This window comes from Ornithodoros turicata, unplaced genomic scaffold (genome assembly GCF_037126465.1).
Source record: "Ornithodoros turicata isolate Travis unplaced genomic scaffold, ASM3712646v1 Chromosome78, whole genome shotgun sequence".
NCBI classification, from domain to species: Eukaryota; Metazoa; Arthropoda; class Arachnida; order Ixodida; family Argasidae; genus Ornithodoros; species Ornithodoros turicata.
In genome coordinates this window covers 497,687-628,010 of record NW_026999392.1, presented here as the reverse complement: position 1 = coordinate 628,010, position 130,324 = coordinate 497,687, and the positions used below count along the sequence as shown (strand labels likewise).

General features: G+C 45.7%; 4 protein-coding genes and 1 long non-coding RNA gene across 12 annotated transcripts; 3 read left to right on the top strand and 2 right to left on the bottom strand.

Moving 5' to 3' along the window:
• Window positions 1–15,710: 15,710 nt before the first annotated feature.
• Window positions 15,711–17,103, top strand: LOC135374574 (uncharacterized). 3 transcript variants are annotated; one of them, XR_010416970.1, is made up of 7 exons: window positions 15,711–15,898; window positions 16,031–16,066; window positions 16,124–16,214; window positions 16,275–16,348; window positions 16,431–16,521; window positions 16,592–16,660; window positions 16,737–17,103. It is a non-coding gene; the product is annotated as an uncharacterized LOC135374574 (long non-coding RNA). The 3 variants fall into 3 exon arrangements; XR_010416971.1 differs by lacking the exon at window positions 16,275–16,348; XR_010416969.1 differs by having other exon boundaries at window positions 16,124–16,348.
• A 2,016-nt stretch (window positions 17,104–19,119) lies between these two features.
• Window positions 19,120–48,887, top strand: LOC135374572 (acyl-CoA-binding domain-containing protein 6-like). 2 transcript variants are annotated; one of them, XM_064607517.1, is made up of 8 exons: window positions 19,120–19,297; window positions 24,327–24,391; window positions 25,468–25,564; window positions 33,406–33,465; window positions 33,523–33,633; window positions 39,310–39,399; window positions 39,966–39,996; window positions 48,636–48,887. In XM_064607517.1, the coding sequence occupies exons 1-8, from the start codon at window positions 19,121–19,123 to the stop codon at window positions 48,767–48,769; spliced, it is 765 nt and encodes a 254-aa protein (XP_064463587.1). In that variant the 5' UTR covers window position 19,120; the 3' UTR covers window positions 48,770–48,887. The 2 variants fall into 2 exon arrangements, 1 of the variants encoding a protein (XP_064463587.1); XR_010416967.1 differs by lacking the exons at window positions 39,966–39,996; window positions 48,636–48,887 and having other exon boundaries at window positions 33,523–34,343; window positions 39,310–39,400.
• LOC135374571 (uncharacterized) lies at window positions 40,009–48,619 on the top strand. Its single transcript, XM_064607516.1, has one exon. The coding sequence runs from the start codon at window positions 42,053–42,055 to the stop codon at window positions 42,977–42,979; it is 927 nt and encodes a 308-aa protein (XP_064463586.1). The 5' UTR covers window positions 40,009–42,052; the 3' UTR covers window positions 42,980–48,619.
• On the bottom strand, window positions 48,732–88,820 carry LOC135374569 (phosphatidylinositol N-acetylglucosaminyltransferase subunit C-like). Of its 4 annotated transcripts, XM_064607513.1 has the most exons (9): window positions 88,380–88,813; window positions 86,635–86,704; window positions 79,724–79,863; window positions 73,638–73,797; window positions 71,684–71,734; window positions 56,485–56,632; window positions 55,646–55,806; window positions 54,002–54,270; window positions 52,099–53,147 (listed from the first exon to the last, which is right to left on the bottom strand). In XM_064607513.1, the coding sequence occupies exons 1-9, from the start codon at window positions 88,474–88,476 to the stop codon at window positions 53,125–53,127; spliced, it is 1,119 nt and encodes a 372-aa protein (XP_064463583.1). In that variant the 5' UTR covers window positions 88,477–88,813; the 3' UTR covers window positions 52,099–53,124. The 4 variants fall into 4 exon arrangements, with proteins under 4 accessions (XP_064463585.1, XP_064463582.1, XP_064463584.1 ...); XM_064607515.1 differs by lacking the exons at window positions 52,099–53,147; window positions 54,002–54,270 and adding an exon at window positions 48,732–48,857 and having other exon boundaries at window positions 88,380–88,746; XM_064607512.1 differs by having other exon boundaries at window positions 52,096–54,270; window positions 88,380–88,820.
• Window positions 88,821–106,510: 17,690 nt separating this feature from the next.
• LOC135374573 (uncharacterized) lies at window positions 106,511–109,008 on the bottom strand. 2 transcript variants are annotated; one of them, XM_064607518.1, is made up of 5 exons: window positions 108,839–109,008; window positions 108,437–108,769; window positions 108,266–108,375; window positions 107,910–108,099; window positions 106,511–107,747 (listed from the first exon to the last, which is right to left on the bottom strand). In XM_064607518.1, exons 3-5 carry the CDS (start codon window positions 108,283–108,285, stop codon window positions 106,974–106,976), a joined length of 984 nt encoding a protein of 327 aa, XP_064463588.1. In that variant the 5' UTR covers window positions 108,286–108,375; window positions 108,437–108,769; window positions 108,839–109,008; the 3' UTR covers window positions 106,511–106,973. The 2 variants fall into 2 exon arrangements, 1 of the variants encoding a protein (XP_064463588.1); XR_010416968.1 differs by lacking the exon at window positions 106,511–107,747 and having other exon boundaries at window positions 108,095–108,197; window positions 108,266–108,769.
• Window positions 109,009–130,324: the final 21,316 nt, after the last annotated feature.

Genomic DNA, 130,324 nt, shown 5'->3' with positions numbered 1-130,324 from the left:
GATAATCGATCAAATTACCCGTAAAGGGATGCTAAAGCCCTCAACTCTTATTTTGGGCGTCCCTTTTATTAGAGTCCACCTGTTGGGGTTGGGCTGGTTGTTAGGCCTAGTTACCACATTGCTGCAGGTAGCTTTCGACACTAGTATGTACAGGTGGATAGCCGTTCACTGGGCTGTGCACTTGATCACATTATCGCCCACAGGCCGGATAGCCGTTCACTGGGCTGTGCACTTGATCACATTATCGCCCACAGGCCGGATAGCCGTTCACTGGGCTGTGCACTTGATCACATTATCGCCCACAGGCCGGATAGCCGCTCACTGGGCTGTGCACTTGATCACATTATCGCCCACAGGCCGGATAGCCGCTCACTGGGCTGTGCACTTGATCACATTATCGCCCACAGGCCGGATAGCCGTTCACTGGGCTGTGCACTTGATCACATTATCGCCCAGAGGCCGGATAGCCGTTCACTGGGCTGTGCACTTGATCACATTATCGCCCACAGGCCGGATAGCCGCTCACTGGGCTGTGCACTTGATCACATTATCGCCCACAGGCCGGATAGCCGCTCACTGGGCTGTGCACTTGATCACATTAACGCCCACAGGCCGGATAGCCGTTCACTGGGCTGTGCACTTGATCACATTATCGCCCACAGGCCGGATAGCCGTTCACTGGGCTGTGCACTTGATCACATTATCGCCCACAGGCCGGATAGCCGCTCACTGGGCTGTGCACTTGATCACATTATCGCCCACAGGCCGGATAGCCGCTCACTGGGCTGTGCACTTGATCACATTATCGCCCACAGGCCGGATAGCCGTTCACTGGGCTGTGCACTTGATCACATTATCGCCCACAGGCCGGATAGCCGTTCACTGGGCTGTGCACTTGATCACATTATCGCCCACAGGCCGGATAGCCGTTCACTGGGCTGTGCACTTGATCACATTATCGCCCACGGGCCGGATAGCCGTTCACTGGGCTGTGCACTTGATCACATTATCGCCCACAGGCCGGATAGCCGCTCACTGGGCTGTGCACTTGATCACATTATCGCCCACAGGCCGGATAGCCGTTCACTGGGCTGTGCACTTGATCACATTATCGCCCACAGGCCGGATAGCCGCCGTTCACTGGGCTGTGCACTTGATCACATTATCGCCCACAGGCCGGATAGCCTCTCACTGGGCTGTGCGCTTTATCATATTATCGCCCACAGGCCGGATAGCCATTCACTGGGCTGTGCACTTAGCCACATTATCGCCGACAGGCTGGATAGCCGTTAAATGGGCCGTGCTACCAAACCACATAGTCCACAGGCTGGATAGCCGCTCACTTGGCAGTGCTATAAGCTCTTTATCGCTCTGAGGCTGGATAGCCGCTCACGGGGCAGTGCATTCGACCCACATTGTCGCCACAGGCTGGATAGCCGCTCACTGGGTAGTGCATTGTGTTTATTTTCCGTTATGTGGGCATTTGAAGGGTCAACCCCTCTCCCCTTTTTTCCTGCTTTATAGGTACCATGGCAGCCTCTCCTTCAGACTTGAGGAGTATTGTTGAGAATCTGGCTACAACTGTAGCCACTCTGGTGGAGCGTATTGCTCCCCTGCCCACCCAGGAGCTGGAGCTGGAGGGCTCGTATTTTGAAGACGAGGAGCCGCTGTCCCCACCGGAGATACAGCTGCCTGGCATCATTCCCCCCATGCCTTCAAGGGGGGGGGGGCTCAGGGCACCTCAGGTTCAGTGGCGCCCGTCCCTGGGGATCGTTGATGGGGCTGTCGGGTGTAGGCAATACGGCTTGGCGGCCACGATGTCCCACCTCGGGAGGCTCTTTGCCACCCTGGCTACGGAGCGTCGGGAATGTGTGCTCAACAGGATCGCCCCAGAGCTCCGCTCCGTCGTTGCGAGGGAAGCTCCGGCAGAGGAGGAGGGTTCACCCCAGCTTTTTGGCCAGCGCTTCCTGGAGGAGATCTGCACGAGGAACGAAACGTACAAGGTCCTCCGGGAGAGGCGCGGCAGAGCGCTTCCAGGCCAGCCACGGGGGAGCCTGCGCCGAAGAGGTTCCGGCCTTCCTTAGCCCCCCAGTCCACCTTTCGGCGCCAAAACCAGCCCTTTCCAGGGAAGCTCTTCCCAGGCGGACCCCAGGGAAGAGCACCACGAGGTCCAAGAGGTAAGTCATCCCACACACCCCACCTCGCCATCAGGCAGGTTGGCCCTTTGTGCCCAAGAGTATAGAAAACTAACAAGCGATGCATGGGTCCTGCAGGCAGTGAGGGGATATCAGTTGGAGTTCTGTCATCCCCCTCCCCAGATTCCACTCCCCTCACAGGGGGACGAGGCATCTGGGAATCTCCCAGTTCAGTTAGCAGTGGCGGACTTGATTCGCAAGGGAGCCATCTCGACCACCCCTCTTCACACAGCTCGCTTTCTATCCCCCTTCTTTCTGGTCCCAAAGAAGGATGCTCAGCTCCGGCCCATCCTGAATCTGAAGCACTTGAACCAGTTCATTGCTAACGAGCATTTCAAAATGGAAGGCTGGGAAACTGTAAGGGGTCTACTTCTCCAGGGGGATTTCCTAGCCCGATCCATCATCAAGATGCTTATTTGTCTGTCCCGATTCACCAATCAGATCGCCCTTGGCTTTGTTTCCTGCATCAGGGCACTCGTTACCAATGGAATGTCCTTCCCTTCGGCCTCAGATCAGCACCACGAGTGTTTACAAAAATAATGAAGCCTGTCGTGGCTTCCCTGAGATCTCGAGGGATCCGGTTAGTAATATTTCTAGACGACATCCTGATCATGGATCAGACTCGTTCCCAACTGTTGTCGCATGTCAGCTGGACAGTAACTCTTACACTCTCTGGGATTCCTGGTAAACCAGGAGAAATCTCACCACATTCCCACGCAACAGTTAGTCTTCTTAGGTTTCGCGGTTTCAACTACCACCATGACAGTCCACCTCCCCAGGGAGAAAGGCAGGGCAATAAAGCCCTCCATCGACAACCTACCTCAGCACTTCAGAGCAAGGGACTTAGCAAGGTTGATAGGTCGCCTGAACGCTACATTTCTGGCGGTTCTAGAAGCTCCCCTCCCCACCTCAGATCACTCCAGTTCCTCCTACACCAGGCTTTGAAGCAGGGATCATACGAGACCATGATTACTCTGTCAGCGGAAGCAAGGGCGGACCTGGTATGGTGGCGCCGAATTCTGCTTCTGCAGCCCAGCCGCCCTCTTCTCGACAGGGCTGTAGTGCAAACGATCCAGACGGATAGCTCTCTTCGTGGTTGGGGGGCATGCTCTCAGGGTCAGGTAGTGGGCCGCCAATGGGCCACCGATCAGTTGCTCCACATAAACGAATTGGAATTGACTGCAGCCCTTCTGGGACTCAAGACCCTGGCGAGAGGAGCAACATCGGGGTGTGTTCTACTTCAATTCGACAACAGGGCAGCGGTGGCGGCGATCAATCGAATGGGGAGCACTCGCTCGGTCCGTCTCAATACGATAGCGCTTCAGTTGTGGTGTTGGTGCCTGAATCGGGGTCTGACAGTGAGGGCTCAATATATCCCAGGCAACCTCAATATCAGAGCAGACAGGGCATCACGCGTTCACTTCGACAGCAGCAGCTGGAAGCTACACACGCAGGTTTTTCAGAGTATGTCAGTCTTTGGGGCCCATCCTGGTGGACCTCTCAAATTACCAAGTCCCACATTATTACAGTTGGAAGCCAGATCCAGGAGCCGCGGGCATGGATGCCTTCACTCAGTCTTGGTCAGGTCCAGGCCTTTATGCCTTCCCTCCTTCAGCCTAGTGAGCCGCTGTCTTCAGAAGATGCTAAGCTCGAACTCCTCGATCATCCTGGTAGCTCCAATTTGGCCATCTCAACCTTGGTATCCATCCCTACTTCGTTGCGCCTCCCAGGAACCCCGTGTTCTCCCATCCCCCTCAGATCTCCTTGTCAATCCGCAGGGACTAGTACACCCTCTGATCGTCCAGGGCCTTCAACTCGCAGTGTGGTACCTGTCCAGCAGCTCGCTCTGCAGACAAGCCTTTCTGAGGATGCTGTCTCGCTCACCGTCGCTTCCCGAAGGACAGGCACATTGCGGGCATACGACTCCTGTTGGGGGAAATGGAATACCTGGTGTGGTGAAAGGGCGGTTAATCCCCTTTCTCCCCCTCTGAAGCAGGTTCTTAATTTTTTGGCCCATTTACATTTCAGTGAGCACTTAGCATACAGGACAGTTTGCACCTACCGGTCAACCTTATCGCAGACAATTGGTCACTGTGATGGCTACCTTCTGGGGGAGCATCCAGCGGTCACGAGGCTACTGCGAGGTGTTTTTAACCTCAATCCCCCTCGCCCCCGTTACTCCTCAACCTGGCCAGTGGAAGTAGTCACAGCTCTCATCTCTTCCTTAGGTTCGAATGACTCCCTACCCCTGCGGCTCTTGACCTACAAATTAGCTATGTTGTTGGCTTTGACCACCGCAGGTCGCTCAGCAGACCTCCAGTTGCTGTCACTGCAGGGCATCAGACGTCAGGAGTCTGGGAACTGATTATGAACGGGCTGCGGAAGACTTCGCGTGCGCACAAACCCTGGCCATCAGTGTTTGTCCCAGCCTTAAATCATGATCCACTTCTCTGTCCTGTGAGCTGTCTCCAGTCTTACATTGCACGTACCTCCCTCCATCGTGGTGGAGCAATGCAAATTCTCCTGACCACTCAGAAACCTTTCAAGCCAGCGGCCCGCGATACGATAGCACAGTGGCTGAAACGACTCCTGGTAATGGCTGGTGTTGACACCTCACTCCACGCGAGGAGCGGCTACCTCAAAAGCTCAGACTAAGGTGGTTTCGGTAGCTGAAATCCTGGAAGTGGCGGATTGGTCCTCCGACACAACCTTTAATCGCTTCTATCGTCGAAACACTTGCGCGAGAGCAAACTTTGGCACCCAAGTCCTGTCCTAACCCCGAAATTAAGCTTTGAACAAGCAGTTGTAAACCCTGATAGTAAGTGTCGATCGTAGCCGAAGTATAATTACCTGTTCTGGCGAACGGTACTTACCTGAAGTTAGAGCAGGAATTATACGAGGCGTAGAGAGACACTTATTATCAGGGGGTCTTCCCGCCCATGTATCTATATTCCACCCGTGTTAACATTTCTGGGTTGGTTTCTCTTTTTTGTCGATACAGGCCGTGGGTACCAGTAAAACAAGCCTAATCAAGAAATAAAATTTGTCTTCTCTATTTTCGTTGGTGTCTTCGCTGTAATTTCTTCTCTCTGACCGCCTGTAGTTCGAAAGACGAGGAGAGATTAGGGAAGGATGCCTATATAGTGAAGGTGGTGCCATCTAGGGTCTGCCTAGTAAAACTTTAGCTTTGAACTTGACGCCCGACCAGCAAAAAGAGGAAAAAGTATATGCATAATGTAAAAACCCCGAGACTAGGGAACACGAAGGGACAGACGCAACAGTTGTGTCTGTCCCTTCGTGTTCCCTAGTCTCGGGGTTTTTACATTATGCATCATCTTCACCAGCTCGCTTGCTTCCTAGCCATTTTTTCATAGTTAAAAGCACTTGTAAACCCTGATAGTAAGTGTCTCTCTACGCCTCGTATAATTCCTGCTCTAACTTCAGGTGAGTACCGTTCGCCAGAACAGGTAATTCAACTCTACCAAACTCTTGGCGCTGTCGAACACTATGACGTCATTTGTTTACAAACAGGTAGAGGTCTATAGGTCACACAGGCAAGCCTGAGCGATGGGGCCTATCATGGAATTTATCCACCAGCTAGCCTGCATTTACGCCATTCTGTCGAGGTCTATTGGTTCACGGCAATTTTATGTCTAGCGTCTTTTTCTAGCGACACTACAAATTCACCTAGCGACATCTGGCGAGCGACTTTTTGAGGCCTCTCTAGCGAGTAGCACTGATCTCGATTGTAAAAGGCTGGATCGCGGATAGGGAGCGCGAGCGTGAAGAAACCGGCCGCCATCTTACGGTGCCCACAACAGCCGCAGCAGCGATCATGGCAACTTCTTGCAATTACGGTCGTACCAACCGTACTGGCAAGGTTACAGGGCCTAAACTTATACAGGTGAGTCACTCTTCATCGAGGAATAAATAGGCGTCCATTCTGTACATTTATTTGACCATTATGAAGTGTTTTTTTGCCCAAAACGAGCACTGGATGCAGGTTGCTTGATCGCTCTTCCGACGTTCAATCGAGCACACTTGCATTTTACCCGGCGGCAAATACAGTTTGAGTGCATAATATGCTTGAAAGAACATGTTACACTACACAGGTAGTGTTGTCATCAATATATGTGCGAACACTCGAGCGCTTTTTTGCATGCGTTGCTAGCATGGTACACGGTGTTCTCTGCGGAAGCAAGTGCCACATTCATTTCTTTGCACCTTCGCGCACAAGTTCGGTATTACGTCATAATAAGACCACGATTGTCACATTTTTTTCATGTATCGGTATTGTTTTGTGCCTTGGTTTGATTTGTGACAAAGAATCCTACGTAACGGTGGTGTGGCGCGACTTGAATAACGCCTTTGTGTCTGAGCTGTATCGTCAGCTTGTTACGATAGTAATAATTTGTAGCGTGTCGTGCTATTTGTAGCAGATTTAAGGCAAAAGTGGTCTCTCAATACAGGTTTCGTCATGAGGGCTGCCCAGTGAATAATCTGTGCAGTGTGATACGGCTGGGTGTACAGGTAAGTATCACGTTCCTCATCCACTGGTTTCTACTTTACAGGAAGGAACAACCTCAGTGCACGCACTGTGGTTAGCCTCTCTCAGTTTTGCATATTTTCTTACATGTTCACATCAGAAACACACCTTACACTTTAGGCTCCTTAACCCAGCAATATAATAATTAGAGATTATAATTCTTTTTAGAAGAGTTCCCCATATTATTTTTAGAATAGTTTTTAATCTTTTTAATTATTAGAAGATACAGGGATTGTAAACCATGTTTTAAACTTATGTTTTAACATTTGTCCAATGCATTTATTAAACAACATATTCATTTTTAACTGGTTGCACCCAAACCAATGTTCTGATGTATTATTTCCTTTGTTGTCGATGCACCATAAAAATTGGAATCATCATCATCAATGCAGGTGACTTCACAGCTGCCTCGACATACTCAAGAAATGGGTGCAGAACCTGCGTAATGCCCACAAACTTTGACTACCACAGCATCTCCAGAAAGTAAAGGGATATGTGTCACATGGGATTTTTAAAGGCATTCACAGTATATAATACCTTGTATGAACTGTTGTAGATCTAAGCAGCTTCTACAGTACACTCTCAGAAATTAAAACTTGTCAGGGAACTGTGATAATTGTTTCAGTTAATAGGCATGCACATATACGCTATAAGAAGACAATTATTTATTGAGAATGCACTTCTCTGGCTACTCATGTTGTTTACATCTACTGTTGATCACATTCATTTATCACATATTATATTCTTATATATTATTATTATATTATCACATATTCGATCACATTAAATTTAAAATTTAGCATATATGAGAAAATATCAGTGGGGAAGTTGCTATTCATTGCTCATTCCAACCTAAAATTGAGTGCTACAAATTTAGAGAGCGTACCTGACCATTGTCATTCCTAAAATATATATTGCCATTGTAGCAAGGTCACAAAACAATAAATGTAGCCTTTTGCGACCTCCCTGCACGTTCATTGTATCCTGAAACGCATAAGTGCAAGAAATAAATCTTGAACTTGAATAAACTTGATGTTGTATAAACTTGACATAAAATGTTGAATAATATAATGAATTATATAAAATATTGAATAAACTTGAACTCGTATTTTCTCTTTACTCATCATCAGTGATCTTCATTACAAAAGCATATCGTGTTATACTTTTTTGTTTGCGTTTCACAGACTGGGTACACGAGGGCCAAAATGACAAAATCACAACTGTTTCAACCTCCAAATAGTCCTGTTGCAATTTGAAGACCATACGTGGAGCTGCATTGTTTGGAACATGCTCCACATAACAAGCATGACAAAGTCAGCACTGGATAGCAGGACCCCGTCCCCAAGCAGCTTTTCTCACGCTGCACTTGTATTCAACAAAAGCATGTGAGTGCTGGAGAAGGACATTCAGTTTGGCACAACCGCGCCTGCAAATAATCAGAACAAATGAAGGAAGAAACAAACAAACATAGAAGGGCTGTACTTCAAAAAGAGGTAAATCTTGTGTCTCAAGGAGGTGTTACCACTTTCTAAGTAACTTAATTGTTTAAGCTTACATCACTACCTGATTAACTGTCCTAACGAGCGTGATCTAATTGCGTGAAGTATTTAGGGCTGCTTCGGTGTGTCCATATTTGCGAGGCAAAGCACCGCTGTCGTTTACTAAAAGGCTCGTGCTAAGGCTATGCTTGATATAAATCATACTAAACCCATACACGACTAAGACAACGGCTGTGATTCTACAGTACGATCTCCTTCTGCCATGCGAGTATATATCATCCCGGACCGTTCTTTATGGAACAATTTTTGTCCAGAACGCAGCACGGGATATTACATACATGGTTGTTGTTAACCTCACATCGTTTCTTATTGGAAGCGTATACGAAGAGGGGAGTCAAGTCCTGTAGATCACAAACAAAATACAGAAACCGACACTGAAGATTTTTGTTTAAGTTTAATTTGTACAAGCTTTCGCGTGGAGGTCCACGCTTCCTCAGGTACCAACCTGATGAAGCGTGGACCTCCACGCGAAAGCTTGTACAAATTAAACTTAAACAAAAATCTTCAGTGTCGGTTTCTGTATATCGTTTCTTATTGAAATATTGGCTGGGAAACGTACTGTAGTACAATCCCCAGCGCTGCACTGCCGTGACGGTCTAGTTTCGGAATGCAAAACATAACGTAATTAAGAATCGAACGACAGGATACCTGTGAAACACTGTTAGGATACATCAGTATACTGGCACCTTACAAAATTGTGTGATGACAAACAACGATCAACGCCTGCAGCGCAATAAATACTCACAATCTCCGTTGCCTCCCATTGTTTTCTATGGGCGCCACAGGGGTGGCATCCAATGTATTCCTCCGTAGACGAAAGCGTGCTGGGCGAACGCAATGCATCCTGGACAGGTCCTGGTCGCACGTCACAGCAAACGTTAAGGCGCACGTGACCTTAAAGATGGCGGTGCCCGTGATCGGCGGCCAAACCGTTTGTAAACAATGCGGTTGTTGTTTCTGGACGACGTTTTGGATGTTTTTCGATCACGGTAATTTTTTTTATCCGATAATCTTGCAGTAAAACGCGCAGTTTTGCACACAAAGCCTCGCATTGTTGACTTCCAAAGATGTGATGACGACTGCGCGTTAATACTTACCGAGCCGATGCCATGTACTTAAACTAAGGGGAAATGGGCTACCATGTTGCGGAAGAAGCACCGCATAGTTTACGCTAGCAAAATACGGTAATCTCTTGGTGTTATGACGGCGAAAATATGTCGGTAAGCGGCAAAACGACATATAAACAAAGTCACATGACCTGAAAATGACGTTTTTTATGACGTGCGACCAGGACAAGATGGCAGTTTTGCCAAAAGCACCCGCTTGAGGGTAGTTACAACAATGGTGGGTTTGCGTCACCCCTGTGATGGGCGCACACTGCGTTTCAGGGCCTCCCAACATGGCGGCCCGAATACACGCCTCTCCCCCACGAGCCCCTCTCCCATGCGCGATCCAGCCTTTATACATAGAGATCAGTGGCGAGTAGCGAGTTTTCTGCTAGCTGCTTCGGCAACACTGGCTGTTCCTGTGTGTGTTTCATCAACGCCTCCTATATTTAAAGATGCCTGTCACGTCGCACGCTTCACAATGGGACTGTGGAGGACGCTTTGTTTCTCCTTTCTTACGCGGCGTGGCGCCACGTTCTGACACTACTTCGAGACAGCCATATCTCCTTTCGCGTGTATTCCTTGTGCTTTCTTGGAAGGGAAAACGCGAAAACAACACATTTACAGTGTTCTAGAACACACTGGGTTCTGAAATTTATTTGTTACAAAATTCAAAACAAGAAAAACATAAAATTATCCCCAAAATAATATTGCGCAAGTCTGGAGCCTGTCAATATACGCGCTCGAGTCGCAAAAGCGTTATTAGGCAATTAAAAGGAAAGTATCCAAGTCTAATATATACACGACGGGATGCACCGACGGGATGAACTACGAATACTAATCACCGCTTTATTGGATCCCAAGTAGGTGAAGTAATCATCATCATCGTCGTCGTCGTGCGATTCAACATAAAGAGCTTTATATCGGGGTAACGAACTCCATTGGAACTGTACATCCGCCAGCAACAAAAAACGCCGTTCCTTGGATGCCTTAAAGGGACCGAAAAGTTAAAAATAACCCCCATATTTTGGCCCACCATCCTGCACATTATCATCGTTTGATAACACAGAGAAAGCATTACCTCACAAATCGGAATATTTTTTACGTATAAATATTTTGATGGTAGCTATGAGTGCATATATTTATGAAAGGAAACGTTTGCCATGGCCAACACGCAGTACCAACATAAAAACTCAATGTTCTACAACTTTAACACTTTCCGCGATAGGGGTTTCCTTCCGAACATCTTTACAACAGAGTCCTTATCAGTTATGTCCATCGCATGGTTGTTGAGTAGTGGCTTGATAAACTTTTTGCACAGAAGTTCCAGGAATGTTTTTCTATGGTCCCGTCCTTCGTTTTCACAAACTAGGATTGGGATATCCATTAGTGTACGAACAGCATGTTCTACACTCGTTCTGATTGGATTGGCAATGTTCTTTCTGTGGCATAGCACAATATATCAAGAAACCTTTTCAGGCCGATCAGCACCGAAACCAGTTCTTTGGTTGGATACATGAGGCCCCACCGATCTTGAAGGACAATGAGCCCGTCTACAGGTGCATAACCCTTCGGCTTTTGGACAAGTGCAATGCAGTTCTGGCAGCTTAGTTTTTCTGTTACCACTCGAGCCAAGTATCCTCCAACCAAAGCAATACTTGCGACTTCAGGGTTGGGCAACCACTGCTTTCGCGCTGTGCAGAATTGTTGAAGTTCTTGTTGCGCTTCCGGCGGGAAAAAATCCTCATTGGGGCGGCTGTCCTTATTGAAGTTCTTATTCGATATTGCTGCGGCACTGCAGAATGACGACGACGAGTTTACATTGCTTTGCATTGACGAAGACACAACACCTGTTTTTAACATTTTTTCGAGTCCACAAAGCACGCTTTTTACGTCCAGTGCATCATTACAGCCTGCCGCTCTTCTGAGAAGCCCAAACAACGCCTCGATCGGGTCGCTGGAAAACTTTCGTGTTAACACGAAGATGAACTTCTTTTCGTTTAGCAGGAAACGGATGCACTGGACATTCGAGATTGTTGTCATTACCAGGGCGTGGTACGTCTCTTTGCTGATGAAGTTCTCGGGTCGACTTTCATTTTTTATTCTTGCGACATAGTCGAGAAACGTGGTTTCCAGCCACTCCAGTCGCGGATCCTCAACGTCACTGAAGTGGCGGCTATCAGGGTCGTTTTTGTGGATGTGTTGCTGCGTGTTGCTAACATCCATAGCTGAAAACCACTTGTACATCATGGTCATAAACTCCACAGTTGGGCCAACCAACGCAAATCGCGTGTCGCATGTGTGGCCAGCTTGGTCTTGCATGTACTGCAAGGCGGCAGTGACAGGTGGAGAAAAAAGTTGCACAGCATGTCTGACACTCATTTTCTCAATGTTTGATGGATATAGGTGTTTTCGTGTGAGAAATCTTATGGGCTTTACAGTAGAACCTTGTTGCATTTTGTAGAGCTCCTTCAAAGAAGTCGATGAGATTTCTCTGTCGCCACCCATCTCCTTTGCGAGAAACTGTGACCGTATGTTCTTGATCACATGACATTGGTCAAAAGAAAGAAAAAGACGCCGGCAAGGGTCCACTGGATGAGGGGCTGACGTTGCTACTTTTCCTTTGCAAAGTGCTTCCATAGCAGCAACATTTGTTTTGTGGTTATCTGTCACCAGCCTGATGACCTCGAACCCCAGCTCTTCCGTCTTTTTTATTACGTGCATTATTGTCTCAGCAAGCTGTACTCCTGTGCAGCCCTTTGTAAAAAAATATCCCACAGGAATTTTGAAGCGATTAGCCAAGCCACAGAGGAGGAAGCAAAGCAACGAATTTGCCAAGTTGTCGTTGTTGCCAGTTGACACCAGGTGCTTTAAATCGGTGCTCATGTCGACGTCGCCAATGAAAGCATCACGCTGTTTTTGGTATTGCAACTTTTGTTTTATCGGCATTTCATCGACGACCATACTGCAAGCCCTTGATTGAGGCGCAGTTAGACCTTGAAGCTCAGTTTCTAGCCTACAGCGCACGAGAGACGTGAAACCGACTTCACCACTGGACGTCCCTATATACTTTTGCAAGGTGTTCCTGCAAGGGAGGCGCAGAAGGCGTTCAGCGCGAATATACTCATACGCCTTAGTTGACAGATTCCTGAGGATAACGCAATGCCTCAGCGTGATTTCCGACCACGCTGGTTTTTTTCTCTTGTAGTTAGTCACCTGATCGTGTATAAATGCAGCTTTTGCGTTGTTCTGCTCAGCATCGGCGACAACATGCAGGAAACTACTACAGTCATCTTTGAGCTGGCGAAACTCCTTGTCTTGTTGGTCAATTGTTTCTTTCATTCTTTTGACCTGCAACCGCAGAGCCTTCTCTTTTGCTCTCCACTTCCTGCGGTTCACAAATTCAGTAGCAGACGACCTGGTGCCACCCGTCTGCGTAGCATATGCTCGCGTCGCTAATGCTGGCACTCTGGCTGGCGCTTCATCGAAGATAGCGTTGTTGTCGTCACCCGCTACAGTACCTAGCGTGATTGGTCCTTCGTCTGCAGTTTGACCCATGAGTAGACCGACACAAGTGGCTGCGGCGCTTAGTTGTGAATGCGCCTCGGCAGCTGAAGGGTCAGTACACTCCATAGTGCCACGGACGGATTGCGTGTCGCCTGTGTCTGAAATTTTGTTTCGCCTTTTGTTTGGAGCATCGTCTTTTTCGCAACGCAGCTGCGGACGCTTGCGACTGCTTGGATCCCGACGTACATTAGTAGGCGCGGGCTTCATGTATGAGGGGTCCCAGTAAACCACCGATGTCCCATGGACGTCTTGAAAAGATCTCGAAGTCCTGATCCGCGAAAAATGTCCCAATGATGTAAATAAGACGTCATTCGAAACGTCCTAGCGTTGTCTAGCCAGGATGTATTTTAATGATATCGCTGGGACTTCGAAATGGCGTCCCGATCGGATGTTGATTTAGAAGTAGAATACAAACATACTTTCGATGCTCATTATATTTTTGTATCCTTATGATAACGTTCAACAGCGTGCAGCAAGAAACTAAAACCGTGACACTATTTTTTATCCGTGTTACCGAAGTGGCAACACACAAAAATTATTCATCTGAATTTACAAAGAAACTCCCGACATGGTCCGAGCTTAGCAGATGTACCACAGTATCTAGCTTCTATTTCCTTTTACTGTAGTGCTAATAAAGGTAGTTGGGAAGGCCAAGAAGACCTCGATATCTCTTGCAATATCTCCATGTAGAACGGAACACACACAACTACATCTCCAGATGTGCTTCCCTGCCGGAACGAGAAGACATAACATCATTGAATTGTCGCCACAATTCCAACGAGATCCAAAGCCAAATCAGACAGTCAATTCGTTCATTATGTAGCCGTCAGGTACGAGTTCCTCACTGACAGAATCAGGGTTTTCGAAGAGAAGCTATACCTTCGCGACATCATGTTCCACTATGTTGTGTGGCGAAGACCGTACCCACGGAATAAAGAAGCAATTCAATGAATTGGCTTAATGGATATACATGCTAAACGCTGATTTCCACTTGATTTAATATAATCCAACATGTTTTGTGCACACTGCACCAGTTCAAAGAATGCGAAACCAATTGAAGGAATTGGCCTAGCGTATCAATAAAACAACAACTTTATTTCTAAGGTTAATAATGAGGAGTTTCGTCGCTAGTGTGGATACCCGAGCCCACTGGCATAAAATGCGATGAAATGTGCCCCTTCACAATAAGGATCGAAGTCCTGACGTGTCTAAAAAGACCAAAAAAGCTCTCATCACAGAGTGTTGATGGGCTGGATTTCACCAGGGGCCAAGCAATTTTCATAGAGATAGAAAGGGTGAAATTCCAACTGACTAAGGATCTGAGAGAGCGCGGTTCGGGAAGGTTGGTAGCATGGACAAATAAGAAGAATGTGCCCAGGTCCCCTACGGCACCGTAGTGACATCATCGGTCAGAATAGATCAGATATGCATAGAGATTCCAACTGGGCACTGCACATGCCACTTGAGGTGGCGGTTGATATCGCGGCGTCTTTTAGCCATCCAGTGATGGTTTAACCCCATCAGAGTGACATCGCGGTGTTTCGCGATGGGTTCCCGTGTCTAATATATTGGCCTGCAGCGGCGATATCGGGATGCTGTTTCTTGTGACGAATTTCCCTTCCATCCCCCTACGCGTGCACCTTGCGGCTTGTGAGAAATCCTGGCGGTTGTCCAGATATTTGAAAATTCTAGACAACCGTCGGTGCTTCTGACACCTTCAAAGTCTTGTAAATCCCGCCGGGACTGTTGGATCGAGACCAAAATTCAGGTCCGAACGGGCCTGGATTAGCTGTGTGATCGCGCAAATCACACAGGAACTGATCTGTAGTGGTTTCGAACTCGTATAGGCGAAGACGCGTTAGTAAAATTCGTTTTTTCCGAACTTCAGTGCCCTTGTTGGAAAGAAGTTCGCCTCGGACAGGGTTCATACTTGGAGAACCCACTGTTCTCGACGCGGAGCACGTGATAAAATTCACCGCGTCTCTCGAAATTTAGCAGTTCTCGAGTTAGAGGATTCCGCGTTCACACTCCTCCCAATACATTGGACCAGCGGCTTCCCCCCCCCCCAAAAAAAGCATTCCCATTGCTGCCACATGGTCATGTTTGCCTTCGTTATGAAGGTCTCAATGTGCTCTTTCCAACAGCGTTTGTCCCGCAGTGCTGGCTAGAGCCACCCTGAAACGCTTCCCACTTTTCGGTGTCGTAAGTCGATTACCCAATGTCCGATTTAGTCGAAATTTTGTGTGCGCGTGCTCTGTTCCCTGCTCTACAACTTTCCAATTGAGACCAGCCGTCGATTTCCAGTGGTTAAGACGTCATTCTCGAAATTCCTGACACCGACCACCGTTCACCGATTTTTGTCCCTGTCTTCAGGCTTGAAGCCCACGGCGGATCCGACTTCCTTTTAATGGGCACACGCACTCGACATGGGAAACGCGTAGAAACTTGCCGCATCTTTCTATCCCTCTCGGTTCTCGAGTTAGAACACCGTGGCAACGGCGGTTCTCTGATACATGGTCCTGGGGCATTTTTTTCGATATCGGGTTCTTGCTGGCGTAGGAAGGTGATTGAGATGTGTTTTTGAAGAGGAAAACGTCCTCTTTCCGATAGCGTTGGTCCCGTCTTCGCGCGACTTTCCGTTCCCTTGCTACATTCCGAGGAGCGCCTGGGCGCTGGGGCATGGCCTGGCTGGCAGGTGGCCTTCCTGCCGTTTCTGCGCTGCGGGCGGCGCGTCCATTTCGCTTGCAAGCTTCGTTGCGTTCGCACGCCTTTTTCTGGCTCCCGTTGTCTCGCGTTCCGTCGTTGCTCTGGTGCCCTGGACTGCTGTGAATGTGTTTTTATGCCCTACTAGTGTTGCCTGGGGGTGCTTTTATGTGTGCACCCTGGAAGATAGGTCCAGAAGCCTTGCGATTTCTTAGATTAAAGGTTAGTTCTATGTTTGTACGATTCGTGCAACTTTTGTTTGGTATCATTCCTAGCGTGTGGGTTCTATTACTTTATGCTAGCAGTGTGATTATTACCCTTTTGATTCCTATTACCCTATGCTTTATCTTTCAGCTAAGTGTACTCGTGACCCTACCAGCACTTTTCAAGGTGAAGATGCAACATCGTCAGTGGCCCCGTTACTAATGTCTGATCTATGAATTTCAGATACTTTCGACGTATTCATTGCGGTGAACAACGCGGTTGGGACAGCACACTCACGACGTGGGAAGGTCACAGAAATGTTGAAAGACATCAGGTAAGTTACGCTAAAGTGCGTTTCAGAGCTCTTCAGTGACTTGTGTTTACTGCGAAACAGATTGGGCATACGCTTCACCCGTGGAACTTCGTCATGTGCTCCACGGCAGCACAAGCCTTTATGGCTGTGCCACTGTATGTAAAAAAATGCTGAGTGATTTTAATAAAGAATTTGCAGGGAAGTACAATGTGTCTCACCTTGTTGACTCTTTTACAGATGTGTGGAAACGTCGTAGCGGATGAATGTGAATTATGGATCTCCAAGTGGCGTCGCCCGCGTCATTTTCAAGATTTTACCCGTTTTGAAGGTACGTAGTGAATGTGCGGGGCATTCACGTTCCTACTACGTGGTTATCCATGCGTTTCCCGTCTTCGCAGGCAATAGGGCTGTTGATAGGGAGAATGCTAGGCTACTGCAGACTGCAACCATAGGCGCTGTGTCTAAAGGTATGCGTATACGTCGATGCGTACTGCACAGTGACATTTTGCTGTAGCAGTGTTTTTGAAATTACATTTCTTGCAGGTTAAGCTCACATGACGCGGCAGGGAAGGGAGTCCGTGGCGAAAAGTGAATATAGCCGAAGTTGGATAGCGTTAATTTTTGCGCACGAAAGGCAAGCTGGACACATCGCAAATCTCCAGTTGTACGAAACACAGTGCAGCATGGTCGTCGGTTATGCCAGTGCTTCAACATATGTTTCAGCGTCGCACTTCGGACATTGCGGGCATATACCTTTAAGTTTTTCCCCTTGTGGACCGATGCTGTGTGTGTTCATGGACATCATGTTTTCAAAGACATGTAAGTTATCAATAATAATGCGAAAAAAATGCTGGTAATGTTACGCTGTGATATAATACCTGGTGAGGTAATACGATGCTACGATGCTATGACGCTCAGTTTCATACGAAATAAAGTGTTTGATCTAATGTTGCTTGTTTGTGCCACTGATACGCACTGCTGTGCGGTGTTGATGTAATGTTCAGAGAATGCCAGTAAGCCTGGCTAAGGCACGGGAAAAAGGTCCACTAGAGGTCCGTAAAAGGTCGTCATTGACGTACTATGGACTTCCTTGGGACGTGCGCGGATGTTATTTTGGCAGTTCTGAGTACGTCCCAAGTATGTCAAAATTATGTTTCAGGATGTCCTCAGGATGTCTTCATCGTCCTGAGGGTAACATCATGTAGACGTCCTTGGGACATCGGTGGTTTACTGGATCCCTCGAACACGCTGGGAACTGCTCCCTTTTTGAGTTGACGTGTTTTGGTGTTGTCCTTGAAGTCTGAAGTGGCAAAGTGCTTGCTGCAGACAACGGAATAGTTTGATGTAGCATTAGGCTCCCAGTCTCTGCGTGAGATCGCCTTTATCCACTGCTGGCGCAACTCTAGGTCGGCAGGAATTTCGTGAAACGAAACACCAGGCTCTTTCTTTCTAGCACTTGACGTGCATATCGGCACGCAGCAGTAACGCATGTTGACCACTGTCTATCGAACCAGGCATATACGAAGGATTCTTCGTGAACAAAATACATTACGTTGGGCTAGCATCAGAGTTTCGCTTTTCGCGCCACTGCCGTGTGCTCCGTAACATACAGGATATCTCCAAATTAATGGAAGAATATTGAAGACGACAAAAGAGCAGAAATTCCACCACGTCTTATCTTTCACACGACGCTAAAAGAGACGATAAGCCACAAATGAAAGTAACGTCGAACAACACCGTTACGGGTTTCTTTTCTGTCGTCTGCTATTGAGTTTCCTACGACTGCACCGCAGAACATTGCCCAAGTAAGGTAAAACACAAGGAAATGCAATGTTGAAGGTCAAATATTGTTTACTTTTTTGTATAGCAACTTATTTTCACTTCTACCAGTGCAAAATTGTGGAAAATGTTGCGAGTACGGCCGCTGCGACGACGCGCAGTCATGTGTCGGAAAGCAGCGCCACGAGCGGAGAACTCTGTCAAATGGAGGAGAGCAAACAGGAAAGGGCTGGGCATGGCAAAGAGCAGCCGACGTGACAGGCATCTTTAAATATAGGAGGCATTGGTTTCATTTCATCAACATTCCTCCAATCAGTGTTGCCAAGTTGGAGGATTTCCCTCCAAATCTGGAGGGTTTGTGCAGGAGCCTAGCGCGAAGAATTTCGATTTGGAGGAAGGAGGGAAATCTGGAGGTTTCGGTTGCACTTCGGAGGGATTTCAGAGGAATTTCAACATTCGTCATGTACCCATAAAAGTTTTGCTAATACGACCCCAAAACAGGATCAACGAATGTCAGATGACAAACTCCAGAAGTTTCAGAACGCCAGAAAGTAACGTGTTGCACACCTTATGCGGCTTACTCGGGGTTTCTTCGTGCTTCGTGTGCTGGCGTCTGCTCCGGCCAAGCGTCCGTTCCTCTCCGTGACGGCGGACGCGTGTTGGTTTTTGCATGCTCTGTGAAGCTCTTTCGATTTTTCGCGAGTCTGTTTGCTTCTGCGGCACAATATCCCTCCTCGCAATAATGGGGAAGCCTTCCGATCCAGAGAAGTCACCATACCTACCGAAGTTCTCGAAGGAGTGACTTAAACTTGATGAATTCAAAGACTGGCTAGAAGAGGTATCCCAAAGCATAGCATTGCAAAGCAGTGCATTCTGCCAGACTTCTAGACTCGATCCACACTCTTTATTTTCTCACTATTCTCACCTCAACTCGAGTCGGGGCGTTGCTCGGTGAAGAACATGCCTTCATATGCAAACCTGTGATATCTTGTTCCGCGCAAGTGAATATATAAGTATATCATCAATACCTAATTGTTTCACTGAAAATACATGATATTTTTAAAAACGGAGGTTTTTGTTCAGATTCTAGAGGGTTTGGGGGTTGACTTGGAGGGAGCGCCGAAAAAATGTTGGCAACACTGTCCTCCATGGGGTTCGTGATGGCTGAAGGCGCTGAAGGGGCAGACGGGAATGTGATGAGTGGTGTCGCAGAAGACTGCAAAGAGCTCCAACAGCAGTTTTCTGCGGCTGCTCAGTTCCTACAAACAAATACAAAGGAGCTAACGTCTGCTCAACTCCTGTATTTATATGCAAGATATAAGCAGGTTAGGATTTCTACTTGGCAAACGTGTTGTTTCTTTTGTCATTTATTTTTTAGTGCAGCCCACTGCAGCCTCACCAGAAATAGTGCAGCCGACTGGAAGGGCTGTTCAGTATTTCAAAGTACTATGTTCAACATAGACCATAAGCCATTAGACACGGTGAAATTAAAGGACACTGGCTTAACGTAACAACTTTACTCTGACGTTTCGACGTCTATACGAACATAACGCGTGTAACAGCCACAAGGGGACCCTCCCTCAGTGCTGCAAAGGAACTTTGAAGGCGTTCTGGTCGTTTGTCTTGTCTGACGACGATGAACGTATGGGCGTCGAAACGTCATAGTAAAGTTGATGTATAATGTAAAATCCCCGAGACGTGTCCAGCTCCCTTGCTTCCTAGCCATTTTTTCATAGTAAAGTTGTTACGTTAAGCCAGCGCCCCTTAATTTCAGAATACCTTACCTTAGCACAAAAAGTATGCGGGTGCAATGATTACAACAGTGAGATGGAATGCGCCCAAGTTCAGTGTGTAGTACCATTTAGAGGACGCGATGGCAGAATATCAGACACGTTCCCGGTGATAGTTCATTGAAACCATTGGCCTAGTTGACAACACTTGTTTTCAAGCACTGGTGCGAAATTGACACGACATTTGTGCTTTCTGTATTCGCATGTCTTTCATCATCATTGCACAAGGGGCCGTAGATGACTGGGCAGTATTGATCGCAGTGGCTCGTCAAAGTAATCTACCTCAATTACTTATTGTGTCTCTCATGTCATTGGTTGTTACGTGAAGAAGACATGAAGAACCGAGGTGAATGCCACGCAACCACTAGTTTTGCAGTTGATCTCTCTCTTGGTGCTTTATCAACTTGATCATGAAGATTGCAGGATCAAGAGCTGGACTGTCGGTTGGTGTTCATTTCTATTCTTGATGCCATTTTCACGTAATGGCCAATGACAGGCGAGACACAAAATAATCTAGGTTGATTACTTTGATAAGAATAGGGCCCTGTGTGTCCAAGCCATAGATCAAGAAGTTACCCACCAAAAAGAACCTTGTTACGAGTTAAGCTACCGTGTGCAAAATGTAACTAAGTTAATAACAAAGTTCTTTAGCCTCAAATGTGACGCACAGTTACGGAGTTACTTAAAAGAAAAAAAAACCGGGTTACTCGCAAGTTACTTCGAACACAAAATAGCACTTCACAGTTGCAGCGCGCATGAGCTGTTGAGTTCGACCTTGAGTTGTGTGCGGAAGAGTGCAACACGCTTAGATCGTTTTCATTTATGTCCAACAATTCAAACGCTTTGCATCTTAGTCCCTGTGGGTGTACAATGGTTCACCTTCATTTTAATGGCAGCAGTTCTTACTTCCTGCATAGAACATTGTCATTGACTGAATGTCACGTTTTCTGGCATAAAATGCCCTAAACTAACCACGAAACTGAGTGAAAAGTTCACCAATAGCAGAATTGACCGTGTCCGTGTCTCTCGGTCTTCTTCGTGGATAAAATGCCCTGAAAGAACAGGTGAGAACGCAAGAAAATATGTGGATGTAAGCAAAAAGTTAATTAAAAATAATGTGAACTTACTTACTGTGAACTTGGCTTAAGTTACTTCGGCAAAGTTACCCGAAAAAGAAACGAGTTCTTCTGAAAGCTACCACGGTGCAAACATATTGAGTTGAGTTACAAGTTACCAAAAAAAGGAACTTAGTTACAGTAAGGAGATACCTCCAACTGTGGTCCAAGCACACTCCATTCTATGTTGCCCCCCAAAATGTCGGGTTAGGTTGTCCGAGTTGGGTATCTCCGTCATGCTGTGCTCTTTGAACTTTGTCTGTTCTACCTCCACACGCTGAATCAGAAATCGACGACATCTTTCTTTGTGGTCATGCTTGTGTAACTATTGTAAACTAGGCTTCTCCGTAATTACATATTGCTAACCTCTGATCTCATAGGCATGTGATGTTACAGGTTTTCATCTAGTTGTCTCGCGTGTCATACATTCACTATTCGCATTGTGTATTTCAATATGTTGATCATGAAGTAGGAAAAAGACAAATAGGGGACAATACAGGCACAGATCCTCAGAAGACAGCAAAGAGATTTATTATGGCCATCCAACTTATATTGCCAAAAAAAGAGGGAAGCGTCGTCATTCCGTCCAAAACAACCTCCAATGACTGAGGGGTTCCCACGCAAGCATTATGGTGTCCTTGAAACATGGTGCTCCTGAGTGCCACTCACAATCTCTTGCTCTGCTACTCTGACTTTCATTAGTGTTGCAGGACCAGTGGAGCTATTCATTTAAAATATTGCAGCGGCATAACTCAAGTTCATTGTTTCCACATGCTGATTTTTTTCGGGCATGCTACAGGCTTCGCTAGTGCTTATGGCCATAAAACTGCTTTCACTGCGGTGTGCTTTGCAAAGATGCTGTGCTGCTCCATATCTGTACATGAAATCTCAAAAGAGGTTGTGACGTTGGACCTCAATTTGAAAATCAACAACGTAGCGGTTGTGGCCCCCTTTTGGGACTTGTGCAAAGGGTATTGAAAGTGAATGATATATTGTTGGAGGCGCCCTCAAAGTGTCCAAGTAAAAACTTGACCATAGCATTGAAATATGCAGTAGAGTTGGAGAGACACCAAGATCTCTATGCATTGGGCACGTTAGGTAGCGGCTTTAATCAACATGCTCCATGGTGTCCCTCGTGCTCCGGTGCCTCTACTAAACAGTCTTTCTTAGCGTGATACGGCAAAGTTTTCATTAGTTTAGCATTAGCAATTTAGCATTAGCAAAGCTCATTAGTTTTGTGGCCTCCCCTTTCTCCATACGCCACAGAGCAGCACTTACACGCACCTACCTGCAGGATAGAACTTGAGTGTTTATCGAGAGTGTCACGTGCTGGAAAAGGAGCATGCTCACTGCACTCTGGAGCCGCTACATAATGCACCCATTGACTGCAGTCGTGGGGGTTCAACTCCCTCCTCGAACCGTACCTTCGATACTGCATTTGGGATCGAAACGGGGGTGAAATCCTTGTCCCATAATGTAAGGTTCACATAGAATACCTCCCAAAATATTTTTCTGGCGACGCTGAATTAAGTATGGTAACTAAATAGAGCTACTTAATTATGGTTACTCTTCTTGTAATGCACTAATTACAGCTACAGGTAGTGTTTAAGTTACTTTACCAACAGACACCTATAAACGGAGAAAAAAAAAGGTGAATAGATAGAGCCAGTGGTTTCTTTAGATTTTCAAGCACGGGGGAATGTTGCAAAAAAATTGGGGGGGGGGGGGGGGGTATCATTATAGTTACGTCATAGCAGCATAAAGGGGCACTAAACAGCTCCACGAATATTCTGCAATTATTATGCTGTACGAAAGAATGTGGCTCACGATATCCAATTATGAAATTCATTTACTTCTAGTGAGCATGTTCACCACGAAACGATGCCATACACTCTCTTCTTCCTACTTGGAGAGCACCTACATCCCAAACGCGTAGAAAAAGCTGCATTCCAGTCTCTGGAGATGGGGAGGATTTCGGGCTCCTAGGCCCAGTTCATCAACACCGATTAACAATTGGGCCGAGATCAAGGTTCCCTTAACTCCAACTTAATGCTTACTGTGCTTCACTAAAGAGAGCTCTTGTTACTGAAACACTCGTCAGGTCATCAACTAACGTTTGCAAAAAAGAATCGAGTGTTAACTTCAAGGTTTAGCAATGTTTGATCTCAGTTCAAGGCTAACAAGCATCGGTGAAACCATGCCCTAGCCAATGATGGACCTCGTTGACACAAGCAGCAGCGTGCAGGGAGAACCGGTTGTGAGAACATCGCTGTTTACCTTGCAGAGCAATACAGCGCTGAAAACATAGTGCGCGCATGAAATGAAATATTGTGGGCTTTTGGTACCTTTTGATCTGGCTACCTTGGGATTGACAAGTGGGAATATGTTTAAAATTTACCTCACTACCCCATATTAAAACAAAATGAATATATAGATGTCCCACATATTGAATGGTTGATGGTGCGCAAAAGTGTGCAGCGAATATTCGGTTGGTTTGGAGCCATTATTTACTTTTTTGGGAACAAATTTTTGCTAAACATCACTGTAGGAAACAAATCACACTGCATTACATAAAAGTGCACCTTGTATACCTGTTAATGTAACCCTTTAATGTATCATTACCAATCTGAAATAGCAAGGACCCCTCTGTAGGGGGTGCACAGGTAAAAAAGTTTGGGGTTGTTGCCAAACATTTGGGGTGTGTTGTGGGGTTCTGGAGAATCGTTGGTTGTACATCTAGAACCATTTGTTTTAGTTACGCTGTGTGATAAAGAGATCCCTACAGAGTCATGGGCCATGCTCTCAGCATGGTGGGAGTTAATCATCCGGGCTGTGTATAAGATGACTGTATTCATACAATTCCTGGCCAAGAAAACAAAAGCCAGTGTATTTAGATGTTTTATTGCTTAGAAACAGTATAGTATAAATACGTAGAAAATTGGGCTGGGAGGGCAAGCCCTGTCGAACAGCCCAAATTGACAACCCCTTATTTGAAGCCTTAACAAGACGACACCAGGGAAACAATGTGTGGAAAGTATTACAGTACCTGAGTAATTTGGTTAAACTTACATTTCACGGTTACTACAACCAAAAGTGGTAATAGTTGCACTTAACACATAGTTAACTAGTTTCCATTGCAAGTTACTTGTAATTACTTGTAACTTAGTTATTACCCAAGACTGCATTATAGAATGCAAGCAGGGTCATTTGGAATCTATCCATTTGGACTGCTGAACGAATTCTGCATGAAAATTAAGCCAAACTTTTTGCAATAAAGGCGTGACTGCCAGGTCGAAAACCTTCAAGCATCAAGCATGAACGTGATGTCATAACAGGTTGTACTTACTATTAGTGTGCTAATAATGATAATTAACAAGTATCAAATGAAGGTGAAACTGGATTAGAAGATGACACAGAAATTCTGTGTGAATTGAATGCCATATTTACAGGTGCAAGAAGGGCCGTGTTGCATCGCCAAGCCAAGTGTATTTGATCCGAAAGGCAGGCAGAAATGGTAAATAGTTAAATGGCTCGAGTAGTTTGTGTATCTATTCATTTGTGTGTTAAATGTCAAATGACATTACGTGGGAGAGTGGCAAAGAAATATACAATTTACTCTCTGAACAAGCTATGAGACACAGCATATACAATGCAGAAAAATGCTATTCATAACTTTAACAAACATGCAGAAGCAAAGATGATAGATATACAGGGTGCCCCAGCTAAATGCAAACATATTTTTTAAAACTATGTATATCCCTTTTTCCGAGATGAAATCAATTGCAATATAGCATATGCTGAAGGGCACTCCTTAGGAGGTCTTTAGCAAACTCCAAAGACAATGTCTTAAATAACTCTCAATAATTACCTTTTTAATTATAAAAGCTACAAAGTTGTCCCAATGAGCATATCTGTTCTTTTCAGTCACCTGATATCGTAGCCATTTTCAGAACAAAAATCTGTTCAGTAGATTGTCCACAAACAAATCCTGAAGGAACACAGTTATTTTTTCTTTATTTTGTTCATTGAGCATCTTGGGAGACCCATATTTCCTTCATCCGCAATGGGAGAAGGGGTAAGAGCCTAGAAAAAGACTGAAAACAGAAATACATTTGTTTTCGTTTTGTTTCCGCAAGTTACAGCTAATCTTCGACGCATTAGGTGGCACTGTGCTGTTTTACCCTCTCACATTGGGGGTGAAGGAAAGACGTGCCTCCGAAGATGCGCAATGAACAAAATGAAGAAAAAAACTGTACTTCTTCACAATTTTTTTTGTGGACGATCTGCTGAACCGATTTATGTTGTGAAGATGGCTACGATATCGGGTGACCGAAAAGAACAGATGTTCTCATTGGGACAACTTGGTAGCTTTTATAATTAACAAGTTAATTATTGAAAGTTAATTAAGACATTGTCGTAGGAGTTTGCTAATGCCCTCCTAAGGAGTGCCCTTCAGCATATGCTATATTGCCATTGATTTAATCTCGGAAAAAGTGATATACATGTGTTTAAAAAATATGTTTGCATTTAGCTGGGACACCCTGTATATACACCTTATTGCTGCCATAATAATTACCGTGTCTGTTTCAGGGATGCTTGGAAACAGCTTGGTGACATGAGTTCCACGCAAGCCATGCAGGAGTACATTGCTGAAATTGAAAGGCTCTTCCCAACATGGAAGCCTCAGGTTTGGAATCTATACTGAAATAAAGTTAAAATCTGTTGTAAAAATGAAAAAAGCCCTCAGTGCAAGGGGACAAGAACAGGGGCAAAAAACACAGCACTGACTGCCAACCAAAGACTTTTATTTGCGAAGCATCCCCACTTATAACACAAAAATACCCTTTCTCTTCCTTCTCCTGTTGAACATTCCAGAACTGCCGGGCAGCACTTATGTCACCAGAAAGTTGATCACCTTATCGGAAAAGAACACAGAAGGGTTGCTGATGGGTAAGGCCCTCTGTTTTCTGCTGCAGCAAATTCAAAATTCTGCGGCAGTGACTCGTAAATTCCACGATTTTCTGCGGCGAGCAGTCAACGGCTGCATGAAATGGGAGACACTTTATTTTCTTGGATAATGTGGGAACAAAAACTATGCTATAAAATTACAGATTCAAAGCACTGTTGTGGCTCAGCATTACATACATGATATCTTGTGTTCTCATCTGATGCGGTCTGTCGCCTGAAATCATTTTATACCTGCTGAAAGATCCTTCAGCATCTACAGAGTTCATTGGAACATTATAGGAAGGAGTTTATACAGATGCCCTGGGGAAGTTACATTTTTGTACACCCCTTTTTGTTCTTGGACTGTAGCCATTATTTAAAGGTCTTAACTTCTTGAAGGCAGCCTCCCAGATATCAAATGAAAATCCGCCACTGCTACCGCTAAACTGCACAAGGGAGGGATACCGCCCCTTCCTCAGGTGAAGTATACACAATAAAATTGGGCTAATGTTATCCTAAGCTAAACTACAATCTGTCTGTTTTGTCCTGCAGCATAAACAATTTCGTAAAGCAGGCTTCAATTTTGTAGGGGCGGCTTCACCTCATGTAGGGAAGCGTCAGGTGAAGCCCACTTTCGGGAGACGTCGTTCGTATTCGGCGAATAGCCTTAAATTATCCGGAAACCAGAATATTGGGTATTTCAATTCGCGAATCGGATACTTCGAGTGATTGATATTCGATTCGAATTTGAGAACTCTAATTTCCACACACCATAAAAAATAAAGGATTCCGTGAAACTCTGTGCCAAACAAAGGATTCCGCGATTAATTACGAGCTCCGCGAAATTTCGCGGAACCACGGAATCGCGGAAAACGAAGGGCCTTACTGATGGGTAATTCCATTTTAAATCGACCAAGATCCGCCGATGACATTTTTTGATTCGAGTGAAAAAAATATATGTTGGAAATGACAATAGGTGAAGACGAAAGCAGGTTCCCGGAGCTTCCTACGATCAACCAGTCCAGAGATGGAGAGGGGGTAAGGTGACGTGGTCTTCGCGACATGATTTTTTCTCGCGACTTTGCAGCCTTACTGATGCCACTTCATTCGCGTCACAGCCCTCAAAGCTAGCTCACGGAAAGTCTGGGCACTCTAGTATACCTGTACATAGTGAAAACGATATCACTTTAAAGGGGCGCTGAAGAAAAAATGCCAAAGTCAGCAGATATGACAAAAATTGCAAATTTTTTAACGCTCATCACTCCTCGACGGCAAGTTAGATATCCGTAAATGAAGTACGCTTTTAATGTCCAATCCTTCCTCTATAGTTCAATATATAGAAAACCATTCTAACCTGTTTCGTTGCCAAAAGAGATGTCAGCAAATTTAGGTGGGAGTAGAAAATTACTGATGTTTGGTATGGCATACCTCAGCCGCTGCGATACTTATTCCAATAATTTTGCGGTTACTGAAAGGACAATGTATCCCATTAATGCAGCTGCAAAAATATGTTGCATTTTTTTAGTAGGGTGAACACTGCGAATTTTTCTCTGTGCCCAGGTCTCGCTGCTGCGGCCTTGCACTCAGACTCCACTTTGGAGTGGCATGCCGTTTCCCATTTCACAGGGCCTTCGGTCTCCCTGATTGATTCCCGCCGTTGGCACTTAATTGTGCCACGTCAGCACTCTTATTAACGTGCAACCACTTTTATATGCCGTTGCAAGACCAATAGATGGCGTCTCTCTATTATGTTGCTGCGACTGAGAAGGGAATACTGACTCGCGAGCTGAGTATAGCAGCAACAGTTTTGTCAATACTGCACAAAGTGTGAGTTTCTTTAAATTAAATTGTGTACCAGGAAGTGCTACCAAGTGGCTTATTGCTGGAGGTGTCGTCTTTATTACAGCCGCAGAAAGAAGTAACGAAAAACTGTCCGGCTACAGTGCATAGATAGCATATGCATCCCCTGAGCCCCGACATTATTTGATCAATTAGATAGGATTTGGTCAGTAAGTGGAAGGTTGCACCACGCCAGAGCAGGCGAACCCTCGTCGTTAGAATGCGTCCCCCATTCTTTTTTAATAGTATATGCCACAAATAGATGTCACGATAATTTCCACCGCAGAAGGGCATGGTACCTATGCATTGTAGACTGACAGTTTCTGTTACTTCTTTTTGCAGCTGTAATAAAGATGCGGCACCTCCAGCAATCAGCCACTGGAAGTGCTTCCCAGTACAGAATTTAATTTTAAAAAATTCACACCTTGTGCTGTATTGACAAAACTGTTTCGAACGTTGTTGCTATACTCAGCTAGATATCGTCAGTCAGTACTCCACTCTCAGTCACAGTGGCATGATAGACAAATGCCATCTGTTAATAAGGATACCGACGTGGACATGTCCACAAATAAGTGCCAGTGGCGGGAATCAATGCAACATCAGGGAGACAAAAGGCCCTGTGAAATGGGAAAAGCGCGATGGCATGCCACTCAAAAGTGGAGTCTGAGTGCAACGACGAGACCTGGCCACAGGGAAAAATTTGATTCGTTCACCCAACTAAAATAGTGCAACATATTTTTGCAGCCCTGCATCCCTGTGCATTTAGGGGATATGTTGTCCTTTCAGTAACCGCAAAATTATTGGAATAAGTATTGCAGCGGCTGAGGTATGCCATACCAAACATCAGCAATTTTCTGCTCCCACCTAACTTTGTTGGCATCTCTTTCGGCAAAGAAACGGGATAGAATGGTTTTCTATATCTTGAACGATAAAGGAGAGATTTCACGTTAAAAGCATACTTTATTTGCGGATATCTGACCAGCCGTCGAGGAGCTACGAGCGCTAAAAAGTGTACAATTTTTGTCATATCTGCTGACTTTGACATTTTTTCTTCAACGTCCCTTTAAAGTGACACCATTTTCAACCCGTACAGGTATACTAGAGTGCCCAGACTTTATGTGCTGTGAGAGCTGCTGTGAGAGCTGCTATGAGAGCTATGAGAGCTGTGACGCGAATGAAATGGCATCAGTAAGGCTGCAAAGTCGCGAGAAAGAATCACGTGGCGAAGACAGTGCCACCTTCCTCCTCTCAATCCCTGGACTGGTTGTTTGTAGGAATCTCCAAGAACGTGCTTTCGTCTTCACTGAAGGTCGTTTCCAGCATAAATTTTTTTCACTGAAATCAAAAAGTCATCGGCGGACCTTGGTCGATTTAAAATGGAATTAACCTGATACGACTTGAATCCGCTTTTCTTATCTCTACCAGATCCCTGTGCAACAGACAACTTGATTTACTGGTCTTAAAAATAATGTTTGCGTGAGTAATAAATGTGTCCCAACCAACATACTGGATCAGAAACCACCGGTACCCTTCATGTTATATATCTCTAGGACTGTAAAAAATGCTCTCGCGTTTAATGTTGTTTAATGTTGCGTTAACAGATCCTGTGATCATAAAATGAATGAAAGTCTTTGCAGGCAAATTAACAGGTAGGAACGAGCTGCATTTCCCAATTCAGTCATATCGATGTTGTAGGTAGGGTTTTAAAACGAGTGAAATCTGGAGCACATGAGAATCCCTGGGGGGAAGAACCAAAAAAATAGGGGGTCATTGATTATGTACACAAGGCCTCATATAAGTAACAAATATTCAAAACTGTATGCTATTGAGGCAGTGTTTTGAAGAGGCTATCGCTTGGTTTCTTTGATCAGTCGAGTCAACAAAGATAATAGAAAGGCGTGTCAGATTAAACGTGGCAATAAATTCGTGGACTCTCGAATTGGGTGCATGTATAAAGCGCTGGAATGTGTATATATTTGAGACTTCCTGTTGTGTCAATACAAGATTAAAAGAACATAATTTGAACGTATTTAACGAGTAAAGTACCTTGAGAGAACATTTTGCCATGTGTGTCGGTTGCGAAGCATTAATTAATCACGCAAAGATTATTTATAAGAACAGTAAATCAAGTTGTCTGTTCTACAGGGACGCGGTAGAGATAAGAAATGTGGGTTCAAATTGTATCAGCAGCCCTTCTGTGCTCGTTTCCGATAAGGTGATCAACTTTCTGGTGACCTAAGTGCTGCCCGGCAGTTCTGGAATGTTCAACAGGAGAAGGAAGAATGAGGGTATTTTTGTGTTATAAGCGGGGATGTTTCGCAAATTGGTTGGACTTTGGTTGACAGTCACTGCTGCGTTTGTCTCGTTTTTTGTCCCTTTCGTTGTCCCCTCTCACAGTTTTTTTTTTATCGTGTTTAGATTGGAATCTATCAATGGAATCACAAACTAAAAACAGCCTTCATACACTTTTCACTTTCCAAACTTGCGTTTACCTTGGGTCAGAGGGCGACATTTAAAATGGCTCGAAACCCCGTTCGTTTGTAAAGCTATCCAACAGGAGCCACCGTGCAAAACGTTTTTGCTCTGAGATGTATTATAACTGTCCAATCAAATTTACAAAAAGAGTCGGGAAAAAAAATCCTCGCGCAGCCACGATGAGCTCCATGGACACTTATGGTATCTGTTGCTCCGATGCTGTGGAACTTCCCTGAGCATTCATGGAGCACCGTGCCCCTGTCAGGGGACATTGCGACGACTATACCATAAACGAGCCAAAACAGCACCATTTTAACGCAGCTGGGAGGTCCAGGGGCCTGCTGGGGATGGGATGCACTTCTGTAAACGTTGAGATGCTTTTCTTCGTTGTTATTTTATGGAGAGGTGCCACGATGAAAAATTGGCTAAGAAGCAAGCGAGCTGGTGAAGATGATACATATGTAAAAACCCCGAGACGAGGGAACACGAAGGGACGACAGTCTTCCCCGCTTAGTCATCGCCGTGACATATCAACTAAGGGTCAGCCAATGAGGATTGTGTTATCAACGCCATAGCCATGGAGACGAACCACCGTCAGCCGCCATCGTCTGCGAGCACTCAACGTCCTCGCGTACTAAATGGGAAAACAAAATAAAGCGCAAAACGGTCCCATATTTTTCTCCAGACTGATTTCCCATAATGCATTTTTCACTTCCAGTGTAAAGGAATAAGTTTGCCAAGTTAGTTGCAATCATTTGCGAGTTATTGAACTGATAGAATGGCGAATCGTGGTGGCAGACCAATTCTGACTGTACATATGTGTCTGCGTAGCGAGGGAGGGAGAGCATGTACAAAGGGGCACTTAACCGATATAAGAGCAAAGATGCGTCAGTAGGAATATGTCCATTTAACTCTGAAACATATTTTCTTAAATTATGAAGGTAGTGCAGTAATTACAGACGCACTATTCCTTGAACTTGCTCCACCCTTCAAGTTCTTACAACGATAGGAGAGACGTCATTTTTACGTTTTGTACGGGCCACAACTTATGTTGCTGCATTTTTGAATAAGTGTTTTATTTTTTTCAGAGCCACTACATACGCTACATTCACGAGGAATGTCCTTTCGCAACGTATTATTTGTACATCTTTTCCGGCTGCCTTCACTAACAGATACGAGATTTCTTTATAAGCCGCACTTATTCTTTGAAGTGAAACCCCTCTGCAGCCACAGAGGTGCAACGATACGACAGCAAACAGGTTTGGCAGGTTGTCCCCCACGGCTGACCTTGTGGGAGTCCGAGATTGGTTGACGACGCAAAATGTCACTCGGGGATGAGTCTGCCCCATTTGCTGTAGCTGAGTGACATTTGCTGACTCATTAGACGAGGGGGAGAGTTGCACTGATATCGCTCCTTCATCTGCTTTTTAAATAATTAAAGCGCTCGAGTTACACAAAGTCTTCCACATATTTAGGTAGAATGAAACCTCTGCTTTCATGCTGTGTAGTTCTTAGACACAGTCCGACCGTCAGTTTAGTGCATCTTTAAGCAGGCCTTCTGTATGAAGGTGGTGTTGCCACAATACTTTTCTTTTTTTGTTAATTTGTATCGAGGATGCGCTTTTGCTCGACAGATGCGCAGAACTCTACAGCTCCAAGTGCTTCGGTCGGAGGCACGTGCTAAAAATTACATCTGTCTTTATTTAGCGGAACAGCGGTTTCAGGTTGTCTCTACGTAGCACGAGATGCCCAATGCAATTATATAAGCGTCTCATCCATTTGGTATCATGGGCCGAGATTGAGTTGTCTGATTTCATTCTTGATTTCATTGATTCTGGCTGTTAGAGGCTTATGTGTTTGTGTCATCCTTGCTTGTACGAGACAAAGGACAAGGAGCAGACAAGCTGGTGTTGATCCATGAAGAAGGCTGAGGGACACTCACCCAAAAAGACAATACGCACAAGTTCTGAGAACTCGCGTGCGTCATCTTTCTGGGTCCGTGTTTCTCGGTCTGTTTCGTGGGTCCTTCTGCTTGTAGGCTGTCTCGGTTAATGGTAGTTGTTTACCATTGAGACGCTGCTACATAAAAGGTTGCTTATAAATTGCCTGTAGATCGCAAGCTTGCTTGTTTGTTATGACCAGATTGCCCCTTTAAATTTAGCATCATCTCACACTCGTGGCAACAAAAGATTAATTTTGTGTGCCAGAACTGGGTATGTAGTACTATTTTTCGTAGGCCTGAAGGCAGCATTCAAATGGGGTAAGGCCTTGTGTGACAATGCACCCATGTACCTGCAAGATCAAAACACCAGCTGACATGCTGGCAAATAATACTGAAAAATGTCGGACTGAATGTAAGCTTTTTTGAGTGCCCCAGTATGCCATAAGTAGGGTTCTGAGTTTTCAATTAGGAAAATTTGGAGGGTGTTTATCGGAGTTTTCTGGAATTGTAAGTTTCTCTGTGCTATGTGACAGTATTTTCTTTGTCTCTCTCCAGACGCACTCTGTATACTCAGGGTGTAGCTTTTTGTGACATTTTTCCTGTTCTCAAACCTGAAAATGAATATCAAGGAACGAGATTTCCACATTGTACAAAATGGAAGCACAGGGAGTGTTTGAAGGTTGGGAGATGCACTACTCCAGGTACAAGGAGACGACTTTAAAGGGGGCTGGTTGTAAATAAAATTGACTATTGTAAATGGGAGTTAACATAAAGGGTCTTTCGATTTTAAAATGGCCTCTGTGGCGTAGCCCTGCCCTGAAGGAGCCTCTTGTAGCAACCTTGCACCATCTAGTTCGTTTCTGGTTCGTTTATACACCTGTACTAAAGTTGTCAACTCACCAAAACCTTACCAACATCGTTATAATCTCTCTTTGTCACATTTAGATGTTTTATCTCCAATTTGAGCACTGTCACCAGAAGCAATGAGGTCTGATGTTACTGACAAGAGTACTTCACTTTGAATCACAAAAGTCCTTGGGTATAAAGGGCAATCTTTAGAAAGGACCTTTGTGCTGCCACTTAACGGGGTTTCCAAAGGTAACTTTTCAGAGAGGCCAATTCCCCAAAGGCCTTTGGGTTGGTCACCTGACAGGGATACAAGTCCAGAAATCTCCTCATTCCCTTTTGGTGCTAGTTTGTGTCTAAAGTCTGCTACCAAAACTTTAACACTCACAACAACAATGTATGTTTATCATAGGGAGAATTATAGCAAACCACTCGCTGCGTCGTTATGACAGATTTTAGCTACATCATTTTTCTGGCAGGACCAAAAGTTTCCGGGAACGGGCTTTGGATCTGCTGTGAGCAAACTGCAAATTGTACAGGTACGTGTTGGAATTGCTGGTTTGACGAGCTGGCCTAAAAGACTCTTATTATTCTAGGAACATGACGTTACTCAAAAAGACATCTTCGACTGGGTCAAGGAGGGGGACATAACGAGGATAAAAGAGTGTCTGGAAGGAGCTTCCATCTTGCAGCGCGTGGACAGTGAGGTGGACGATATTGCTCAATACACTTTCTGCAGAAGAGAACGGAATATGTTTTGCTATGGGGTTGGTGCATATCAAATAGCCACTCGATTCAGACACCCGAAGGCTCGTCTTGGACTCGAGTAATTTTGTAGCATTGTGAGTGATAAGCTGTGCTAGCCACACTGTCGTGAGGTGTGTCTGTTGTGTTGCAACAGTTTGTGACAGAGCCCGCACGTGCACCTCCCCACTGTGGTTCGAAATGCTATAGAAGCAGGTGACCAGGTGGGTGTCCAGTGAACAAAGCATCTTGGCTAGAAGACGTCTCCTATGCTCAAGAATAACAAGGAAGAAATTTTGCGTCGGATTGTCAACCTGCTGTGACAGCTGTTAGTGAACTTTGCATTGGCCACCTTTCCATTTGTGGTGACCTACCGCTGGAACCATTCACTTTTCCGACAAGGTGAAACCATGGTACCATCATACTCTACTACTACATGAAATGTCCCTTGAAGCCAGCATTGGCAAGCATGGTTTCCTTGTCTTCCATGCCAATGCTTGTACCACTGTGCCACTGTAGGAGTCCCCAAATGACCCCAACTGATGAAGACCCTGTTGGGTAAGAATCATTTAAACGACAAAAGTGGATGTCACAGCTTCGGCAGTGCTTTGAGTATGGCCTCCAGATTTTAGCAGAACTTTAGCAACATTGCCTAGGTGGCTGCTTTGGTTAGGTAAGTACCACTTTTATTATTGTTATAAGTGCATGAAAATGCTTGTCCCTTCCTCCTGAACATTTGATATGCACCAACTCAATATGCATCAATGGAAGAAATTCTGTGTTCATATAGTGTTAGTTATTTTGCAGCTGCAGGCAGTAAACTGCGTTGTCTTCTATTTGCGTGGCCCATAAGCTACCTCAGGGGCAACGATATGTAATTAGTTATTTGTGCTCACCTGTGTCTGGCTATGCTGTACTAGAAGACTTGATAACCTGACAAAAAACAACACAGAAGGAGGAGGCATTCCTTGAAAGCAGTTCAGACAAGAAGAAATGGACACCAGTGGCACATTAGGAGCCTGTAGCAGTGGTTTTGCTTCACAGACACTCAAGTAGTTAGGATTGAAGCTTAATAAGTTCTTTGCAAAGAACGAATTGCTCAGGTTGCCATTCAACAGCTTTCCATTACATCCATCCCAGTGGCGACTTGGATTGATGTAGTTCATTACATCATGGACACATTGTGCTGCACTCTAGGGTAGTACTGAGCAAAAAATAATCATCATTCAATGTGTCGTACTTGGTGAGATGCCTGAGTAAGGCACAGATGTCAGAGGTATCAGGGCTCCCATTGGTAGCCACAAGCACATGACCCCTCTGTTGCTGCTTCACTGGCAGTGATGCGTGCTTTCATGTCAGAACTGGGTGGGTTTCGGTATCCAGTTTTTATGCTGTTCTTACTCTCTCCACTTAAAACTTGGAATGCAGCTTCACATGGGGGCAAAGAACCATCTTTCACATTTATCTGGAGTAGCCTGGGATAATGTGTTGCAAGCACTTTAATGCGGGCACCTTTTGCCATCTGCCCTCAAAGCGGTCGGTTAGGACTGTCACTGGTTTAGCACTAGAGAAGCTTGTGGAAGATTGGCTTGGGATTTAATTGTTTGTGGACAATGCAATCGAGATGTTGAGAAGACGTTGCTCTAGTCGGATAAGCAATTATTAAAAGCGATAATATCCCCAGGGGACAGAGGATGACTGCAGCACTAGGAATTTTATCACTTTTAAGAATGAATATCCAACCAGTCCAGATTTTGACCTTGTTCAGATAAGCAAGTACTGCGTGATTCCTATAAATCCCCTATAAATCCCTCCTGTTCACTCAAGTATCATTTGCTGTGATGTCATATGAGTGATGCCACATAATTTTTTGCCGAAACAGTTGGAGGAGAATCAATGGCATTGTTGCTCTCACATTCTGAGACCTCCTAGGCCATTTGCCATGCAACACAGGTCTATCTCAGGCCTTGTTCATTGCTCTACTGTGCGATGAATGTAGGGTTGCTGGCTGAGGATCCCTCAGAGAAACTGCAAATGCATGCAAATTCCCTAAGAATGGAACAGTTGTCTAGTCACGTGGAATACAACGTGGCTGGGCACAGCAGGTGGGCAGATCTTTGTGTTCTGGTAACGAGACTGGACCTGCGTGTCACCTGCTGTGCCCAGCTAATCCTGCTAAAAGTAAAAGGATGTTCCCTTTCACTAGATAAAGGTGTCTGTCTGTCATTTACAGACACTCGTCACATTGAAATTAGGCACGGATCATCAACAGTCGGAGGCCAGTTAGAGGAGCATTTGCTCAAGCACTTAAAGCATCCATATATTTGAGTGCTTTCTACATAACTCAAGGTCAGAATGGGAAACAATACGTTTTCAGGTACAACCTAAGGAACCCCAGACAACAAGACTCCATCTCAAGGGTCCTGTAGTGCCAGGCAGATTAATCTCGAGGTTCATCTACATTTTCAACTGTAGTTCAAGCCAAGTTGATCCTCACAAAGTGGTAGAGAAATGGTGAAAGCAGGTCAAGAATAGAGTTCTGAACTGATTCCAAGTGTTAAGGAAAAAGTCTAAAGGACTGTCCGCTTCACTTCCAATTTGTTTACCACTAAACGTTGTCCATTGTTCACTATACCGACCCCTTCTTTATATTCTTGCACATTTGGTTCCAAAGCCTGGGAAACCGGAGTTGCGCAAGAATTACGGACGAAAGCTGTATTGAACTGGACTGGACGGCATCAGAATGGATGATTTAGGAGAGCTGGAGAGGGTATGTGCTACTTGTCGTGGGACAGTTGTGAGCAACATCAATGATAAAATGACTTTACTGACTGTAACCCCATTGGATACCTCCCAGCTGAGACCGATGAATGCGTTTTTGGAATTGAAAGTTGCAAGATTGACTGAATTGAATGAAGCTATCCAAGCTCTCGTAAATTGAGGCCTGCTTGAGAACGAATGTCAGTCTTGCGATCGATACCTTGAATACCACATCGCCCTCATGGTACGAGCCTGAGCGGTCTTAGTCAGTCATGGAGACTGCAACATGGTGTGTCCGCCACATATGATGGAGCTTCCTATGTTTGGGTCAAAAACAGCTGGCAGAGGACCGTCCTTCCTAAATAGTTCTCGAGACTATAGCTCGACTGTTTTAAAACATTTGGATACTGGGAGCAAGCTTGACCTTGGAGACAAGACAATTCACTCTGCAGAGATCGTAGGCTCCAACACAGTTGTGATGCGATCAAGCTATGATGGCAGCAGCCCTGAAGAGTCACGTTTTGCTGCAAAGCCTGGAGAGATTCAAGAGGAAATGAGCAACGCTGCACTCGATGATGAGACATCATGTTTGCCGAAAGATGAAGATGAGCTGTTGAAACTTGAAGCTCACACAACAAAGTTGAGCAGGACTTGAACCTCGACAGCACTGATATCGTTGAAGAAAGTGGAGCAAACGTGGAAGACATGGTTGCCACGTGAAGCCACGGAAAAAAAAACAAATTTTGGGAATAAAAACTTTTGTTTTCGTTTTTTTTTCCTCGTCTCCGGAAAAATAGTCCAAAATTTCCAGGCGATAATATTGAAAAATGTAAATTTTCCTGCCAACAGTGCCTTAGGTGCCTTCATTCCGCCAACAAACACCAACTTAGAGCTCCATCTGGCCGCTCCAAGCGATTGCCAACGCATTCACATAATGTCAGAGTTCTGGTCAGGGTGGACAGGTTGTTCTAATTACATATAGCTGAGTAGACAGCAGTCTCATGGGATGCTCTGCTCCGCATTTATGCCTAGAGGACGAACGCTACTAAAGCTTCTACCTCATTGTATGCTGTGGTTTGGCCGGCAATGCTTCAACTCGGCGGTAACCACGTTTGTTTCCATTTTTTCAAATTTTTCGGGAAAAAAAATGGAACAACGTTTATATCTCTAATGTTGACTCAACTCTCCAGAAATCTGTCTGAATACAAAGGTGATCAGTTCACTACCATGAACCTCTCCGAGTGGCTTCCATCAGACTCAACAAAGCGCGACGATAGTGATACACCGATGTTCTCGGTGTTGGAAGATTTCGTCGTCAGTGAGGAAAGTGCCAGAAGTCCAAGCGGACTTTCCCGAGAGTCTAAAGAGTTTCCCAGCGGGCAGATGGACGTGGCCTCACACTGGGATAGCAGGCCCCCTTGTGTCTGAAGCGATGCTGAGAAACAGAGACTGGAGGGCGTGAATCCAGAGAGCTCAAGGAGTCCCGTGCAAGACGAGCACAAAACTGCGACAGGCTCAGGGATGCATTATTCACGCAGATTATTTTCAGAAGAGCCGCCAAGAAGTGGTTCAGAGATGTACCTGGGCAGCTTGATTGCATCAACCCATGAGGACGATGTGCACAGCAGCAGGAATGTCCAGTACTGCAATGTGACTGCATGGACCAAGTTCTTCCAAAATGTCCTCGACATATTTCTGAAAGGTTGCAGTCCCAGCAGAAGGCTCGAAAGGACGCTTGGGTCAACGGGTTTCTGAACCAAGTCAGAATGTCAGAAGGAGAGATTATTGTGACAGTACGGTCCCATCCAGAAAGCATTGCTCTCGAACAGGATGAGTGGATATCGACGAACGGCGAGTTGATTCTCAACAATTTCCCTGGAGACACGTCCACTTTAAAGGAGCACCTGTACATTTGCTTTGCAGACTACAGCAACAGTATCCTGGAAAGATACGAAGGATCTTCATGGACAAAGTCTCATGCTCTGGTTTTCTAACCAGCTGGAGTCTCTCTCATCAAGTCTGACGGACAAAGCACAAGGTACTCTAACAGACCATGTGGCATGGCAGACATGACGCTCTATGGTTCTGAAGCCTCCGATGGCCAATTTGTTTTTGTCTTCTTCCTAAACAACAAGTTTTACAATGAGCTATGCCAATAGTAATAGCTCTTAAGCAGACATTTGTTGGTACTACTAGTTCTGCAATGCACTATACCGGGTGTCACTCCATCGTGGAGCAGGAGTCTGAGTGTCTAGGACCTACGATATTCAATGTTCAATTGTACGATGGTGATGTCGCATCGCCAAAACTCCTTCGTGGGTTTTTGCGATAACCTAGGATACCCCGTCCCTGGCCGTCCTAGGTACACAGTTTTTTTTTGTTTTTTTTTTAAACTGTGTTGGACAACATAACTGCCAACGCGAGGGCCATCAAGAAGGGGGCAGCCTGAGATGGAGCCCCTGGGCCTCTTCAGGGGCCCACCCAACTGGAATATGGGGGCCCAGGCAGGTCTCACCCAGAGTCATTTCCGAGGCCCATAATTTCTCTCGCTGTCCCTGCGAATGCCTGACCGTGCCGAGACCGTATTGTTGTACAATGTTGCAAATGGATCAAGAAATGATGGGCAGCAACAAAAAGAAAACAAAGGACTCACCAGAGACACCCCCAGCAGAGCCCCCGAAGCATTGTAAAAAAATGAGTTTCCTTTTGTTTGTTTTTTTCTGCAAGTGCCTCGGGCAGATCGAGCCAGTGAAAACTGTAAAACTAATGTTGTACATTCCCGTGGGTCTAGATTGGGCATTTCTGTGTGCTACTGAGCCAAAAGAAATATTTCAGAAAAGAAATGGAGGGAGAAAAATAGACTAAATATTATTTTTCAGGGTATGACACTACTTCATTGGGCCTGTGACCGAGGTATGCAAGAGGCGGCCCTTCTGCTATTGGAGGCAGGTGCTGATGTGAACAAACAGGCAAGTCAACCGAACAGATAGAACATGAGTAGGGTTCTTTGTTTTCGGGTTAAACCCGATTTTTCGCGATAGTTCTCCCCGGAACAAGTTTTCAAGAATTCGGGTCAAACCCAATACCAATCCGAAATCCTTGCAGTCCTTCAGCTTGTCGTTCTAGGTAGACTGTCGTAAAAGTGTATCATAATATCAGCAAGGAGAGCTATTTCTGAAAACCTATTTGTCCTCCTTTTATGTTCCCCTCCTGCAGGAGTCAAAGATGAGCTTTTGTGAAGCTCAGACAAGTGTTTGAATACAGCTGTCCAAACGGAAATACCAAGATTCTTGTTTCTCGTCCCAGTTTCACAGATGTGGCTTGTTTCGTATGTCTTTCGTTTCATCCGAAAATTCCCCAATGACATATCAAAGAGAAATCGCCCGATTTCTCCCAGAATTCTCGTGCGCAAATAGCACCCAATTTTTGCCTCCCGAATTTGAAAAATCATAGAACCCGGAAATGAAGAACACTGAGCATGCAATGTTCTCAATATCATCCGTGTCTGACTGCAGTGTTTTGTCTGAAAATGCAGGATTTGGAAGGACAGACACCTCTCCACTATGGTGAGTATTTTGCAAGCACTTCCTGCAATGAAACTGCATGTACAGGATTAGGAAAATATAAGGAAGTCAGCAACTGGATGTATCAGTTCACTTTGATATTTTTGTTTGCAAATTGTAACGTATCAGTAGGAAACTGAGAGAACCTAGTTTCCTGAGCATGATCCATGAGTACCTGAGACCACTATTTCATTCCCTTTCGGTTCCGTGTGTCTTTCGTTTGTACCTCCGCATTCCCTTCTTCCTTGGGCTTCATAATTGTTTTTGTTACATACGAGGGGTATTCAAGTCAAACCGGGACTTTTCATTTTTTGCAAAAGTAAAATGAACTTACAGGCGAGAAATTAGTTTTATTTTTCAACGTAATCTCCAGCTGGGGGGGGGCACTAGTACACTTTTTCCCAGCGGTTCACGAGGGCTCGAATGCCAGCAGCGTAGAAATCCTTACCGGCGCGTAGTAGCCATGATCGGACCGCATTCTTGACCTTGTCGTCGCAGCTGAAGTGGCGGCCCCCAAGGAACGCCTTCAGTCGCCTGAAGAGATGGAAATCGCTGGGGGCAAGGTCTGGACTGTAAGGGGGATGTGGCAGCAACTCCCAGCCAAGTTCCTATAAGGTGCGTGTCGTGAGATGGGCGGTATGCGGGCATGCATTGTCCTGTAGGAGGGGAACCCCTTTGGTGATGAGGCCCGGCTTTCCGAAACTGGAGGTGTTCATGAATGATAGTGTTCAACGTTCCCACACAAAGGCCCGTCTTTCGAGCCAGTTCGAGAATGTTATCCGTCGGTCCTTAAGGATCAGGTGCTCCACAAGTTGGATGTTCTCAGGAACTCTGACACTGGGCTCTGAGCCGCCCCGACCGGGATCGTCCTGCACTGATGGACGCCCGTCTCGGAACCGTTTGCACCACTCAAATGTTTTGCTGCAGCTAAGTGTATCGTGGCCATACTGAGCCTGAAGTCATCTGTGAATTTCAGATGACATTACTCCTTCATTCACGAGAAACTTCATGACAATTCGCTGTTCTTTGTGCGCGCTCACCTCGTTGTCGGCCATCTCGTCCAGCACGTGTCTTCTGTTTTGCACAAACTTTGGACCACCACATGGTGAATGCGGAGGCCTGTCGCGTGTGAAAATGACAAAAAAGAAGTAGCGCGAGCCATTTGTACACTCAGGAGACAGAAAGTCCCGGTTTGACTTGAACGACCCTCGTACTTGGCTGTTGTGATGGAATATACATTGTAGTTTTGTTAATTCAAACTCTTAGGGAAGTGAATATAAGGTTAATAAATCAGAGTTGGAACTAAAGGGAGCCACTCTGAATAAGGGCATTCGCATTGCATATACTAGCTGAGTCTGAGACTTGTTACCTGCTAAGTCTTACCGCACATTGGCAGGATGGCAAAAATATGTTTCTTTACAGAATATTTATTTACGGGAAAGCATCAAAACACCTTGCAGTAGTAAATGACCACGGTTGCCTTTTGTTCTTCAGCTGCAACTCCACAAATGTTGTTTGTGATTGAAAAGAAACATTGGATCGTCGTTTTCTCGTTTGCAACAGGTTAAAACAGCGAGACTCGTTTGCTTTACTGCTTCGGCCGAGAATCGTTATGGACTTATTGCAGGAATGGACTAATGGATATACTTCAGCAACGATGCCGCGGCCTTTTCGAACTGAAAAAACAAGAAAAGCAAAAAATGCGCTATCTTCCTAGTAACTTTAAGACAATCTCCGAATTTACGAACCAAAGTTAGTTAAAAATATGCACCTTTTAAAATATGTTTTACGAAAATGACTTTTTCGAAACTGAGCACTACGGCTATCTATATTCTACCACCATCCGACTACTTCAGCGGCACCAACAACGAACACGAAAATTAATAGAAATGCAAAACGAAATCCTAATTACTTTACAGCCTTTTTTTGTGTATTTCGAACGCAATTAATAAACGTACGGCAGACAACACAAACATTTGGCAGACAAAAAAGCTAAAAATATACGAAACAACATAGCAGACGACACATAAGCGGCCGTTTTGAAACGCGAACTTGCGAAATGAGTGGAAAAATGAACCTGTTCATGCTAGGCCGTGTGCTCACGGACACCGACACAACTGTATCGTGGATTCACTCCAAAGATCTCCTACCCAACAACATGAACTGCCCCCGCTGCGGACGTGAACTAAGCGTGAAGCCGTCGCAGCGTACATTCGGACAATTCCGATGTCGTCACGGCCATGCCCAGTTCTCACAGTCTGTTACTGTGGGAACATGGTTCGAGAACATGAGACTCGCACCAGAACAAGTCCTGATTCTTACGTACTGTTTCGCCAAAAAAATGACTTTTCAGCAGGCCCTCGACGAGGCCTCCATGATTCCGGAGGTAAGTGTATCGTCAGCTACCGTTGCAGACTGGTACTCGTACTGCCGAGAAGTCTGCACGGACTCGCTGGCCAATGTGCAAACTCAGAAAATCGGCGGTCCTGGCCACGTTGTGGAAATCGACGAATGTAAAATTGGTCGTCGCAAATACCAACGTGGCCGTATCGTCGAAGGGACATGGATACTGGGGCTGATTGACGTTGACACTAAACAACTGTGCCTGGAAATATGCCTGCAAAACAAAAGAGACAAGGAGACACTCCTTGCCCTCATTGACAAGCACGTCGAAAAGGGCACAACCCTTTACACTGACTGCTGGAAGGGGTACGCCGGTCTGTCAGCAGAAGGTTTCCAGCACATGATGGTCAACCACACATACAACTTTGTTGACCCAGACACCGGCGTGACCACCAACCACATTGAATCTCAGTGGAGACCACTACGGCATAGGTTGGCCAGAGGTGGTGTGACAAGTGAAAACATGGCACACCACCTCAGTAAGTACCTTTGGAGGACTGACTGTAGCAACAAAAATGAGCAGCCTTTCGAAAGGCTGCTAAACGACATCAAGAGTCTCTACAGTCCTCAACAGGGCTCTTAAAGCTTTCCATGGACCTGCATGTATATATTTGTAAATACGTTTCAACTACAACGACCCTCTTCGGCAACACATATGCTCATTCCTATTTAATGCATACTCTAACTGTATACCTACTCTACATTGACCATTCCACAACATGTGGAATAGCACGTATTATCCTGGCCTATCCTAACCTCAGTGACCCCAGATGCACAGTCTACGTCAGCCCCATGAACACATGGAATACGTATTCACTTGGCCTAACCTAACCTCAGTCACGTCGGATGCAGTCTACATCAGCCGCATTGACACATGGAATACGTATTCACTTGAGCTAACCTAACCTCAGTCACGTCGGATGCACAGTCTACATCAGCCCCATCAACACATGAAATATGTATTCACTTGGCCTAACCTAACCTCAGTCACGTCGGATGCAGTCTACATCAGCCCCATCGACACATGGAATACGTATTCACTTGGCCTAACCTAACCTCAGTCACGTCGGATGCACAGTCTACATCAGCCACATCGACACATGGAATATGTATTCACTTGAGCTAACCTAACCTCAGTCGCGTCAGATGCACAGTCTACTTCAGCCCCATCGACACATGGAATACGTATTCACTTGGCCTAACCTAACCTCAGTCACGCCGGATGCTCATTCTACATGGACCCACTCTTCAACATGTGCAATACGTAATCACCTAACCTAACCTAACCTAACCTTAGTCACGCCGGATGCTCATTCTACATGGACCCACTCTTCGACATGTGCAATACGTAGTCACCTAACCTAACCTAACCTCAGTCACGTCGGATGCACAGTCTACATCAGCCCCACCGACACATGGAATACGTAATCACTTGGCCTAACCTAACCTCAGTCACGCCGGATGCTCGTTCTACATGGACCCACTCCTCAACATGTGCAATATGTAATCACCTAACCTAACCTGACCTCAGTCACGCCGGATGCTCATTCTACATGGACCCACTCTTCGACATGTGCAATACGTAGTCACCTAACCTAACCTAACCTCAGTCACGTCGGATGCACAGTCTACATCAGCCCCACCGACACATGGAATACGTAATCACTTGGCCTAACCTAACCTCAGTCACGCCGGATGCTCGTTCTACATGGACCCACTCCTCAACATGTGCAATATGTAATCACCTAACCTAACCTGACCTCAGTCACGCCGGATGCTCATTCTACATGGACCCACTCTTCGACATGTGCAATACGTAGTCACCTAACCTAACCTAACCTCAGTCACGTCGGATGCACAGTCTACATCAGCCCCACCGACACATGGAATACGTAATCACCTAACCTAGCCTAACCTAACCTCAGTCACGCCGGATGCTCGTTCTACTTGGACCCACTCTTCAACATGTGCAATACGTAATCACCTAACCTAACCTAACCTCAGTCACGCCGGATGCTCATTCTACATGGACCCACTCTTCGACATGTGCAATACGTAGTCACCTAACCTAACCTAACCTCAGTCACGTCGGATGCAGTCTACATCAGCCTCACCGACACATGGAATACGTATTCACTTGGCCTAACCTAACCTCAGTCACGCCGGATGCTCGTTCTACATGGACCCACTCTTCAACATGTGCAATACGTAATCACCTAACCTAACCTAACCTCAGTCATCCCGGATCCTCGTTCTACATGGACCCACTCTTTGACATGTGCAATACGTAATCACCTAACCTAACCTAACCTCAGTCACGCCGGATGCTTATTCTACATGGACCCACTCTTCGACATCAGTACCTAATTAACCTGGGAAAAGATGCACTCCCTCCACATCCAGGTGTTGCTTTTTACTTGAATTTGTAGCATTTATTTCAATCTTCCAACATAAAAAGTTATATTAAACAAAAACGACGCAACCCTACCATACCTAAAACACTTCTCGTACGACTACATCCGATAAGGGACGATTATTAACCTCTCCGTACCCAATACGCGTCTCGTGCGACTATATCGGATAGCAGACGACTATGCGACATATAGCCGATCGCCGACCACTCGCCCGTATGCACTCATATCGTCTGGCAACAATGACAACGTGCCAAAATCGCCAAACGCTAATTCCACACCTATCCGTCTGCCGCGGCATCGTTACTAAAGTACAACCCAAGTATATTCCAACTAATGAACATTGAGTACAGAATACACCTGCTTCCAGTAGGCTACGAGACTGACAAGCACCTACTCCTTTATTGTCCCTTTATAGCAACATAGTCCTAACAGTTGTGATTTCGAGAGTATGCCTGTTATAATATTTTGCCATTAAATAAGCCCGTGTTTGCTTAATATAAAAACAATTACAAGAAGTTGCGCACACCCTAAAGTCAAGCACACTCCACAATGCACTGTGGGTATCTTGAAGGGGGAAGAGCATTGTCGTCTGCTTGCTGTAGTCAACCACGCTCATGTGGCACAAGCATCATCTACTGCAACTATTGGCCGATCAAATGGGTGTCTCTCTCAATCATATATCCACAATATCTTGCCCTGACCACTCGCGACACGTCTTATTGGCCCGACCTCTTGGAACACAAAATTTGAGTACATGACAGAGAAAATACAGTGGAAAATAAGTGGAATTCCAGGGGAATTAAAATATTGTTCCATTTATCAGAAATTTCATTTAAGCAAAGTATGCAGATTTCATGAAATACAATTTTAGCTAAAGGGAATCAATTTCCACTACTGTGGGTAGCAAGGGAAAAGAATTGATGGCTGCTCTCTTTGCATTTTATGATTTTCTTCTTTTTTTTTTACAAGATGCCAGAAACTGTGAAAAAAATTCCTGCACACCTCAATTGTCTAGAATGAGGTTTATCTTTCCGTTCTGCCGGGCACAGTGCGTATCCGCATCCAGGTTTCAGATCTTGCCAGTCAGTATCATCCAAATCCTCATTCAATGTGCAGCCTGCTATGACGACAGTGATCACTTTGGCATATCAAATTTCACGGTTTCTATTTTTATTTGCTCTCACGATCATGTACCCAAATTATTCGCAACATTCACGCGAGCGAAACCACTTTATGTGGCTGTTTCTTGACAGACTTCATGAAGACACATGAACATGGTACGACTGATTGATTAATTGGATTTCACAAACCATGTCTTAGGCCTATGGCCTTCCAGGTTCGGCAGTATCTTGGTACCTCCACTTTGTTCTGCTTACTCTAAGTACACAAAACAAGCTGTTTCATTGCATATTATTGCATATATAGGAAACCAATCAAAGGTTGTTCCATCTATCTGTAATTTACGTTTCACCGAGTCTCGTCTAGTGGGAGTCCACTGTATAGCGCACAACGAGAACCCGGAAAAGCAACAACTTTATTTTGAGACTGTACCCCGTTGGTGATGCGGGGGTCACGTGACTAGAGACGGACCTTTCGCCCAAAAAGTGCGGTGAGCTCCCTTTCACCCACAGGGCTCTGACAAATTTCCCTCTTTGGGTTGGTGCAAAAAAAGCTCGATCCTGTACATTCCGATTCCTTCCTTGGTGTGGTCCTGGACTCAGACCTGCGCTGGGCTTGCCACATTAAGCACCTTGAAAGCAAAGTGCAGCAATGACTTCCTACAATTCAACATCTTTCTGGCTTAGGATGGGGCTGTGATCAATGCTCCCTTCTAGCCATTCATGTGGCTTTGGTGAGGGCGACATTGCTTTTCAGCCTCCCAGTTCTTGCGCAGGATTTTCACAAAGTCATTCAATACCCTTCGGACACTGAAACAGTGTCCGAAGGGTTTCCCGGAAAAGGAAGTAACTGCTATTCCCAAGACACCTGAATATGATGGTACGCTATTTTTTGGGCCATCCCGGTCCTGGCCAGTGGCATAGCCACACCTCCAAGGTATGGGGGCTCGATACGAAAACTTGCCCCCCCCCCCCCCCCCCTTCCCGCTGATCCTAGGTGCGACAACACACGCATACATGTGCACACCGCAAAATGCGGTTGAAAAAAAAAAGAACGAGAATAATTGATTTGGACGTTCACAATACAATTAGATGTATATAGGCTGTCATGACCAATGAGGTGGTGTCACGAGATTGGAAGGATTTTGAAAAGCTCATACTTTGAAAACCATTCAAGAGTGCTGTTTAGATATAGACGCCATGAACTGTAAGAACTTTCGCGATCGTCACAGTGGTCCCCCCCATATATTATTTTCTCCTCGGATTTGCACGATTTCCGTGGGTTGGTCCGTGGCAGGTAGGGGGGGCTCGAGCCCCCCCCCCCCCCCTAGCCCCCTGGTCCTGGCATTCTGAAATGAAACCCAACTGTCCTCCGAACATCTGAAGCCCAACCGACCTGAGTCCGTCAGAGAGTGTTGCTGGGATGCACTGAGATGACGCTGGCAGAGCAGAGCTTCCTTCCATGTACGCTATACATCTTGAGAAGTAGGTAGAAATTCCCGACGTTGGTTAAAAGAGGTATCTCGGACAATTGCGCGGGATCAACACGTAACAGAATGTGTAGTGTTGTCTTTTTCTGGTTCAGTGTCTCAGGTTTTATCGCCGTTTTTACAATGTAACAGTATGTAGGTAGGGAACAACAAACTGCTGATCAATCATTTCCAAATTTTTGATCATGAGGCCAACACTATCCAAATATGAAATTCTTCTTTCCCAACCCTTTCCTTTGTGTGTCACAAAATTCCCACGTATCGCGAGTCACCCCACTCTGACAACACAGCTACCTTGAGAGATCCACGCAAACAGGGCATTGAAAATGTCGTTTGCATGCACAATTTTAAAGAAGCATGGAAGTGACCCCAAAAATATTTGTTTTTCGCTGCAATGGCTCCTGTGAAAAAACGATGAGCGCAGTAACCTACAGAGCATGCGCAAGGCTCTGTTCAGCACACATTAAAAAAAACCTCTCCACATCCAAAGAGCGCATCGGCGAAGCAGAAGATGACGTGACGTATCACAGGACTCCGGCACAGCTCAAGCAATTATAAGCGGAGCGTAAGCCAAGAAGAAAAAACAGAAGGCCCTGGGCAGTTTCTCGTACGAGACTGCTTTCACAGACTGTCTTTGGTAAATTTTATTGTGCGGTGACGATAAGTCGCAGAACGAAAATATTTTGCGTGATGATTTTTTTTTTTTTAAATTCCGTGTTAGCGCCGCGAAGCAACTGTGGCTATGAGCGGCGTATAGACATGGACAGATGAAGAGAGGACAGCAGGAAGGAGTGGGGGACAGGGGGGTTAGTATGCGTCCTGGGCCGACTTCAAGGGGAACTGTGCTGACATTCGTCTGGAAAGTCTTCGGAAAACCCAGGGAAAACCTCAGACAGCACAGCCGGTGACAGGATTTGAACCCGTGTCACCTCCCAGTCTCGGCGTGGAAAGCGATCACTCTAACCACTATGCCACGGGAGCTGGTTTTTGCGTGATGATTCCGCGACTCCTTGTGGACAGCTTCACAGATAGAAGCAGGGTTTTGAGTCATGTCAAAGGTCACTTTCATGCTCCTTTAATACGGTTTCAAGGTTGCTCAAATTTACATTACTTTCTGGTGGCGCAGTAAATTAATGCCACTTTATTGCGATAGGATGAAATGTATGTTTTAAATATCTGCTGCTGAGGTTGTTCCTTGCACATTTATATATTTGCAGCCAGCTCGTGCGGTCATCGAGAGATAGTTTCCCAACTTGTGCGACATGGAGCCGATTGTCGCATAGCAGACCATGAAGGACTGACAGCACAGGATGTAGCCCTTGAGTGCTCAGACCTCTTCCACAACACCTGAGCTTCCATCATCAACAATTTTTTATTACATTGTGAGTGATTAGTTGACCTTGTGAATGACTGCTTCATCCCATGGTCCATAAATGTTGCTGCAACAATAAACGATTAACAATTATAAATGTGTGATTTCTGTCAATGCTGCGCAGTACTGATGCAGCTCATGCTCGGTAACAAATTACTATTTCATGTATGCAATAACAGCACACCAGCATCGTGTTAAACATCAATGATAGACAGGTTATCACAAAAGGTGAACCAAGTAAGTATGTGAGGGGTTTCCGACAGTGACAAAAAAGCCCTCCAAAGCGGTGTTGTCAGGGGCCATTTCTGAGAATGGCACTACATGGGCACACTAAACTTGCATCTCTCACAACGTTAAATTCCAAGAAAGGCTCATCAATTTGGGATAACAAATTCCTTGTCAGGAAATACTCCAACCTAGTGATCAGTGCTATTAACAACCACGGGGGTCAGCGTTCTCTGGAAAAAGACCACGAGAATATCTACAAGTTACTAAGCCCCCTAATTAGAAGAGACCTTGTGTGAGGCAAAGTGCTGTGCCTCATTAATGGACATTAACGAGCCCGTCCTTTTTAGCCTCGAGTGGTGAGGTTCTAATGCTGCTCTTACACTGCTTCAAACCTCTACATGATACATCCGTAGGGCCCCCACTCAGAGTTGCATTGCTTGATCTGAAAATGTGTCAGGTGGAAGAGCTGAATTTGAGTCAAGGAGCAATCTTGTTGCAGAAGCAACAGCCAGGTAACTATGGAAGTGTGGTGCTGTTTCCCACATTGCCTACAGTGATGCTCAGCAATATGGAAGTATGCAGCAGCTGAAAATGAGGACAGATCTGCATTGTGAAATTTTCTTGTGGGTTAGAAGGACTAGCAAATGGAAGTACTGTACAGGGAATGAAACCATTTAATGTGTGCCATTATAAAATGTGTTATTAGTGCCTTTCCATGAGTGCATGCACCAGGCTAGTTCCATCTCAAATCGAACAATCCGGTACACTTGATGTCTCGAATGAATGGGAAAAAAATATATGTTGAAGCCATGGGAGAGTTAGAAGAAATAAATGCTCTCCGGATTCTCTGCGCTGTGCGGTTGGGGAAATAAGAGAGGAGGAAAAAACAGCCTCTCACTCTGACGTCTCCAGCGTGGGGCAAAATCCAAAGGGAATTTAAACTTGTCTTCACATGAAAAGTGACTGCTATCATTTGAAATAGTTCTGAGTGTTTGCATTAATTACAGTGTTGTAATCGCTGAATGGAGATTGTGGAGCAACCAGATGTGCCCGCATTTTTTGCGGGATGACGCACATGCATTGTAAGTGCTGGGAGCCCGTGAAGAACAGAATGCTTTTACATCTTTCTAAGAGGCATATCTGTTCAGGGTGATCATAAACAAGCATATTTACTGTACACATTATTTCAGGAAGACGCAGTGACACCATTCTTCAAAGCATTTCCTTTCTTACGGCCCCGTGACCTCGGATGGCGGAAATTGCACTCAGGAAGGTGTTGTTGTGTCTTACGCACACACTCAAGGCTAATTCATGGTGCCTTTTGTGAACCTTGCCGAAACAGCCCTACTGACGCCGCTGTCCAATATGTTCTTCGATTCGACATGCTGGGAAGGTCCTAATCGCCTTAATGCCCGAAAGACACCTTGCACAAAGTTTTGCATCATCCTCGACACAGAGTGCGTGAAGACATCTGCATTACTGTAGCGTGTCGTCCTGGCATCACATCAATGGCCTCTTCGTGGTACAGTGCTGACTAGCGCCTCATACACAAGAAAAAAGTGCTTGGGACAAAAGACTTTAGCTTTGCTTCGGATACTGGCGTAGCTGCCATAAAGAACGCGGTTCCAGTGGCATAACAGAAATGGCCCAGCTGTGCAGAAGCTGCTTCAAGTATTTGACAGCAAAGGTGGCTGAATCATGCACGCAGCAATGTCGCCCACATTTGGAGGAAGCTCACAGGGTGAGCCGTTTGTGCACCAGCCCGATGTGGTAGAAGAAATCAATGAGTACATATCACCTGAAGCCATTAATGTTACACCGCTTAAGCCAAGGAGTCGGTGGAGGCACATGCACAGTGGAAACATTCCGAAATACGTGAAGAAATTTGCAGAAAGACTGGCTTTCGGCGTTCCCTTGCCAGGAACATGCAGGACTAACTGCCAGGATTGCAGCGAGCTAGCATGTAACGCGAAAAGCGCCTATCAAGAAAATCTGGCAAGAACCTGCCATCAAAAGTAACATTAAGGAAAGTGGCTCCTACAACAGCCTCAAGCAGTTGGTGACACGAGCACTCTCATCCACACGGCATTAATGCCCCACCAGCAATGGGGTAGACCTCCCCACTATCCATCTCAAAATAAAGTTGTTGTTGCTTCAATAGGATCACCGTGGACAAATATACCTCTTATAAAGACGCAAAAGCATTCTAAAGCATTCTGTTCTTCACGGGCTCCCCGCACTTGCAATGCATGTGCGTCATCCCACAAAAAATGCGGGCACATCTGGTTACTCCACAAACTCCATTCAGCGATTACAACACTGTAATTAATGCAAATGCTCAGAACTGTTTCAAACGATAGCAGTTACTCTTCATGTGAAGACAGAAGTTGAAAATCCCTTTGGAGAATTGGATTTTGCCCCACGAGGGAGACTGTTTCACCACTTGGAATGCGCTCCACGTATAGGGCCGGCAAAAAATTCACAGTGCGCCTACTGATCAAGTCCCAAGTTTCATTTTTCTTCTGTGCATAGTATAAGGAACTACCTACAACATATAAAATTTTCGAGACAAGTTTTTGGTGGGGTTTTTTAGATAAAGGCTTCCAAAATTCGTTATTTTTCGGTGGTATGGTGCTACTTCGAGGTATCGCTTACGTTCCCGACAGAGTCGAGCAACAATTATACATCATTCGATGGCCCCATGAATGACAAATTAAACAGCGTAAAGCTCAATGTTATCCATTTTTTTACATCGTCCGCAAAGTTGCAGTGAATATGGTGCTTTTCGGTGCTTTGAGTCAACTTTGATATTTTTTTTGCAGAAAAAGAAAAACTGACACAGCGCTGCCAACGTAGGAGCCCATTGTGCCCTAAGTGGTCTAAAGCCACATCAAGAAATTACTACAAGAAATAGCCTTGTAGGGAATGCTCAAACCTGCGCGCGACGACATAGTCTTCTGAGAGGCAGTTTTTTCCCCCTCTCCTATTCCCCCAACCGCACAGCGCAGAGGATCCGGAGAGCATTTATTTCTTCTAACTCTCCCATGGCTTCAACATATATTTTTTCCCCCTCCATTCGAGACATCAAGTGTACTGGATTGTTCGATTTGAGATGGAACTAGCCAGCAAAATTTGGACAGTGGCAGCTGTATGTGTGGTCCAGTAATGTATTTAATGGTTGATTAAAAGGCAGCTGAACAACCTGCCATATTCGTCATATATCCAAAAACTTATGTCACAGGGATGTCCCGGCGACATGTATTCAGTGCCGAAATCCTGATCTCCTGGATGTCCTGTGGATGTAAATGGGGCCTCTAGCTTGGTCCCCAGGATATCCTAACATCCAAATCAGGATATCCTGCGTACGTAACAGGGATGTATCTTGCCCACTGGGTGCAGATGTTTGTACCAAGTACAAACCTCATTACCAAAGAAGCAACATGGAGCAACACTTCTCCTTGGGGACTTGAAAATGTTCAACTGTCCATCGATGCTCTGAGAAAATCAGGAGAAATTGTGAATGCTCCCCCACGCACTGCTGCAGTCCATGGGATTGTTTATGCCAAAACACTTTGTCTCTTATACCTCTGCCAAACAGGGGCAAAAAATGACATTCGTGCCATGCTATACGGAGATATTTAATCTGCCATTAAATATCCCAGACATTGTCATTCAGATAAGTGCCTTGTCTGAATGACAGTTTCCACGAAATGAGACCATCACAACTCATGTCTTCGCCCCCATTGTCTGAGCACAAGAGCAATTTAAAACTTCCATAAAGCCACTCTGTACTGCACACTGCGCGATTGTTTTATAAATTACACAAAAACAAGTATTATTTTTTGGCAAAATGGATGGCGCTGTTAACAATTTCTTTTTTGCATTTTTGCTTTTTGCATTTTGGCATAGACTACCACCTGACAGGCAAAATGACAACAGCTTTCAAACATAGTAGACCATCAATTATGATATAAAGCAAATTTTAACTTTTTGTGGAATACTACGGGTATTTTCGATCTCTTTGAACATGTTCACGCTGTTCAAGTACCGCATGTCTTACGTGGTTAATGGGTGACTCGCATCGACATCATCGCATTTAAGGTAATTCAAACCCGATGTGTAGCACGACCTAGAGCACTGCACGGGCCCGGGCCCCCGACCCGGGCCCGACCCGCGGGCCGGGCTGGGCTTGTTATTGGCTGTGTGCTCCGGGCTGGGCCGAGCCCGGGCCGACAAAATACGCCAGCACCACGGGCCGGGCCGGGCCCGGGCCGTTAAAATACGCCACCACCGCGGGCCGGGCCCGGGCCGACAAATATGTTCCCAAGAGTCAGGCCCGGCCGGGCCACGCAGCTAATTCCACACATTGGAGATGCATTAGTTCATATCATCATGCGCTTGCGTCATTCCTGTGCATATTTTGCAAAGACAAGCAAAGGGTACTGCATTATGCATATGATTCGACCGTCTAGAACATTCTCCAAGCCACTTTACATTGCTCCTCACTCCTCACATATTTCACAATCACTCTGGCAAAGCTTGGTGAGAGGGATAGGGACTGGGAGAAGCAGTTTGTCGACAGCATGCTCTATCTCCGCAAAATCTTGACAGTGTAACGATAACGCCCCGTGCGTTCTGGATTTAATTTGGTCTCGTGCGGTTACGGTGTTAAACCGCCATCACTTGTATGTTTGTCTTCTCTCCTTATAAATTTACTTATAAATTTGTTTGATAATCGCCAGAAACGCGTACGTCGCGGCTGGAAATACTAGGCCGGGATCTACTCGCCGGGTCACCGGGCCGGGCCGGGCTCTATTTGCTTAGACGCCGGGCCGGGCCGGGCTCTAGTCACTGGGTCACCGGGCCGGGCCGGGCCGCATAAAAATATGAAGGTCCGGGCCCGGGTCGGGTCGGGCCATTTTTCGATGCGCCCGGGCCGGGTCGGGCCCGGAAAAGTCGGCCCGTGCAGTGCTCTAGCACGACCATCGTAAGAAATGGCATTCAAGACCCAACTGACATTACACGATCTCATTTTTCTCTGTCCACGTGGCAGGAGTATTAAAGAAGGAGTAAAGGTATTCACTATATAAGCTCCACTCATATAGTGACTACAGTAGAACCTGGGGAGGAAACTGGTGCCGTACAAGACCTTGGTGAAATCGTTTCTCCGATGAATGGGAAGTGAAAAGCAGCATGAGCTGCATAAGAGCTGCCCGAGGATTTTTTCCAGCGAAGCAAATTTTCTTGCAGAACTAAAAGAAAAAGTGAAACTTCAATGCACCAAATGAATTGGTCATTAAATGGGACAAAACGGGTGTGAGGCACACAGGACAGTGAACCATGGAGATGGCCTCGTTGACACATGATGTACTGACAACCACTGGAGTAAAAGGGAACGATGCTTCGTTTCGTGGATATCATCGTCACGACTTACACTGAGGAGTGCAGGAAAGGGGATAGCACTGCAATTTGCATCTTCAACATCCTTGCAGTGGACAGGACAAAGAGCCTGCTGCAGAACTTGCAGTATGTGTTTATGCCAGCAAGCTATATGGGAAAACTCCAACCCAACGGTCTTGTATTCAACCCCCAAGGAGGAGATGAAAGACCATATTATACATTGGCATTCCTAAGTTAAGCACAGTTCGATAAGCGACTCTGAAGGCTGAATCACATTACTGCATCACGTGTCACGTTGCCTCTTCCGTGTCCCTTTGTTCCATCCAGAAGGATGTTCCATTGCAATCATTCACTGTCAGCGGATGTAACGCGCAAGCACAACAGCAAACGCAGCCGTGTGAATCAAGGCTGATTCACACTGCTGTCTTTACAGCTGACTGATACAGCTGCAAAGATGAACTTGGGGGTGAGTGTTTTGAAGCCTGTGCACATTTCATGGCTGAGAGCCATTTTTACCACTTAAAGAGCAAGCAGATGTCATCCATTGTGGCTTTCATAAGGCAAGAATGACTAATAATTCACAAAAAAGGTATAAAGTGTTGTATTTTGTATAGCAATTTCACATTCTTACATTCTTGCTCCAGTCATACAGATTGCCCACAATGTTTATTCAGTGTCTGTACAGTCCTGGGGTGTATAGGACTTTGCATTTTCAGGTTTTATGTTTTCGAAAATAAGAATTTGATTTTATTTCAGAATAAGTAAAACGGGGTAAAATCTGTCGATATTAGGTGGAACATAAAAAAGCTTCTCGAATGTTTAGATGAACACAAGATGTGGAACAGCTGTACTAAATGTGCCCTGCTCATATTTGTGGCTCTGCCAAGTCAGTTTTGGGGGTTTTACCCCAAGTGACAAGAATGTAAAATTGGGCTACACAGGTCTGACCCTGAAACGCAAGGCCCTAGATACTATACATTGTCCCAGGTTATATCTAGTTCACACGTACTTAAATTCGAGAATTCTTCACACACACAAATAATGTGAAAAGTAGTGTCGCGCACATAAAAAAGGCCACGCAACTTTCATGGTATCGCCCAATTTTAGACCGTTTTACAGCTTCTTAGTTCCTTATTTGGAAAAGATATCAAACCTGAAAGCACAACAGGACTGGGCTATGCTAACATGCGGTACACACTACATTCTGAATGAAATGTCAGTACTCACTTCTTGTACTTCTGACAGTGGACAAAGTGTGCAGGCAGCAAGACTCCAACACAGACAAGCAGAGATGCAAAGAGCACAGCAGACACAGGACTAATCTGGGCCAGCATAACCAGGGACAGTGCCACTTGTGCGAAGGTGGCCATAATATGTAAATTCATCACCTGCACACAAGGAAAGCAAGCTTATTTGCATTATCAGCAAAGCGTGCATATCTTTCAACCAGGCAAATATGCCAGCTATCATGTTTTCTGACAGTCAAATGTGTGTCCCTCTAGCAGTTGCACTCAGACTCTAACATTATGAGCTAGAGATGCTACTTTTCTCTTTCAGACAGCAGGCTTTTAAAATTCTGGATTGGGAATTGCACGAGTTAGAACAGTATAATAGAGAGCCCTTGTCTCGCCATATTGACTATTTTCATTTAATTGTTCCGCTTCTTCTTCCACACTGTGAATAAAACTGTCTTGTCTCGCACTGATATGGCATGAATATGAATAAAAGCTTTTTCTCCCCGTGTAGTTCGTCACAGAAAAATTAATTTAGAGCCAGATTTCCAGATCTTTCCAGATTGATACACCATTAAAAGCATCCAGGCATACAAAAATGACTGTGTGCAGGCAATGTAGGAACATTGGTACTTAAGACTAATTTTTTTTCTTTGAAAACTTCCTTTTTTCTTTTCTTTTACATAGTTGCATGCAAAGATGTGTGAATTAGTTAATGTTAGTTCTGAGGTTTGTTAAGTATCCAGTTGTCTGAGCAGCTACATCGAGATACTTTTAGTTTCATATGTATGTTTTATATGTGTAGCCAGGTACATAGTGATGAAATTCACCCACCTGTAGCCAGGATGCAAAAATAGGAACCAGCAAGAAAGTGACTACTGCCAAAGTGGATAGTGCAGCCACATGCAGGAATCCCTCAAGACGTGATGCCAGGCAGACAGATGCACTTAGGGCTGCGCTCAGGGACACTGTTGACCACACACTGCACGGAAGATATCATATCTCAGAGACAGATGTAAAGAAGCATAGGCAGATTTTGTTGAAGGAAACTTTGCTACATTTTAGGATTGAATAAGAGATGCAGCACAAAACTGACAAAGTCACGTGGGTGACAACCAGTCAAAGCGTGTATCGTACCGTTTACTTTGGAGTGCGCAGTAAATAGTACGATAGGTCCTTCGACTGGTTGTCACCCATGTTATGGCTCATGTCACACCACGCAGGAAGTCAAAAGTACAAACTCTAATTTTGCTGCCAAGATCATTGCAGACCTAGACTGCAATTCCTCTAATGTCATCTATGCAATACAATGTAACGCATGTCAAGCACAATATGTGGTCCAGACAAAAACTTCTTTCAGAGTCAGATACAAGAACAACCCGATCGGATGTCACCAAAAAACCTAATTTTCCAGTTTCCCGCCATTTGAAGTGGTCAGGTCATTCTAGTAACGATGTATCAATCTTTACTGTCCAGTCAAACTTCAACTCTGACCGCTCCTAAGAACAACGCGAATCCTACCTAACCTACAAATTCCAATCGAAAATTAACGAAGAACCCAGCACGCTGTCAACAATAAGAAGTCTAACCTCGTACGTAAGGCACTTTTTCCAATCCCTTTTCAGCTGGACCGGTGACACAACCTGGACAAAGCCACTCCCTCAAGGACGATAACCTGACAAGACAACATCCTCAAACGTGACAACCGCCATGTGGCCCAATTTTTCCCATCCCAATGACGTCTCTATGCAAGCCTTCATAAGCCCTGTGTATCACTGACATATCTTTGTCCTGACGAAGGCGGAGCTTCTGCAGTAAATGTAGACAACCCTTTTAGCATTCCAAGTATCTTAAATGTAAATAAACTATCCCCCTTTTTTCTAACTTCCCGTACCTTCGTAGTCTGTGTTTCATTTTTCTTTTCAGCTATATATATGTATATATATACCTTGAAAAGTCGAAGTTGGGTCGGACGGCTACGTAAATATAGTGAATGTTGAGATAAATGGAAGACAGAACACAACAGTTTTGATAAACCCCCTTTTTGTTACTTCCCCTACTTTTGCCTTCTGTCTCCCATTTATCTCAACGTTCACTATATACATATTATACATATAGATGTGTGTGTTTGTGTATACAGGGTGTTTCACCTAAAGCGCTAAAAAATTCTACCTGGCCCCATACTTGCCAGAGGATTGTGGGACTTTCAGCAATTACCTTCTGGGAACCTTTGCCACCATTTAGGAAGGCTTTGGACCATTTTTAATTGTGGGAAATTAATTTTTTCAATTGAATTTTGAGAAAAGCCAAGGGAACCTCACTTTTTTTACAGAAATATGAAGCCCTCCACGGATAACGACAGACCCAACAAAAACTGTGCACAGTATCGCGACAGAAACAGTAAAAAAATTAATAAAATTTCCGCTATAGCACCGCCTGCTCGATTTTTGCAACGAAGCGCAATCCAAATGTGCATCTAGAGGAGGAAGTGTTCCACCCACAGAGTAAGAACACTAGGAGATGAAACTTGACTGCCTCTCGTGGCCAGAGAATGTATGAGAAGAGCGAGACCCTTTACCGTGCCACAGTCCACAGTGCTATCTGTTGCACCAAGACGCAAAATTTGTGAAACATGCGGTCCCATGGTACTGTCGCTCTCACAGTCATCGCGCTCCCATCGTCTGCTCAACAGAACCAACAGAACCGAGAGAATGAAATTGCTTCCCGCTGATTTCGCTGAACAAAAAGCTCTATGTAGTTGACAAGTGTGACCTTTATTGCCAAGACAAACATCGTTCATGTTTATCAGTTTGCCTTCATCCGTAAAAGCTGCCATACGACTCGCGAAAATCACTGCTTTCCCCATAGCTTTCCGTGTAAAAGCGCAAAGTGGAAGACAGCGCCCTCTGTCGCCTTGAGTCAGCCAACTGCCTTTGTTTTATCTCCCCCAATGTGACACCCTCTGGTTGTGTGCCGGCGCTTGCTTCTAGTCTTCTTACTCTGAAGACAGTTGTCACCAGCATCAAGGTCAAAGCGGAGGAAAGAAAGGTAAAACAATAGGTGGGAATCCTCTCCCCTGCGCTCTCAGAAATCTCACTACTTTTTCTAAATTTTTCTAAACTACTACTACATTTTTTTTTTTACTATTTCTGTCGCGATGGTGCGCATATTTTTTTTTTTTTTTTTTTTCTGTGGTTATCCATGGAGGATTTCATATTTCTGTAAGAAAAGGTAAGGTTTGCTTGGCAATTTTAAAAGTTCACCCGAAAAAAAAAAATGTACCACAACGAAAAATTGTCCGAAGCCTTCCTTAATGGTGGCAAAACTTTCCAGAAGGTAACTGCCGAAAGTCCCACAATCCTCTGGTGAGTACTTTGCCAGTTAGCATTTTTTATCACATTAGGTAAACCCCTTTTATATACGGGGATTTTACACCTGGATTGTTTACCCCTTGATTATCGGACGGAAGCAAATCAAAATGAAGGCAAATACGCCGGCGTGGCTCAGTGTCGCTACTCTGCTTCGTAATTAAAGACTCTAGGGAAAACTAGGGACAAATTTCAATTGAAATGAGTGGGTTCTAAGGGCGGAGTATTTTGCCACAGAACCACCCTACAGCTCGCGACGTGAAGTAATGATTTGTTTAGACGAGAATAGGGCCCCTGGTTAACTTTGTAACCTTTAAAGGAACATTCTTTTCTTTGGGAAGCTGTGGAAGAAGCTAACTGTATCCTATCTTATCTCCTGGTGGTGACTAATAATAGTGTACCCAGTGTTGGCATGCAGTGACCAACAGTGCAGTGCTCGGTATAGGTGGGAAAATTTTCCATGCTTATTTACTTTCAACTTTATTATGACTCAAGTGGCTGAACTATACACAGGGTGTCCCAGCTGAATGGGAACATATTTTTTTAAAATATACGTATCACTTTTTCCGAGATGAAATCAATTGCAATATAGCGTATGCTGAAGGGCTCTCCTTAGAAGGGCATCAGGCACTGTGCTCCCTCACCCTCTCACATTGGGGGTGAAGGAAAGATGCGTCGCCGAAGATGCGCAGTGAACAAAATAAAGGAAGAAATGGTGTTTCTTCACGATTTTTTTGCGGAAAATCTACCAAACAGATTTCTGTTCTGAAAAGGGCTCCGGTATCAGGTGACTGAAGGGCCAGATGTTCTCACAGGGACAACTTCGTAGCTTTTATAATTAAAAAGTTAACTATTGAAAGTTCATTAAGACATTGCGCTAGGAGTTTGCTAATGCCCTCCTAAGGAGTGCCCTTCAGCATATGCTATATTGCATTTGATTTTGTATGAGAAAAAGTAACATATATTTTTTGAAAATATGTTCGCATTTAGCTGGGACAAGGGTGTGTGCAGAAAAATGTGACCCGCATTTAGCCACATAGCTTGTTGCCTACCTACCTAACGAACTTCCGGTGGCGCACGATGGCGCATTTATGCGTGCGAAATCTGCAGAAAAATTGTGGAAGCCATACTCAGCTTAAAAAATAAACGGAACAACGAAAACGTCGGCTTCCGTGCATCAGAATAGGGCAGCATGGTGGACAACAGGGTGTATGTGAAAGGGCAACATGGTGGACGTAGGAGAGTTCTGTTCAAGTACCGCTAGGGGAGCTATCGGTGCATAAATCGAAACGATGTCACACATGGATGCTCATCGGGCTCATCGGCAGTACCTCTAGCGGTGCCTGCACATAACTCTCCTGAGACCAAAATGCACTACCATGCACTGTCATGAATGCCCTATTCTGATGCATGGATGTGCATGTTTTCGCGCTCTGTTTATTTTTTTACACTGAGTATGGCTTCCAGGATTTTTTTGTAGCTTTCGCACGCATAAATACGCCGTCGTGCGCCACCGGAAGTTCCTCGGCTAAGTAGACAACGAGTTACATGTAAAAATGCGGGTCACGTTTTTCTGCACACACCCTGTATGTGTATGCAAAAAATATTGATGCACATAAAGTAACTGGTGCATGGTGGAACAAGCCAACACTGACACCCTCTGCATGCTTGTATGTGCGTGCATATCTGCACGCACCTGTATTCTCAGTTCTTCCATTAAACCTTTACCTCAGTACCAGGGACTCTGCTGTTACTGACGCTCGACTCCAACAGGTTATGGGCGCAGGCGCCCACTGAGACCGCGGAGATGGAAGCTGAGTCAGGACCAGCGATGGGAGACGCAGGCAAGTTTGCGGTGGCCAAACTGACAGATGGGAACTACTAGTCTTGGAAGCTCAAAATGAAAATGCTGCTGGTTCGTGAAGCGACATGGTCCTATGTAACGGAGGCCGAACCTGAAGCTGAGGGTCATACTGCTTTGTGGGTTGCGGGAGACTGCGAGGCAGGGAGCGTAACTTATCTGAGCGTAGACGAGAGCCAGATAGTACACGTTTGCAACTGCATGACTGCAGGAAGCATGTGGGAAGAGCTCCACAAGGTGAACGAGAAGACGAGTCTTAGCAACAAGTTGTATCTGCTGAGCAAATTGTATTGGGCGAAGCTGGACTAAGCGGAGCACATGCAGGGTTACATCAGGCGCACTTTGGAGTTAATGGATCGTCCAAGAGGAATCGGTGAAGATACAAACAATTTTCAAGTTGCTGCACTTCCGCTGAGTGGCCTCCTGGACAGTTATGAAGCTCTTGTCACAGCCCTCGAAGCTTGCCCGGATGAAGATCTGACGCTGAAGTACGTGAAAGAGAAGGGAAAGGAGAAGATGACTTTCACAGCAGTGGCGTCTGATCTTGCGCTCCAGACACAGTTGCAGAATGCGATGAAGGGACCTTCAAACTCCCGACACAGAAAGCACAAAGCATGGATTGGCAGAGACAGCGTGGGAGACAGCGAGCAAAGATGGTCGCGTCACGTGGTTCTTCAGCCCCAGAGGTTGTTTTACTCCTCAACAGTAGTTCCTCATCCATGACCTGGCACATCAATTCAGGTGCAACCAGTCACATGTGCAATGACCAAAGTTTCTTCACAAAGAACTACAGGACTAGGGCCAACATCGTTACCGTCCCCAGCGGACAGCAGGTCTCTTCAGAAGGTATCAGAGATGGGGTTCTTTATTGCAAGATTTCTTACACAACACTTGAAAAGGTACAATTTACTAATGTCCTGTACGTTCCTGCATTGGAGAGTAACTTCCTTCCAGTCATGAGGCTGACGCAACAAGGCCACGTTGTAACTTTTGCAGATGACCACTGCGTCATTTCTCGAGGAACGAATGTTGTGGCAATTCTCAAAGACCTCTATCGGTTGTGTCTCACAGAACCTGGCACTTCAGAGGAGCACACCACTCCACTTTCATCATATCACTAGAATTGTATTCACGTTTGGTATCATCATTCGGGGCACCAGGTCCCAGGCGCTATCAAACGGCTCCAGGACCAGACTTTGGCTGAAGGTACTCACATTGCGAAGTGCAATCATCTGCAGCAGTGCACTAGTTATATATTCAAGGAAAGATGAAGAAGGCATCCTTCCCTAAAGGTGGCAGCACGTGAACTGGGAATATTCTTGTCATAATACACTCGGATGTCTGTGGATCAATGACAACCAACACCCAGCAAGAACCGGTACTTTCTATACTTTTCGGAATTTTTCTAGGTATATGGTAGTGTACCTCAGAGGTGGGGAGTAATGCATTACTTTTGAGTAATGAGTAATGGTAATGAATTACATTTTGCCAACAAGTAATGAGTAATGGCAATGCATTACATTTTGACTGAGTAATGCCGAGTGGCATTACTCATTACTTTTGTCGAATGTTCATTGTGCCACGTGAAGATTAGGAACATCCAAATTTTCTTCAACCCACCTTTAACAATGAGCACAGGGCAACAAGGAAAGAGAAAGGTGCAGCCTGGGCAGCCACTCTGCAAGAGTTGAACAGTCGGCGGTGTGTGTCACAAGTGTCTACATTATGATATCACCGATTTTCTTCTGTGCGCATTTGGAGTAAAGGAAAATCAATGAAATAGAAACATAGCCTCTGTGAGGGTAACACGTAACAATTGCTGTAGGGATTCACTGTTTTGGTATGGTACTGTGTTAGTTTCTCTTTTGCTGTCAGAGATAGTTTTTCTGCCAGGACAGAACTGTAGGCTGAGCTTCATCCGCCGGCTTCATAATGCTAGAAAAGGCACTAAATCTTATGTATAGTTTTTGCCTATCAGACTCTCTTCTGCGGGGATTTAGTGGCACCGATTTGGGGACACTCGGGTGGCTATAGAACTTATGCATTGCACCTTTGAGGCTTATGCCCTAAAACATAAATGTAATGCCAGAGTAATGCCATTACTTCGTTCAAATAATGGCGTTACTAATGCATTACTAATATCCAAAAAGTACGGGTGCGCGAATATTCGAGTTCTCGAATTCGAATCGAATATCAAACGCTCGAACTATTCGATTCGCGAATCGAATATCCAATATTCGATTTTTCGAATATTCGAATATTGTACGAATATGAACGACACAACCCAAAAGTGGGCTTCACCTGATGCTTCCGTGCATGAGGTGAAGCCTGCTTTACGAAATTGCCCTTGCTCAGGACCGACACAGGCCGGACGGTGTTTAGTTTAAGATAACGTTATCCAAACTTAGTTTTGTAGACATCGTCTGTGGAAGAGATGGCGCCCCTCCCACATACAGTTTAGCGGTGCCGACGAGGGACTTTAATTTCATCTTTGTGAGGTTGTCTTTAAGAAGTTAGGACTCTCGAGTAATGACTACAGCCCACAAACAAGAAGGGTGTTTTAAAGATGTCCTTTATGTCTAAAATTTCAGCAGTGCAGCTTCCTCGGGTGAGAGCACAGAAACTAAAGGGTGTTCATGGCAAAGCTGAGGCAGGATGCCAATTTGTTTGTTTCACAAATGGCCTATGGTTGTCTGAAACAATTACAACCTCATCCGTATAACATGCTACTGCCTGACAAAATTTTGAAATGAAGGTAGCCACTCCAGTAAGTGTAGGCTCACATGAAGCAGGAAGCACTCTGGTGTAAAATTAAATGAGTAGGGGCTCTAAACAGAAGAATTGCATGTCTCTCTTGTGACAGTTAATGCCAGAAAAATTACACTAAAGCCATGGGCCACAAAATGAAAACTTTTAGTGCAAAAGTCACATATTGTAAATTTTGCACTAATAGTCGATATTCGATTCAGTATTCAAAATTTTTTTCCCCATTCGATTCGATATTTGATTCGACTTAAAATATTCGGATTCGCACACCCTACCAAAAAAGTAATGAGTAATGTAATGCATTAGTTTTTTTATAAGTAATGAGTAATGGTAATGCATTACAAAATAAAAGTAATTTCCCCACCTCTGGTGTACCTGCACAAAGGGCGGTACAGTTAAACCTCCCTATAGCGAACTCTCCATGCTGCGAATTTCTCTATTTAGCGAACTTTTTCAAATGCTTGTACATTTGTCCCACTGAAGCCCATGTATTTGGGTTTTCCGTACAGCGAAGTGCGTTTGCCCGTGTTCTCTGTGTTACGAAGTTCCGCGCGCGCTTAACACCGCTCCGATTCTCGGAAATAGTGCGACGTTCCGAACTTTCTGGAATTCAGGGCCATCCGGGGTGCCGGACGCATCATATCCAGGTCGCTCTTTGTGTTGGAGAAGCCTGTACAAAGGAGAGTTGGTGAGAGGAGGGCGCCGGGGGCTCGGTGACCGGCGCAACCAGCGTTCGACAAATGAGAAGGAAGGAGGCCCCCTCCTCTCTCCCTACAGTTGACAACCGCCGGTTAGTTGTCACTTTTTTTGGTTCCGCGTGTGAGCGGGTAAAGTGGACGCCATGCAAACATGCGCAAGCGGAAATCGTTGTCCGTAGATGCCAAGGTGCAGATCATCAACGCAGTCGCCAAGGGTGAAAAGAAAAAGGACGTAGCTGCGAGGTTCGGAACCCGGCGAATTCTTTGTCAACGATCCTGAAGGCCAAAGAGAATTGAAACCACGGACGCGCTCGCTGTGGTCCAGCGATGGGAAGAACTTTGAGAACAAGGTGGGGTGCCGGATGATGTTGCACTGGAGGACTTTTTGGATGCCGACTCAACGGCAGTATGCACAGAGGAGCTTACTGAGGCCGACATCGTCGCCGGTCTGCGTAAGGATACACACGAGGACAGCGAGAGCGACACTGAAGAGGACATATGTGTGCCCTCTGTTAGGGAGGCGCTCGACTCTATTGACGTGCTTCGACGATACGGGGTATCGTACAAGGACCAGGGGCGCTCTGGCAGGGCTGGCAAACTATGAACGGTCTGTGATACAGACGTTCTTCAAGACTGTGCAAAAGCGACTATTTCTGAGCCAAATAAATTGCTTCTTTCTCTTCCATAGTCTTGTTTTTCGTGCGTTATATTCCCGGGAACTTCAGGCTACTTAACTGTAGTAACAACCACCGAAATTTAGCTAACGTTCTCTATAACGAAGTTCTCCATACAGAAGTTTTGCGATGTGTTTACCGACTTCGTTACATAGAGGTTTAACTGTAGTGTGCCTGCACAAGTCTGCTCCAAAGTTGATGAATATTTGGCGGCTGTATGGACCAAGTTTGGAAAAGTCCCGAAAGTCCTCCTTGCAGATTACGGGACAGAGTACACCGGTGGGAAGACACTTCAAGTTCTCTGGAGGTATGGCATCGAACTTGAGACGTGTGTCCCATATAGCCCCAAACAAAATGGTGTGGAAGAGAGAAAGAGCCCTGTGAGAGCGCAGGAAGTATGCTGTGTAGTGCAGAGTTATCCAAGACCTAATGGGGAGAAGCTGTGGTAACTGCTTTGTTACCTTCAGAACCAGCTACAAGCAGAGCAGTAGATAGGACATCTTACGGGTTATGGCACAAGAAGTCCGCTCTGCAGCATCTGCAGACGTTTGGCTTCCAAGATTTCATGCACGTACTGAAGGCAAACCACGGTAAATGGGCGCTCGTGCTGTGGAAGGTGCTTTAATGGGCTTCAGCAAAACCCAAAAAGGCTAGAGGGTGCTCCTGAAGGACAGTCACAAGGTCAAAGTCACTCTGAGTGTAGTTTCCGATGAGACTCCAATCGTGGTGAAGCCGGTAGTGCGTACCTGGAACGCCAGAAGGAGGACCCAAGGAACGTACTCCCCCGTAAACGGGATTCGGGATCCTCAGGTGACTTTGTTGTTGACTTACTCCCAACAGCGACCCCACCGAAACATAGTCAAGAACCTAGCTGTGGAGACAGCAAACAGACCGAGGTTAGGCGCTCGGAGAGGAGCAACAAAGGAGTGGTGCCGTCTGGTTTATGCAGCGCAGGCGCTCAGAACCCACATGGACGACTATTCTCTAGAGAACTGGCCTAGCATTTTCCCTCTCCCTCGCGCGCCCCGCCCACCCGGAGCGCGCCAATGGGAGGACGCGTGGGCGGAGTCGACTTTCATTGCCATCTGGGGGCAGAGGTTCGAACGTAGACGGAGACGTGCTTTTCGCGATGCTATGTCCACTGGGTCGTTCCATTCACCATGGCCCTGAGTTAGCCCGTGTTCCAGAGATGGCGCTGCTCGATCTGTGAACCCAGAGCCGTGTGGCTATGGCTCTGTGTGAACCTAGGGACGCGCGTTCCTTGGGACCAGGAAAATGGTCGGCGATAAGTACTGTGTCTGAGCGATGCTCGCGTTTGTCTGTTTGTTTGTTTTTGCTTTTAATGAACGTTTTATGATGGCTTGTTTTTTGCTTTTAGTAAACGCTTCATGATCGGCGTCTCTGAGCGATGCCCGCGTTTGTTTGTTTTTGCTTTTAATGAACGTTTTATGATGGCTTGTTTTTGCTTTTAATAAACGTTTCATGATCGGCGTCCCTGAGCGATGGCCGCGTTTGTTTGTTTTTGCTTTTAATAAACGCTTCATGATCGGCGTCTCTGAGCGATGCCCGCGTTTGTTTGTTTGTTTGTTTTTGCTTTTAATGAACGTTTTATGATGGCTTGTTTTTGCTTTTAATGAACGTTTTATGATGGCTTGTTTTTGCTTTTAATAAACGCTTCATGATCGGCGTCCTTGGGCGATGCCCGCGTTTGTTTGCTTTATTAAACATATGGAACACGCGTTGTTAGAATGATCTTGATAAGACGTCCGCGTTCATTAAAAGCAAAAACAAACAAACAAACGCGGCCATCGCTCAGGGACGCCGATCATGAAACGTTTATTAAAAGCAAAAACAAACAAACGCGGGCATCGCTCAGGGACGCCGATCATGAAACGTTTATTAAAAGCAAAAACAAGCCATCATAAAACGTTCATTAAAAGCAAAAACAAACAAACAAACGCGGGCATCGCTCAGAGACGCCGATCATGAAGCGTTTATTAAAAGCAAAAACAAACAGACAAACGCGAGCATCGCTCAGACACAGTACTTGTCGCCGACCATTTTCGTGGTCCCAAGGAACGCACGTCCTTGGTTCACACAGAGCCATTTATAAACGGCTCTGGGTTCACAGATCGAGCAGCGCCATCTCTGGAACACGGGCCACCTCAGGGCCATGGTGAATGGAACGACCCAGTGGACGTAGCATCGCGAAAAGCACATCTCCGTCTACGTTCGAACCTCTGCCCCCAGATGGCAATGAAAGTCGACTCCGCCCACGCGTCCTCCCATTGGCGCGCTCCGGTTGGGCGGGGCTCGCGAGGGAGAGGGAAAATCCTAGGCCAGTTCTCTAGAGAATAGTCACATGGACTTCGTGGACGATTAGTTGTCGAGAGGGGTGTTGAAGAAGCCGACAACACTGGCACCCTCTGCAGGTGTGTGTGCATATCTGCACGCACCTGTATAATCTCAGTCGGAAGAAAAGACGCACAAACTATGCGCAGCAACATGGACAACCACCTGTGACGTTATGAAAACTCTGCGCACAATAGCAGCTCTTACTTTCTCAAAGCATGTAATCTGTTTGACAAAAATATTAGGTTTCTTTCCCACCTGTTCCTGTCAGATTGCCTTTGTTACAATGTTAGCCCCAATGGGTTTGCCCTCTAAGAAACCACCACACTTTTGAATTCCATTCCCCACACAATGCCACCCGATGGTATACTCTCTTAAAAAATACGTCCTCGGAGCTAACTAAGATTGCGCAGAGTGAATATTCTTATACTATAACATTATGAGAGAGTGTGCATTACAGTGTGCTGCATTACATAGAGTGGGACTTTTTTGGGTAAAGCCCGGTATTGCCCGAATTTACCCCTCGAATTACTCACCAGGCAATCGGGTTTAACCCGAAAACTACCGGTCAGGACCTGCCATCGCGCGGCTGTCCTCGGAAACATTGGCAGAAGCTAGCGCCGCCTTGGCGCCAAAAACTCCTTCATTGCGCGTCTGTTTTGTTTATAATTTTGTTTATTGCACGGAGGAGACATGCGCGTTCGGTAGGGTGTATAGTTTCGTTTCTGTGCGGCGTTTCATTCTTCGTGGTCTTGGCTTGGGCTGTATCGACCCTGTCATGGGCTGGAAAACGAAGAGTCTTGAAGACTGGACAGCGCAGGACGAGGACTTAGAGATGTGCTCATGTGCCATTTCTGCCACTTAGTGCTTCCATCAGATCCGTCAAAGAAGCCTTATGATCGGATTAAGGAACACCTCGCATCCGCAAGACATGGCACACTCAAAAGTAAAGTTGATGGAGAGCAGACACTGTTTGATGTCTGCTATTGACAGCTGGGCAGGGAGAAAAGTGCAGAAGGAGCCATCCACGAGTTTGTGCTTGAGATAGCGAAAAGCGGAACCAGCCTTGAAAGTGCTGACAAACCACTCTGCGAATTTGTCCGGAAATACGTACTGCCCTGCTGCAAGAGCTATGCCCGCACAGCCACCAGCTCCATCGTAAACAACTGCTGAAGGTGTTCAATAAGCACCTAGAAGACATTCGAGATGACGTCAAGGACTCAAAATTAAGTTTTATCGTCGAAGAGTCACCCGATATAATGGGATACCCGACGGTGAATACGCTAATCTGTTTCTGCAGCCACCAGAAACACCAAAAAGTCGTCTACCTCGTAGACGTAAAGCAACTGAAGCTATGCAATGCATATACTGTCGCAAATGTGTTTCGCGAAGTGTCGACATCCCTAGGCAAGTCGTGGACAGATGTGATAGCGATTTCAAGTGATTCTGCGCAGTAAACGCAAAGGATGGTGAAAGATGTGAACGACGGGGAAGCGATAAAGATTCTGCACATAAAGGATGCGGTACATGCAGACGCCACAAAGAACTCAATAGATGACGAGCATCTGAAGGCCCAGCTGATATTACTGGTCAACAACTGCTAATTATCTTATCAAAAGTTTTGTGTTATCACTACAAGTTGCAAAAAGTTAATGTGCAAAAAGAACATGTGCAATAGTAGACTTGCAGTGGAGCATTATTACTGTAAAAAGATTGTGCTTACCAAGGTTCACAGTTCTGTGTTTAACAGTTGCAAATATTCTTTTTCACCTTCTGTCTTTCACAACTTTTTTTTTTGCATACTGCATTGAGCCTTGCATTTGTAGCCACCCACACAACAGCAGCATCACAAAAATGTGTAATAAATAGTCTTGCACGCAGCTGTTTGGGTGTTACCCATTTACTCTGACATTTTTTAATTTTGGCAATTTGTAAAGAGAGTTTTTTTTTCACCCGAAAAGTACCCGAATAAATATATTTCACCCGATTTCACCATGTTTCCTTGTTCACAAAAAAAAAAAAAACCGATTCCCCCCCCCCCCCCCACACCGAATTTTGACAAAAATAAAACCCGAAAAAGTCCGACACAATTTTCTGAGTCACTGTATATGATACGAACAGGTGAGCTGCCATACAAACGATCCGCGTCTCTTGTACTTGCACAGTAAACAACACTCAGATGCGTCACCTCTCCCTCTCAGAGTACACCATTGAATGTTTGTGATCACTCCTTTACTTTACCAACAATGCATGGGTTTGGAAAGACCGAAGAAAAGTACAGCAACTAGGCAAGTGCCCTTTTCTTTTAGTTTTGACCACGCATTAGGGATGGAGTAAATGCTGTTTTGGGAATGCCTCACTCGTCGTGCCAGCTTGAAACACTTTCACTATAGCTGGGGACGGGCAGACTGATGAGAAACGTCACTCACGTTGTTTCATCGAGAAATCCATTCTACAGTATCACATTTCTCTGTATCGAGGTATGACAGAGCTTTGTTTATTTCATCGCACGAATATATTTTTCTGCACTCAGGCCATTCATTATCTTGCGTATGAGGAAACAACATTCACACAGGACAACATTCAGGACAGGCTAGGTGGAAAAGATGTTCAAAAGGGAGATAATAACCATGAGCATGGCTTCCGTTATAATATTTTAAGTGTGTTTACTTTATCTACGTATGTGTCTGTTAGCACCATGAAACAACTGTTTCCTTTATCTGATGCACCTTTATTTCCTTTATCCTGTTTCTTTTTTTACTACCCAAGAAGGCTAACGTTAACAATCTACAGCACAACGACTTGTCTGCAACACGTAACACACGCCACACTAGGGTGGTATGCGGTAAACAATGACCTTTTGACGCGTAAAACCCTGAGACTAGGGAACACGAAGGGACAGACACAACACAAACACGTCCCTCCTTGTTCCCTAGTCTCAGGGTTTCACATTATGCATTAACTTCACCAGCTCGCTTGCTTCTTAGCCATCTTTTCAACAGCCTTGCATGCTGGGAACAAACTGAGTTCTATGCTTGATACCAGAATCTAAGTGGCTTTTACGGCTTAAAAACGGAGTTATGGAGCCTATTTTATTGTGTATCTTGGAACTGGTCCTCAATATTAACAAGTTCAGTTGATAACAACTGTCAACATTAAAAATAGCATTTTCAAATTAAAGGGCATTCAATGGCTCCGAAGACAAATGGGAACCATGGAATCGTAATGCAGAAGAGACATGTTACCAATGTGATCATACTAAGGAGATACTGAGCATATTGTTTCCTGGCATGCTTCTGATCATACCATTATGAGCAGCACAGCGTCATGATGACAATGGTTTAACGAGAGAATGAGAATGTGCGTGATATGCCTCTTGTCATCGTCGTCGCTACATTACCTTATTCTGTGGTTGGGCACTGTGCAACAAATTCCCAGTTTGGCAATAATGCCATAATGTTTGGGAACATCCAAATTAGGGAGATTTCAAAAGCGCAGGCGGGGCTAGGAGAAAGTTTATGTTGGGTGGCTTTTATTTGCATACGTAACAGAGCACACTTCATCCCAGTTAGCTCATCGGGCACAAGTTTTGCAGCAACAGACTTTATTGCCCTCTCCAAGAAACTATCTGAGTGTCAAGCTGTGACAAGGCTATGGCACTTTCTCAAAAGAACGTGAGGACACAAAACTATGTCTCTGTTCTCTTTGCGAGGTACGCAAGGTCGCAACAGCTAGTGCAAAGGCACCTTTGTCGCCCGAAAACATGGAGGAAATGCCCGGAAACTAGAAGTGCTAGAACTATAACCATGACCAGAACCCCTGAACTCCATAACACAGAGGCTCCGGGAAGCGGCAGCGATGCCGATGGCAATTGGGCTGGTATTGGATTGACGTTTTTGTGTGTGTGCCCAGAGAAAAAGCAGGCGTTTGAGATATAGAGAGGGAAACTGCATTTTCCGGGAGATTTGCTTCTCGGCCGTACAATCGTACATATCGGTCCGAATACGGGAGTCTCCCGGATGAATCGGGAGAGTTGGCAGGTATGCACTGGTTCACTTTGAACCAAGGTCAACGGTTGCTAAAAAATCAAGTTAACACTCAATTCTTTCCGCAATACTTTCAATACTTTCCTCAGTTGAAATGTTAATTTGAAAACCAGGCGCAAGTGGTCCAACAGCTGACGGTCAATTGGGAAAAATACCTGCACTGACCCTTTTGCATCACGTTACTGACTTGTGATGTCGTTCTATGGTACTTGGGTGTGCATAATAATAACCTTTTAAACTGGTATGAACACTAAAGAGTTGAACTTACTCTACTGGTGGCTCTTCACCAAAATCTGCCTTGTTCCCAGCGCTCTGACTTCTGTAAGGAGAATAAATGTCAGTACATTGCATAACGATGCATCATAAACATGCAGAAGATATACTGTATAAGTGGTTAAATTCATAGGCTCAATAATGAAAAAATTGGCGAGAAGCCAGGATCAGGCAATTATTCGCGCAACATTAAATTTGCGGTACCAAGGTGCATTTTTGCTGCATCAGGCATCTTTGGTGCCCCAAGAAAAAGTAAGTAAAGGTAAGAAAAGGGATGTCTTCCTTTTCACCTCTTCTGACAGAGGGCTACAATTAGGGAGTCCTTACTCAGCTAGTATCAGTCCCACTGGCAATACTGGATTGCCCTGTCTCACGTCAATCTCGTCACCATATCGAGCAGGTATGATTGGCACTTGATAGTGATGTGGCAACTTTTACAAAAGCCAATCAGTGTGGCAATGTGCATGTGCTGGTGGATGATCCAGGCTTATAAGGAACTGAAATCACGGGATTCGTGACTACTGCCTCCACCTTGTAGCAAGGAAGAACTATACCTTCTGTGAGGCAACACAGTGTATAATAGCGTAAGAAACCACGTACATAAGTTGCCTCAGCACCCTGGGTCAAAAGTCCCGTATATTTTGTTCGCATATTTTGCAGAATTTAAATTCGTGAAAAAAAAAAAAAAAAGAAGAGAAGAGTGCTCGCAAATTTTGCAAAAATTAGTTACTCGCGAAAATTACTACTTGTACAGTATATCCTCAGTAGCCAAGCAGACAGACGATGATAATGCTGACTCATATGCTATGTCTCCCGTAAGAAACCATTTGGAAAGATTAGTCAATAACTTGTTCGGAAGTTTCTCCTAGAACTTAGTATTTGCGATATCCGTAAAATACCCCGTCTGGTCCAAGCCTGAAGAGTGCTCCGTTTCCAGAGAGAAGTTTTTCCACAGATGAACTTACAGATTATCTCTTCCAGTACTGTGACATACATCCAACCACGAAGAGCAACAATTTTAGAGTCATGACGTTTTGTTTTCATCAGGTTGTTCAAAGGGACGACGCAACTGATTGAATTGCTACGGAATTTGTTCCGCATTCGTCGCACACTAAAAAAGAAACTTGACATTCTTGCTATGGGTGAGCTTTGTAACCTGCCTTGGGTGTTTTGATTTTAGTGAGTGGAAGTATTGAGAGGATACTTTCCATGCTTTGCACAGCGAGTCAAAAAGAGCATCCTGGGTTATTTGATGAGGAGTAAGACGAGTATGCACGACTTTTCTGCGAGCTACACTCCGAACCAATTTTAGATTCTTTCGCATTTGCCGAAGGTATACTTCATTTTCATGATTTAGAACTATCCCCACTGTCAGTGCACAGCTACAATAGCTATTTGCCATTTGTGTTTCCATAAAAGAAGCAAACGCTACAACATCGACTGAAAGACACTGACTATCTCTGAAAATATGTCAGAAAACATGCGCAAAATTCATCCTCTATTAGACGCAAAAAAATGTTAAACCCTCTTCATAAACTGCACCATCTTCTTAACATTACAATACTAGTCTCCAGTGTCAAAACAGTCTCGCGTGCAAGACTGATACTCTATTTTTGCTATAGAGCGATTGAGTTCATATGTCGCTGTCAATGCTGCCAAGTTGAGTCAGCTACTACTGCAATCAGATCAGCACCTCAATGTAACACGAGCCTTTGGCGTCATAAGGTAAACCGCATCTATAACATCCTCATTTTCAAAATAGCATCCAAGTTTGGCTTCCTAAATATGAAAAATGTGCTGTTACACAAAACCCTCCAACCCAGTCCCACCTAGGATCTCAACATGCACGGAGTTGTCCACAGAGTTCTTCATTTTGGTCTCTGAAACTTCTTTTCAAGATTTTGCTGTGTAGGTCAAAGTGTAGTCAAAGCTAAAGTGAAAATACCAACTCAACGTCTTCCTGGCAGTAGTCATGGCACAGGAGATGCAGGAACAGCATTATGAGCACCAAAAAACGTATTGTATCCGTACTGATGGTCTCAGTCAAGGTCCTCATGACAGGTGCCAGACACAGCGTGAAGACTCCACACTTGAGTATGTCACGAAAGACTGAAACAATAGGATAATGTGTTAGGTGTTGACTCTGGTTTAAGAGATGGAAACAATATGACACCTTCTTAGAAAAAATGTGGAAAGAATCAACTACTGGCTGAGTGGATAGTGCTGCAACGTGAGCTGCACAAGTCTTCCAGCATATACCCCTGCACGCAATATAACCACAACCGTTGCCCTTTGTAGGCCCAATCGGGAGAAGTGAACCAATTCCCGTTACCTGGGGTGAAGCTACTACAAAGTAATGGCGAATTCGGGTGGTCATTTCGTAGCAACTTTTTTTGCCAGATCTCGAGCAATCATGTTCGCTTGGTCAAAATGAAGCAATCTCGCATGTTCGCGTGGCGTTTTCCAAGCGCTGGGAATTTGCCAGCTAGCACTTTTTTTGCCCGGTCTCAAAACGATAGAGCAGCAGATTGCTCAACTATATCCAGTGTCGTCACATCCCTGTTACAACGGTGGCTAGTGCCCTCATTGGCCCGCATGCTGAAATCACGTGGTTTATCAGATGACAGAACTCGAAGACGGGCGACTGCGACGGCCCTAGCGTGATCGAAGTAATTAAAAACGCTAGATTCCTAGCAGTCATGTTCGGGTGGCAACGGTCACGTGATCCAGTTCAGTCGTCAACCTAGCAATTTCCGAGCGCTCAGCTGTTTTGCTACAAAATGCCCACCCGAATTCACTCTAAAAGAGAAAGCAGCAGAAGTATTGCATTTTAAGTGACGAGCACTGGTCCACACTACAAGTTACTAGTCATAAGTAACAAGGCTGTTTGCTCAGAGAAATGAATATTTACCCTCATAAACACCATCATATTAGCACTGGACAACTTACAGGTGCTATCATGTGTAACATAACCCTACGATGCCTCATGCGATGATAACTGCGCATATTCCAGCGCGCTTTCACGTTATTGGTGTACACTAAAGACTGTTGTGGATTGGTTTGTCTTATGAGTAGCAGCACGGAGCAAGAGTAAGGTCTTATGTTGAACACCACTGAGACCACTAAGGACTGAAATAAACAATTGCTCTACACCAAAAAAAAATAAGAAGAAAAACAAGAAGAAAAAAACTATCCAAGAGCATAACAGGCCCCTATATGGATGCACAACAGAGAAACCAGAGACTAAGGTGACAAGCTGGCAAGAAAAAATGCACTGCAGCCTTCTGTGACCTTCAGTGCAGGTTTTGGGTCAGTCTTCCTTTCCTGCATGACTTTCTCTTAAACCTGTGAAACAAGTCTCTCAGCCATGTCTCCAACCTCTACTCTTATCGCCCCCAGTTTGTTAGGCACACAACTTCCAAGGTTGCTGATGGTTGGTTATGATTGCCTTGAAGTGAGATAGTTTCCATGTGGAAACTTCCCACAACATACTGAGAGTTCTTCCTGCTGCTTTTACCTTATCTCCCCACACGCACCTCCAAGACCCAGGTCGTACATTTATCGGCATCGCATTGCTTTCGAAAGCAAAATTACTTCTTTGAAGCAGTAAGCTCAGTTCCACTTTGAGAGCGGAGGGTTCGGATGCTACTGTAGGGACAGCTGTCACACATTCCTATTTTGTTCTTCTCTTCCGTTAACAACACCCTTGCCTGCATGCCATTTCTTCCTTTTCAATGTCACTTTACTGGTGAGTAGGGACAGTGCAGTCTTAAACACAGTTCAAGTTTGCTCGTTAACAAGAAGAATACACAGTTTCCTATTTTCCTTGCATCTTGCGTGTACTTTATATATTCCATCCATCTCAACCTGACACTACGTGAGCTGAACGGCAACTCTAGAGCTACATTGTCTTACATACACACGCAAATGCTAGGAGAGATTTTAGAGAACATGATGCCTCACTATACAGTGATAGAGTGAAGAGGAGCGTTGTTGTACAGAATGTGACCTTGACCAACTGTGATCTTTGCAAATCAAGAGACAACCTCCTCTTCCCCACTGATGACAGGTTGTTCACAATGGACACTGCCTGTGTCAAGTCTGATGTCACAGCTGTGCCCCCTTGCATATCATGCTCACAACCATCAATAAATAGAGTTGTTTGCAGTGGCACTATCGCTGTGCACCATCCTTATCATTCATGTGGCATAAGGATGACCTGCTCAGAGGCACTGTCAGTCAACGGGTTTGGTCCGTAGGAAAAATTCATCTTTTACAACAGAGGTGAACAAACTGGGTCTGTGAGGTGCTTTGTTGGGGCGCAGAAGCGGATTACTTGAATGAATGTGTCTTTACACCACGTGGATACCTACCTGGATGAACTGGATGAATTTTTGCTATCCACCTAGCTGTTGACCTACAATAGCCATGAACATTTCATCCATCACCCTTTAAAGGCGGTGTCCGGACAAGAAAGGCAGTTGAACTGAAGGTGCAATCGAATAGTGGGTGCCTAACTTACGTGTAAGCGGAATATTTTCTTTTGAAACTGTCGGAAACATTAGAAAACGGATTGAATTGAATTGAATTCTGGCAGAATGAGGCAGAATTAACCTGAATTCTGCAGCCGGCTGCACGCCCCCGGCCGAATTCAGCGAACAGTGAATGGACCAATGTCACTGCAATCTGTTATGAAGGCAGGCTGTCCATCACAAAATGCTGTCTTCCGACTCACATCCTGCTGTCGAACAGTTGCGAGAAACATCTCCGTTCATGCTTTAGGTGGTATCAGATTGCAACCAGCCTGGCGACGCCGTCAGCTAAGCGATTGGGAATCTTGCCGAAAATGCCAGTTACATCACCAGAAGAGGCGAAGCAGGCAAAGGCTGTTCCAACTGAAAGCCGGCAGCTGGTTTCGGATTCCATGTTTTATGGGGAAAAAAAAAACACGAACAAATATCGCAAAACATTTTCTTCTTGGAAGGCATCTCCAAGTCAATATCAGATTAACTCAAGAATTGCAGATTCCTCACGGACACCACCTTGAAATATCGTACCAATGAGGAGGACAGTGCCCACAAGAACGACAGTCTTGTCCCAAGGCATTCTCCTTAACATTCCCTTACTGGCTCGCTGCTTTTTCTGCCCTACATTTACGTAATCTAGTTTCCTTCGTAAATTGCCAACATTTGACGCAAACAATTAATTTGAAATACAATGGGAGTAATAATATCTGGTGGCTTTAAATGACCACTGATGGTAGCTACACAAGAGTAACTCAGTTACATATATTGCTTTCAGAAACCTGACCTGTAGCTAAATTACTTTCAGAGTACTGTCCTGAGTAGAGATGGGACCAATGTAAAATTTTTCCAATCCGGATCCAAATCCAAGGAAGGAAAAAGTCAGGAAAAAAAAAAAACACGTCTAGTGAAAAGTGTTTCGAAGCAGAATATGGTGATGAGGCAGGCAACGCGGAGGGAGAAGAAAGGACTACCGCAGCCTGTGAAGGTTTGAAACAACTGAAGGTTTATTGTCGCGCTCGCCCTAGCTGAGCGCTCGTCGTCATCTTTAGATAGCTGCACTACAGGGCTCCCCCCTCTAGACACTGGTGCGTTACCAGTGGAGAGCGCCAGGAGACAGCGTTTTGTCCAGGACGGTTAGGCGGACGGCTCTTGTGTCGTGTGGGCAGAACGGGGAGCTGCGCCGGACAGGTGATAGCTTCGACATATGCGGGTTTGAGCCGGTCCTGGGAAACCGTTGTACGATGGCCGTTGATGTCGACAGTGACTGTCATGTCGTCGCGGGAGAGGACTTGGTACGGGCCTGTGTATACTGGAGTAAGCGGGGGCTTCACGTGGTCCGCACGGATGAACACGTGGGAAGACTTGTTCAGGTCGGGGTGCACGAATATCTTCCTGTACAAAGGCTGCCGAGGCGGAGACGGTTGGATGGTGCGGAAGTGATCCCTGAGTTGTCTGGCGAAGTCGTCACCTGCGGGAGGGTGCTCCAAGAAATCGCCAGGTAACCGTAATGGACAGCCGAAGACTAATTCAGCGGAGCAGCACTTAAGGTCCTGCTTGAGGGAGGACCTGAGGCCAAGGAGGACCCAAGCGAGGTGGTCGACCCAGTTGGGGGGGTCGGGGCGCGCGCAGATGGCGGCTTTCAGTTGCCTGTGGAGCTGCTCAACCATCCCATTTGCCGCAGGGTGGTAAGCGGTGGTCGTGATGTGCTGTGCACCAATGGCAGCAAGGGGGGATGAGAAGCTGCGTGAGGTGAATTGCCTGCCCTTGTCAGTAGTGACGATTGCAGGGCAGCCGAAACGAGCGTCCCAGGCAAGAAGGAAGGCGCGACCGACGGTGTCAGCGGTTATGTCGGGGATGGGGACAACCTCTGGCCAGCGCGTGCATCAATCGACTGCCATGAGAGATGGGCAGTGGGTCAACTAAATCGAGGTGAAGATGGTGGAAGCGGCCGGCTGGGCTCGGGAACGGCCGAATAGGCGTCTTTGTGTGGCGCTGTACTTTTGACCGCTGACAAGCGATGCAGGACTGGGTCCACCTGCGGATGTCCCTGTTGATTCCTGGCCAAACGTAACGATCGCCGATGGCCTTATGTGTCGCGCCAGGATGAGCAATGTCGTGGTATTCGGCGAATATCTTGCGTCGCAAAGGCTCGGGGACGAATGGTCGAGGTCGGGGCGTGGACACATCACACAAAAGGGGATCATCCAAGCCGGGTAGGTAGACGGGCTTGAGCTGCAGAGACGATGCGCCGGCTAGGTGGTCCTTGACTTCTGCGTCCTGTGCTTGGGCTTTCAAAAGCTGGGCGGCATTCACAGGAGAGGGCAGAAACGGGATGGCGTGGATGCGCGAAGGGGCATCAGCTGCCGAATTGTTGACACCTGGAATGTGGCGGACGTCCGTGGAGTACTCAGATATGAACGCCAGCTGGCGGGTTTCGCGTTCGGAGCAGCCGGAATGGTTGCCGATGAATGCGAACGTCAGAGGCTTGAGATCAGTGAGTACATGGAATGCACATCCAGCCAGTAGATAACGGTAGTGCTTCACAGAAGCGTAGACGGCAAGAAGCTCGCGGCCAAACGTGCTGTAGCGTGCCTCAGCGGGTTTGAGGCGGCGGGAGAAGAAACCGAGCGGCCGCCACTCGCCGTCAGCAAACTGTTGCAGAACAGCACCAACGGCTGCGGTCGAAGCGTCCGTCATCAGGCGTGTTGGGGCAGATGGAATTGGATGAACGAGCAAGGTTGCGCTCACCAAAGCTTGTTTAGCCGCCTGAAAGGAACTCTCTGCTACCGGAGACCAGGGTAACGGGGAAGTGGATGGTTTCGGTGCCCTTAGGAGGTCGGTGAGGGTCAAATCACGTTCGGGTCACCAAATGAGGCAGGCAACGCGGAGGGAGAAGAAAGGACTACCGCAGCCTGCGAAGGTTTGAAACAACTGAAGGTTTATTGTCGCTCCTCGCGCTTGCCCTAGCTTTGTTTAAAGAGAAACAAATTAAGTAATGCTTCAGTTTCAGGAGAAAATATAATAATATAGTCCTTCTTAAACGTAATCTATTTAACGTGTTGTTCGTCGACAACAAGAAATACATAAATTCTCGAGACTGAATTATTTCCATAAAACTAAGCAACAATCAAAAACAAAACCATGTTACTTTTAAACCTGTAATGTGGCAATTCCTGCCTGAACTCTTTCAGTCTAGAGCAATGTAAACAAACAAACAAGAAAACACCTGTCCGCCAATGAGGCGGACTCCGGCGGCGCCAATTTGAAAAAGAAACAAATAAACGCGGTTGGTGGATTCGAAAGATTCGATTCGCTCTTTTGGGCACTGGGATCCCTGCCTAGGATCTGTGGATTCGGTTGGCATATCCCTAGTCCTGAGTAACTTCTATGGCTCTGCTTCGTGCGCAACAGCACTAAACATCAGCGCAAGACCCAGAGAAAGTGCTGTCCCTCAATTTGTCTGCGCTTTAAAATTCCACGAGTGATAGTGCCAATAGTAAAATACTCACCATGTGTGGGGAGTCCACATTGTCCCAGTACACTGAGAAGGTAGCCCAAGAGGACAAGGCCTGCTATCGAGCAAAACAGCGTCCATGGAGAGACGAAACCAGAATGTAGGTTCTCAAACAGCACTACAAATAGAACTGCCCTGTCAGAAGAAAATATGTTCTCTTATGTAATGCGATCAACCAATTGTTGCGTGATATGTAATGGAATAAACAAATAAATCTCCAACGACTTAATAAATAAATAAATAGTTACACGTAATTACACTCAACACGGCGAGCACTTAATCCCATACACCAAATAGCCCGTTGGATATTCTTCTGACACAGGATTTTCCTATGGATTTTCCTATGCAGTACACCCGCCAGTGGGAACAGCTGTGTATCGTTTCCACCACACCTGCATTGTATATCACTCAACGGCGTACCTCTGTATTACGTGCACCATCGTTTAACACTACACTGACCACTACTGCTGGGTAAGAAGTCCCTCGCTCTCGAAAATGGTACAATGAAAATACCCCGACATAGAGACAAGTAGAACCATAGAAAGAAATGCAGACACAATATGACACAATATCGAAATGGAGCAACAATTATTTCGTGACACAAAACAAACTCAAGGTCAAGGTGGAGAGAAACTTGCAAGTGAACACCAACGAGGACATCTCAGTCGTCTCTTTCAAGACACCTTTTAGGTTATCTTTCTTCTTATGAATCACTATGGCTGTAAATAGTGAAAGGTGTTGCGACATGACACCCCAGATAAACGTAAGAGTATCGATGTGAGCCCGCATTCCAAATTTTACAGTAACAGAAGCCAAGAAGAAGAAAAAATAGAAGCGTATAGAATTGGAACAGACAATACTGAAACTCATCTGTCTCTGACATTACAACAATACGTCACTGCTAGTGAGACAGCATGACACACGCTACCAATGGGAGCTCTGAGGCCTCTGGCGTCTCTGCTTTACTCAAGAGTGGGTTTGTATCTTGATACGTATGACACATACAAGAATTCCTCTGGACTGTAATATGTGCACGATGAAATGCACCACATCCATCAAAGTGTCACAACCCCTCAGTTGGAGGCTGACCCATTCATATTACCTGTGTGCTTCCCGGGTGAAAAATGTTTACAATTACGAGTAGTTCACGAAACAATTTCTACTTGAAACCACTTAGAACCTCATTGTATATAAATGGTTCGTGAGTGAAAATTGTTTTATAGACCGTTCATAATTGCAGACATTTTTCACCCTGGTCTCTAGAATTATCATTCTAACATCCGTTATCTGAAACCACACGACAATAGTCCGTCATACACCACACCTCTTTTGCAGGGAGCGAAACCATTTGTACTTTAATGTGGAATATCCTCCTGATGGGGTACCGCAATTTATGAACCTAAGGCGATTGCTTCTCCATCTCTGTGTTGGGAATATGGAAAGAAAGCTTTGAAACCTGTTCTGGTGGCTGTCGCACAAAAAATGGAAAATCCGCTCCCTTATTGCAAATGTGACCTTTGGGGTAAGAAGTCAATATCAGTACCTCAGAAATGCAGGGTATGTCAACATTCACATATTTAGTGGCTCACCAGCAAAACGCAATGCTGAGCCTAGGCCATCTTAGATTGGACTGGTTAATGGCCTTTGTTGGTCAATACTGTAAGAGCCACACAACTTGTTTTGTTCCCTGCAAAAGGAACATGCAGTATGATACACCATAGGCTCGTATATAAAGGGTGTCCCAGAAAACGTGTCATTAAATTCTGGTAAATAAATACGCCACCTAGAATCATGCGGTCAACGGTTTTGCTGGGTGTTTGCCACCTACTGATGTGCATGTCATGTAACCTAAGTGTAAATTTTTGCAAAGTGAACTCCGAAATTTGCCAAGTAAACGTCACTTCTTTATCCGACCAACACGAAGAGCGTGCCCAATTTACTCAAATTCACGATAATTGACACTGATATTCAGGGTGTATCCTATCGAGAAAAACTGCTGCATGTCACGCTTATCAGAGTTCTTGAGTGTAACGCGTGAGGTCTCTTTGCACACAATCGCTGTCAGACCGAAGAAAGAAGGTTGAAAACCACAGAATGATAGTAGAAAAAGTGACAGTTCCTCAAATTGGGAGAGATCTCTTTCTACCATGGCGTCTTTCGTCGCGCTGAAAAATTCGTTCCTCTGGGAGCTCCGTACAGCTTGATTTTTGGCTATTTTTCGGACGCTATAGCTCCTAAATACTCCCGTTAATTATCATTAATTTGAGTAAATTCGGCACGCTCTTCACATGAGTGGGGTAAAAAAGTGACCTTTACTTGGCAAATTTCAGAGTTCAGGTCGCAAAAATTTACATAATTAAGCTTAGGTTACATGACATGCACATCAGGAGGTGGCAAAAACCTAATAAGGACAAATGCCGTTGACCACATGTAGTGTTAAAGTGTGTTTCGTGTTAAAGTATGTTTCATGTTAAACATGTGTCATGTGTTCAAATTCAATTGTTTCAACAACAGTCTTGGACAGTGTGTCAGCCCCAAACTCTTGAAATTATTAAACATTTCCATGAATATAACCACCGTGTCGATTCCCTTTGGACACCATGATTTGCAAATAATAAGTAATAAGTGAAATATTATTAGTTGCGCCTCATTGGTGTTCACTTGGAAAGTAAAAGCTTTAGTCTCCCCTCCACCATGAGTTTAAGTTTTAGGCCACTAAAAAATTGAGCCACGTTTTGGGATCTTCCGTGTCATGCATGCACGCCTTCCCAATCTCAGGGTCCTGCAATTGCTTCCTCGTCGTTTTATCTACAGCAGCTACTTTATATTGGTAACGATGATTGGAATGTTTCATCACCACTCGTTTAATAGTACTCTCGAATATGGGGCCAAAGTCAGGGGTCGTCTTAGATTCAAATATCCAGATTAGGGGAGAGGTGGGCCTTGTGGTTGTCAGTGCCAGTAAGTGCAAAAGAAACAGAGCAATGCACATACACCAGCAATATGGGTAAAACGTCGTTGTAACTCTGCTGCGTTTCAACATCCACTCTTAAAACAGAGCTTCGCTACACAGCACAGTGAACAGCATGCATTGCATAGAATAGTAACTTTATCGCTCCAGTTTTGTGGAAAGCGTGGGACAAACACCCTCTTGTGACATACAGGGTTTCCCAGCTAAATGTGACCATATTTTTCAAAAATATATCACTTTTTTCGAGATGAAATCAATTGCAATATAGCATATGCTGAAGGGCACTCCCTAGGAGGGCATTAGCAGACTCCTAAGGCAATGTCTTAATTAACTTTCAATAGTTAATTTTTTAATTATAAAAGTAACAAAAATAACAAAGACCGTTAAGAGCATCAACTGTTTACTATATAAACATTAAAAAACGAGACTTTCGGGCAGTAAGCTGCACTTCTTCAGGTTTGAGGACCTGTTACAAGTGGTGAATGATATATAAAAAAACAAGTCACATGGTACAATAGAAGGGTGAGGGTGAAGAGAAATACAAATAAATGCAATGCAAATAGAAACAAGGCAAGACAGACATACAGATGGGTCGGAGGTGTACGTGGAGGAGACCAATGCGCATCACATGAATAGGCACAGCAGCCAGTTGGCAGAAAGAGCTTTAGAATGTGTACGGGGAATTAGGGCGAAGGATTCAGGACACAGGGCACCTTGATTGCTAAGAGCTTTCAGACTCTGGGAAAGTGGTGCGGAGTTCATGGTTTACTGATTGTGTATCATCGTGTATGATGCGAAAAATGGCAGACAAATGATAATAGGCACAAAAATAGAAGATACAGTAGACCCGCGTTTATCCGGATGGCTTCGTTTCCTGCGAAAATGTCCGGATAGCAGGGTAATTAGATAAGTGAAACACGAAAATCCAGAGTGATCCTAAAAGGACATCTTTATTGACCATTACACAGAAAACTACCCACTGTCATCTGCTTTATTATAATACACGCATCCAGTTCTTGCAAACCTTTGCGAATGGCATTGACTCGCGAAATATTGTTCCGTTGCTCGAAAAATAATAGCGCTGTTCTCAGTGCCGCCCGCGCATTTCCTACCGTCAAAGCTGGTGCATCCACACTTTCACCATCAGATTCCTTTTGAACACTATCGGAAGCGACAACACTGACGATGTCGTTGTCTATGATTGCAACGCAGGGGTCCTCATTGTGGACCTTTTCAGTCTGAAATGACCAGACTGCTCAGTCGATTACTTTTGTGTAACGTCGGAACAAAGTCCGAAAGGGAGAAAATTCTTCCTAGCAACACCGTCTTTGTGTCAGTAAAAAGAAGGCCACGACTAGGGTTCTCGACCTCGCTTGACTAGGTGTGGGCCAAGTGTCATTCCTGGACAATGACTGGATAACTGAAGCCGATTGTTGAAGTCCGGATAAACGAGGGCGAAATACATGGGGAGAAATCTGTCCCCTGCTTTTTTGTCCGGATAGCGCTGGATCCGGATAAATGAAGTCCAGATAAACGCGGGTCGACTGCATATTAAAAATAATTGTAGAGGAGGTGGAGTTCCTCTACATGAGTCCCAACCGGCGATGATGGAATGTCCCAGCGGGCAGATGGACGTGGCCTCAAGCTAGGACGGTGCCGGTAGAACTGGCTGGCAGGCACAGTGGCACGCGCCAGCAGAGGCGTGTCGTTGTCATCGTCGTCCAGGGGCCGCCACATAATCAATAAATAAGCTCATAGTATAAAGGATGTAATGGGCCGCCGTACACGTTGATGCCGTGCGGTTGCAACGTTGCAAATTTCGAACTCCGCACCACTTTCCCAGAGTCTGGAAGCTCTTAGCAATCAAGGTGCCCTGTGTCCTCAAGCATTGGCCCTAATTCCCCGTACACATTCTAAAGTTCTTTCTGCCAACTGACTGCTGTGCCTATTCATGTGATGCGCATTGGTCTCCTCCACGTACACCTCTGACCCGTCTGTATGTCTGTCTTACCTTGTTTCTATTTGTATTGCATTTATTTGTATTTCTCTTCACCCTCACCCTTTTCTATTGTACCATGTGACTTGTTTTTTTATATATTCTTCGCCGCTTGCAACAGGTCCTCAAACCTGAAGAAGTGCAGCCTACTGCATATATACAGTATATATAGTAAACTACTGTATATAGTAAACAGTTGATGCTCTTAATCATCTTTGTTATTTTTGATTATGCATCGCCGGAAACTTGAACATTGTTTTTCTTCACGTTTTATAATTATAAAAGCTACGAAGTTGTTCCAATGAGAACATCTGATCTCTTTGGTCACCAGATACGAACGTTGTTATAACTCTGCTGCGTTTTCGCCACTGAATGCAGCAACAACTTAACAGACGCAAGGTGCTTTCAAGTATCTGAAGCAAGTGTCAGAAAATGGCTGAAGCAAAGGCGAAGATCCGGAATTGTGCCAGTGCAGGGAATTTTGGGCACCTCGTGCAATGTGCCCGAGGACGTTGCCTCGCATGCCTTTAAAAAGTATGATTAGTCTAACGCTTTGGACAGAGCGGAGGACAATGAGCCGTGGGCCACATAGAAGACAGCAGCAAAGAAAATGGTGATGAACAAACAGTATTGTTTCGTAGTACAAACAGTATTTGTATTCGTGTTGTGTCTGTCCTTTTGTGTTCCCTAGTCTCAGGGTTTTACATTATGCAAACAGTATTCTCCATAGTTTCCATGGGGCCTCTGAACCTGTGTTACTTTTTTCCAAATTCGTGTAACATGAACTTGTGGAGTCGTCTTAGATTTGAGAAAACATGGTGTTTTATTTTATTTTTTATTCATGATACCCCAAAGGCCCTTGCAGGCATTACATGGGGGGTGGGGAAAGGAAACAGTCAGCAACTATCGACTAAGCAAAATCAAATAATGATAACAACATATATACAAACAAAACTTCGTGAAGGCACACAACTATCAATATAAGGAGAAAAAAGTTTAGTGGAGGCACACACAAACAGAAGATAAAAAGCAGGTAACACACCAACCAGTGGTTCGCACTCGTGAGTATGGAAGCTAATTAGTAAGGGACCTGTGGAATAACGAGTGATCGGTGATATCAGCTATCTGAGAAGGGAGACTGAAGGGAGACTGTGTTTACAACGTTTACAGTTTTCCTTTTAACGCTGCATCAACCCACCTTAATCATTCGTGTTTTATGTAGTTGAATTCATCATCTGTGTCTGATGCATCATAGCCACTGTAACTACTGTGTCATTAAACTTGAAATCACCACCATATGTAAGTCACAGTTCAACACCTAGAACCAAACATACTCTGTACATGTTTCATTGATCTTTTTGAACACCCTCACATACAGAATTAGAAAGTTCAGAACACTACGTTATGCAAGTAGGTCCGCCTTTCGTGCAGCTTTTCCCTTTCCCCTCGTGCACGATCACTCTTAAATAAGATACAACAAGTACGTGTGAGGTCCACATTCATTCTTTCATCTTTTTCTCCATAGTGGCGTAACCCGTTATTGCTGCTTTCTGAGTGGACAGACGCTCTCTCCAAACTTTTCTTTCGCTCATGTACAGAGTACTATTGTAGCCTTAGAAAAAGCTACACTAAAATGTAGGATGTTCCCTCAAGAACGTCTCAGATTCCCCCATGAAACTGATTGAAAAGACCCATATCTAGGGTCTTATCAGTACAAAGGGTCTAATTTCTATTACTCCAGACTTTTCTTCTTTTTTTTTCTAGCACCTCCATGCTTCTTTAATCACCAATTAATTACTAATTATCCACAGTCAAATTATACTGATTCAATCCAGTCTACTGGGAAGCAACCTCAATTCCGAGTACACGTGTGTAGACTATTTGCCCTTTCAATCCTGTTTATATAGTAGCAAAATAAAAAGAAAGAGCAATGACATACCTGCTTATCTGCTGCACTACAAACGTAGCTGCATACAGTGCCTGCTTCAAGGTAAAGTGGGTGACATTCACTACAAAAAAAGGAACAAAAGTTAGACTCTGATAGCACTCACAGTTGAGCACCATTTGACTCGTGTTTTGCAGAAGCAAAATTAATTACTAGTTTTCGTTAGCAATTTCATAAAACTGATACCCTTTTGCGCCGTAATGCCAAGGCAAGCGAACAGAGGAGGACGTACATAATTTATCAAATTCCATTCCTTAATGCTGGGAAGAGAGAGATGTCTATCACATCGTGAAAACAGATCATACGGTCATTAATCATTCGATCAACTCTCATTTAGTGGGGAGCCATTACGCATTTTGAGGTCAGAATTGTATTTCACTGAGAGTAGTGTACAAGACACGTTAAATTTCATCAGCCGCATCCTCGCAGTTTTTTTTTTAATTAATAGCAAAAATTAATGGCACATTCACAACAGGTTTTGGTTCTACAGAGACATAAGCATTACCCAGTGCGCGGGAATATAACGGGAAAATATGCAAATGACGCAAGGTGACCGACAACTCTTTTGAGACTGACAACAACCAGTTTTGTCTCGAAGGGGCGAATTAATTGCTTAGTGCTAACAAAAGCAGGAGGCTACTGACCATGATATCGCAGCAATGGAAGCCCTGCTTATGCAATTCAATGCTCAAATAATTTGCTCAAAGTTTATTTCACACAGTGGCTCTGTATAATAATAAGAAAGTGCTGTACAGCATTCATTGAGCTAAGGTTCGAGCGTAGGGTTTATTCGCTCAAGTCACCTCGCCGACACACTGTAGGTCCCTCGAAGTTATGTTTCACCTTCGTTCGCTGCCATATGCTTTTTCCATTACTAAACGTGGAAATTGCTGGGATACGCTACAAATCACACCTGGTGAGTACGATATGGGTAATGGCTTGGACGGGACCTATAAGATGGTGGCCGAATGCTACACATCTGCCTGCTAGTGACAGTGACATCGTGAGAATAAACCCTATAAAGCACCACTTTAAACAGAACACAACATGCTCCATGCTATGGCCTTTGTAATGCTTCACTGCAGGAACCCAGGGGAAGCAATACAAATTATTGAACAGATGCCTGGACAGAGGCAAATCTCACGGCACTTGAGAACTTGTATAGGTGCAAGAATCTGCTCCAGTTACTAACATGGCACGCAGGTATACCACAGGACATGCTTGCTTGATTCTACTAGCTATATCACCCGCCATCTTATGCTAACTCCAATCCTCAGGTAATGCCTAAAATTCATCGGAATAACAATCAATATGATCATGACGCAGCTACCTGTGGCAAAGATACACAATTCGTAGAACCTTTCGGCAGCCCAAAGGTGACTATGTTAACTGATACTTTTGTGCTATACTGCTACGATGTCAACTACTGTAACTAAGAGATGTGTTAAGCAGTCCACCTACACCTGTACACCTCACTGTGCACAGCATGACCCCACATAACATCCAACAACGGACTGTCAACAGACTGACACGGTGAATTGCCACAGTAACTGTTTCCCGCCTGAGACTATTCCTTTACCAATCTTTGACGGGGAAGAAAACGTTCGTCTTTTCAAATACGCCTGCCGCATTACCTAACGTATTGTTGTGATGCACGCTTGACAATTTCCATTAGATAATGGAAATACGGACGTGTGCATGCGTATATGTATATTCGTAGTAAGCGACATACTACGTACCATTTTTACGCAGCTCTCGCAGAAATGACCTGTTCACAAAATTGTCCGGAACACCTTGCTTTTCATAGAGCACTTTTCGCCAAACATCCTGCGCCATTTGGGCTGTACCGGGTAGATGTAGATTTACCGGTGGTTCGACGACTTCAGTCACGGTTTTGGTAACACGGTTACACGACCTACCACTACACTAGAGACCTTCACATCCGCAAATCTAGAAAAGCACAGGGACAGTAGTTCGGGAATCGCTATGGGCTTCGCTATGGGATTTGGAACAGTGATGCACTTTAAATGCGGCGGACGGATAGGCGTGGAATTAGCGTTTGGCGATTTTGGCACGTTGTCATTGTTGCCAGACGGTACGAGTGCATACAGGCTAGGCCAACATATACAATAGACAAAGATGAGTGCGGTGCGGGCATACCCGCGGATACCCGCGCAGATTTGTTCTTCGCGGATACACATTTCTGTGTCATCGCGGGTTGCGGGTAAGGTGCGGGTAGACCCGCACTGCCTCTGCGGATTACGCGAGTATACCACTGATCTCTATAGTATATGGCTGGCTGGATCGCGCATAGGGTGCGTAAGAGCATGGTCACCGGCCGCCATATTGGTGGGCCCAACACGTACTGGGGAGACTCTTTTCGGCTGTAGTTCGAGTCACGGGCTCCGCCTCTCGGCGTACGTCATATGTCACGTTAGTGCTTCTGCCCGCGCGCCGGTCGTTGGGGATTCTTGCTATGGTGGGCTAGAAAGACTGGTGTGCTTACCGCCATATTCAATACATGGAATGCGCGATGCCCCTGTTTCGAAGCCAAGCCGCCAAGCTCCTGAGCTCCGGCGCTATGCGCTCGCTGCGAACCAGGCGGGTTCTCGTTGAACTAGTCCAACATGTGCCGTGTGTGACGGTGTATGTGTGCTTGACTATTTTTATAGTGAATATATTTGGACCAGCACTACGTTGGTTTGCCGCACTGACTGTTTACTAGCATCCGCAGTTCTTTGTAACTAAACCACGTGACATTTGCTATCGTCACGTCTGCCTAGCCGACGATCCCTGCAAGCGAAAGATATCGAAGCACGTGACCGCATGTCTTATCTTCGTTGGATGATGACAGACGGGTCGAAAAACAAAATAAAGAGCGGCTACTGCGTCCGAGAGCTCGCGTCCTTGATGGTTTCTTTCTCTTCACTCTTTCTTTTCAGCGTAGATTATCGAGTTGCTGCGTACAGGAAGCTGGGAACACTTTGTCACGGAACATAGGCCGATGGTAGATTGTTCAACTAAATTGTCATTTAGCTAAACTATGGCGCTTTCTATACAGTGTACCTCGCCGCACATCTTAGTTGTTATGTAATTCTTTTGCTCCCTATGTAACTATAAAGGGACATGGTATCGGCCATAAAAAAACGAAACTGTAGCACCGCAGTAGTATTCTCTCTGCACGCACGGTTTTACTGTTGACCAGTAGAACGACCGAGTCATATATATTTAGCGCGAAAGATATATTCCTTATTTCCTTGCTCCTTCTTCCTTGCTCCTTATTTTGTTGCATATATATATATATATACTATATACTATACTTATACTATATACTTACTTTAATACTTTACTGGCTTCGCACTGGGCTTTCAGAGGTGAGTCACTCACCCTGACGGGAGGACATCACGTTCCACGTGACCTTCCGACGCCACTCGCTCAAACGTCGCCCACCTACGCATTGCTGATGAAGGCCCAATAAGGCCGAAACAGCTGTCCAATGCTGGTGTGACGACGTTTGGGACTTATAAACATATATATATATATATATATATATATATATATAGAGAGAGAGAGAGAGAGAGAGAGAAGAAAAAATGCCACACTTGTATTATTAACCGAAAATGCTTGAATGGAATTGATGTTATACAAAGGGTTCCTTGAACATCATGTTAAACTCATTTTACCCACTGATTGAGCGGCCTAAGAGCGCTGCTAGCGTGACATTATACAATAACAACGAATACACTGATGATGATAAATGGGGAAATTCGCCACCTGGGTTTGTGGCCCACAACCGACAGCCTTAATGCCGTCATTATAGATTATAAAGATTCAAGTTGAAAAGCGTAATATACATGTGCCCTATGACTTGCGAAGTGCCCGCTTGGTGTGCCCCCCCTCCCCCCCGCCATATTACTCGTGTCATACTACCCTCACTCGTTCTGAGACCTTTGTCCTACATTTTGCAATTGATCCGTTCACCGTATGTGCATCTGTTTGCATTTTCGTCGATTGTAGGCGTCCTGGGGTGGCCCCGACTCTGTCGCGACTCATATCCCCATCTTTTTCTGTTACCTCATCACCGCCATCATCAGGTTATATTAAAAAGGGTGCAACATAGTTACAAATGAAACCTATTGACATTGACCACGGTTAAGGATATAATGTCATGATTGTTCAGTATATGGCCCCATGTTGAAGTGTAAATTAGGAAACCCCAACCGGAGTTTGAGACTTCATAAATGAAAATGCACTACTTGATATTGCCTTTTGCTATGAGGTAGACTAGAAGTCAAGAGTCTTCTGCTTCAATACGTGATCTGTTCCTGGTGCAAAACACCCTTCACTGGAAATGGGACTGCCAAGTACTTGGTTGACATTCAGATCACAAGATGGTTCTTGAGATGCACCATATAAAATTTAAGCATGACAGACCTAAAATCCAGATATTCCACGATATTCCTTGGGCAGATCCTTGTACAAATTTTAACTGGGTCTGTAGCATCTCGAGAAATGTTAATATGGCCTGAATTTTTTTCAAGGCCACTGTACACATGTCCACAAGAAGTTCGTGTCCAAGAAGCCTTACAGGGGGAGGGGGTAATATGTTTATTAAGAAAAAAAGAAGGAAAGGCTAGCCAGGCAAAGAGCCGGCTTGCTATTCCAAAAAAATGGGAAAAACGAAAAAGAGAAGGAAGGAAAGATAAAGGAAAAAAAAACGGGGAAAACGAAAAAGACAAGGTTTACACTCAAAGACCATAGCTGACACGCGAAGCTTAGCATCTTAAACGTCGCATAAACAAAATTCGACGGCGATGGAAACTAACCCTGGTTTCAGGTTTGACGAAGGCACTGAAGGAGGAAATGATGAAATTAAGTGAGACTAAAAAGAAATATTATAGCTATGCCTTTGTTGCGTACTCCCAGCAAATTTGGCATATGACTACTCAAAGTATCGAGCAAAAGAGGAACAAAATGACGCACAGCAGAGAACAGATTATATAGAAGATGTGGGAAACTCCTAATTGATCTATCACCGTTGTCGCACAACTTAAAGTCCCGAATTATTATTAGTATGACATTACTTTAAAGCAGCACTTGTATCTCTATTTCTTATTATGCCACTGTGGGAGGTAAATATGAAGAAGTCTTCTGCGGGTAGATTGGCAAAGGAAAAAAGTGGATATGCTAGTCCAAAAAGTCTCGGGACTGATTACTTCAGGACGCGATATTGTGGTCTTCTGGGCAAGACAATATTCCGAATGATTTTCTTAGAAGGTACGCCGAGTAAGCTGCGCAATTCCTCAAAATTAGTTTCCAGATATCGCTGAACGAAGGGACTGTCCCGAACGAATGGAAATGCGCTCGTATAAAACCGATACGTAAGGCAGAAGTCCCGACTTTGGTTTCGAATTTTCTCTTCTTTCCATCTTTTGTGAATTGCTAAAGCACATCTTTTGCAAACAATTAACATCATGATCAAGTAACAGCATTCCTTGCAGCATATCTTTCGTGGGGGCTACTCCGCTGTCATGGCCATGTTTGATTTCATCCACGACTTTGCATTTGCTTTATATAATAACCTACAAATTGAAATATTGGTTTTGCATCTCTCCAGGGCATTTGACCGTGTATGTACCCTATAGAAGGCTGACACATAATACCAAGTTCATGGATTGGCTTCGGGACTGATTCCCTGTCTGATCGAACCCCATACACCTGGGGTATACGACAGGAGTCAGTCTTGAGACTTTTGCTGTTTCTTGTCTATATGCACGATATGTTAAGTAACATTAATTGTAAAGCATGTTTATTCGCTGATGACTGCGTAACATATCGCGCGATATATTCCGAAAAACATAGGGATGTCTGAACGTGCGTCCTCAATATGCCGATCGTTCTCTCTCTCTTTTTCTTTCTGTGTGCTTTGCTTATGGCTCACCTTGTTCGCCTTATATTACGCACCTTTGCAAAGCAGTTTAGAACACATCAATGAGTGGTGTTACAAATTGCAAATCAATTTGAACACCGACAAAACTGTGTCTATGCTGTTATATGTAGAACAAAGGCTTTGCCAACATCATAGTATACTTGCAAGGGAGCTAGTACAAATATCTTGGGGTCGCCGTCCCGTCCGATTTTAGATGGAATTTTCACGTGCACTTAATAGGCATCACAGTCAAGAGAAAGCCTCTTCTATCTCAGAAGAACACTTCATTATGCTACTGCTTAGGTCAGACTACCGGTATATAGAACACTCGTGTTACCGATCGTCACGTTCGCGAAGGTAACTTGTCACCCCTTTGCTGCGTCTCTTTTGCGGGTTTCTTTCGAATTGTCGCCATTATACGAGTGTATTATGTGTATATATTATATAATTCATGTACGTTCCCTACTCCTTCCAAGGTTCCTTCTGGGATCAGTATTCTGAAATAAATGTATAAATCGTTATATTTTCATGTCGTCCCCTTTGTCTTCCGGATTCCTTCCTTCTACTGACTGTTCATATGCAGACTGTAATCAGCAATTCTATCGCTTCCGTTGGTTAGCTGCAGTTAACGTATATCTCACGCTTATAGCCCACCACCGACTTAAACATTTCTATCACAATCCCCCGTCACCGCGCGGACCTCGCAAACTGGAAGATAAAGGTCGCTCAGATGAAGGGAACGATGAGAAGATATCACGAATATCACTACCCAAAGGCAGAACCGGCTGCTCGAACACGTCTTTATCGTTATCAAAGTACACGTGTCCCAGACCCGAGGGCTGATAGGGACGCGCCGACGAATGTCAGCACTGATATCTAGGTGTGCCATTCGTTTGCGCCTGCAGGTGACACTTAAGGGGCATTTTGCGTGTAGAGCAAAGAAAAGGCACGCTCATGGGTTAACGGTAGGTGTGTAATCACGTGACGAGTAGCACTGAAATGAGCCGCGAGAGGCGATTAGATCGCATAGCGCCGAGATACGCTTGGCGCCATCTCTCGGCAGGAACATCGGCGGGTACATATGACAACCGCTGAACGGCTCACCAGTCCTTCTAGCCCACCATAATTCTTGCTGCGGAGAGATGGGGAATATGCACATGTGGACATGTGCTCAGGGGCGCCGGAACAGGGGGAGCGAGGGCTCCGCCTCATTTACGAATGGGGGAGCACGACTCCCCCAGTGTCAGCCCTGTGTCTACGGTCTAACGGAATGGCCCGTGCATGTGTTCTTTCGGCAGCCATAAATTTGGAGAGCAATAAGCAGAGATCCTACCACTGTCACTGTGTGCGGAGACCGTTTGAGAAGAGCTACATACCAATGGTGTCAGGTTCGCAGGGTTCTGGAGTTGACCATGGCAAGGTTTGTGGTACGAGGTGGACTGTCCAAGTTTCGAAGTGCAATAAATCAGTCAGAAAGTGTGTAACTGGGTAGCGCGAGCATTCCCAGACTCAATCCACGGGGTGGGGTGGGGGGACAGAGGCGCAAACGGGAATCGCGAAACAAGACACCAGACATCTGGGGGAAATAAGGCTACAAAGAAACCGCCCGGTTGAAGACAGAGGGTTGTTATAATGGCGGTTTGCGAGGCGCAGCCACAGATTTCAGTCGGTTGTGGCCAGGGTGCCCACTTCAAGCTGGCGTGTAAGACCTGTAGTACGACACGTGCGATGAACTGAGACGAAATGTCGCACCGGTGTTGTGTTCATGTGTCGGCAGTGGCAACGTCGCGCCATCAAGTCCTCGACTGCAGCAGCATTACAGGATTATTAAATGCCATTGACATCGGAGAAGGCCACACATCTGGAAAGAGATATGTATAGCAGCTTGCTTGTTGTCTTATGTATATTATGTATATGTTCACCCGGCCGTCATAGTGAAATAATCGAATTGTTAACCTGATTGGTGGCTCCTCACTTTCCACCGTACCCAAAATTACCCGCTGTTTTCATTTATCCGGCTTTTCTTATTGAGTCGCCCGGGAGTTATAACGACAGCGTGACACCCAGTCAAAAGGCTGGGTGTCAAAGGGACACATTCTTGCTGAGCTCCAGACCGGCTCAGGAAAGTCTGGTTTATTCGCAGAAGGCTTGCGGATCAGACGATATTCGCTTTTAGTCCCGGCACACGTATATGTCGCGACGGCGATTCCCGGGGACAAGTTCCCGAAGTTCCATACACATTACTTGCAGTAGAGGTCTAGGCACTGCGCAGAAGTAAAAAAAGCCGGACGCACGGAACTCATACCAACTAACCCACCACCAAGCGCTATTTAATTACAATACTTCTGCAATGTTATTTTAGATCTACTGTACAAATATGCACATGTCATTTGCTAAGTGCAAGTTTACAGTTCGTGCAGCAACCCTGTATAACGCCAGCATGAGCCCTCAAGGAAAATAAGTGATGATGATGATGATTATGATGTTTAAGGTAGCACATTTTTTCGCTCCCCCAGTGGAAAAATAGTTCCGACGCCACTGCATGTGCTCGTAGTTTTATAAGGTAAATGTGTTTTACGCGAACTACTGCATAGCCTTGCTGGATAGAGATGACATGTGTTTGTGTAAAACGGACAGCGGTTCGCTACACAGAGTGCATTCAGGTGGTTCTTCATCTCGAGGGAAACTAGGAAGTGTCTGAAGTTTCACCGCTACCCCACTTCCCCCCCCCCGTTTTTTCCATTGGTCTAATAAATATACCCACCCACCCCGCTTCCCCGGGCCAAAGCCGTAATATACGGCACTGGCACTACCCCGGATAAAATAGGGAAGCCGATCGGCGACAGCGCTGGGTATCTGGCACTCAAAATAATTCATACGGCAAGGAAAGCTTTTGTTCGTTTGTTAAACCAAGCAGATCATTCCAGATTGCAACAAGAAGAGTAACTCATTCACTAGTCCTTTCTTCGCAGGTAAGATTGGGGGGGGGGGGATATATTTATTAGACGAAATAAAAAAAGGGGGAGGAAACGCAAGATGGAGATTAGTGTTTGCCGAACGGAAACACAAGTGCCTGCTGCTGAACTTCGGAAAAGTTTGCGATCAACAACTACAAATCACAAGGGGACTGTTCTGAACTCCCTCAACTTTCGTCTTCTGCAGCATAATACAATTTAGACTAAGTGCGACAGGTGTGAGCTAGCAGTTGTGCCTGTGATGTGAGATTCAATTGCGTGCTCAAATCGCTGGAAACATAAAATAAAAGAAAATAGCAAAAGAATAGACTGAGAGCAATACATATGATTAATGTATTCCATTTAATGAAAGAGTTTCTCTGTATATTTCGAAATTCGGAAGCATGTACAACAACAACAATAAATGATAGAGAAGTTATGATGACATGGGATGTTTACCCCTGGTAGCCAAAGGACCCAACCCTTATTCACAGAGGTTGATATGAGGAAACACAAAGTTTGTACAAAAGTTCTACATAGCTATGATAATCTATACTATTTTGTGATGTAAAATAAATATGAAAATCACCGTGTATCGAATACATAATTCTGAATTCGAGAAGCCGTAATGGGTAACACGCGTCGGACAACGGTACACAGGCAACGGCGTAAATAATATTTCATGACGCGTTTGCTGACTGTTTCAATGGAACATATTTAACGGAATGTTTATCCTGTTCCCAATCTGACGGGCTGCGCACATATAACCGCTCACAATACATTTTTTGAAGTTAGATCTAGCAAAAAGCTCGAATAATTTGCCCTACTTGAAAACAGTTGCTCCGCCGGGCAGCGTATTTCCAAAACATATCGCGCACAGCCGGCGAGGCTCCTCCTCACCCTCTGCTGCGCCGGGATCACAAGGCGCATGCGCCTGTTCGCACGGCGATTCATGTGTTTGAGGCCGCTTCAATCATTGCCGCACAAGACAGCAGCAGTGGCACGGCCGAGTGCATCCGAAAGATGAGAACACCTCTTGCTGTTTGTACTGTCGTTTGTGGCATCGAAGCTATCGAATAGCTCGCGAATGAATAGTCTAGTTACACGCTGATGCTGTAGCAACACGTGAATGGTGCACCTGTGGTGTAACACAGACCAAATCATTTCTGCAACGTTGCAGTTGACTTAATTCTTTAGCACACTTTGCACCATTCGAGCTGCATAGAAAGCTCGTGACGCACCTGTGCAGCACGGGCGTGGATTGTTCTGCTCTTCGTTAGCCCTAAGGTAACCTAGCTATCTTAAACCCGAAATAACCCCTCACCTTCAGGCCGATGGCCAAGAATGGTGATGGTGGTCGTTCCGGTCTCCCCGGAACGCGCGACGCGGTTCCCCGAGGCCGTAGTCGCTCCCCGGTACGGAGAAACCGGTCGAACTCCGCCCCTTGCGAACGGACACTTCTGTCGCTTCAACAGCCTTCTCTGGCCGAGGACCGAACATCAGGCACAGAAGTGTATGACGTAAGTCAGACCAGTGATCCAATGAATGGTGATGAATCACTGGACCAAGATATGGGGGACCCTTTCACGCTGGTGACTTACAAGAAAAATAGGCCTCAAGGCATCCCTGTATTGTTCAAGCCAGTTGACCCTGGAAAATCGTTTTGGAAAGTCAATCCCAACGTGGTAGCGAAGACTATTCGCTCTGCGGCCCAGGAATCAATTCTCCGTCATCGTGTCAACGCTGATGGCTCCATGTGCATCTTCGTCCAGACGGAAGGGGCAGTGTCTAATCTGATGACCCTTAGTGAAGTGGCTGGGGTGGCAGTTACTGTCACCATCCCCTCCTCATACGTTAATAACATGGGGAAAATCTATGACGTCCCACTGGAGTATACCGACGAGGAACTCACCTCGTATTTGGGAGAGGATGGCGTCATAGCCGCTCGGCGTCAAGTGCGGCATGTCTCTCATGAAGATGGGTCGGACCAGTACATCCCCCTTCGAAATGTCATATTGACCAAGTCCAACAGAAGGATACCTGAGGAAGTTAAGTTTGGCTTCTCAACGCATAAGGTGCATGAGTATGTGGAAGGTCCAGTGCAATGCTATCACTGCCAGAGGTTCGGTCATCTTGCTCGAAGCTGTCGATGGCCACTACGGTGCAAGTTCTGCTCTCAGCCGCACACGCTCAAGGAATGTACAGCGCGGCGCCAACCGAAATGTGCAAACTGCGAGGGACCGCATGCTGCATCGCATTCTTTATGTCCCCGGAAGAGGGCAGCTACAAGGCGCTTTCAGGCTCGTGTTTTGACCAACACCCCTACCCCTTCCCCTGGGATCAGGAAGGCACGACGTAGTGCACAAACGGACGGAGGTTCAACTTTAGGTCTCCAGGCGGCCAAAAGTGATGGTCGACCACAAACTACTGCGAGATCCCAAAGGGCACCTCAGCAGGTCTCAAAACCAACAGTCAAAACCCCCAAACCACAAGCATTTAAGCCTCAACCGAGTAGGCATGTGCGGCTCCTAGATAGCCAGCATGACATCCCTAATGCTACCACTCCTCTCCGTGCAACTTTCGCGGCCGCAGTGCGAGGCCCAAGAAAGACCGACGAGACTCTGCCAGCAGCGCCTCGACGGCTGAAATGGCACTCCCCCCAGTCTTCGAATGACTCCTGTGTCATCATCCCCTTAGTTCTTGCTGCTATGAAGGCCATTGTTGCTTGTTGCCCTGAGGCTGCGCGGTTGCCCGAAGTCAAGGCTCTTCTAGAGATTGACAGCCTTTTCCTCGGTCATGGAGCAAATCTATAGGAATGCTGTCTTAATGCAGTGGAACGCGCGCAGTCTGCGCAACAAGCTGCCAGATCTTAAAGACTTTCTACTTCGGCATCGAATTCCCATGTTGGCTATTAGTGAAGCTTATGTTGAGAAGGACTTCAGACTCAGCGGTTATAGGTTGGTCACGCAAGAAGATACAGATTTCTCAAGGACGGTTCTGCTTGTTCGACGCGATTTCAATGCAGCTGCCCTTCCAACGCCGAAAGTGGCTGGCCTAGACTGTATCCGGTGTAGAATTCGCTTGGGTAAAACTGTCGTCACTGTGGTGAACTTATACGTGCCGCCGTCACCTAAGGTGTCCAAGACCGATCTGAAGGCTGTGCTGGACAATTTAGAGTCTCCTTATCTAGTGGTCGGTGATATTAACGCTCACCACTCTGCATGGGGGAGTACCAAAACTGATCGTCGAGGGAAAATATGGATGGAGCTGATCGAGAGCATGGATCTCTGCATCCTGAATGATGGATCACACACGTTTTTGCGGAGGTCCTTCACTACGGACATTCTGGACGTATCCTTCTGCTCAAGAGATATCTATAGGAAGCTCCATTGGTACACGGACCTTGATGGCAGGGGAAGCGACCACGTGCCCATATACATCACGTATGATGGACATTCAACGAGAGCGGGATGTAGAACGGCGAAATTAACAGACTGGCGTTCGTTTCGTACAGCATGTGGAGATAGGGCCCACCCTTTGCTTTCTGTGGATCAGCTAGAGAATGTCATTGCCGATGCCCTTGCCTCGTCCTCTAAAACAGTCAACGTGTGTTCTGGTCACTTAGGGTCTAACCCTCGTGTGGAGCAACTACGTGCTGTCCGAAGGCGCGCTGAACGTAAAGCTCGACGGACAGGAGATCTTTCTGATATACAGGAAGCAAGACGCGCGAGTAGGCTTGTCCAGAAAGAACTCCGAAACCTTGACCGTCAACGGTGGCGGCACTTCTGTTGCTCCTTATCACCTTTTGAGAGCCCTGCTCGGATATGGAGAGTCGCAAGAAGTTTAAAGGAGAACCCTCCAGTTCGGAACCCACTTGGAGCTCTTGCGCTCCTAACATCTACGTCTGAGAAAGAGGTGGCCAGGGAATTCTGCCGTGTCATTACGAAGGCAGCCAATGTAACCAGCACCGAGGAGTACCTAACCCATACAGCCCATGTGACATCTATTCTCGAGCATGCCAACCCAGCAGCTGTCCCTGCCTTGGATATGGACTTCTCCGTGGCGGAACTTACGTCAGCCATTTCAGCTGCATGCAAGAAGTCTTCTCCAGGCCCGGACGCCATTACATACACAGTGATTCGAAACCTTGACCCTACTTCCCTTCAGGCCCTGCTGAACATCTGCAATCACTCGTGGAGGCATGGACAGGTTCCTAGGCAGTGGAAAGTCGGCCGAGTGGTACCGTTGCTAAAACCAGGAAAACACCCATCCCAATTGGCATCATTTCGCCCGGTAACTCTGACCAGCTGCTTGGGGAAAGTTATGGAAAGAATGGTCTTGCGTAGAATTGAGTGGTGGCTCGAAAGCCGGGCCTTCTTCCCTCAAGAGCAAGCTGGGTTTCGACGGCACCGCAGTTCGATAGACTCTGTCCTCGACTTGGTCACGTCGGTGGAAGAGGCACGACGAGGCAGGAAGATCTCGGCGGCGGTATTTCTTGATGTTAAGAGAGCATACGACACCGTTAGCCATCCATCAATCTTACATGCTCTATACAGCGCTGCGCTCTCACGTACAACGTTGCTTTGGATAGCCGATTTCCTCAGTCAACGAGGTATTTTCGTCCGGACAAGACAAGGCGACACAGAACAATTCCCCATCTCTCAGGGGGTACCACAAGGAAGCGTCCTAAGTCCGCTCCTCTTTAATGCCGTTATGGCGGACATTGGAACCTGCATTCAGCGGAAAGTCAACTTGTCCCTGTATGCCGATGACATCTGTGTTTGGACTACAGGCACTTCCCGTCCAGCACTCCGTCAGCGTCTTCAGCGCACGTTAGATGCCATTCGCCTCTACTTACTCCAGGCAGGAATGGAGATATCCGTAGAGAAAAGCGCAGTTCTAGCCTTCACGCGCAAAGACATGCATAGATATCGCCTGTATATTGGTGGAAGCCCACTGGAGCAGATGACACATCACAAGTTCCTAGGCGTGACTCTATCATGGAATTTGTCGTGGAAGCGCCACATAGACGTCATTGAACAGAAAGTCCAACGCTGGGTCAACGTGATTCGTCACTTCGCAGGTATGAGATGGGGGCGAGACGAGAAGGATCTCCTCATGCTGCACAATGCCCTGGTTCGTGGCTCAGTGATGTACAGCCTTCCCGTCCTACACGGACTTCCTCAGACACTGATTCAAAGGATTCGAGCCATGCTAGCGCGCAGCCTTCGGGTATGTCTTGGGGTCCCACGAGGCGCTGAAACCCGTCTAGTAGTGGCTGAGGCCAGGGACATCCCCATTGAGGTTCTCCGTACTCGGGAAACTGCACGCCACTATCTGCGTCTTCGTCCCCATCATAACCGTCACACTCTGATTCGCAAGCTTCACGCTAGACGGAACGCGACGGTTCATGCTGCTGTGACATCATTCAGACCTCATATCCCCAAATTCATAGTCGACCAGACGGCACCCAAAGTGCCTCCATGGACGTTGCCATCGCCGTCTGTCACTGTCTCCATCCCCGGTCTCAAGAACAACAAAAAGAACTATCCTGATTTTATTCTTAGGCAACTTACCCTTGACTTCGTCGAGGCTCAATACCGCAACAGTACCGCTGTATACACGGATGGATCGTCGACCAGGGACACTTCATCTTCAGCCTTTGCCATTCCATCACAGTCTGTTACACGTGGGTGTCGTCTATCTCACCGTACCTCATCGACATCCGCTGAACTTTATGCTATCTTGTTATTTTTGACATATGCGGAAGACTCTGAACCGCGGCACTGGGTAATTTACACAGACTCCAAAGCAGCTCTCCTGTGCATTAAAAACATGGGCATCCGCGGTTCCCTTGCCTCAGTGGTGATAGACATCCTGTGCGCCCGGAAGTCCCTACAAGATCGCTCCCACTACGTTGCCTTTCAGTGGGTTCCAGGGCATTGCGGAATAACTGGGAACCACGAGGCAGACGCTGCCGCTGCCGCTGCACACCAACAACGACCTTCTATGCCCATTATACTCTCGAGAGGAGACAGAAGATCCCTCCTCAGGCATTTGTCCGATTCCTGGTCTACCCTACAGTGGCAACACGACATTCCAACTATGTCCTCTTTGGGGAATGTAGACCCAACGCTGTCATACCGACTGCCTGCAAAGCTTCCTCGTCCTCTGAAGTCACTCATCCACAGGCTACGTCTGAATGTGGCCTTCACTCTGTCCTATCGATACCAGCTAGGCTGTGAGGCTAGCCCTATGTGCAACGAGTGTGGCGTACTTGCCAACGCTGAGCACATACTCCTCCGCTGCCGGACCTATGTCAACGAGAGGCGTACACTGAAGTCGCAGCTTGCCACCCTTGGCTGCCGCCCCTTCAACTTGTCCACCATCCTCGGCCCTTGGGACACCGCAGCCGACTCCAGGGCGGCCTTACGTCACGTGGTTGACTTCTTTGAGGCGACAGGCCTAAAGGACTCACTATGACCCCAGCAGCGCCCTCGGACACTCCCACCACCACGATCACGTCCAGCATCGTCATCGCCACTTCGATCATTCCCGTCATCACTCATCGTCATCACTGATCATTGTCACCACTCATATTAGACCCCTAGCTATGGGGTAGCGTTCCACTCCTAGAGTGGAAAACCTCCCCACTTCATCATCACAATATATATGTTGTTGTTCGAGCTGCATATATGCTGTCTCATGGTTTGCTATTTTGAACACATAATAAAGGGTCTATTCGAACGTTCCTGCAATGCACTTCTTTGTAGTCGTAGTGCAAGTTACAAAACAAATCAAGAGTGGACTCACCAATATCACTCTTGCTGTCATATATGACACAGCTAATTGCGCGACATGTAATAAACGTCATCGGCAAAACACGTTATAATGGCTGTCCATATCTACAGGCAGTGAAGTCAACCCGAATTTGCGAACCGTGAGCATTATATTATTGCTATCGAGGAATTCACGTTTGGAATAATTGCAAGAGTAGACATGCAGTAAAATAACACGAGATGCCCCTTAACATGTGATGAAATGCATTTAATTTAGTCAGTTAACGTCTTTATATATATATATATATATATAGTTTCTAATTATGTTCTAAAATTGATTCGCCCTTGCCTGACTTGCTCAATGTTAGTAGTGCAGCTCTACCTCTTCGTTCATGTCCGAAGCTCAATTAAATTGTCCGAGGGCTATTAACTGTACTCTGGACGCGATTCCACGCAGATCCAGCTCTAACATGCTATTCATGAATCACATTGAGGGCTATCATCAGAACTGTTTTCTTTTAGGGAAGACGCATCTTTTTCTCTTTGCCCGTTTCGCTGTGCCCCTATTTCAAAGTGCTCCTCCAAAGTGACATATAACTGTCAGTGATGTGACTGATGGCATTCACCACCTTCATAAATCAAAGTAAGAAAAAGGTAGGACATTGATTGATTTGTAAAAGAAAAAAAAATGGAGCTGTTAGTCCCAGGTATGATATTCTGAACTTGTTCCTTATTCATTGTTTGGAAACTGGGGATTCATATAACAATGACCTAGCCAGTATGTGTGCCAATAAAATATGCTTTTCCCTTCTACCTCCATTATCATCTGTTATGTTCTGCATGGCCACTGCTTTCTACTTTCTTTATTGCATGCCACAACTTTGCATTACAAATATATAAAAAAAAAAAATCCTTTGCTGGTTCTGAAATTTTCCCTACGTAACCACTAACCTCCTTATCTTTCGCTATGCTTGCCAATTCTTGCCTTTTGTCCCGTTTCGTCCACGTGTTCGTGAACCTTCCATTTTCCTGTAACCGGTCTGTAGCCTAGATCACTACGTTCACATAATCCCCTCCACACTCTAACAAAGCAGCCATTCACTCCGGCCGTAAAAACCCGTACGGAACCTTTCTTCCCTCCGGGCTGTTGACCCACAATTCGCATGAACCTTTAAACACGTCACACCTAACCCTTTAAATACCATGCCAATGATGAGGACGGTGCCCAGAAGAAGAACAGTCTCTGTTCGAAATATCGGCGGCTTCTGTCCTGAGGCAACTCCCTTCCTACATTCTACCGGTTCGCTGGATTTTGACCCAGTATTGTTCGATGATTGAGGTGTTTTCACCGGAAAAAGCAAAGATTTGGTGCGCAGAGGCAGACGAAGTCTACAAGTAATTCACGAAAAAGCCAATGAGTGCCAGCGCCAGGGGCTAGCACTTCGGCTTGTTTGTTTATCTGAGGCAGAGGAGTCTGATATCAGATACGCAGTCTACGCGAGGGCGTTAAAAAGCGCGCGGAATTTCTGTGAGCACTGCCGTTTACACTGCGCATGCGCGCGGGTCAAGCGTGGACGGCGGAGTTGTTGCTGCGCTGACGAGACCACTTGGCGTCGTCGTCTCCATGGTTACAAAGAGCATGCGCACTGCGGTAAGAGGAGCGATGTGCGAGAAGGAAGGCCGCGCTGGCTGTGCGCGATATGTTTTGGAAATACGCCGCCGGGCACATACCAATGTGACCTCCCGCGATTCCCGCTCCATCCCTTTCCCTCCTCACGTGACATATGACGCACGCCATGAGGCGGAGCCTGTGTGACACATGCGCCACATGCGCCTTCTATGTTGTTCCAGCCTCAGAACATCAGTTTCTCTCTTGTTCAACGTGCGTCTAGCCGCAGATTTATAGGGAGCGTGCGACACCTAAAGGGGGCGCGCGGTCTCGCCGCGACAGCGCCGCGAACGGCAGGTTCGGTGTCGGTCGTGGTGATGGCTTCTGTTGTACGCCCATTGATTTAATAGGTCGCGGATGTTTTGGCATGTGCGCGATGGCTACAAACATAGTTTTGAGGACCGGCTTTCGCAGAGTTGATAGTGCAGGATTTTTTAGAGGCGCAAACGAGGAGAAGGGGAGAAACTGTGGAAGAGCAATCATGTTTTTGATGTGTCAGAGGAAAGCAAGGGCCATCAGTCGTCTGTATTGAAAGGACGCTGCGTGCGGCAAGCAAACGTGAACCTTGAGGCATACTCGGTCGTAATTGAGGTACGTAACGTTTTGCTTGACACAGCGATGCGTTCCTGTAACTTACTTCACATTAACATTAGCAGGGAAAGTAAGTTATGTCTGTACACAAATGCAACTCTTGACTCAGTGACTTTCATCTTTCATCGTTGATTTCTTAGGCAATTTGAGGCTTTGTTTGTATCTGTGCCTTCTATGTTGTTCCAGCCTCAGAACATCAGTTTCTCTCTTGTTCAACAATTTTATTTCTTTCAGCTTGATGTACGAAGACAAATTAGTCAAGCGCATTGTAAATGTAAAGGTGGAGTGGAAGGTAAGTGTAAACACACGGCAGCCCTCGTAGCGTATGTAAACAATGAAAATCCAACCACTCAAACCTCACAACCGAACAAGTGGAAAACACCTTCAAACAAGCAGTTGAAGCTCTACACAAAAGGTGTCGAATTCACGAACATGTTTCCTCCAAAATCTTCTCCCGAAATTTGCACAGCACCCATTCCAGAAGAAGTTATAAATATGAACAGCACACAAGAACTGATGTTAAAAGCCTATTTGCAACTCAAAGAAAATTCATGTTGCCTCGAGGAACTGATGCCTTTTATAGGGTGGCCCACTCCTTGCTTTGGATCATCAGAGTGTACAGAGAATGACTTAAAAGGCACAGAACACATCATGATAGATGACTGTATGTGTAACTCCATAGCAGTGTCAACTGTGCAGCAAAGCATGTGCCCCGAGTGGCACTTGTTGAGGAGAGAAAGACTTTCAGCAAGTAGCAAAGCACATAGAATCAGGGTACGCCAGGCTGACTTTGAAGCACTAGCACGTAGCCTCTGCATTCAAACTCGGTTTAGCAGTAAAGCGTGTAAGTATGGCAGTGAGACAGAAACCACAGCCAGAAAAAAGTATGAGGAGCGAGAAGGTTGTAGGGTCATTCGGGTAGGACTAGTTATTAGCAAGGTCCAGGGTTGGCTTTGCTGCAGTCCAGACGGGTTAGTGCAGGCAGGCGACACAGTACTACTGGAGATAAAGTGCCCATACCGGTGCCGTGAGCAGCCTATTTTCGACAAGGATGGTAACTTCTTTGTAGACTATCTTTACTTTGTTGATGGGAAGGTGAAGCTAAAAGAAAGCCATCTGTACTATACACAAGTGCAAGTGTCCTTATACGTGTTGAACCTGACCCTTTGTCATTTTTTTGTGTACTCACCAGTCCAAGTTGTTAATGTTAAAGTGAAAAGGGACGACACCTTTCTTGAGACACTGATACCAAAGATGGAATGGTTTTATTTTAAATTTTACAAGGCAGAACTCATAAGTATGTACAGGTAAAATATGTAATGCCTACTTATGTAACCCAGGAATTTTGTCTAATATACTGTGTGAGAAAGACCTGATGCTTTATTATAAGGAAAAGGCACTGTGATAATATCTAGTCACTTTCTTTTGTTCACTAGTCAGTTATTTTACCAATGTGCAATAAAGAACTTATTTTGTTAAAAGCAGTGTTGTCTTTGTTTGATTTCTATTTTACAGCAAGGCACACAATGGGTCAAGTACTGCTCGCGGCACAACTGTCTGAAATCCTCATTCGACGGTTGCCCGCCTCCTGAAGTGTTGTATCATTATGTTTGACAGTGGCCATTACAAGGATATTTGTCGGAAGAAACAATCTTGCAACACCTAGAAATTGCACATAGATAAAAATTGTTCTGACGATTTCATACAGTTATGTCGCAAGCTGCAGATGGTGATTTACACGTGGAATGTCAACAATGGAAGGCAATGCTTTACACAACACTGTTCTCTTAAACAACAAGAATTAGCAGAGGCAGGCTGCCAACATGGACGAAACAAATATGTAAGCCTCCAGTTCCCAGAATCAATTAATAAACCGACTCGGGAAAAGGTGCTGATGCCAGGAATCAAACCTACACCCTCCTGATTTCCTGTCAAGGGTGCTACTCTTAAACCATGACAGCTGGGCTTTCTTCTGAGTTAGGGTGCCCAAGTACAGAGCAGAAGGGCAACAAATCAGGTTCTTTCCATTCTCACTCATGCACAGATTCATACACGAGGCAGGGCAATATCTTGTGTAAATGACGAGAATTAGCAGAGGCAGGCTACAGACATGGACGACACAGAATCAGTTAAATTACATTGCCTTGACTAATGCTTCTTTACCTTGGACCAACAAGATGACGCCCTGCCTCATGTCTGAATGTATGAGCGAATGAGAAAGATGTAACAGAGAATGGGAGGAATGTGATTGGTTGTCCGTCCTCTTCGTACTTGAAGCCTTCTAACTCAGGAGAATGTGCTGCTGTCGTGGTGCAACAGTGGCGTCCCTAACCAGAATTCAGGAAGGTCTAGGCTTAATTCCTGGCGTCAGCACTTTTCCCCTGAGTCATATATTTCTCTGTTCTCTTTCTTCACAGATTTTTAAATATGGGCTTCTGCATGTTTGCAAGAACGCAGCATAGAGTTACTATTTTGTCCACATGATTTCTGAGCTCTTGGGGCAACTTTGCATTCAAGATGTTAAATATTTTGATTCTTTGAATGCAGCGTTCTACGTGAACACGATGGGAAGCTATCTTGTAGGTACGTTCCACTTCTAAAGTTGTGAATTGCTCATTCATTCGAGCAAAAGGTGGGATCTCCAGCGTAACCTGGCGTGCATCTAGGTCACACCGGATATGGGGAAATCCTTTGTCAGCCATCACAAGATCATTGGGTTCGAGCAAGTCTAGCAATCCAGAGTTTGCTGTAATGTAAGTGTCACTTGAGCGCCCTCCAAAGACACGGGAAACAAATGATATGAAGCCGCAAGGGGTCACACCAACTAGGAATTTCAATGGGAAGTTGCTCTTGTAGCTGCTCCAGCAATTAACTTGTTCACTGACTTCAGGGGGCTTTTCAATTGGCACTTCTGTACAATCTATGATTACCCTGCATGTTGGGTACTTTTCCCGAAAAGAATGGGGCATCGTCTCTTGCACTACCTCTCGTGGAAACCATATTAACCACCCTTGCGTCTTCGAATACAATGTGTCCAGAGTGGCATAGAATGTGCGGGAAGCTGTCGTGCGGTGTACACTGAAGAGGGCACCCAGCGCAGCAAATGTCAGGGCATGTTTCATCTTCATTAAGAAAAGCAGAAGGCGACTCTCACGGCTGATGTCCATTGCACGTGGAGTCTTCACCTACACACACACAAAAGAAAAAAGGAAAGAAAAAAGGAATACCAGTTAGCAGAGTGTAATTATTTCTCTTTGTATAACTGGAGAAGTATCCTAACTTCTTTGGGCTCATATATTGGGTTCAATATAAATTTTGCTTTTGCTGGTATTACAAGACCCTCGAACCTGTGTCAACAACCCCAGCAGAACTGCGAAGCAGGTAGGAGACACTCCTGTCAGGTCCTTTAGGACTTCAGCATGGTCGCTTTCAGATGTCACAGAGTCGTAGCCACGGAAGCCTCTCGGCTGAAACTGATCTGCATTTACGGTTCCAATGCCTTTTTCACATGTCTCTTTTGGGGGCATCAGGAACGAGCTGCATTGTACAGATGCCTCAGAAACAGTCGCGATAAGTGCACAACTGAGGAAAATACCAGTTGTGTTGCCACAACTTTCGTCTGTTTGTGTAGCAACCTAAAAGAGACAGGCTGATAGGTGCGTACATTTCACGCATGCCTTCAAGTATTTCCTTTTGTACATACCTCATGCATCTGGCCAGCATCTGCTTCACTCAGAAAAGATGACACCAACGTTTCATTGCATGGAGCCTCATCTGGTGTGTCACTGTAGCACATGGCGTCATCAGTTCCATCTGCATTTGTCAAAATGGCATCATCAGCTCCATCTGCTTCATCTGTATTCGTCGAACGTACAGGAGTGTATGCCCGCTTTCTCCAGCTTTGTAGAAGAATCAAATTTTTGTCAAATTGGTTTAGTTCTGAATTCATGTAGCCGCCTTCACCGAAATTAAATATTCAAATGTTTGTGAAAGGAAACGAACAAAAAGTTGTGAAATCACAAATGTGGCTCGCCGATTGTAGCGGTTGCTTTTGTCCTGGACAATCGTGCTCACGTTGCGGTACGACGACGGAAAGATGGTCGGGGCGTAGGACGGAGAAGAAGGGTCTGTCGACGGTTTACCGCCCACAAAGTGAGTGCTGCATATCTTTGACCACATGGATGGTTGCCACTCAGTTCCATCGCCACTACAAAGAAGTTCTGCAATTTAAGCTCATAGCCTTTTACAGAGCGGTATGCGACATCTTGACACTCACTTGACACGACGTACGCTGCGAATCCACCGCTCTCTTTGATCTTGGAAGCACGGCCGCGTCGAAAACCGAAAAAACTTGGTTCCTGGCGGGCACTTCTTGTATGTGTTGCTACAATTTACGATGCAACAGTTTGTGCGAGACATTCCGAACGTTCCGCGTTGCTCCGGCTATCGCAAATACACACTGTTGTCTGTAATGTGATCACAACGCCTACCTCCGCCTCCAGCCACGTCGTGGCGCCACCAGTTTGTCGCACATTTCCTATTTCGCTCTCCAATTGGATGCCAATGCGCAGGCGCACTATGCGTCTTCGAGCAGACGATTGTCTCCTACGCCCGCCGGGCCTTCATGATGCAATCTTTGAAAACTTATTCCCTGATAGAATTCCTGATCAACTTACTGTATGTCTAGTTCGCAGCTTATGTCTAGTTCGCGGCTTATCAGGGTGATTACAAGTCGAGCCCCTTTTGTTTCGAGCATTTTAATGTTAGTTCTGTAACACTATCAGTTGATGGATACAGGAAGCAACTATCCTAGGAAAATGATCTGGCTAGAGCAAGCTACTACGAATTCTTGTATCAACTGAATGAAAGGCATGTCGAGTTGAGTTATGAAAAAAAAAATTCCTTTATCATGCATTGGAACTTGAGTGCTGACGAAAGTTTTGGTTCCTACTTTAATCCATTACGCAAGGGCAATTGCAGGATTGAAATGAAGTTTGCTAAGCCATTACCTTGCGCAGTGTCGGTTATACTTATTAGTGAAGCACCCAAGATTTTATCAGTCGATGGTGATCTTGTTGTTCGAGTGGACTAAGTATGAATGTGTTTGATCTGGAATTATTGTTTTCTCTGAACCATGAAACTTTGAATATGTATCGCGGGACCTTCGCAATTGATATGGTACCAAGTTTAACGACAGAAGGGTTTATAGTTATGAATACACACCCACACAACGGTCCCGGAGAACACTGGCTATTGTACATGAGAGACAGGAATGACAAGTACATCTATGTGGACAGCTTTGGTCTACCACCGATTGAAGAAGAGCTGCTAGATCTACCTGTTGATCCGTATTGCGAGAAATGCATTCAAAGCATTTACAGCTCACACTGTGGACTTTTTGTTTGTTTCTTTGCTTCCCGCCTTTGTAAGAATTACCAACTCAAGAGCATTGTGTCCTTATTTGACAATAACCTTGTACACAATGACCTCAAGATAATAACAATGATTGAAGAGGAATACCTCATTTAAAGAAAAATTTCTCATTTTATTTCTTCAATGTACAGACCTCTTTAAGATAGTCCTCCAGACTCGACACCTTGCGGCAACCATCTTTCTTGCGACGCACGATGTATTCCGAGTGTTGGATGTAAAAGTTTCGAATTATTGGTCGCTTGAGTCCAGCATTAAGTATGGTTGGAGAGATATTGTCACCCTGACGATACCGTCGCAACAAGTCACACTTGATGGCGACGAAGCGTTGGAGCCTCCGACTAATCTTTCCTCGTTTCGTCCGCATCGGAAACGGGAGAATTTGCATAATGAGACGAAAATCAGCCTCTGACCCGTTTCAGTTCATATAGGAGTTTAATTTCATCAAATCCTTGTACATCAGCCATTGTACCGTCAAAGCAAATCGTTCACTGGGCTTCATGGTTGGTTGGTTGATCCGAGCTTGGATGGCAACCGAGATAAGGTCGGATATTATTGTCTAGCCAATGAGATGGATTCGATGACCACAATCCACCACAACGACAGCGTCGCATATGCTCATCATATTGTATAAAGAAAGTTCTGGGTGGTGGCTTCAATGTCTTCACAAGAGGAAGATCCCCTGTCAGGAGACAATCATAATCTTAACAAAGAATCACATTTTTAGAGAGGGAAAAACGGGAAAACTTTCTGTACATACAATCGTCCTCGGAGACCGCGTAGCACTTCTGCGCTTCCATCGTCGACTGTGAGGGGGATGTTGAAAAGGAATCCGATGGAGAGGATGTGCATACTTTCCCTATTGGTTGCGTTTTCCCTTAGTTTGCAATTGGTTGTTTACTACAAAGACTTTTGCTACATGTGGATTTCTCCAGCCCACCCTCTTGTTGCTAAAACTCATTTATACAAAGTAGGAGAGGATGTGATATGATAATGAGGATGCGCCAGCTTCAAAAAAAAAACGAAGATTTGGTTCCTAGAGCATCACTTCGAAGCAACATGGCCAACGATGGTGGTAAGTTTTGATGGTTTTTACCTTAAAGTTAGGTTTCTTACGAAAGTTATCTTTCTCAGTTTTCTCGAGTTTTCAAGACGATGATGATAGTGGTGAGTTTTGGTGGTTTTTCTCATCAAGTTCATTTTCTTAAGAATATCATCTTTCTCAGTATTCACATCGAGCCCGGTGTTTTACTTCGAAGACGGTAAGGAAATGGCGAATATGAAAAGCGAGAAGTATCTAAAGTTCCATTATTTTCAGCGCCTGAGTCGCCACCACCAAGCTGTATGTATTAGCGACATTTCATGGATTTCATGTTAATATATGAGATTCATTTCAGATGAATCAGTTTGTGTGGTAGCGAATGAAAGTATCTACCAGCATATGACTTTGATTAGTTGATCTTAATAGCAAATATCTTTTTAAATAATCACCGGGTACCACCACCGGAAAGTGAGTATAGTTATAGATCTTGTTTCCATGTTTGATCTTAATTGCAAATATATTTTAGACGATCACCGGGTACCACCACCAGACAGTGAGTATAGTTATAGATCCTCTTTCCATGTTTGATCTTAATTGCAAATATCTTTTTAAATACTGACTGGATACCACCACCTGACAGTGAGTATAGTTATAGGTCTCGTTACAATGCTTGATATTAATAGTTGTTGTCTTTGTTTTCAGACTACCCTGGCCCCCCAATGCAGTGTATGCATTAGTGAACGTTTTCTTTCAGGATATAGAGTTCCAATGGCATATCATTTTATGTAGATGATGTTAATAGTTGTTGTATTTGTTTTCAGATTACCCTGGCCCCGCTATGCAGTGTAAGTATTACTGAATGTTCTCTTTCAGGATATAGAGTTCCAATGGCATATCATTTTATGTAGATGATGTTAATAGTTGTTGTATTTGTTTTCAGATTACCCTGCCCCCCCCCAATGCAGTGTATGTATTAGTGAATGTTCTCTTTCAGGATAAAGAGTTCCAATGGCATATCATTTTATGTAGATGATGTTAATAGTTGTTGTATTTGTTTTCAGATTACCCTGGCCCCCCAATGCAGTGTATGTATTAGTGAATGTTCTCTTTCAGGATATAGAGTTCCAATGGCATGTCATTTTATGTAGATGATGTTAATAGTTGTTGTATTTGTTTTCAGACTACCCTGGCCCCCCAATGCAGTGTATGTATTAGTGAATGTTCTCTTTCAGGATATAGAGTTTCAATGGCATATCATTTTATGTAGATGATATTAATAGTTGTTGTCTTTGTTTTCAGACTACCCTGGCCCCCCAATGCAGTGTATGTATTAGTGAACGTTCTCTTTCAGGATATAGAGTTTCAATGGCATATCATTTTATGTAGACGATATTAATAGTTGTTGTATTTGTTTTCAGATGACCCTGGCCCCCCAATGCAGTGTATGTATTAGTGAATGTTCTCTTTCAGGATATAGAGTTCCAATTGCAATCATTTTATGTAGATGATGTTACTAGTTGTTGTATTTGTTTTCAGATTACCCTGCCCCCCCATGCAGTCTATGTATTAGTGAATGTTCTCTTTCAGGATATAGAGTTTCAATGGCATGTCATTTTATGTAGACGATATTAATAGTTGTTGTATTTGTTTTCAGATGACCCTCGCCCCCCAATGCAGTGTATGTATTAGTGAATGTTCTCTTTCAGGATATAGAGTTCCAATTGCAATCATTTTATGTAGATGATGTTAATAGTTGTTGTATTTGTTTTCAGATTACCCTGGCCTCCCTATTCAGTGTATCTCTTAGTGAACGTTCTCTTTCAGGATATAGAATTTCAATGGCATATCATTTTATGTAGACGATATTAATAGTTGTTGTCTTTGTTTTCAGACTACCCTGGGCCCCCAATGCAGTGTATGTATTAGTGAACGTTCTCTTTCAGGATATAGAGTTCCAATGGCATATCATTTTATGTAGATGATGTTAATAGTTGTTGTCTTTGTTTTCAGAATACCCTGGCCCCCCAATGCAGTGTATGTATTAGTGAACGTTCTCTTTCAGGATATAGAGTTTCAATGGCATATCATTTTATGTAGACGATATTAATAGATGTTGTATTTGTTTTCAGACTACCCTGGCCCCCCAATGCAGTGTATATATTAGTGAACGTTCTCTTTCAGGATATAGAGTTCCAATGGCATATCATTTTACGTAGATGATGTTAATAGTTGTTGTCTTTGTTTTCAGACTACCCTGGCCTCCAATGCAGTGTATGTATTAGTGAATGTTCTCTTTCAGGATATAGAGTTTCAATGGCATATCATTTTATGTAGACGATATTAATAGTTGTTGTCTTTGTTTTCAGACTACCCTGGCCCCCCAATGCAGTGTATGTATTAGTGAATGTTCTCTTTCAGGATATAGAGTTTCAATGGCATATCATTTTATGTAGATGATATTAATAGTTGTTGTCTTTGTTTTCAGACTACCCTGGCCCCCCAATGCAGTGTATGTATTAGTGAACGTTCTCTTTCAGGATATAGAGTTTCAATGGCATATCATTTTATGTAGACGATATTAATAGTTGTTGTATTTGTTTTCAGATGACCCTGGCCCCCCAATGCAGTGTATGTATTAGTGAATGTTCTCTTTCAGGATATAGAGTTCCAATTGCAATCATTTTATGTAGATGATGTTACTAGTTGTTGTATTTGTTTTCAGATTACCCTGCCCCCCCATGCAGTCTATGTATTAGTGAATGTTCTCTTTCAGGATATAGAGTTTCAATGGCATGTCATTTTATGTAGACGATATTAATAGTTGTTGTATTTGTTTTCAGATGACCCTCGCCCCCCAATGCAGTGTATGTATTAGTGAATGTTCTCTTTCAGGATATAGAGTTCCAATTGCAATCATTTTATGTAGATGATGTTAATAGTTGTTGTATTTGTTTTCAGATTACCCTGGCCTCCCTATTCAGTGTATCTCTTAGTGAACGTTCTCTTTCAGGATATAGAATTTCAATGGCATATCATTTTATGTAGACGATATTAATAGTTGTTGTCTTTGTTTTCAGACTACCCTGGGCCCCCAATGCAGTGTATGTATTAGTGAATGTTCTCTTTCAGGATATAGAGTTCCAATTGCAATCATTTTATGTAGATGATGTTAATAGTTGTTGTATTTGTTTTCAGATTACCCTGGCCTCCCTATTCAGTGTATCTCTTAGTGAACGTTCTCTTTCAGGATATAGAATTTCAATGGCATATCATTTTATGTAGACGATATTAATAGTTGTTGTCTTTGTTTTCAGAATACCCTGGCCCCCCAATGCAGTGTATGTATTAGTGAACGTTCTCTTTCAGGATATAGAGTTTCAATGGCATATCATTTTATGTAGACGATATTAATAGATGTTGTATTTGTTTTCAGACTACCCTGGCCCCCCAATGCAGTGTATATATTAGTGAACGTTCTCTTTCAGGATATAGAGTTCCAATGGCATATCATTTTATGTAGATGATGTTAATAGTTGTTGTCTTTGTTTTCAGACTACCCTGGCCTCCAATGCAGTGTATGTATTAGTGAACGTTCTCTTTCAGGATATAGAGTTTCAATGGCATATCATTTTATGTAGACGATATTAATAGTTGTTGTATTTGTTTTCAGATGACCCTGGCCCCCCAATACAGTGTATGTATTAGTGAATGTTCTCTTTCAGGACATAGAGTTCCAATTGCAATCATTTTATGTAGATGATGTTAATAGTTGTTGTATTTGTTTTCAGATGACCCTGGCCCCCCAATGCAGTGTATGTATTAGTGAATGTTCTCTTTCAGGATATAGAGTTCCAATTGCAATCATTTTATGTAGATGATATTAATAGTTGTTGTATTTGTTTTCAGACTACCCTGGCCCCCCAATGCAGTGTATGTATTAGTGAACGTTCTCTTTCAGGATATAGAGTTTCAATGGCATATCATTTTATGTAGACGATATTAATAGTTGTTGTATTTGTTTTCAGACTACCCTGGCCCCCCAATGCAGTGTATATATTAGTGAACGTTCTCTTTCAGGATATAGAGTTCCAATGGCATATCATTTTATGTAGGTGATGTTAATAGTTGTTGTCTTTGTTTTCAGACTACCCTGGCCCCCCAATGCAGTGTACGTATTAGTGAACGTTCTCTTTCAGGATATAGAGTTTCAATGGCATATCATTTTATGTAGACGATATTAATAGTTGTTGTATTTGTTTTCAGATTACCCTGGCCCCTCTATGCATCGTACGTATATGTGAATGTTCTCTTTCAGGATATAGAGTTCCAATGGCATGTCATTTTATGTAGACGATATTAATAGTTGTTGTATTTGTTTTCAGATGACCCTGGCCCCCCAATGCAGTGTATGTATTAGTGAATGTTCTCTTTCAGGATATAGAGTTCCAATTGCAATCATTTTATGTAGATGATGTTAATAGTTGTTGTATTTGTTTTCAGATTACCCTGGCCCCCCAATGCAGTGTATGTATTAGTGAATGTTCTCTTTCAGGATATAGAGTTCCAATGGCATGTAATTTTATGTAGACGATATTAATAGTTGTTGTATTTGTTTTCAGATGACCCTGGCCCCCCAATGCAGTGTATGTATTAGAGAATGTTCTCTTTCAGGATATAGAGTTCCAATTGCAATCATTTTATGTAGATGATGTTAATAGTTGTTGTATTTGTTTTCAGATGACCCTGGCCCCCAATGCAGTGTATGTATTAGTGAATGTTCTCTTTCATGATATAGAGTTCCAATGGCATGTCATTTTATGTAGACGATATTAATAGTTGTTGTATTTGTTTTCAGATGACCCTGGCCCCCCAATGCAGTGTATGTATTAGTGAATGTTCTCTTTCAGGATATAGAGTTTCAATGGCATATCATTTTATGTAGACGATATTAATAGTTGTTGTATTTGTTTTCAGATTACCCTGGCCCTTCTATGCATCGTACGTATTTGTGAATGTTCTCTTTCAGGATATAGAGTTTCAATGGCATATCATTTTATGTAGACGATATTAATAGTTGTTGTATTTGTTTTCAGATTACCCTGGCCCTTCTATGCATCGTTACGTATTTGTGAATGTTCTCTTTCAGGATATAGAGTTCCAATGGCATGTCATTTTATGTAGACGATATTAATAGTTGTTGTATTTGTTTTCAGATGACCCTGGCCCCCCAATGCAGTGTATGTATTAGTGAATGTTCTCTTTCAGGATATACAGTTTCAATGGCATATCATTTTATGTAGACGATATTAATAGTTGTTGTATTTGTTTTCAGATTACCCTGGCCCTTCTATGCATCGTATGTATTTGTGAATGTTCTCTTTCAGGATATAGAGTTCCAATGGCATATCATTTTATGTAGACGATATTAATAGTTGTTGTATTTGTTTTTCAGATTATCCTGGCCCCCCTATGCAGCGTATGTATAAGTGAATAGAAGTGTGGATGTTGTTCTTAACATTTAGGTTCTCTTTCAGATCATTGCTGCTACTGCTGCAGTGAGTCATCTGGTTGGGTAAGCAATGTGACGAATGCTGATTTTATGTTATCTTTCAGATCCGGACGCCATTAGGGGTATAATTCAAGAAACTTTAATCGAATCGTTATTACATTTAATAAATATGAAATAAAATATTTTCTGTTGTAGAAAATGTGTACTGTCTTGTATGTTTCTTCTGTTTCAGGTGTGAAGGTTTTTGCGCTGGGGTTTTCTCCTTCATGCAGATTGGCAACACAATTGGCAATCCCCAGCACCATTGGCTTTAATTGGCATTACTAACCACCATTGGCTTTAATTTGCGTTAATAAAATATTTTTCACTTGTACAAATGTGTATGTCTATTGCTTGCATGTCTTCAGGAGGGAAGTATGCTATGTTAAGTGCATCAGGAAAACTCTCCGCTCGGGGATGTAATAAAAGATGTGGAAAGGGAATAAGATGTATTTTGCATGTTGATGCATGTTCAAACGCGAGAAAGAAACCCCTCTCTACGCGACGCGCGGCCGCGAAACGCGCAGTGCGGTCTTGGCGCAAAGTACCCTGCTCCAAATACCCTCCGATATCAGACGAGGAGGGTAGCGATGGTCGAATCTATCTCCCTATTTCATGGGATACAGGGAATCTCCTCCACCGTCTACTACTTCCAAGACCTCGATCACCACGCCTTTTGGCCTTTTTGAATTCGTGAGGATGCCTTTCGGCCTCCGCAACACGGCACAAACGTTTCAGAGGTTTATAGATACTGTGCTGCGAGGCCTACCCTTCGTCATGGCATACATCGACGATCTGCTCATTGCGAGTTCTTCCCCTGATGAGCATGAGCACCGTCTTCGTCAAGTATTCTCGCGTCTTCGACAGTGTGGCATCATCATCAATCTCGAGAAATGTCAATTCTGCGTACCGTCCCTCGAGTTTCTCGGACACCAGGTCTCAAGCGCTGGCATATCACCGATCCCGCCCAAAGTAGAAGCCATCACAAACTCCCCAATTCCCTCCACAATCCACCAGCTCCGAAGATTCCTCGGTTTAATTAACTTCTATCGCCGTTTCATACCGAACTGCGCTCTCTGGATGAACTCCTTCGGGGTCAACCCGCGAAGAACTCTCGTCTTTCGTTGTCCGCTGCCTCCACCTCCGCATTCCGTGACATCAAGCATGCCCTGGCTTCGGCGACTCTCCTGGCCCATCCCCGTGCTGACACACCCACTTCTCTCATGGTTGATGCTTCGGATGGTGCTGTTGGAGCCGCCTTGCACCAGATCCAGGATGGAGTCATCGTCCCACTCGCGTTCTTCTCGCAGAAGCTCTCGCCTACAGAATCAGCGTACAGTACCTTCGGTAAGGAACTGCTGGCCGCATTCAAAGCCGTGCGGCATTTCCGATACTTCCTCGAAGGGCGTCGCTTCACGCTGCTGACTGATCAGAAGCCCCTTTTGACTGCCTTTACGTCGGCCAGTGCGAAGTACTCTCCCCGCGAGATTCGCCATCTCTCCTACTTGGCCGAATTTACTACGGATGTCAGGCACGTCGCCGGCCGCTCCAACCAACCCGCCGATGCCCTGAGTCGCATTTGCGCCACCTCCCATGAGCTTCCTCTCGACGCCAACACTCTGGCTAGACACCAGCAAACGGACGCCGAGCTTACCAAGATACGCGTCGCGCACGCCACCAGCCTGCATCTCCAAGACATTGTCCTTCCCGGTTCCGATCTCCCTGTCGCCTGTGACGTTTCCACCGGTACGCCGCGCCCCTTCGTACCGGCCATACTTCAGCGCAGGGTCTTGGACACTCTTCACTCCCTTGCCCATGTTGGCGTCCGTGCCACCGGTAAAGAGCAAACAGTCGGGGTCGATAGGCTCAAGCCCGCCTACCTCCAAGACGATCCGCCGCCAGACGCAACTACTACCGCTTCCAGCTACAACCCCGCAGCTCCTCAGCCACCCCCCTCGACCCGTCATGTGACCTTGGCTAGACCCCTCCGGTCTTCTGGGAGGGGGGCAACTGTAGCGCCACTCATTGCATGCCGATAGCCTTCGACGACGGCGAATCGGCCCGTCTGTTTCTCGTGCACAGCTCGCATGCATATCGGCAGTTCAGTTCTGTGCCGCGCAGATTAAACCGACCTCACCTGGCTCCTGGTCTTTGAGCCTCTTTCTCGGTAGGGCTTCAGTAACTACAAATATGTATATTGTATGTACCCCCAAGAACACACGCGATCCTCAGGATGTCCTCAAAGTTTCATCACGTCCTCGTCTGTGATGGGATGAACGGAGGAGGTCCACAGGCTGTCATCATAGGAGCTTCCAGTGATTGTCATTTGCGTACATCCTGCGATCGTCAACCGGAGGACAAGCACAGGAGAAGTAAATTATTTTAATACTGCGTTGTGCATTTTAATACGTGCTAGCAGTAATCAAGTTCCCGATTTCTTTCTCATTATCCAATACAATCAAAGAAGGAGTGCTGATGCATAAATTAAAAAAAAAACGAATGAAAATACAAAATAAAAACAGATAGGGGTGCAAATACTGATCGTCTGATTTTAAAGGAACCCGTCTGTGCGTTGGGTTTGACGTGCAGTAAATTACAGTTTGCTAGACCTTTCACTGTGGTCTTATTGCATGAGTGTCCGCAAAGGGTCCCCGGCAGGAGGTTGCACGGAGCATTTTATTTCCGAAGAGATAAAAAATAATAGCGTTTCACTGCCCACGCTCCACTTACAATGCATGCCTAAAACCAAAGCAGTAAGAAACACGGACACTACCTTGATAGCGATTTAATACTCCAAGGAATTTCTCACTTCATTGTTGGTTATGTGCGAAATCAAGTTAAATTTAGATAGCTCACCCTTTGTTTTGACTGAAATGCGAAGAGGATTCCCGAATCTGCTGAAGTTCGGAAGACAAGCAATAAGTTGTATATGTTCTGTCTTGGAAAGGAAATGCTGCTGCATCATATGCCTTTCTGTATCTCTCTGTTTTGCGTTTTAAACTGTGACACCCATTGTTTGTGATGAGAAATACGCTGAACAAATACAGATGAGAGACCACGAATGGTAGCTGGTGACCGAGGTCGAAAATATATAAAAACACACACGCTGACTGGGAGCTGCAAATGTGCCCTCACTTCCCAAAATAAATAATTCACCAAGGTACCTGCTTGCTCCCACAATTGTACTAGCCGCGACATTTGGTAGCTCCCATAGGAGGTCCGGAGGATATGATGGAAAGTCTCACTTTGTCACATTTCTAACAAATTGAGGACCTGGTAGGGAAGTTCTGGGGATGTTATCCCTGTCCGCTGATGACTTTCTTCGGACGTACACAGGAGGTCATTGTGTTCTTGGGGACATATGTCGAGAGGGCCGACGTAGACTGTGCATCCGGCGTGACCGACGTTAGGTTAGGTCAGGTGTATACGTATTCCATGTGTCGAGAGGGCCAACGTAGACTATGCATCCGAAGTGACTGAGGTGAAGTCAAGTCAGGTGTATCGTATTCTATGTGTCGAGAGGGCGGACGTAGACTGCGCAGCTTACGTGACTGAGGTTAGGTCAGGTCACTTGAATGCGTATTCCACGTGTCGAGAGGGTCGACGTAGACTGCATCTGACGTGACTTAGGTTACGTCAGGTCAGCTGAATACGCATTCCATCTGTCGAGAGGGCCGACGTAGACTATGCATTCGAAGTGACTGAGGTGAAGTCAGGTCAGGTGTATACGTATTCTATGTGTCTGGAGGGCCAACGTAGACTATGCATCCGAAGTGACTGAGGTGAAGTCAGGTCAGGTGTATACGTATTCTATGTGTCGAGAGGGCGGACGTAGACTGCGCATCTTACGTGACTGAGGTTAGGTCAGGTCACTTGAATGCGTATTCCACGTGTCGAGAGGGTCGACGTAGACTGCATCTGACGTGACTTAGGTTACGTCAGGTCAGCTGAATACGCATTCCATGTGTCGAGAGGGCCGACGTAGACTATGCATTCGAAGTGACTGAGGTGAAGTCAAGTCAGGTGTATACGTATTCTATGTGTCTGGAGGGCCAACGTAGACTATGCATCCGAAGTGACTTAGGTGAAGTCAGGTCAGGTGTATCGTATTCTATGTGTCGAGAGGGCGGACGTAGACTGCGCATCTTACGTGACTGAGGTTAGGTCAGGTCACTTGAATGCGTATTCCACGTGTCGAGAGGGTCGACGTAGACTGCATCTGACGTGACTTAGGTTACGTCAGGTCAGCTGAATACGCATTCCATGTGTCGAGAGGGCCGACGTAGACTATGCATTCGAAGTGACTGAGGTGAAGTCAGGTCAGGTGTATACGTATTCTATGTGTCGAGAGGGCGGACGTAGACTGCGCATCTTACGTGACTGAGGTTAGGTCAGGTCACTTGAATGCGTATTCCACGTGTCGAGAGGGTCGACGTAGACTGCATCTGACGTGACTTAGGTTACGTCAGGTCAGCTGAATACGCATTCTATGTGTCGAGAGGGCCAACGTAGACTATGCATCCGAAGTGACTGAGGTGAAGTCAGGTCAGGTGTATCGTATTCTATGTGTCGAGAGGGCGGACGTAGACTGCGCATCTTACGTGACTGAGGTTAGGTCAGGTCACTTGAATGCGTATTCCACGTGTCGAGAGGGTCGACGTAGACTGCATCTGACGTGACTTAGGTTACGTCAGGTCAGCTGGATACGCATTCTATGTGTCGAGAGGGCCAACGTAGACTATGCATCCGAAGTGACTGAGGTGAAGTCAGATCAGGTGTATCGTATTCTATGTGTCGAGAGGGCGGACGTAGACTGCGCATCTTACGTGACTGAGGTTAGGTCAGGTCACTTGAATGCGTATTCCACGTGTCGAGAGGGTCGACGTAGACTGCATATGACGTGACTTAGGTTACGTCAGGTCAGCTGAATACGCATTCCATGTGTCGAGAGGGCCGACGTAGACTATGCATCCGAAGTGACTGAGGTGAAGTCAGGTCAGGTGAATAGGTATTCCATGTGTCGAGAGTGCTGACGTTGATTGTGCATCCCACCTGACTGAGGTTAGGTCAGGCGAGGCGAATACGTATTCCATGTGTTGAGAGGGCTTATGTAGAATGCGCATCCGACATGACTGAGGTTAAGTTATGCTAGGTGAATACGTATTCGATGTGTCGATGGGGCCGACGTAGACTGTGCATCCGGCGTGACCGAGGTTAGGTTAGGTCAGGTGTATACGTATTTCATGTGTCGAGAGGGCCCACGTAGACTATGCATCCGAAGTGACTGACGTGAAGTCAGGCCAGGTGTATCGCATTCTATGTGTCGAGAGGGCGGACGTAGACAGCGCATCTTACGTGACTGAGGTTAGGTCAGGTCAGGTGAATACGTATTCCATGTGTCGACAGTGCTGACGTTGATTGTGCATCCGACGTCTCTGAGGTTAGGTCAGGTCAGGTGAATACTTATTCCATGTGGCTAGAGGGCCGACGTAGGCTGTGCATCCGATGTGACTGAGGTTAAGTCAGGTAAGGTCAGGTGAATATGTATTATATGTGTCGAGAGGGCCGACGTAGACTGTGCATCCGGCATAACTGAGGATAGGTCAGGTCAGGTGAATACGTATTCCATGTGTCGACAGTGCTGACGTTGATTGCGCATCTTACGTGACTGAGGTTAGGTCAGGTCAGGTGAATATCTATTCCATGTGTCGAGAGGGCCGTCGTAGACTATGCATCCGAAGTGACTGACGTGAAGTCAGGCCAGGTGTATCGCATTCTATGTGTCGAGAGGGCGGACGTAGACAGCGCATCTTACGTGACTGAGGTTAGGTCAGGTCAGGTCAGGTGAATACGTATTCCATGTGTCGTGAGTGCTGACGTTGATTTTGCATCCGACTTCACTGAGGTTAGGTCAGGTCAGATGAATACTTATTCCATGTGTCTAGAGGGCCGACGTAGACTGTGCATCTGAAGTGACTGAGGTTAAGTCAGGTCAGGTCAGGTGAATATGTATTCCATGTGTCGAGAGGGCCGACGTCGACTGTGCATCCGACGTGACCGAGGTTAGGTTAGGTCAGGTGAATACGTATTCCATGCGTGGAGAGGGCTGACGTAGACTGTGCATCCGGCGTGACTGAGGTTAGGTCAGGCGAGGCGAATACGTATTCCATGTGTCGATGGGGCCGACATAGACTGTGCATCCGACGTGACTGAAGTTAGGTCAGGCCAGGTGATACGTATGTGTCGAGAGAGCTGACGTAGACTGCACATCCGATGTGACTGAGGTTAGGTCAGGCCAGGTGAATACGTATTCCATGTGTCGGGAGGGCTAATGTAGTCTGTGCATCCGACGTGACTGAGGTTAGGTCAGGCCAGGTGAATATGTATTCAATGTGCCGAGAGGGCCGACGTAGACTGTGCATCTGATGTGACTTAGGTTAAGCCATGTGAGGACAGGTGAATATGTATTCCATGTGTCGAGAGGGTCGACGTAAACTGCATCTGACGTGACTGAGGTTAGGTTAGATCAGGTGAATACGTATTCCATATGTCGAGTGGGCTGACGTCGACTGTGCATCCGATGTGACTGAAGTTAGGTGAGTTACCCAGGTGAAAATGTCTGCAATCCCAAGTGGTTTATGGTTTATATTTCCACTTGAAACCACTTTGAACCGCTTTGTAAGTACTTGGTTTAAAGTGCAAATCCTTTCATAAACCACTTGGGATAGCACACATTTTTCACCTGGGTTGGTTAGGTCAGGTGAATATTAGAACTTGTTCTGGTGCAAGTCTTACTTTAGTCCTACGCAAGTTACACCTCACACGGCCCAGCGTGAAGAGGTTCATTTTTCGCACTCGTTCCGAAAGTTGGTGTTTTAAAACGGCCGCTTATGTGTCTATGCTATGATGTTTCGTACATGTTTAGCTTTTTTTGTCTGCCAACTGTTTGTGTTGTTTGCAATACGCTTGTTAATTACATTTGTAATACCCAAAAAAGGCTGTAAAATATAAGGATTCCGTTTTGCATTTCTGTCAGTTTCCGTGTTCATTGTTGATCGCGCTGAAGTAGTGGGATGGTGGTAGAATATAGATAGCCGGATAGCTAGTACTATAGACCTGTTTCAGATAAGTTTCGCTCGGCGACCGCAGCGCCGATCCGGCCCTTGTTGTACAGCCGCCGTATTAGTGGATCGTGTGTTTCGTATTTCGCTTCGTTCCGCTGTACTGCGATGGCATTTCTACCAAAGAAAAGAAGGTCGGGTACACAATATGTTCCATCCAGTTCGCTAATTGTGGCCACGTGCACTCCGCAGCGACCCTTTCGGGTTTAGATTGTTCGCTTCGTATGGTCGGTACAAAAAAGCAAACTCCCCTAGAGGGTGTTGTTATCTAGCTTGCAGTACTGTAGCGTGAAGTTAGTGCCTGTTAGTGCCAAATAAAAAAAAAAGAAAGAAAAAGCGTGTAGGCGAGCGTCAAGGAACGCGACTACACGCTCAAGCAGTGCGCTGTACGAAAAGGCTTATTGTGGACTGAATGATGACCGAGGAATGGGCGTGGCACGAGCTCGGTGGCAATCTCCGTCCGCGTTGCTACAGTTGCTCCTTCTCCCCAAGAAAAGGAGGGCGACTGAGTGGGCCCAGCTAACTCGGCGCCGGGGTGAGGTGGGGAACTTTGTTGGGCTGGCAGGGGGTCAGGAAACGGAGTGACCGGGTCGTCTTCCATGTACGCTGGCTTTAGCCGGTGTACGCTGAGGACTTGTTCCCCGTTCATTGCCAAGCTTGTGAAGTGCTTCTGGGCAGGATGCAGCACACGGAACGGTCCGGTATAGGGGGCTTGCAACGCTCGCCGTGTAGCATCGGTACATAATAAGACATCGGAAGCCTGCGACAAGTACTTGGAGACGAAGACAGGGCGAGGGTTGGTGGACCCTGGAGGGTCGGAGCTGGGAGAGGATGGAGTGCAGGATAGTGAGATACTCGTGGTAGCTGTTGGCTGTGTCAGGCTGAAGCACGAAGACCTGAAGGGGGAGTCGCGGGGTGGACCAGAAGACCATCGCAGCAGCGGAACAATAGAAATCAGTCTTTACAACGCAGCGGATTCCGAGAAGGACAAGGTGAAGGTGCTCCAACCAGTGGGTACGATCTTCGTATGCCATGAGGGCGGCCTTGAGCTGCCGGTGAAATCTTTCCATCATGCCATTTGCGGCGGGGTGATAAGTTGTGGTCCCTAAGCATGTGGTGCCGAGAAGTTTAAGCAAGCCCGAGAAGAGCGAGGCTTCCAATTGCCGTCCGCGGTAGGTGATGATTTCCGAAGGCACACCCAATCGGGAAACACAGGTCAACAGAAACGCAGAGGCGACAGATTCCGCTGTTCCGCGGCAAGGGGGCTGCTTCGAGCCAGCGACTGCACCTATCGATACACGTAAGGAGATAACGGCAGCCGCGGGATGGTGGGAGACGACCGACAATGTCCAGATGCACCTTCTCGAATCTGCTTGAGGGTAGAAGGAAGGTAGCGAGAGGACCACATGTGTGACTTTAGCCCGTTGACAGGACTGGCAGGTTTTCGTCCAACGACGGATGTCATTCTGCATTGCTGGCCAGACCTATCTTGCGGCTACGAGACGCTGTGTTGCCCGGATGCCCACATGTGCTAAGCAGTGAAGGTGGTCGAAAATGCAAGAGGTCTTGCACGTCAAGAGGTCTTGGCACGAAGGCTCGGGGTGTGCCCGTAGAGATGTCACACGTTAGTGGAGTAGTGGACACGGGTACAAGGGTCTCTTCGAAGTGCAAGCTAGTAGAGGCTGAGCGATGGAGCTCGCGCAGCTCAGAATCTTCCTGCTGCTGTAAGAGGGCCAAGGTATCTTCGTCGATGGACAGCGTGGGGTTGATCGCACATATTCGGCTCAGGGCGTCAGCTGGCTGATTGAGTTTCCTTTTGCGTGTTGGACGTCCGTGGTGAATTCCGCAAGGAAAGACAAGTGACGGATTTCACGGGAAGAGTATTTTTAACTGGCGACGTGAGGCCCGTAGTCAGTGGCTTATGGTACGTGAGCAGGGTAAACGGGCGGCCCTGGAGGAAGAATCAGAAGTAGCGGACGGACTTGTATGCAGCGCTCCTTGCCAAAAGCGCTGTAAGGGACCTCTGTAGCGGACGCTGGACGACAACGACGACAACGATGGCCACGCGCGTGGAGCACCCGCTGCTCATTGGTAGAAGAAGAAGAAGTTCCACCGGCGCGGCCATGGAGATAGGCCACCGTCATCGCCTCTCCGTGGCATACCATCATCGCCGGTCGGGACTCATGTAGAGGAAGACCATCGTCCTCTACATTTGGTGACCCGGACGAAGAACATCACGTCCGCAGCAATTCGGCCCTTCACCATCCCAAATTCGTGACGACGCCATCGAGCAGCACTACCTCCGGCACACACGCGCTTCACACATTGAGCCGCCCTCACTCCTACCGCATCTCGGTACTCTGCGCTCCTCTTCTCACGCTCCTCACTGCCGGCCGCGACACTCGAGCCTTGCGCTCACCTGCCGGTCGCGGCAGTCGCGGCAGCCGACGCCTCGGCACGCTTCAACCCGTCTCGGCACCTCACTCACTCCACCTGGGACTCTCGAGCTTCGGCTCCCGTGCCGGTCGCGGCACCCCAGGACCACGCCACCGAGCGCCTCATTCTCTCTCGCTCCTCCGTACCTGACGGATCGCTGTTCCCGTCTTCATCCTCTGTGAAATGCCGCCAACGTGTGCCGTGCCCCTGTTCGACCACACGTCATCACGTCTACCACGGTCGCCCTCAACTGCAGCTTTTCCCAAACGCGTTACCTGGACTCCAGCTCTTGCGATGCGTCCGCACTGATGTGTGCGTCTTGATGTACACTGCTTTGTCGACGTCAGCCCCAAGGCCTATGATACCGCTCTATATATCCGAAGTTGCGATTCTAAAGGCGTCATCTCTACCGTCTTGCTTCTTGCCAGAACTCGCCTCGCTCCCTTGAAACCCGTTTGGTTGCCACGCCTCCAGTTACTTGCTTGTTTGCTGGCGACGGGCCTCAGCAGCCACATTTGGAGCCTGCTTGTTGTGGCCTGTGCTCAGCCACACTTTCGGACAGACTCCGAAGTGGCACTCCAGTGGATCAAGCGAAACGAAGCCAAACAGCCGCGGTTCGGCAAATCGAAAGTAGCTGAGATCGCATCTGCTTCTTGCCGCAAGCAATTGTCGCACTGTAAAGGCGGGGCCCCATAACAAGCGACAAGCGACACGCTACAGATTTTGCCGCTGTCGCGGATGCTGGGGCTGCTATTCCCCGACTCATTTGAGAGGCGACAGGGACGTGCGTCGAAAGATTGCTTCGGAATACAAATATATATTCTCAAGTATAAAACATACAAAAGTCGAGCAGTTTTTGTTTATGAACATCACAAAAGTAAATGGGAACGAATTACGGCTCCCATACTCATATATACTCATCTGTATAATTTCAGGTTTCACCGATTACTCACAGATGGTGGCGTTGCAGTTTGCGCGGTTGTCTTGACGTCTGCTCCGAAATGGCGAAAGGGCTCGCGTTGTCCGTGAAACGGTTCTGCGACCGGCAGGTAATGGTTTTGAGAAGAAAGCAACTTCAATTTCAGTCCTCCCGCGTAAATAGCTCTCCCTCGCGGTACTCCTCCCCTCCACCCACGCCCTTTCCCGCTCACCGCCCTTTCCATCTGTCGTAAGACCTGGCGGATTTCAGCAAACGACGGGCAACAGTTTCTAGCGACACGCGACAAATATCTACTGGAAGTAGATGCAAAATTTTGAAGCCGCGACAGAGCTTTTTTGCCGCTGGACAGGGGGCGCACACGTCGATTTTGTCGCTTGAAGCGTGTCGCCGCCGCTTGTCGCTTGTTATTGGGTCCGCCTTAAGGGTCGAGACAATCCTGCCGATCTCAACACGCACGGCATTTTCGCTACTTCCTTGAAGAAAAGCAGTCTATGGTCGGTGGTCCTCATTGGCTTTCGTCCGACGACGTCAAAGTCTGTCGGGACGTTACCGACCCCATCCGACCCCCGCACTCCCTACGGACGAGTCGCAATCACGCTGCTGCCGAGCTTCCCGTGTCAACTCTCGCTGCCTCCACCTCGGACTGGATTGATCTGGCCGCCCATATAGTACGCTGTCGACCGTCTTACGTGTCACCGCCTGGTGTGGAAGGTTCGGTCGTGATTCTGGCGAGCTGCCCATCTGTCTCGGGACCCCTCACCTCTGAGGAGCTTCTCAATGCTGAAGCTATCTGAATTAGATGTATCCAGCGGTACGCTTTCCCACAGTAAATTGCCGCATTACTCGATCTCTCAACGTTCCTGGCCTCTTTGCCCATTAAAGCTTTCCAACCTTTCTTCGATGACGCATGGAAGATGCAATATCCCAATCGGGATATTGGCGGGTCGAAGACGGATTATACCAGTTCAAAAGGCTCCCCTTGGTCTCTGCAATGCACCCGTTAGATGTTCTTGGCATGTTGTTCTTTTTTGGAATAAACGGGACACGTTAGTCCTTTTTTGTTGGAGTGGTCTTACGTCTTAAAGTCAATTCACCCCCTTCTGACTTTCCGGGTCAGCAAGATATTCAACACAATTTTGGTGGCAAAACCCGGGATTTCTTTCTGTGACGACGACGATTTCAGATATTGCCCTTGTGCTCCGCACGGGGGCCCTCCGTCGCCCAAGTCACGCGCATCGCGCAATGCGTCGTGGGAAATGGTTTGCATTCGTGCTTGCCTGCCTGTTGCTCGAAGGAAGGAGGGAAAACCGAAACCGTTTGCGCTCTTCTTCTTCTATCTGACTCATGAAAACTAAATCCCAAGGTGCAGTGGGGCATTCGCAACACGGCGCTTTCTGGCGGGCCATTCATGCAATTTCTGAAATCGTCTATTGAGCATCGAGGATGGACCGCCTCAAGCACAAACTAGCCGTTGTACGGGCCTCAGTAACGAAACTCATCACGGACGTCGACGCACTACTACGAGTTCAAAGCCCTGCAGCCAGTAAGCTTCAAACAAAACTTGACCTTTTGAAGTCCATAGAAAAAACGCTACAGTCATTTGATGGACTCATGGAATCTCTTGTTTCCGAAGAAGCCTTTCAAGCAGAGATTGAAGTTGCTATGTCGTACCAGGAAAAGATATGCACAGCTATATCTAAAATCAGTCAGAAACGGAAGGAAATTGAAAGGACAACCATTCGACCCACCTCCCCAACAAGAGGTGGGCTTGTCCCAGCAAGGGTGCCACCAAAGTGAAACTTCCCAAGGTTGAGGTACGAAATTCAATGGCGATCTAATGAACTGGATGACATTTTGGGACCAGTTTGTGTCGACAATACACATAAGGCTGCCATAAGCGGACTTCCTCCTACGAACGAGAATTACGAGGCCGCAGTTGAGATCCTTCACCAACGCTCCAACCAGGGACAGCAGATTGTCGACCAGTATCTGAATCGTTTACTCAATCTACCGATGGTTGCCGATGCGCGCGATTATGTCCATCTTCGAGAGCTTTACGATGAAGTTCAAGTAAGAGTGCGTGACCTCCAAGCTCTGAATGTCCAACAGAATGAGTACGGCGTCATGCTTCTGTCGGTGCCGCGAAAATCTGTACCGAAATAGGTGGTGCTGGACTACAATCGGGAATATCAAGAAGGAACGCAGGCCGGCAAAACTGAATTTAAAAACTTCGTAACTTAAAAACCCGAGACTAGGGGACAAAGAAACGACAAACACAAACAAGGTCTCAAGGTTGTCGTTTTTTTTTTTGTCCCCTAGTCTCGGGTTTTTAAGTTACGGATCTATACCACCAGCTCGCTTGCTACCTGTCTATCCTCTCCTTAATAACTTCCTTGACTTTCTCAGAGGTGAAACAAAGTCGTGAGAAGAGCGAATACCCAGTCGATGCACGGCTGAGCGAATCTCGATTGAAAGCCTCTAAGGATAGGAGGCCCCTTATTCGACAGGCGACAGGAGCACTTACGACGGCGGAAGTCACAACACAACGAACAGAATGTGCTATCTGCAAGAGTACAGATCATGACATTGAGAGTTGTGGCAGCACACTCAGTATCGACGTAAAAAGAGCGTTACTTACGAGAGAGGGGCGCTGTTTCAAATTTGCTAAACGATACCACAGATCACGTGAATGTCGAACAGCGGCTCGAATCAGATGCACCCGCTGTAACGGGCACCATCTCACGTTCTTTGCGACAGAGAGCTGGAGAGTACGACAAGCGAAAACACCGACACTACATTTTCCGGCGTACTCTCCACAACAACGACACGCAAATTGGAAGCATCTTGTGTCCGGAGTCCAATCCTTCTGCAGACCGCTCGCCTCTGGGCGGTGACGAATACAAGTAGACAACTTGTAGGAGTTCTTCTAGACGGCGGGAGCCAAAGAACATTCATACGAGAGTCATTGTCTCACGACGTACAATGTGAACCGATAGGGGAAGAAATCTTATCGATATGTTCCTTCCGCTGCACACATTCAAGAAGGAAGTGTCGACGTGTCAGAGTTTGGCTTCGCAGTCAGAACAGTCGCGAAGGTATCTGTAGGTATCTGTAGAAGCTTTGGAGATACTCGTAATTCCCGCAAACCTAATGCACGACCCTGACAGTAAACTGATCAAAGCGCTACACAAGAAATGGCTGGCAGTGGCTGACCTTGTCATGCTTGATGTACGCTGCAGCGATCA

Coding starts and splice junctions, on each gene's coding strand:
- LOC135374571 (XM_064607516.1), top strand. CDS start 42,053: ATGAGTGGAAAAATGAACCTGTTCATGCTAGGCCGTGTGCTCACGGAC.
- LOC135374572 (XM_064607517.1), top strand. CDS start 19,121: ATGGGGTTCGTGATGGCTGAAGGCGCTGAAGGGGCAGACGGGAATGTG. Junction 19,298..24,326: donor TATATGCAAGATATAAGCAG/GTTAGGATTTCT, acceptor CCATATTTACAG/GTGCAAGAAGGGCCGTGTTG. Junction 25,565..33,405: donor TCCCAACATGGAAGCCTCAG/GTTTGGAATCTA, acceptor TTTTTCTGGCAG/GACCAAAAGTTTCCGGGAAC.
- LOC135374569 (XM_064607512.1), bottom strand. CDS start 88,476: ATGGCGCAGGATGTTTGGCGAAAAGTGCTCTATGAAAAGCAAGGTGTT. Junction 73,798..79,723: donor ATGTGGACTCCCCACACATG/GTGAGTATTTTA, acceptor CTATTGTTTCAG/TCTTTCGTGACATACTCAAG. Junction 55,807..56,484: donor TTTTTGCATCCTGGCTACAG/GTGGGTGAATTT, acceptor CCTTGTGTGCAG/GTGATGAATTTACATATTAT.
- LOC135374573 (XM_064607518.1), bottom strand. CDS start 108,285: ATGCTGGCCAGATGCATGAG. Junction 108,100..108,265: donor ATGCTGGCCAGATGCATGAG/GTATGTACAAAA, acceptor TGTACAATGCAG/CTCGTTCCTGATGCCCCCAA. Junction 107,748..107,909: donor TGCTGGGGTTGTTGACACAG/GTTCGAGGGTCT, acceptor GTGTGTGTGTAG/GTGAAGACTCCACGTGCAAT.